The sequence below is a fragment of the Corvus moneduloides genome, chromosome Z (genome assembly GCF_009650955.1).
Source record: "Corvus moneduloides isolate bCorMon1 chromosome Z, bCorMon1.pri, whole genome shotgun sequence".
In the NCBI taxonomy this organism is placed as follows: domain Eukaryota; kingdom Metazoa; phylum Chordata; class Aves; order Passeriformes; family Corvidae; genus Corvus; species Corvus moneduloides.
This window is the reverse complement of record NC_045511.1, coordinates 11926847-12071025: the sequence shown is the minus strand read 5'-3', so window position 1 is coordinate 12071025 and position 144179 is coordinate 11926847. Positions and strand designations below refer to the sequence as shown.

The 144179-nt window shown below is 38.3% G+C and overlaps 2 protein-coding genes and 1 long non-coding RNA gene across 10 annotated transcripts; 1 reads left to right on the top strand and 2 right to left on the bottom strand.

Annotated features, from left to right (window-relative positions):
• Positions 1-26913: 26913 nt before the first annotated feature.
• LOC116438081 lies at positions 26914-32906 on the bottom strand. 2 transcript variants are annotated; one of them, XR_004237588.1, is made up of 4 exons: positions 32332-32906; positions 29538-29616; positions 27746-27832; positions 26914-26990 (listed from the first exon to the last, which is right to left on the bottom strand). It is a non-coding gene; the product is annotated as an uncharacterized LOC116438081 (long non-coding RNA). The 2 variants fall into 2 exon arrangements; XR_004237587.1 differs by lacking the exon at positions 32332-32906 and having other exon boundaries at positions 29538-31161.
• Positions 32898-66719, top strand: OSMR (oncostatin M receptor). Of its 6 annotated transcripts, none has more exons than XM_032096650.1 (19): positions 32898-33066; positions 33461-33548; positions 38816-38912; positions 43272-43435; positions 44954-45113; positions 48915-49187; positions 49773-49899; positions 51136-51293; positions 53248-53384; positions 54642-54801; positions 55333-55469; positions 55836-56058; positions 56596-56778; positions 57947-58048; positions 58411-58590; positions 60251-60415; positions 61942-62020; positions 62295-62367; positions 63354-66719. In XM_032096650.1, exons 3-19 carry the CDS (start codon positions 38840-38842, stop codon positions 63801-63803), a joined length of 2844 nt encoding a protein of 947 aa, XP_031952541.1. In that variant the 5' UTR covers positions 32898-33066; positions 33461-33548; positions 38816-38839; the 3' UTR covers positions 63804-66719. The 6 variants fall into 6 exon arrangements, with proteins under 6 accessions (XP_031952541.1, XP_031952540.1, XP_031952542.1 ...); XM_032096649.1 differs by having other exon boundaries at positions 33320-33548; XM_032096651.1 differs by lacking the exon at positions 33461-33548 and having other exon boundaries at positions 55333-55409.
• A 110-nt stretch (positions 66720-66829) lies between these two features.
• RICTOR (RPTOR independent companion of MTOR complex 2) lies at positions 66830-143419 on the bottom strand. 2 transcript variants are annotated; one of them, XM_032096645.1, is made up of 38 exons: positions 143320-143419; positions 143105-143152; positions 125383-125480; positions 116772-116836; positions 114439-114570; positions 113407-113470; positions 109492-109618; positions 108464-108633; positions 108146-108213; positions 106981-107048; positions 105616-105698; positions 104895-104982; positions 103959-104049; positions 103753-103819; positions 103564-103644; positions 102111-102211; positions 100425-100587; positions 99917-100018; positions 97456-97502; positions 93884-94019; positions 93127-93326; positions 92028-92154; positions 90673-90837; positions 90180-90256; positions 89985-90063; positions 89025-89134; positions 85927-86014; positions 85085-85177; positions 84112-84218; positions 83242-83471; positions 81378-82407; positions 77721-77898; positions 76300-76384; positions 74800-75033; positions 73566-73718; positions 72753-72876; positions 71763-71901; positions 66830-71576 (listed from the first exon to the last, which is right to left on the bottom strand). In XM_032096645.1, the coding sequence occupies exons 1-38, from the start codon at positions 143366-143368 to the stop codon at positions 71502-71504; spliced, it is 5142 nt and encodes a 1713-aa protein (XP_031952536.1). In that variant the 5' UTR covers positions 143369-143419; the 3' UTR covers positions 66830-71501. The 2 variants fall into 2 exon arrangements, with proteins under 2 accessions (XP_031952536.1, XP_031952537.1); XM_032096646.1 differs by lacking the exons at positions 66830-71576; positions 71763-71901; positions 72753-72876; positions 73566-73718 and having other exon boundaries at positions 74917-75538.
• Positions 143420-144179: the final 760 nt, after the last annotated feature.

Here is a 144179-nt window from a genome sequence, read left to right as displayed (position 1 = left end):
TCATCTTGTCTATCATGTTCGGTTTGAGTAGAAGAAGTGCTCTGTCTTGGGAGACCTTGGCCCGTAATTTCACCTAATCAATATCAAATTTGAGTGTAGTCATATTATTAGGCATGTTATAAGGATTTTCATGTGTTTGTAAACACTGGCCTCTTAGGAAGAAAACAGCTTCTAAATACATGAATGCTGTAATCTTAAGCCTCTGTTACAATATTATTTCTAGCTGTTTTGCATACAGATGACTCAGTTTTAGAAAATCATACCACTCTCAAAGACAATCCCTACCCAAAAGCAAAACACATGAAAGAGATCACCTGTCATAATTTTTCATTTGTGTGCACTCATGCAATGATTCTATGATATTTACTTGGTACTGGGGCGCAGCAAATTGTGCATAAAAGGTCTTTCAGCATTTAATAATACATGCATTTATTTTTAGGCAGAGATAAGTCACCTTTTTTCCACCTGATATGTTTTAAAAAATTGTCACTCAAAAAAAAAAAGACATGAAATCCACCCAAAGTGACAGATTATTATCAATTTATTATAATTTTGCCAGTACAGGCATGAGACAATCTATACCAGAACAAGCTGAGGTTTTTTTATTCTTCCTAGGTAGTTGTAGCTTTTTAGCTGCATTACATTAGACTGTAGGTATCACAAGTAAAACCTGTGGCTGACACGGCCCATGAAGCTCATACTTAATATGGGAATTTAGCCCAATGTACCATTTACTTTTGAAAAAGTCAGAGACTGGTCTTATTGAGAACTCTCTGAAAGAAGAAAGGAAGGACTCAATGTTTAGGAAAATCAGCTGTTCACCACAAGGCATTTGTAGACCTTGCAGGTGACTTTCTCTTTGCTATTCACAGATGGAGGCATGCTAGGACTCATGATGGGGAGTATTTCCTTGAAAGATAGGGGTCCACACATGGCACAGGGGAGTCTGGCTGCAGCTCTTCAGTGTGTCTCTGGCAAGGCTCTTTTATTTCAAAAGACATGCTATGAGGTACAGAAAAATTGTCCCTTTTTGCCTTGGCTACAGCACTTTAGAATGATTACTACCCTGCTCAGGGCCACAGGTGCTGAGTGCTTAGACTAGAGGAGCAAAAAAATCAGACCAACCAGCTGCATCTTGTACATGTCGGAGGAGAGAGACCATTGTGCTAAGCTCATTTCTGTGAGAATCTGCTTTATAAAACACATGTGTATTTCTGTGATTGGGGGACAGACAACAGAATGTGTCTGTGATGAGACTGGATAGCTGAGCGCATCAGAATACATTCTGCAGAATACACCAAAAATGGAAGAAATTGTGGCTAGCTTTTAAAAATTATTTTGGAAGCTCACTCTCAAGGTCTTCTGTATTTTAGAAGGTGGTCATGCACCAAAGGCATCTTAAAATATTCTTGTTCTTTTTAAGACTCTAGTAGCAAATGTCACTGTCCTTTTGATTTACATTTTCTCTTTCTCTCCTCTCTCTGAGTTACACTGTCATAGAGGTTCTTCATGTTTTAGAACTACCAGCTGCAAAAAAGGTGAAAGGAGTTTCTCTTAACCTTTAACTTTTCACTAAAATTCTTAACAGGGCTTGTGATTAGGGAGGAATAAAAAGAAAAGGCTATAACCACAAATAGTTTAGGCAGGTATTTGCCAGATATCATGCCTATCTATCTCCAACACCTCCAGTTTCCTTGCTCATGTCCCCAGATTATATTAACCAGAGGTTTCCAAGTGTGCCAGCTCTTTACTTCCCTAAGAAGGTATGCAGGAGAGAGCCAACTGATAACACAGTACATGCTACTTCTCAGCCCAGAACAAGAACAAGATTTATAAATACTTTGTTATTAATAACATCGGGTTACCTGGCTGTTATAAGAAATGCAAAGGTACCACATTCAAACTTTACTTTTCATCAGAGCAGATATAAACTTCAAGTTAAAGTTATCAGCATTTCTAAGAACCAGAAATCAATTGATTTATTGTTGTCCTTTCTCTATGAAATAAAGATCTTAAATGATACTGACCATAAGCAAGAGAGCTGGCAATATAAAGTAGTTGCATTTATGTTATTACATACCTTCTTTTTCTTTTGCCAAAAGTTTATCATTAAGGAGCATTGCTACAACATTCTTGTTTGTTCCTAGTTTTGGCAAAATACCACCTCCATTCCTGAGAGTAAATTAAGGAGAAAACAGATTGTATCACATCTAAAAATTCATTTCAAAACCCTCCAGATTTAGACTAAGTATTGCAATAGGATAAGGGACAATCTGAGAATATTAGACCTTGTGTTGCTTGTATGAAAATCTGTCCAGGTTTGACCAAATCACAAACTAATAGAAATACCATTTATAGGAAAGTATAGGAACACTTGCGCTAAGTCTGAACACAATGCAGTGCCATGCAAACATGGTTATTTGGGTCCCAGTTCAGTGCCTCTGAGAGTCACTGCATTGTATTTGCACCTTATTGCTGCCTAAATTTCTGTGCAATCAGTAAAGCAAGCAAGCACCATCTGGTTGTATGCATTCGAGCACTTCCCCTAATTGGAGCTGGCAAACAGCCTTAGTCTTAAGCAGAAAGTCACACCATTAATTTAAAAAGTTTCATAAACATGAATCATCAGATCAGAAGGGAAGTAGACTGTGCAGGAAAAGACTGCAGTGAGCAGCTAGGAGACCAATTTCTTTGTAATAAAACACTAACAAGTAGTGATAAGCAAGCTGTCCGTTCTGTACTCTTGTTATGTTACTTTGCTATAGAATTAGACAGCTCCTTGCTTCCCTGATTGCTCTGCTCCCTGTGAATCTCTACACATTTGGGCCAGCTGGGCTTAGACCAGCCCTGATTACTGTAGTTGTATGTTTGTTTATCATATACAGTCTTGAGAATCAGGAAAAACCTTACAGACTGCAGTTAGTGATATTGTATGATGAGCAGTTGTCAATGCTTTACAAGGTTTCTTCTTCTTCTCTGCTTTGAGTCTGTTGGCAATGAATGCTAGCAAAACAAACTCAAGAGGTGCAAACACAAGGAAGGAAACAAAACAATGAGCTGCTTTTATCACGAGTGATAAAATTGCAAAACTCTACCATATTCTCCTCAAATATGGGATGCTGAAAAAAGGTTGAAAGAGAAAAAAGCCTCATTGTTCTGTGCAAAATGTTCAGTGCAGTTCTCTAAAATCAAGCAGCCCTAGAGATTAGGAGAGGCCCTTCATAAATAACTACTACAATACACAGACTTTGTGTATTTTCAGTATGCAGAGATACTGCAAAATTTACTCAAATTACTGCCAGAATAAAGCACGAGTTCGTCTAGGTCATCTCCCTGCCCATCTACAGTATCCATGTCACTTGGTGATATTTGTCTAATTCATTTTTAGTTTAATTGATGAGGATTCAACACTATCTTAGGAAACTTAAGACAGAGACAGATTACCTAATGCTTCTACCACATTATCTCTGTTGTTGTAACTCATACCCACTACTTCCTGTCTTTTCTGTAACATTGTATTGCTTTCCTTTTTTCCTGCAAATTTGAAGCTGTGCCATGCCTTCCCACAGTCTTTTTTCCTCCAGACTAAACAACTGCTGTTTCTTCCATCTTTCCAAACAGGTCATGTTTCAAACCTTTTGACCTGTAACTTTACTGCAGTACTAATCACTCAGGGACATTATTCCCTGAAATGATGCAACTCGGATATACCAAGGTTAGACAGGCTGCCCAGTGCAGGCAACAAATCATTAGGTTAAAACCATGCTCCTGTGTTGCTGATTCCTCATCCTCAGCCTGCCAGTTTGTTTGTTTTAATCATCTGTTGGATGTCATCATAAACTTCTTAATCCTCTTCCCAATATATCGGAGCAGCACATAGCACCGCCAAGCCACACACACCTCCTACTGGGAATTCCCATGGTCCTTTATATAGACATCTAATAGCATCCAGAGTTATAGCTGAAGCCCTTTTGCAGGCTTGACAGGTGCCTGACCTCGTATACTGTTTGTGCAAAATTGCTCAGCAGCACTCAGGTGGAAAGCCTGATCAAAGGACCTGGGTTTTTTAATAATTTCTCCCTGGCATCTTTCCAGCTCTCCTGGAGAAGAGTTGAATCTCCCTATTGTGGTCTGACACGTTCAATGGCTTTTCCTGAAATCCTTGTTGTTTTCCATACTAGCACACTGAAATTTTCATTATGGGTAGAGATCAGAGCTGACCACTGCTAGTAGTGCTAGGTAGTTCTAGCTATGCATGCAATGAGTTCCAAAGGGTTGAAGAGGGGTAAGAGAAACACACAGATTTATGAGGATGAAACACAGGTAGTGCTGCATTATAATCAAAGTAATGGGTTTGGTGAGGATGCCGAGTTTAGCATTTTGGCTGCTCTAAAGGAACAAATTGGTAGAAACTACGTGCACAAAGTAGAACCAGAATGCAGACACGTAGGGGCTTTAATTTCAAACACCACCTTCTGATTATTTTAGGCTGTCTGTATATACAGAAAATGGGAAAGCTACTTCCTACTGCAGTGGTGGATGACTTTGAAATCGCTGTAAGAGTAGGTGGATAGAAAGTATTTTCATCTCTGTTGCACAAGTGAGATCTTACTTGTGTACTTCCATGGTCCAGTACATATTTGCTGTACAAAGCCTAATAAAACTGCTCCAAGACAGTCAGTTTCTTTTCCTTACCACTCAGTTGCACTGGAACTTTTTCTAGAGGGAAGCCAGACCAAAGGAAATAAAACATGTTTTTAAACATTAAAACAGTATTTGCTTTCAGTGCCTGGAACAATTCTTTCCCAGGAGACCTTCCCACAAGATCTGTTCTCTCTTAGAACACTCACTTACTCATTACTTTCACTTGCGTTGTCTTGGAATTTCTAAGCAAATTATTACTTTAAGGTTTTCAGAAAATTATTTTTCTTTTTCTAAAGGTGATGTTACTTGAACCCTGTGACTCAGTCTGCTGTTAGTCCAGATGCAGAACAAACTTGTATAAAATCCTAGTTGTCCTAAAAGCAAATGAAGATGTTCCGATAGGGTGGCTACACCACATTAAAAATACTAACTGTATTTTGTGAGGTTTTTGCACAGCAGAAAATACCCATGGTTTTATGGGTGGTCCTGAATTTCTCCTAAAAGAGCAATAACCTACATGTCTGAATTTTCCCAGAACAAAGAAGATGTATTGCAAAGCTCTAGATGTCTTGCAGGCAAAGCTTGTCCTAGCTTTCCTATGTTACAGCTTTGACAATCTTGCTTGAGAACAATTCTGTATGTTTGGGACACCTGAAGCTTCATCCTTCCCTTTGGAGGGAGGAATGTTCTAATCAAACTGAAGCAATTTTGAAGAACTGTTTCATTCTCTGAAACTTTTGAAGCTGTCTGAAGATGTTTAAGGGCAAGACAGGATTTGCTGGGAGTTGCTGGTGTTCTAAGCATGCTCTGATTCTCTTGGTTATGGCCAAAAGTGCTAAATTTAATGTTCAAGTGGGGACAAGGCAGTGATACTGAAGGACATTCCATTTGGGAGAAAAAGCAGGAGTCAGAAATAGATCAGGAATCAAGTAGAGTTGAAAACTAGTGCTGGAAACTGCTGTAATGCACATATTTACTTCTAAAATAATAGATAATGAACTAATACCAATAATAATAACACATGGAAATATTTCAGGGTTAACTTTTATTTTCACCATGTAGCTTGATGCTGTCTTACTTCTCAAAGTCTATAAGAAAAGGATCTTTGAGTGTCTGAGAATCAACCCTTTTATCTTTACCTCCTGTGTAGAAAAAAGCAAGAAATATGGTTTATGGAGAACATGAGGACAAGGAAGTGAAACCTGTGTTAGTAGCTGACAGGCGTTGGAGGAGCCATGAAATGCGTTCTCTCTGCAGGAGTTGTCAGAAGCCTTCGGCTGCCCCTAGGCATTTCCTGGCATACAGAGAAGTCTGTAGGGATAAAAGCTACGTAGTTGCCTACATACCATGTAGGAGGATGTGGTTCTAATTATACCTCTTCCAAAATCTGTATTCAGGCTAGCATTCCTAGTATTAGCTGGTCTGTGTTTTCCCTCCTATCCTCTGCCAGGATGTAAAGCAAAATTCAAGAGAAGACAAAACAGTCTCTGTCCTGTGTGTCTGCCTGGAGTGAGGCATTATGAGCTCCAACCTTTTCTAAAAAGAAGAAACTCCTTTAAATAAGACCATCTTGCATCCAACAAGGAGGAGCTTTGATTCCTCAGAGTGACCAATTTCCTGGCAAATGTTAGTTAATGTTAATGTTAATGCCAGAGTAGTAAGAAAAAGGAGGAGGAACCTGTGCTTATCATCTGTAGTTCAGTATGCTGCAACAATACTTGGAGAACTTCTGTTTATCTACAGCCAAAAAGTGCTCCAAGAGATAAGTATCATTATTTGATGTTTCTTCCAACCTCTTCCACTTTTCAAAGGCAGTATGTAGAGGCTTGCATTAGTTGTGCTCTAACATGGGATCAGGGCTGTCATCCGAGAATGGAGTGCTCAGAAGTACTTAAGATTTGTCTAATTATACTTCAGATGTTTGAAAGATGGAAGTGGTATTTATCTCTAAACTTTGCATTATGAAACTACCATTTGGCAAATTAAAAGCCCTCCTTCTCTCATCAAACATTTAGAGAGAAATTCAGGCGGTGTAAGGAGTAGCATTAATGTTAGTCATGGAAGTGAAAAATGGATTCTCGAAAGTCTGGAAAATAGAGACACAGAACTGGTGTTTAGCCCAGCAAGTAAAATCACAAGCTGAAATCTTAGGATTTTTTGAAGGTAAACTGCATGGCAAGCTATTGGTGTTCAATTTAGATCATAGAATCAGAAACAGAGAATCATAGAATGGCCTGAGTTGGAAGGAACCTTAAAGATGAACTTTTTTCAACATTTCTGGCATGGAGAGGGAACCTTCCACTAGGCTAGATTATTCAGAGACCCATCCAGCCTGGTCTTGAGCACCTCAAGGGTTGTGAAGTCCACAGCTTCTCTTGGCAATCTGTTGCAGTTCCTCACCATACTCACATTACAGAATTTCTTCCTAATACCTAATGTAAACCTCCCCTCCTTCAGTTTAAAACCATTGCTCCTTGTCCTGTCACTACACTCTCTTGCAAAAAGACCCTCTCCAGCTCTCTTGTGACCCCTTTGGTAGGCGTGGTTTGGTACTGGAAGGTGCTGTAAGGTCTCATGTGAGCCTTTGCTTCCCCAGGATGAACAACCCCAATGGTCTCAGCCTTTCCTCACAGGAGAGGTGCTCCAGCCCCCTGATCATCTTTGTGGCCTCCTCTGGACTTGCCAGAGCAAGTCCATGGCCTTCTTTATGCTGTAGACCCCAGAACTGGATGCAGTGCTCCAGGTGGGTCCCACCAGAGCGGAGTAGAGGGAGAGAATCACCTGCCTCAACCTGCAGGCTACACTGCTCTGGATACAACTCAGGATACAATTGGCTTTCTGGTCTGCAAGTTGCACATGGCTGAGTCGTATTGAGGTTTTTGTCCACAAACACCTCCTGATCTTTCTCCCCAGGACTAATGTCAATCCATTCTCCACCCAGACTGTACTTCTGTTTGGGATTGTGACAACTCAGGTGCAGGACCTGGCACTTGGCTGTGCTGAACTTTGTACAGACCCACCTCTTGAGACTGTCCAGGTCCCTTTGGATGGAATCCCTTCCCTCCAGTGTAGTGACCACACCACAGAGCTCAGTGTCATCAGTGAACTTGCTGAGGGTGCATCCCATTGTCCATGTCACTGGCAAAGAGGTTAAATAGTGTCCCAACATTGATCCTGAGGGACATCAGCGGTCTCCACTTAGATATTGAGCTGTTGACTGCAAGTCTTTGAGTGTTACTATCTAGCCAATTTTTTAACCACCAAGTGGTTAAAAATCCATCAAATCCATGTCTTTAGAGTTTAGAGACAGAGATGTTGTGCCAGACAATGTCAAATGCTTTGCACAAATCCAGGTAGAGGAATGTCTGTTACCCTGCCCTTGTCCACCACTGCTGCAAACCCATCATAGAAGGTAACCAAATTTGTCGGGCACAGTTTGCCCTTACTGAAGCCATGCAGGTTGTCAACAATCATCTCTTTCTTTTCCATGTACCTTAGCACAGTTTTCAGGAGAATCTCCTCCATGATCTTACCAAGCACTGAGATGAGACTGACTGGCCTGTAGTTCCCTGGGTGTTCCTTGTTTCCCTTTTTGAAAATAGCTCATTATCCTATCAGTGGGTGTTTGACTAGACTGCCATGACTTCTCAAATGTGATGGTTGATGGCTTAGAAACTTCCTCAGGACTCAAGGAAGTAATCATGGATTGTGTACCTTTATGTTCCTTAGATGTTCATGAACCCAGTCATGTCCTACAGCAGGCAGTTCTTCATTCTCCCAATACTTGCTTGGGGATGGCAGTCATGATTTTGAATATGTGGTTTTCTTCCAGGCAGAATATCACAAGTATGGACTCCATTTCTAGAAACATTATGTGAGAAGACAGAAAGCATTTCTGAGACATCATCCCAAAAGCAAAGGCACAGTTCAACACAGAACAACTTTTTTTTATCTTCAGTGATTGATACAGCCAGGCTGGTACAGCACTCTGCAGTTCTGTTCAGGAAAAGTCAGATCTCAGAAATAATTCACATGGCTATTCCTTCAATGTGGAACAGAACTGTGGAACTATTGAAAGCTTACAAAAAAACCATGTGTGTGTTAAGTAGTAACTCAATCCATAAAATATCCTGCTGAAGCAAAGGGGACAAAATTATGTGATACTGTAACATCCTCACTGATGGCATAAGCACCTCCCATTTATATGGGAAGGCTTCTGTATTTTAGATGGGCATCAATGGATAAGGACTGTATAAAATTGGAGGCAATAGAAAGACAAGGATCTTCAAAAGTCCTTAAATCTCAAAACATCACCCAGGGATTTCAAGGAAACTTTTGAACCTATGTTATAAACCTGAACTCCACCTTCCCTAAACAGATAGGGAAAAGTATTATATTCCTGCACTGAACTAATCCCTTCAAAGTCAGTCATGATTAGCCAAAAAACAGCTGAAGGATTTCAGTGGGTCCCATAGCTATAGCCATTCCTTCCCTTCTCTCTCTGATCTTCTTGGGAAAATCTAGTGAAGCTCCCCCGCATTTATCAGATTGCGGTTTGGGTTTGTTTCTTTTTTTGAAGGCTACTATATAATACTTACCTCAAATGCTCAATCAATCCTGACACAGAACAATACTGTAATTTTAAATTGAAAGCTTAAATTGAAATATTATCCCCTTGTGAAAGCCCAGTCTAAAGCATAAACCACTAGCTGGCTGTGCCCAAAAGACTGTGTCACATTTTCTCTCATTCACAGCTTTTAGACTGTTGACACTACCTCAATCCTCAAGTAGGGCAACTACAGCTTTGAACAAAAGACCAAGAAAAGGATCATTTTCTTCAACACTAAATAAATTTGACACAATTAAGAGCATTCTTGTGTTTGTGGACCAGAAATCTTTTGCTTCCAGATGCCAAAGCTAAATGACGAGGCATCATACTAACTGCAAAAGTAAAAAGCTACTCACTATTACTTGCAGCCTAGCTTTGTACCAGAACTAAGCTGTTGTATCTTCTAGGTCATATTCCCTTGTTCTGCTTTGTATATTACATCCTATTCAATATTCTTCAATTCAAAATATACCATCTTCAGAGAATATCAGTAGACTGGCTATTTGAAGTAGTATTGCTTCACTGCACATGGGCTGAGCTTCTGAATATCTGAAGCGTGGCTGGCATACTGACATTCAAGTAAGGCCCTCTGAAAGTGATGGATGTCCTATCTATAGACTAGCTAATAACTCAGAGCCAATGTCAGGGAACCCACCAACCTTACGCAAAAACGCATGTGGAGATCCCCCTTGTTCTACCCCAGTTCTTGGCTGTGTATGTATGGTACCAGCACACTGCTCCCAGGTCCTGAAGAAGCTACACACCCCTAATACAGTCTTTTCTCGAAGGATACTTTTGCATCTTTCCCAGGGAAACCACTGGAAGTTTTACTATCTTACTCCATTATCACTTTCTAACTACCTGTAAAGAGATCTGTTCCTGGTATGAAGCAGTGTTTTAACTCTGTTAAGATCCCACTAGGATTCTGACCATCTCAGCCCATTCCATTCCATCCCACACCATCCCATCCTGTCTCACCCTGTCCTGTCCCATGCATTCTGTCTCATGCATTTCTTCTACCAGCTCTCTTCTTTTCACTGTGCATTTTGCAGTTCATCAGTATGGGAAAGCTTTTCAAGGGAGAAGAAATCACCCATAGCTATGTTCGTTTATTTTACTGCTGAAAATGACATTTAATTGCCAGCAATGCATAACTAATGCAGCTATAAAAAACAACACTGAATTCTGTTTTCCCTCATATATCATTGATAAAGCTGTCAGCTAAAGCTTTTCTTTTTCACTTTTGTCCCTAGGGATCATGACTGACCTAAAAGGAACTTAGTTGGCTTTTAGAAATACTGGTTGTTTGAAGTCATGATGAAGGACAGATGGAATTAAAATCCCACAGAGCTCTTTTTAGAAAGAGTTTTCTAATGACAGCTGGATTTTAGCCAAGCCATTGTCTCTGTTTCTGAATGTTGACAGCAGCAACACTTAGCAAGTACCTATATCTGGTCAGATGACAATCTCAAGAACAAATGCAAATAAATTGTTTCAGCATTCAAAAAAGAAAAAGGAAAAACATGGGTAGTTTAGGTAGTTATTACTCCTTTTTAAAAGTAGTGTTTGTGCTTCACTTCAGCAGCAAAAGAAAAAAAAACATTACTAAAAATAAGGCTGTATTAGAAGAAATGTATTCAGGGGAAAAGGGATGTGCTCAGGAGGTAAACACAAATCTATTCTGTAAAGAAAATGATCTTGTAAAGAAATGTTATGAGGGAAGATGAGATTATGTTTTAAGTCTCCTTTTTTCAACACTTATTGACAGGCATTTGAATACTGCCTTTCCAGCTGCCTTCAGATGCAAGCAACAAGATCTGGCTTTTGGGTCAGAAAACATCTAGATTTCTATTTTTAATTTTGGAATCACAAGCATTCTTAATCTCTTCAAATTTGAATGGCTCTTTCTTTGGAGCTATTTTCTCTACTCTTACCTACCACTGAGTGCCCTCCTGCTTCCAGTCCTTGTACATTTTTCAGGCCTCCTCGCCTCTCAATGCTTTCTTACTAGAATGCAAAGCATAAATCTCACTTGCTGACAACTCCAATTTCAATTAAGCCACAACGTGGCTTTTTTGCTTTGGAAAATTTTCTCATATTTATTTTCCTTCAATTCAGACTTTTCCAATAGACCGTCTTACAAAAAAAAGCAGAAGATAGGATTAGGAAGTATTAGGATCTATACTGCTGCCCCTGAGTTTCTTTGACTCTGTCCTCTGCTTGAGCCTTGTGTCTTACTCTTGAAGAGTGTTCTAGTTCCTTGAAATCAGTGGAAAGTGAGAGATACAAGAGCACTATCGGAGTGACTGTGAAAACCTATTTTGTCAGAGTATGTGTGCAAACTTTATTTTCACAAAATTATTTAGATGCCCCGAGTGTTGCAATTGGTTTTTAAAAAACCTTTGAAACTAAATAAACTAATTCATTTGGATTGGGCTTCTCCCTGTTCTCTCTTCGGAAGATCAGAATGATTTTGCAGTTCCACAGAAAGTTTGAAGCCATTTAAAGGTGTGCCACAATCTTTTTTCCAATTATACTGATAAGTAAGGAAGGCCACCTCCTTCACCTAACATCTTGAGAAAAACCAGAACTATGACACAGTCTGGGCAGCTCCAGTTAATGAATGGTGCTCATTATATCAAGAATGAATTGGCAAGGCTACAGCAAAGTAGCTCCATCAACGAGTTTATCCCTGTGATACGGTTAAGCTGCTGGAATGTGCATTTCTGCTATGTCGCCAAAACAAATTAACCTCTGGTATAAAAGCCATTATTCTTTATTCTAGTACTGCAAAAGACTTAAACATTCAGAGCTTAATGACGACATTCCTTTTCAAATAAACCTGTCTTACTACATGCGAGAGAGAACTTGACTGCTGGTCAGAGAAGAGGCCCAGGAAAAGGTAAATTGTGAGGACTTCAGATCAATCAATAACTTTCTTTGTAACCTGTACTAAGTAATTTGATCTCTTTTTCAGTGGCTTCAATGGCAAAAAACCAAATGGATAAAGTCTGACATTTAGAACATTTCTTAATCCTGGTTGATCAAAAGTAGCACAGGTTCTCAGGTACAAATAGAAAATTAACTTTTAAATTTCTAATAATAATAAGCTGGAGGCTATTTATCAGGACAAAATAAGCATTTCTCATGCTGAGAAGAACTTGAGTCTTCATGTTCCTAATACAGATGGCCAGTAAAGGAATGCTGACAAAACAGAGCTTCCAGAGACATTTATCAGCTGGAAACGAAATGTCAGGTGTTGCCATAAAACCTACCATCAATGCTTTCCAGATGTGACATCAATGTTATTTTCCAAGAAACAGGCCCCACTGACCTAAATATAGAGATTTTGTGGGTAAGGACTACGTTACAAAAAATGTCTTATCCACAAAGGTTAAACTGAAAGGGGAAAGCAACTTGCTTGGGATCATGTAAGAGAGACAAGCCATATTTCCTAATCAGAGCTGAAGCAAATCCAAAACCAGTCAGTCCTTATATATAACCCCAATTACTCCCTCTGTCCATAAGAAAACAAAGGCAGTGAGAAGGAAATCAAAATACCAGCAAAAGGATGATGTAAATTAGACCATATTTGCTTATTTAAATATCAGGAAGGAATTGTGCATAGTAGTGAGCATTCAAAATAGGTTATAAGATACATTAAAGAATAGAATTATTTGATTAATGAAGACCATAATTACATCACAGATAGATTTACACTGCATACTAAGTTGCATTATTTTATTATTTTTTATGTATTTTATATACGTATTTATTAAGACCTAGGGAAATGGAAAGTTTTAGTAATGCTGACGACCAAAGAAAGCTGTACGACCGAACCCCCAAAAAAGTGTGAATGTAGTGCTTTTAGAATGAAGATACAAAAGAAACTCATGTTTCTAGAAAAAACTGGAAAATACACAGGAGAGCCTTACGTGTATTTTTACACCAGGATGTGGAAATTGAATGGCTCTCCATAACATGTAGGTCTTATATGTTAAATAGCAATAATGTCTACCTAATACTCTAAAATTAGAAATAAACTTCAAATCAATTTTTTACAGAAAGCATTTTAAAAAAAAATGCTGTCAATATAATTTAGAAATTAGCCTACATTTTGCTTTTTTTAATAAATGAAAAATTTCCTATATGCTCTTTCTATTTCTTTCAGAAAAAAAAAAAAGAAGGAAAAGGAAAGAAAAAAAAAATTCTTGGTGGCAGTATGTTTCCATTTCACTCATTAAAGTCCTATTTACTAGTTCTGAGTCTCCTACCTGAGTGACCACATGCTGCCCTTCAGGAGTGCCCACTTATGGCTGGCTTATGAGTACTAGTGTAAAAACAGGAAATACACTCCTGCTAGTGTAGTGTCTAAGGCCCAAAAGACTTTCCTTTTTCTATAAAAATCTCAGGCCCACTTTTTAAAACAGATTTTAAGTGGTTCGGAACATCATAAATCTCTGCTACCAATGGCAAGTGGGGTGAGAGGCTAGCAGAAGGATTTTGTGACTAATTAAACAAAAGCACATCACAGGAATGTCAGTTAAGGTTTATGGTCTTGAGATTTGCTGTTTTAAAGACAGCCTGTGTTTGCAATAAGGGGGACTTCAAAAGGCAGGCTGTATTTCTCAAACAAAGGCATTGACTCATGCTGAAAAATCCTCCATTCTTAGCTCAGTCTCAGAAGAAATGGCAATGGTGTAATCTCACGACTGTTTATAGCAAGAAATCCTGCATCTTTGTGACTGCACAGCATACTTAGAAAGAAAAGTAAGATCAGTAATTATAAAGCTGCCATCAGAAAGGGGCTGTGAGAAGACTTTGCCTTACTGCAACCTCAGATCTGACACACAAGTTCTAACAATTACAGGCACTTCTCCTCTAAGTGCTCCAAAAAGAGAGATCCAGGTACCACAATGAAGAGAAACAATCTTTACAAAAATCAACGTTTTCAAAGCCATTTTCCAAGCATCAAGATGGGACCAATTAAACACAGGACAAAACTAAGTCTATGCCACATGCAACTTTGAGAACTTGAGCAGCCTGTTCCACCCCAACTATCCACTGACCCAGCAATGATCTGAGTATGTAGAGAGAAGCTGAAATAATTTCTTGTGCTCAAGATAGATGACAGCAGATGTGCCTTTCACTTCTGCACATGGTCTTTCTACTTCTGGCTTTCCCATCTGCCTGTGACTGGAGCCTGTAATGAAAAATTGTGGAAGCTTCTGCCTACTGCTGCCCTATATATGAAACTGCAATTTCATGTGTACAAATTTATGTGGACGCTGAACTAGGTAGTCAAAGATCCTCTGTGAAAGTGCAAAGTTGCGCACCAGCCTCCACACAAAGTATGAGAGTTACTGAGGAAATGTTATTGCAGAGGGCAAGGGATCCATTCCTGCTTGTTCTTTATTCTTGTGTGATTTCACTGCATTGCATTTTTCTTATCTAAAAAGCATAGAAAGCCTGCACTGTCCCTGTTGCAGACCTGGATACAACTGCCAAACATCTTGGTCAAATGGAAAGGAATCCTGCTGAGACTGGACATCTTGTGATGAGTCTGCAGTGTACACAAATGTCATGCAAAATCCCTGACTTAATGTTTTCAATTGAGAAACAGTCATATCCTGTAGCATCCTCTACTCACACATGCACACACTGATAAAGATGAGACATAACATTTGTGCTTGGGAGTTTAACTGCAGATAAAAATTCAATCATTTCTGGCAGGCCATAACATCCTAATTTCTCAGAAGACTTGCAGGTGACCCATTAAACTTCCTTCAACTCTACTCTAGGAAATAAACCAATCCAATGCTTCCCACTTCAGCCTGTGATTCTTAAATGCTTGCAGTTGTGATTTGTGGAGACAGAGCTGTGGTTATTAAAGTTCAAATTAATGTCTTATTTGAGACGCACAATCGGGATGCTCTCTATATAGGTTTGTATTTCTCTTGAAGAAAGCTGATCTTCTCTATAAGAAGTTAGCAAGTTGACTATGTGTCAAAGCACAATATGATCACTGGAAAACTCTGCTTGCCTTCTCATTGCATCTGTGTGTATGTGTACTACAAAGAAAAAAAGAAAGTGTTTCTTTCAGTGTAGCATCACTAATCTCATACAGTACAATTAGGCTATTGTTGATAAGGTTTGACTACAGGCATTTTTTGTTTATGCTTGAGATTATAATTCCAGGCAGAACCTGACTTCCCTGTGCTTTATAATGTTCCAAAAGTCTTCCATAAAATGCAAACACAGCTGCATTGTTTCAGTGTGCTTCTTGAAAGTCCTTCTGGTCCAAACTGCTGGTAGCACCTGATACCTTTGGTAAGCACTGGAAAAGGCAGAGATATGAAGAACGGGCAAAAGGAATCAAGTACTATGCAAGCTAAAAAACTGTATTTAAGAGAGAAACTGAATCTATGTGGCAAATGATACAAAGAAAATGCTTAATTGCTCACATGCTAAAGCAGCAACTCCAGGAAACTGAAATGTAAAACCACCCTGTAACTGGTAGGAACAGTGAGAAAGACCTGTACGAAAGAGATCAATGACTCTGGAATTACTGAAACCTCAAATAACAAAGAATATACCTATGAATCAGTTCACTAATATAACCCCCTAGAAGGTAATGAAGTAAGGGGCGCTCATCTAGAAAATGATACAGAAACACTTTGTAAACATTCCACTTATTAAGAAGCTGTTACAATGGTTAGGCATATATGCTATGTTAGAAGATGTCTGCTGAATGTTTTCTGCAGATGCAGAGAAAACATTTTTATAATTTCAAAAAAGATTGCACCAAACTGCTTTCACTGGTTTTCCATTACTACATGCTATCTCACATTTTCAGAAAGAATTTAAACTTGAAAATAAATATATTTTTTTTGGATGACATAAAATTAGGGGTGTGGCAAGTGAAAACAAAAGTAAGCAGAGAACAGCCTCAAATCACTTGGGTGAGCTGAATTCCTTCGTACTCTAAACTTAAGCAGGTTTAGATGAACAAAAGGAGGCAAAAGTGTCCTATAACAAGTTTGAAAAGGGCATGGGGCCAAATGGACAAGGAACTCACTAGAAATTCAGTGATACAGTGACAGAACAGTAAAGAAACAGGAAGAATCCAAACAGAGAGAAGTAGTAGCACATGCTTCCATATGTAAAATGATGAGATCAGTGTAAAAATAATGGAATTCTACAGTCCACATTTTCAGGAGATTTTGACAGAAAGGTATCTCAAAAAAGTCTTTGACTGGTGATGGAAACACCACATACTAATGGAACTATTACACCATCACAGGGCTGTTCAAAGGATCCACTCACCTTTTACTCCCAATGGATTTGGAAGGCCCGAGTACCCATGGTAGTAATAACAACCTAATGGTCCACTCACACTTTGCTAACCGGAAGGAGATTCAAATGACACAGGAAAAACAACACAGACAAGATCTTTTTATATCCTTACATTGCGAGTGGTGATTGTGACAGGTGAAGAAAATGATAGCCGAAATACAAATCATATATCTGTGCAGCTCAGATCACACAAAGCAGTGAAATTTAAGAGGTTTTAACCCATTAGATTTTGATGTCTGAATATAATCCAGAAGATCGAAAAATTTCTGAATATAATGTATCTCCTTTCAATTGTTAGTTCGAATACCCTAGATGTTGCTGTCACTGTTTGCTGGTCTTGTAACATCTTTGTTTTCTCCTGTCTCTCATCCACGGTTTCCTCCTTACCCAACATTCACACAACTGCACTTCATTTTCACTGCTACAAGGTGAGACATCCATCACGAGGTAAGCCACTGGGCAAATCTCAAGGCATTTCATTACTGCACATTACCACAAAGAAAACGTGCAGCTCTGGGCAACCACAACAGAGTTATCATAATCCTTTGATGTCTTCCCATGAGTCGAAATTAACCAAACCCAGTCCAACCACAGAGTCTTCAAAGTATATCTAAACATCCACTAGATGCCCAAAGGATTAATAATGCCTGCTAACCACACAAGAAAGAAATAACTTGTCTCTCACCATTCCCTTTCTCTGCCCACATAGGATGTTTGGTATTGCTACAAGATGACATTCAGTGAGGTCAAAACAGAAAAACTGGTACCATCAACTGGTATTCATGTATTACCATGTAGGATTTATGCTTCCTTCAGAAAACTTTCAGAGTGAACAGAATTGGTGAGAAAGCAGATGAGGTGGCATTATGGTCAGAAACAGTAGATAACACAAATTTGCTGAAGGAATACTTTCCTTTTATGTAGACTGATGAAATGAAGTTTTCATTTTTTATCCTTGGATAATGACTCACAAGAATGAGTAAGGAAAAAAATTATTTTTTATACAAAACCTATCACTTGCAATAGTGTAAAAAGGAATTGACATGAATTTGAGAGGAATTCTTCATTTCTTTTCTGTCACTGCTAAGAATAAGAGCAAGTTATTATACATGTAAAGCTGTAAGCCGGTAATTAGTAGAATATTCAGTGTCTGGGACAGAAGACAGAAGTTGATAGTGAAGCAGTGGATGAGTAATGATACACAAAGAATTGTCCTCATTGATCAGAAGATGACACAGTGTAGCAAAGAAGAAGAGAAGGATGGTGAGGGCAAGTGAAAGAAGGGCATGACATATGATTGTGTCATCAGTGAGTAAGCCTTGGTGTTTCAATGATGTCCATGGGTTTAACACGTAAGTTTTGAGTTATAAACCATGGTAGGAAACTCTCAGAAACCATGTGTTCCCTGGTATAGTCTTGATACTACCATGTACCACAGAATATGAGGGATAATTCCTAGCAGAGATACAGAGTGAGCTAAGGCATATATACTCAATCTGTAAAAACAAGCTTGCTGTGTGGCCCATTCAGCAGAAGACACTCAGACATACTAAAAATTTATCCAGTTCTTTTAATTGGTATTTACTTCTCCATATTACTCACAATTTTTTCCCAATCTTAAAGCATTTCCTGGTAAATTGACGGCACTTTTAACCTTCTCATAAATCCACTACATGGCCCTCACTCTCCTTTTCTGAGTGAATGCGAATGCCACTTAGTCTTTCAAGTCAATAACCTAGGAATTATCATTGACTACACCCTCCCATGTCTTTACTGGCAGGTTAGAGCTAAATTCTGAGCATTGTTATCACAAAACATTTCTACAGCTTAGACTCTTCTATCTACATAGCTTGCTAAAACTCTTCTAAAAAGACTGCTGTGTCTCATGTCAGTCCCTAAGAAACTTTCCTCCCTGGCCTTTTCCAGATTGACCTGCTCAGTATGTTATTGCCAGTGTTTTATCGTTATCTTTCATTTTGACTGGTTATCTTTCTTTCAGTACCGCATCTCTGACTTCCCTTCCTTGTCTTTCAAGGCCTTTCATGGACTAACCCAAGCATGGACACCCTAGCTGACCCCTAAACCAGAGGGCTAGGAACCACAAGACACCATATCCCTCTGAGATCTGAGTAGAGCAAGAACATCATTCTACAAAGATGACAGTAGCTCCCCAGAAGACCCACAATTCTATCTGTGGTTTGGGGCGAAGCTGGGTCCTAGCATTGTCTCACAGTGCCAGCTTCAGAAACTCTTGCTGGCTTACTTTCTCCCAAGAGAGGAGCTGACAATACTCAGCAGCCTGTTCCACCCCAGCCCTGGTGACATGACGTAGACTTAGAACAGCCGCTATACTTCAATAGCTTGAGAAATGCATGTAGTCTGTTTGCTTCCCCAGAGCAACTTCACACTCAATATCATAAAGTGGTTGAAATTTCAACTATAGCTGAGTATTATATAATCCTGCTATCACTACTTATCACATAAAAAATATTGTTTCTTTGTGCTCCCCTTTCTGCATATAATCATCAGCTGTATTTTACTTCAAATTTCCACATCTGTTTGGAATTTACATTTATTTTGTCCAATATGGGTGTAGGACTTGGCATAGAAGAGATTGAGGCTCCAGGAGAGAGCTTCCACAATAATTTAAACACTCACCTATTGTTGGCTCTTTCAACAGGGTGTCATTCAAACTCCAGAGTATTTCCTCCTGCACATTTCTGCATGTGTCTCTTATGATTGCACTGTATGAAATGTGTGGACACTGCCTCAATAAACATACTTAAATAGAAGGTATTTGCTGTTCTAAAGCAGCATCACCTTGCTTCACACTTCTTTAAATCTGTTCAGGTTCTTTCATTTGATGTTGCTTTCCTGTGGAATACAGCTGTCACTTTCCTTCTGGTCCAAACCTTCCAAAAACAGTCTTGTAGCAATCGAAAATATCACAAGCAGCTGGCACAGCGCTTGCTATTTTAGGAGTAGGAGCCCTCACAAAGTGGGTCTAAACCAGCACCTTCCTCCATCCCATGACAGGACAAGCAGATTATCCTGGAACAAGTCAGGAATATGAGCTGTAAATGCTGGTCAGCTGTGTGCTGTGATTCCTGAAATTTGTGCAGCTACGTTGTTCAGCAATTGCATTTCTATCTCGGGGCAGAGACTGGCAGCAGAGAACTCCCACCAATGTGTCCACATGCAAAGGAGTGGCCACATTGCACAGAGATGTCTGGAGCTGCACTGTGCTAGAAACAGATTGCAGTGCAGGGCTTAAATCTACCACACAAAGGTTTTCGTGGCCTCTTGCTCTCTTCAGTTTCCCTCTGTTATCTTCAGCTTTTGTGCTTACCCTATGTCTCAGAGCAGACAGAAGATACTTTTCTTGCAGGCACTCAGCTTTCACATTGGTGTTTACAGAGCATTGGTAACTTCCACAAGCCATTTACGGAGCAGAAAGCTAAATACACACACAAAAAAAAAAATTGAAAGAAGGAAATGGCTTTTTCCTTCTATCCATTACTGCTTGCATGATAATAGCTTTATTCTGCCAATGGCTGAGAATCTCCTGTAAGGAAGTGAGTTCTGTCATTATTTTAATGTAATTTGAGTGCACTCAGAGCCTTGCAAAGGCACTTGACACCTCACAGGAGCAGATGCTAAATGCTCAGTACATTAACCATTCAACTGTTACCCTCAACCTTTTTGATAATAGGGTTATTTAAAATGCCACATACTACTGCTCAAATATTAATAACTCTTCTCCTGATCTCTGCTAAATAAAATAAATAACTCACTAATCATGACTTAGTTATCTTCTGCAAATAACAATGCATGAAATGGACACTTATCTTGGACTTCTTACATAAACAATATTCTCTATCTGAGAAACTGGCAGTTTGCTACAACCTAATTTGGCAACCAAAAAATATTCCACTTAATGCTTACTAAGTAGCTTCACAAAACTGTCTGGGTAGTTCTCCTGAGGTTTTCTAAGCAAAACAGAAAGTTTTCACTACTAGACTCTGCTTTCTTTTTCATAGACAGAAGTAGAGGGCACACTAATAATGTATTTTCAAAAATCTTTCTTCTTCCATAGAGGAAACAGCTGACACTGAAGATTTCTTTAATGTTTGGTAGGTATTTGGAGACAGTGGTTTATTGGTATACAAAACATCTATAAACACACTCCTGCAGTATTCAAGAGGGCAGTAAGATTGAAATAAACTCTAATTTTCCCAAATTAGAAGCAGCCAGACTCTGCCCTCAACTACACTTCTGCCTGGAAGGCAAGGTACAAAAAATTAGGAAAGTATTTATGTTGTTTAGTCCAGAAAGTACCTTGGAAGCTTCTTCTATGTGGACTTTTACTTGGATGATTATGAAAAATAATGACTCAGAAAAGCCACAAAAGGTAATGAGATTCTTCCACATTGATCAATGCATCAATATGTCAATAAACATATGAGGCTGTGGAAATTTACAGGAATTTGTGGACCTTGAAACAGCTGAAAAAGTTCAATTCATTGACCTACTGCGCCACCTAGCCTCGTCTGGAGGACATTTTCTCCTGGAATCTGTTGTCACGGAACAATGTGTATCAATCAAGAAGTATATTTAAATATTGAATACACAGTGGAGTATTTCCATAGGTAAAACATCCTAGTATGATGGTGGTATTTTGGAGCGTGTGTTTCTCATCTCTAAAGACTTTATAGCTAAATCAGAAAAGCTACCCTTTTAGAAAAAGACATGATCTGCAAACCTCTATAAATACGTCATCAGAGAAAAAACCATCATACTGCTAAGTGGCACAAGTGCAACCTTGTGTGGGACCTACACCCTATGTAAACACTCCCTACGTCACCAGCTGGCCACAATTGTTTTTTTTCAGGGAAGCAATGTGAAGAAAACAGAACTTTTTTGTTCTGGTTTTGTCTGGGATACAGTTAGTTTCTTCTCTGTAGGTGATACCATGCTGTGTTTTGGATTCTGTATGAGAATCATCTTGATAACACACTAATGTTTTGATTTCTGCCAACTAATGTTTGTCCTAGTTCAATGACTTTTTTTTTTTTTGTCATGCTCTGCCAGTGAAAAGGTACCCAAAAAAAGCTGGGAGGGAGCACAGCCAGAACAGGTGACCTGAACTGGACAGACGGATATTCCCTACCATAGAACACCATACTCAGTACATAAACTGGGGAATTACCTGGAAGCAGTGCTGATCAGGGTGCAAGGAGTGGGTCTGGCACTGCTCAATGCGGGGTGAGTAACTATTGTGCATCAATTGTTTTTCCTTGAGTTTTGTTTCTTCCCTTTTTAAATTTGCTATCATTCATATATTTTACATTTTACTTTTCAATTTACGTTTCAATTACTAAACTTTCCTTACCTCAACCTCCAAGTTCTACTCTTGAGTCTTCTTCCCATTCCACCGGGAGCGGGTTGGGTGAGTGCTTAACTGCTCAGGCTATACCATGACAGAGTTCTGCCTCCAGGAGAGGCTTGCTGTTACAACTTTAGGGTTGGAACAGCGGCTGCCGGAATGCCCACAATCCCCTGAGGCACGGACAATACTTGAGAGTATGCCCAGGAGCAGCTCTAATGACATATATTCTTTGGGCAGTTCCTTGCAGAGTCTGCCTCCTCCCTACTTAATGGTCATTAACTGGCACTGTCAGCCACAGCGTTCCCAGCTCCTGGCACCCCACACTTAGGAATGATTGCTTGGTGCTCTCAGTTCACTAATCCAGGATGTGCTTCTAATGCCTCCAAGTCAGACTGCCTCAGCATCGCCTAAGTGCACTGTGCAACACAACACAACACAACACTGGCCTTGCCACAGATTCTTTTATTCAGTGTGGCAGACAGGAAATACTGCACTAAATTTCATCAAACCACTGAGCCTAAGCATCCAAAGAATCAAAGCTGCAATTTTCTTTAAATAATATGGCCAGCCTTTTATACATTACATCATACATTCACACTATATCATCTTCTATTGTGAATTTATGATTAATTTCTAATTGATTAATTACCTTATTCATTCACCAAATACACACTCAAGTTTCAACCAGTAATAAAACTATTCGTGGTGTATAACTTAAATCTAGGCATTTCAGCCTATTGAAGATAAAGTACATGACACTAACGTACTTAAAATTTCAAGACCTCCTGCCCTCCCATTCCTTTAAATTTCACACATCCTAAGCCAGACTCTACATTCTGGGGAAAGAGGAAAAAGATAACTCATTAATTCTCATTGGCAGGAATTTGAATTTCTACTTCTGGCACATTCACAAAACACCCGACTCTCTTCATTTTTCCAGTAAATGCAGTAGGTTTTCATCCAGGATGTTTCAACAATATATAAAGATAAGATCCTGATTGTTGCTGAGGTATTCGGAGTTATGTCTGAGAAAACTTACCTCATCTTTTAAGGCTTGTTTCTGCTTTTCACAGACTTTCTACTGAACAAGATTTTCAGGAACAAGAATGTTGAATACAGCAATTCAAAGACAAGACATGGAACAAAACAAACTGTCTTTTTTTCCATTTGCATCACCAATGGGCTTAAAAAGTCCTTTTCCAATTCATTTTATTGACTACTGTGAACTGAAAAACAGGCATATAAAGGTAGCACTACCTTTTCAAGATGCTACTGTCAGTCATTTATTCAGTTGAAAAACTCAGTAGGGTTAAAATTTTCTATACCAGTTGTCTCTTGCAGGCCTCTGTTTGTTTTCTTAAACTTCAGTCCAAGTGACTTTGCAGTTTCTAGTAATCATATTTAATGGAAACCCAGACTTGTTTAGAGCTGTCTTGTTGCAGTGGGGATACTGCAACACGCATATATCAAACCAGGAGTCCCGTGGAAAGGAAATATATACGGACAGACAGATTCTTGCTAGATGTTTCAGAGAGATGTTTATTTCTCCAGCCGCATGGCCGGGGCTCTGCCGAGGAACTGTTCCAGTCACGGGACCAAGGGTCCTTCTGCCCGCGCAGGGAACACAAACCAACCAATGGGAACGAGGCTGAGCAGGGGCAGGGAAGCCCCGTGTCTGTGCCCTCAGGGCCCCTCTCCCAGGGCTACACGGCGGGGGAGAGACTCCAGCACTGTCCCACTATCTCCAATGCTTGATTGGAAATCCCCATGCTCATTTTAAATAACTGGCTGAGAAGCCTGAAACCATCTAGCTGCAGCAGCCCATTCAAGCTACTAATTCAGATTTTTCCATGTGGTTTACAGTAGACATATGCTGAAACTGTGTGTAAAGCAAATAATTGTACTATGAGCTAGAATAGCATAGTATTAATTCAGAAAAGTGGAGCATCTATGGAAACAACTATTTTTTGTAGCAAACCTCACTTCCTACCCTCACCCTGTGGAAAACAGTCCTTTGCCTCAGTCTCAGTTGTTGCCTGTACTCTATCACATCTTGTCAGTGGATTGCTGTGCCCCAGAACTCAGGAATGGTTTTAGGCTAGTCCTGTGCCACCAGGGGGACTTTCACAGACAAGTGTCTTCGTGTCGTCTCCTGCTGGCTGTTATATCTCCAACTAGAATGCCGGATTTGCATCTGAAAGCACTACTGTTCAAACACTGGTATGATTTCTCCATCAGATATCAGGCAGATCTGTTCTTACATCCGCAGCACAGCAAAAATCCACAGGGAACCTTCTTCTCCTCCTTTTGAATATGCCCAAATCCATCATCCACTCAAAAAAGGCAGTTTTATCTGGATACAGATATGTACTGTATATATGTCCAGAATAAGTGCTGTCCAATGTAACCATAAAGGTCATCAAGTAGCCCTGCTACTACTATTATTTATAATGTTCTCATCACACAGAGAGAAATACTGGGCTCCTTTTTCACCCTTGCAAATTACCTCACAGAAAAAAACCCCCACAAACCCAGTAACAAAGCAAGTATGTATCCAGCATATTTGAGCACACAATCTCAATATACAAAAGTGGACAACTACTTTGTTCCACCACACCGTGCTGTTTACTCTTCTCTCCTGAAATGTTACATCACACTCTCCACGTTTTGTAAGTCCAAATACGGAATGAATTTTAACCCTTGACTCCCATGTAAACCAAAAATGTTTGCTTTTGATGTCTCTTCCTCTAGATTATCACAAGAGGGTAGCAGAGAGTTTCTCCCGAGAAAAACTGATCTGAAAATAAGACTGAAATGTCTCAAGTTTGGGACCCAGAGAGTGCGTGTTTTTGAGCTTACTTTGTTTCCGATGAGCCAGGAAACGACATAATTACATGTCGAGGCTCTCAGGCAGAAGCTAATTTCCCTTCTGGAATCCCGTCTAGCTATCCATTAACCCGAAAGTCTGAATACACTTGGCATCTCTACACTCAAATTCCTTGAAGAATTAGACTTCATATGTACAGAGTCGTTACAGTGTGAGGAGCATGCAGGCTGCACAAATGCTTCTGGAGTCAAAAACTAGGTGTGGGGATTCCCATGAAGCTCATTCCCAGAGTATGACTAGTGCATGTTGCATGCACTTGGCCCTTACAGGAAGATGCTGGGGACCACTGTTTTAAAATGCTAAGGCACACAGCCCTTTTATAATAGCCTACTGACCAGAGTGCTCAACCTGAAAGTAAAGAGAAGGATTCAATTCCCTCTTCAGTTGGAAGAATTTCAAATACATGCTTGGAATGGCCCCAAAGAATGACTAAAGGCACAGATTTAACAGTAGTGTAAATGGATACAGCCACTGCCCTCAAGTTAAAGCTGTCACTCTTTGGAAAGACAGAGAAGCATGGGGCCTGGAGAGTCAGACTACTTGTGCCTCATCCAATCCAACAGGAAAGAATAGTTCTGGGACATGGCTGGAATTTATCTACTCAGAGGAGAACTTAGGACTTTTAAAGATTCTTGGAAGGTGCTGTTCTCTAAACTACAAACAACCTAATTGGTAAATAAGTGCCTAAATGATGTAAGTAGTTATTAGGTAGTAATGAATCTATTATCTTGCACTGATGGACCCGAATGCATTTCTAATAACACCAGAAAATTTTGGTAGCTTTAGTTTCCAAGTAAGTTAGGTGGGGAAAAGATTAGAGATTGCTGCTAAATTGATGTACATAAATTTTGCTCATATGACATTGTGGATAAAGGACCACAGACAAAAAGATTATCTCGATTTTTTTTTTTTTTTTTTTAGTTTTTGAGCTGGATTTAAATATTTCAGCATAACTAAGCTGCAGATCTTCCACTCAACATCTGGGAGAAAATAAAATACAAAGGATCTACAGAATAAGTGAACTTCATATATCTCATTGTTCACTGGGAAAACAGACTTTGTGAAAAAAAGCAGATGTGAAACTATTACAGCTGGTGATGGGGTCAGTGGCTCTGACCCAGGAAGAGTTGACTGGTCTGGAGAGATGGTCCCGAAAGGAATCGCCTTCCCGAGGCCCGGTGTCTTCCCTCAGCTGCTGGCAGGAGGGCCCTTGCAGAAGCTGTCAGCTCTGTAGTGATTGTCAGCTCGTGATTCCAGCTCAGCTCTGCAGGGCAGCCTCCAGGCCAGACCAGGGAGAGATGAGAGGCTCATGTAGCTGTTCCGCATGAAGGTAGCTTTATGGTTGGTCCCCTCCGGTGAAGGAGAAAGCCAGGGATGAGAGCTCTCTCTCACAGGGGCAGAGGACTAGCTTTTATAGGGTTACAGGGGATGGGTGAAGGCCAATGGGTTACAAAGGATCTGCATAGGGTCTCCTAAAGGATTGTGGGTCTGTCTTTTCACCGTGACCATAGAAGTGGTTGCCTTTCCAGGGGGTCCTGCTGGGTGATTGCAAAATCTCTTATCTCAGCAGAGATCCCTCCAGGGCAGGGGCTGGGCATACCCCACATGAAACAATTTACCAAAATATAACCATGTATATACATAAAAAGACTCTTGAAGTTATATATTGATTCTAATGTTGGCATTTCCTATACTTCACTGCTTTTTCATCTAAATAGCAACTGTTTCTAATAGGGATTGTTGAGCAATTATTAGTTAAAGGCAAATAACTGATCATTTCTTTTTCACTGACTCTATAACTTATTTATCCTACTATGATTTAAATTTTTTAGAACAAACTTGCACTTGTTACTTATTAGTTAAGATCATATCAGATAATACATATATAACACCTGCACCATCTCTTGTCAGGAACCACAATTATTACTTGATCAAAGAGATATGCCTGGAGGAGAGACTGTTGCTGCAACCACACAAGTTTGTGTACAACAAACGGCAATTTTATACAAGATCAGACTTTTCCCTTTACAGTGACCTACCACAACCACAATGGAAATGCCTACAGAAAGCTCAAACCTTGCTTGTGTAGGGCATTCAGGACGCACCTGCAAAACAAGTGCAGACAGTCAGACCATTCCTGCCTCCTACTTTTTGTGAGATGATTCAGATTGGCACTGAGGAATCCTAACTGGACTCCAAGCTGAGAGGCCTATTGAGAAATAGAGAGTATTATCTCAATACAACATGGTAGTACAGTTTCAACGACTCCTCTTCAGCTGTGGGATGACAAAAATTACTCTCACAGAAACTCCACAAATATTTACGAGAACCTCTTAGCATTCTAGATGCACTAAATAGTACATCTGAAATTGTTCAGTTCAGTGCAGTTCAGCTCAAGAACTTACCTCTGAACTCTTTCACTCTGTAAAGTACTTCTACAACTTCTGACTAAATAGAAATTGTTCCTGAGTAGGAATTAAATCATGTAAGAGAGGAACATTGTTTATGGAAAGCAGCAGCTTGCTTTACTTTGGGTTTGGAAGTTGCCACTGTGCAGTCAGAAAGCAATTAGCACTGGCTTGCAGCTAAACTGAAACAATAGTGGAGTTAAAAACATCTATCTGGGCTGTACACAGCCAACAAACTGTCTGATAAAACAGAAGATGCCCAGGATTTCCAAATGGCATGAAGCTATAGGGCATCACAATCATATCAGAAAACAAGATTAAGATTCAAAAGCACCTTAACAAGTTAGAGAAATGGTGTGTCGAAAGGGAAAGAGCAGTGTTGTAGTGTTAAGCAGAAATAATTAAACAAGGAAAGAGAAGAACTGACAAGATAAAAATGATCTGTGACTTACAGAACATCTCAGGTAGATCTTAAATAAACAATGTTCTGCTTCTGAGGAAACAGCAAACATAGAGACAGGTAGGAACAGTAGTGTCACCTCTGGGTAAATACAGTGTTAATAAGGCTCCTGTTAAAAGGAGTGCTGTGTCCTTCAATTCTTCTTTGAAACTGGACTCAAGAGACATGTGAATAGCCATGAACACAATCAATATTCTGTAAATCATGGAAAGAGTTGCATTTGTTTAACCTAGAGAAGACTGAGGGGGTCCTGTTATTAATCTGCTGCAGAACAGGAAAGAATAACTTGGTCTCTATTAGTTTGCAAGCACAGAACAGTGGGTATAAAGACCTACCAAACCTTTTTTAGAAGGGACAACTTTCTACCACTAAGGATAGTTAGGTCCTAGCCAGACACTGCCTTTAAAGGCAGTGGAACTTCTGGGAATGGGTGGTTTTAAGAAAAAAACTTGAGAATCAGGAAGTGGGCGTGATTCATCCTGCTTTGGGGCTAAAGACGGCATCTTTCACACTGTATTAAATATTAATTTGCAACTGAAAGAACTTCAGATTTTTAAAAGAATTTTACTAAGAGAATCAACACCTCTGCTAAACTGTGCAGAAACTCACGCATATGATCACTAACTGGAATCAGAAATTCTTGAAACACGAACTAATATTTCTGCTTTACTTTAAATAACACAGTAAAGTCTTTCATTGCATTAGTTAATGAGGAACATTAAACTACCCCATTTTTCTTGTTTTGAGTCCTTTATTCAGTGCCTGACAAAGGGAATTTTGTTTTGTACATTACATTTGCAGATTTTTTTGTTTTCCTTTGAAATGGTCCTGTTAACATAGATAGCATTGTTCCAACATCTTACTTTCTTCCTGAAGGGTGGAGGAATAAGAAAATTACCTTTTTATTACTCATAAGGGGCAGATCTACTGTATCATATAAGTCAGTATGGGTAAAAATTATTAATATATCAACATCAGTGGTAGATTTTGTAAATTATGCAAGTAGGTTATGTAGCACTACAAGAACATTGAGGGACACAGATCTCAACAGAGAAGAAATAGGTTTTGATGCAAGAAGCTACAAACACTATAAAAGAGGAAATATTTTATTTTAGGAAGAGCTGACACTAAAATTTGAAAAATAAAGAACTACCACCAAAAGTAAGAACATGAGTGTGTTTATTGAAATACACTGTGAAAGTGCAACTTTTACAACAAAATTCAATGGCAAGGTTCGCCGTATTACTGCACAAAGGATGTCACAATGATTCAAAGCTGCCAATACCAAAATCAAAGCTACCCATACAAAAATCTTAGGGCACTGTAATACCAGATTATGCATGGTATCCAATTACCAAGGATCTGCTTTTGGTGGGAATTCTCTCTGCTTTGAAGAGCAACCTTGAGAGGTGTCCCTGCTCAAGAGGAGATCCCATGTAACCAGCTACTTAGCAGGGAGAGCTTGAAGAATGCTCATTTAGGCTGTCATATTTCTGGAATAAAGTGGTTGGCTTGTAGTCAAACTACATACAATCGGAAGGCTACGCGTGAGATTCCTTGCACCCACAACTTTCTTTGTTCCTTGCTAAATGAGTCCTAGAAAAGCTACTTGCTATTCATATGTTATTTACATGATTAGTGACCCAAGCTCATATGCATCAATGCTCACCTCTACCACTCTGTTTGCTCCTTTGTGTATTTTTACAGAATGGACTGGAACTAGAGAACTTCTTGTCCCAGTTATGTCCCAGGGCTTTACCTTCTTTGGAGCTTGTAATACCTACCCTTAGTTTGGTTAAGGAGTTGAGTACATTGGTCACACTCGGTCAGTTTGTTCATGTCTTTTAGCCAGGTGCAGAGACTCTGCAAGAAGAATACACACAATTGAAAATAAAGCAGTTAGTTATTGGCTGACAGACAGAAAAGCTAGCTAGAGTTTAATGAGCTGCTAAACAAAGCATTACTATAAAGCTTGCTCACAAGTAAAGTTAAGCTACTCAAGAAGTCTTTGCTGAGTATGCAGGCATGAGTCAAAAGGGTAAGTGTTGCGATGGCTAAGCCCACCTTACACCCCTCAAGCTGCCTTAAAAGTGGTCTCTCCTTACAATACTGTGCCAAAAAGTTCTCCCTCTGCCTAGATTCTGCTGGCCTAGGTCACTGGCGTTCTCCCCCCTCCCATCCCTTTTCCCATTGGCCCCTGTTCCGTCATTCAACCTTGCCTCTGCCCCCTAGCCCTCAGGCTATTGGTTTTGGATGCTCTGCCCGCCTTTGAGAGTTTTCGGGATTAAACGGGCGCGAGCTCTCGAGTTGTTCGTCCTTGCCTCTGTTCCCTTCGGGGTGTTGCCGTTAAACACCTCGGAATTGCATGCAGAGAACTCCTCTCACCTTTTTGTCTCCGGCTCGTGCACAGACTGTGTGTGTGAGCGGCTGTTCGCGACCACCTGCGAGGGTGAGATTGTGTGCATCCATAGGTGCCAGGAGAGTGCCACCTAAGCGTGTCCACAAGGGATCCAGCAGGGACAAACGCGGCATCTATCCGCCGAAGCCCTCGCTTCTTTAGGCAAGGGTCACTCCTCATGGCTCTCTGGAGAGGAATCCCAGCATTTCTAACTTGCAATCCTCCATCAACACTTACCGTGACACAAGGGTTCACAGCTAGTCCCCAACTAGACTGTCTAGCTTGACCATGCTTTCCCAGGCTATGTTTATGACTTTATACCTTTTCATGCTGGTACTTTCCCTCTGAAATCCCTCAACAATCTCATGTCCTTGTCCCTACTTTAAAAATTCCCTACAGATGGCAAACTTTCATAGCAGTCTGGCTCAAGGTCCTGCAGGTGTGTCATATCAGAGACGGGCTTTGGATACCTGTACACAGGCAACTAAACACCCAGAAAGATCGGGTGAAACTCAGAGCTGTTGGTACAGGCATGAAGGGTGCCAGATTGGATTGCATGTCTTCTAGGCCTTTTCAAACTACATTGCTATAACCTGGTATATAGAGAAGTTTGGTACCTGACTTGAGATTTTAAATTCTCTAGATTCTATGACGCTTGATACATTGAGCTTTCCAGGCTGTTTTGTGGATTTACCTTTGTTCTTCTCTTGTATTTCAGTTTTTCCTGCTCAGATATCAGGAACTTGATAACTTGTTTTTTGAAACACTTTCTGACCAGGCATGAAATTCCTTATAGACATTATTCAATAACTTTTTAGGGTTTTTTTGGTTCTAATTAGTACCTTGAACATAATTTCTAAATAGCAGTGAATTCATATGTTCATAAGGAAGCATTCAAAGAATAAGCTAATACATTGTTCATTCTGTGACTTATGGATCATGTGGATCAGTAAAAGCAAAATCAGAGAGTGTTGCTGCTACCCAAACAAAGAGGAAATAGAGAGCCACAACAGTATTGAAATGATTCAGAAAATGTTAAATACATTGATGGATTTTAAAAGGTATCTCCACTAGAGTCCTAAAAGAATATATATTTTCAAACAGAGATGAGAGTGCTCAAAGCACAAAAATGGGTTAATATATTATCTTTAAAATAGTAAGTGCAAAGATTTTCTACCCCACATTTTGTTTATCGTATACAATTCAAAACCTACTTTCAAATATTCAGTTGAAAGGTTTCCAGAAAGCTTTACTAATTATACTGTCTAGAAACATTAGAGGAAAGAACTTACTAGTATATTGCAGAGACTTGTTAACAAATGTAAGAAAAAAAAAGCCAAAATTTTGGCATCTAACCATAGACATCTGTGATTTGCATTTTCAGTAGAACTTAGCAGTTAGGTGACCTTTCATGTGCATACTGCTCTGAATTCTGAAGTAACAGTAAATGTCCAGCTGGGGTGCCTCCAGACCACATGCAGGCAATGAAAAATGAGTGACCCTCTGAAAAGTTCAGTTTACATGACTCACAAAATATACACAAGAACTCTGTGGAAGAAATAGGTGCAATTATTTGGAACACAGTTCTGAAAAATTAAACTATCCTTTGACTAGGAATAATTTTCTTGACTAGAAAGCAAGAGCATTGAAAGAAAATGGAACGTCTGACTAAGGAACAGGATGTTACTTGGCAGAGGGAAGTATGAGACATCCCTGAAATACAACAAGGCAGGGAACAAACGGCTAGACAGCAGTTCAGAAGAGAAGCATCAAGGTACTGAAGCGGATCACAAGAAAAGTACATGTCGGCAACACTGTGCTATTACAAAAAAATGGCAAACTATGTATCATGAGGTGTAAAAATAACATAGCCTATAAGGCTGAAAACTTCGCAGATTGCATACTCCTGATGCAAAGCAACCAAGCTTCAAGAATTTGAGACAATCCAGAGGACAGCAAGGAAAAGAGTGTCTTAATGGATACATTATGTTTAACCAAAACAAAAAACAAACAAACAAAAATTTAAAAGAAGAGACAGAAGACCTCTTTTATGTAGAAATAATACAAACTGGAAAAACCTTCATTACAAATGCCCTGGAAGGGATAAGCAACAACTATAAACAAAACTTTCTCGTGACAACATGAGAAGACGTAGCCAGGCAGCTTTTGGCATACTGTACCTATCTGAATGGCGCCATGGGGACTCGCAACAGAAACATGGTCAGCTCCTGGTCTCCCTTCCTGCTTTATGTGATTTTGGGGAGTGAAGAGTTTGTTTTGCGAGCCGTAGCCTTACTTGACGTGGTTTCTGAGAAGGACTTCCTCAGACAGTGCCTGCGGGAACGTGGCACTGCACCAGGCTGGTTACGGCCTGGCCCCCGAGCCCCGCTGCAGGCAGCGGGCACCTCCTCACCCCGTTTGCCTTGGCGGCCAGAGCGACCGTCCCTGCTCCCAGCCAGGCCAGGAGACACAGGAACCCGGGGCCATGGCACCAGAGCTGAAGGCGCCTTGGGGACATCACTCCTGCCTGCGGTTCCTGGCCGCTGGAGACCGGGCAGAGCGGAACGTATCCATTCTCTCCCCGTCGCGGTCCTCTAGGGCTACCCCTGCCTGTCCCCCTTGTACCTGCTCGGCCCACCCAGGACCCTGAAGCCCTGAGGCGCCTCGAGGACGGGGCGGCCCGCGGCCCGCGTTCTGCCTTTGGGAAGGCAGCCAAGGGAACGGCCCGCGCTTCCCGGAGCGGGGGGAAATTCCCGACAAGCGGCTCACCCGGCCTCCCGAGGTGGGAGGAGGTACCGCCTTGCCCGGGGAGGGACGGCCGAGCCGCTTCCCGGCACTGACTGGGGGGGCCGCCGCGTCTCGGCGTGCGGGGATCCGGCTGACTCCGGCCGTGAGAGAGATCTCGGCTGCTGCAGGTGAGTGATGCCGGTGTCTCCCTGTCACGGCAGCCCCCGGTTCCTCAGTGACCCCCCTCCCCGCCCTTCTCCTCTCCGTCCGCGGGCGTTCCGTCCGCCCTCGCTGAGGGGAGTTCTGCGTGCCCCGCTGAGAAACACCTATCTCTTCACCCCGGCGCTTGTTTTGAAGTGCTTTGTGGAGTTTTTCCTTTGAAATTTAGCACTTCTGATGCCCTCTCCACCCTGTGCCCGCCCGTTATCCCGTGTTTTCCAGGCACCCCTCGGCGGTGCGGGAGGGCTGTAGTGGCGCCTCAGCACCGCCGCCCTCGTACCGCGCCTCCAGAAACCCGCCAGCATCATAACATACCGATGAATTTAAGGCGCATCATGACCGCCTAGTCTCCTCTGCTTTCAGGATGCCTCTGCTTAGCTACAGCATAAAAGCTGCTGATCTGACCTGAGCAAAAGTTACCTACGTGGGGTGAGGATGCTGCACCTGCCAGGTGATTAGGGTTTGGTTTTAACATCTCCTGTGCCCGCTGCTTCGAGAAGGTGTTGATTTGTTGAAGGTGTCAGAAATGCGAGACCAGACCTTTATCATCGGAGAAAAAGTGTTGCTTCCACTTTAAGCAGCTGAAATCCATTGCTTGATCTCAAGGCCATTTGAGTAAATAAGAAAACATAAATTCCAGTGTGGTTCCTGATTTTTTTTTTGGAGTTTGAGTGGTTTTTTGGCATAACCTTTTTGCCTCTCCTTTTATCTAAGTTTTGCATGCCTGAATCAGTCCCAGCTCCAGTAGGGCAAACCAGATAGATCCTAATAGCATTACGAGTTGATAATGCCTGAAAAATTGCTTCTCTGCAATTGCTGACATTTGTTTTCTGATGGGGCAGGAGTACTTTTACAAAGTTCATTAATTGCTTTATGATTTTAGATCCCATTTTTCCCCTATTTCAACTGCCATTTTGTTTGGATTCTTGTCTTTGTGGGACCATGAAGTACATGTTTTTCTATTTTGGCAGAGCTTTTTAGAAAAGCAACAGCATGCATCAAAGAGCTTTCTGTTTACCAAAACACAGGAGATAAAGCTACCCCTCAGTGGTCAAATTATTACATGTGTATTAGGCCTTAATTATAGAAATCTCTTTCTTTCTTTCTTATGCAGCTTTTTAAACTTGTTGCTCAGCCATTAAATTACAAAAGCTTACTAGGAGCTTGCAGTGTCTTATACACAGATACATTTTATGTACTAAGAGTAATTGAAAACATCTTTAAAAATGCTTGGGAGAAAAAAGCAAGTACAAGGACTAAATGAAAGATTCATCCACTTTAGAATGTGGCTTTCTTTTTAGCATTCAGGATGGTTGACAATCAAATTCTCGATTTTCTATAAAAAGCGTGATGTTTATTTTTAGGTGGGATCTATTTATCTGGGATGTTTTAGCAGATACTACTCAACCAACGCTCCATAGGTCCTGATGGCTTGACATTCCTCCGTGTTTCAAGAAAAGCTGCCTCAGTTGGATGTCAGCTCTGCACTGTTGGTTCGCAAGGGATATACTGGGAATTGCAGGAATGAGGAGAGTGAAGGCACACTGTGTTGTAGAGTCTTTACACAAATCACTGATTTAGGGCCTGCCAGCTCCTTTTGACAATAACCTAGTTATCTCTTTACTTAGGAGACAAAAAACCATATCAGGAGGAAGAGTTAGTCTTCCTGTACTCTGTTTACTTTCTAGGGATGCCTCTTTGGAGGCTGTGGAAAGAGTTTATTAGATTTTGGCACTAAACTTTCACTTACGTTATCACTCTTGTGTTGATTGGTAGAAACTTGGACTGTTATTCCTATCCTCAGTTTGTTTATGAAGTAGAGGGAATAACAACATTGAATGAATGGTATTATTACTTGATTTGCCTCATTGACAGTCCTCTTCCACATCTGGTTTAGAAAAACTTGTTCAATCCATGACTGTTATGAGTTGGTATCCCTACCTAATACTCGCCATTAAATAGATTAAGTATCCTGCAACTGGAAAGATTTCTTTTCTCAGCCTGTGTACAGGCTCAGGTTCATTTAAGGATTTGGCTTGTGACTGGCAGCTGTTTTAAATAAACAAAGCAAAAGGCACTGAGAAAAGAAAGTTGTATGAAGTATGATTTGAAATATGTGCCTTTTAGGAAGATTGCTGCACAACAGATTAACTCTGCAGTCAGCTTTGACTAGATGTTCATAGCAGGGGCTCCCTATACTTACGCACACACGGGTGTTCCAGGTGCTGCAGCAATATGTGCACTGCATAGCTCCAACTGCCAGTCAATTGGGCTTTGGTGCTTCGGTGACTTTGAAGTGGGGTTTGATGAAACGTTAATCTTTGGTGTGTTTACCATAATAAATAGTGAGAATTTCTTTTTAGTTTCATCCAAGGCATCACAAAAATGTTGGCTTGGACAGAACTTTGGGAATCATGCAAGCCAGCCTTTAGCTCTGAAGGAGAAATAGTTTACCTTGAGATATTTGTTTAAAATATTCACAGACCGCCTCCTTAAGGAAATTTCATTTTCTCAAAGGTAGTTTGCTCCTATGCTGTCTCCACTTCTTGAGTGATTCCTCTTTAATTGTATTTAATCTGAATAATTCCTGTTGCTGCTGAATATTATTTCAATTGCTGTCAGCTCTCCAAAATAGTTCTCTTCTATTGAAGTATCTATCAGTCCTGATTAGTTTCAAGTTAGCAGGGGAGTCCTGAATCCATCTGTATCTGTTTTGTCACATCCCAGGTTACATTTTTCCAACAGGAAGATTACAAGTAGACTACATAGTTATGATTTAAAAAAACCCTAGTTTTTTAGCCTGCAGGCTGATAAAACCAAGCAAGTCTGCTGTATTTCCCCCAGAGAATTTGAGTTTTTATAAGGGAAAAAGAATGTATGCTAAAATGAAAGATTTATTGCTCAGCTAACTTCTGTAGTTCTGACAGATCATTTTGTGCCCAATTGACTTCAACTTGCAACTCAGTATTATCTCCCCCTTTCTGGCTACCTGTCTTCATTCCCTGTGTTGTTCAATTTTCACTTTTGGCAAGGATGTTGTTAATCTGTTATCATCATTTTGCTGTTTTTTCCTTTTTTTTTTTTTTTAATTAAACTGATAATGTATTTTGTAAAACTGTAGCCAAGACAGAGACTTTTAAATTATGATGTTATAATAGTACTTAATTATTGATTGTACGGAATAAGTGCTTGACATTTGTTGGTGGTAGTTATTATGTGTGATTAATTTGTTAGTTGCAGGAAGATGTTTCTGCATAAAGAGAATTTAATTGGAAATATTACTCATATATTAAGAACCCTATTTCTTTTTTCTCGACTAGTGTTTTATTTAAAATTACTTCATAGTCTCTTTTGTTAGAGAATTGTAGGACTTTTCTCATGAAAACTGGCTTGTTACCTACAATTGCACATATTACCATAATCTAATTATTATGCACTATTAAACTAGATTAATAGCATACCAAATAGTGAAAACTATTGTTGCTTTCCAATTATGATTCTATTTTGGTAATAATTTATTATATTACACTATCCTTTAGTGGCATAAGGCTTTTGCATCAGTAAAAGTGATCTAGGCTGTGCCATTAGTGAACTGATGGTGTAAATGACTGGATCTAGATCATTAAATTAGACATTGGTTTCATGACAGTAGTTGAGAATGGTTCTTAAGAGCATAAAAGAAGTTTAGATTTTTCTTCCTAATAGGAAGTAACTTAAACTTAAGTAGTCTAATATGTCATTTTTCCACAGTACTTTCCCACTGTATTTAATGTTGGATTTAAGTGATTTATAACCAATAGGGCAAATTTTGTCCAACCCCAAAGATATTTACAAAATAAAAAGTCTTGCTGGGCCAGGTTTTCATCATGCTAATATAATTAAGTCAGGAGAGATGCTGCTGAACCTAACTGACCACCCATGTGTTAAACTGTCTTAAAGCAGAGGGTTAAGTCCTTTGCCTTTAAAAGCAGTTTTAGTTTAATATTTTTCATGGGGGGAAAAAAAGAGGAATATACTGTTTGGCTTTGTATCAATATAATTTCGTACAGCTCAAAAAATCACTATCTGCTGAAGGAGTTACCAGAAGTTTTAACATGATCTGCCTTGGAAAAGTTTCTTTTTGTGTCATTTACTTACCACTTTCTACTCCATAAGAAAGAGCTAATCTGTCTTGTTTATTCCAGAGAATACGTAACAAATTATTTTCCCTTTTAGGTGCTAAAAACCCTTGGAAAATCTAGGGAAAAAAAAAAGATTTCCCTAAATCAGTTCTTGGAATAGTCTAAGAGTTGCATGTGAACTAGGCCTAGCTTATCAAAAATATTTAGATTCTTTATACATGGTGTTTTTAGTGTTATCTACGTACTTTTGAGGATATTTGTTTAGTGGCAGGAAAAACTGCAGAAGCCTATGCATTAGGCAAGACAGCACTTACCTGGTAAATATGGGGGCCTCCATGTGAAGTGTTTAAGCTCATAAGGAAAAGTTGTGGCACACTGCAGCAAGGGTGCTTGTTGTGAGCTTTGAGCCCTGGGTTGCAGTGCTGCATGCAGGACCGTTCTACAGTGTTCGTGTGACCTTTAGAAACACATTTAAAAAAAAAAGTTTGAAGTCTTTTGATCCTTTGGAGGAATTCAGAGCTTCTCAAAACTATTGAATCTAATTAAACTTATTAGAGTTAAGAGTCTGCAGCTCTGAGGTATTAAATTAGAAGTTTTCTGCTAGAAACAAATTCTGTAGTGAATTCCTGGCCCTTCTGAAATCCGTAAATGCTCTGTTCTTAGCTTTAGTGGCAACGGGTCATTCTGGATATCTTCTGCTCAGCAGTTCCAACTTCTTTTATGGAAGCACTGATAGAAGATTATCAGTGTGCTGCACAGCTCCAGAAATGTAAAATACACAAGTTCTACATTAAAGATAGCTGTATCCATCGTCCTGTTCCTGTTGTTTGTACTCCTGTACCTTCTGTGCCTAAGAGCTTTGACCGTACTGCAGCCTGATGTTTACCTCTCCCTTCTGCATGGGGGAATTTGCAGGTAATTCATGTCTTCTGAGACCTAGCATACAATCAGTCCTTCAGAACTGGGCTGTTCAAGTCAAAGAGTTTCATCCTGGCACAGCTGAGTGTCAAAGCTGTAAATGGAATGCAAGATAGAGCTCTGTGATTCTTGAGATGACAGTCCATTTGGGAATGGAACTTGCAAAGACTTGATAGGAGTGTTTCATCTAACTTAAACCCTCCATATAGTGTCCTGTGTGCTGCCAGAGGGGTCTGCTGGATTCATCAGTCAGGCTGTAGGTGGAGCAGAAATCACAAGGTGTTTTGCACCTTTAATACTCTTTTCCCCTTGTTAGGGTAGGTTTCTTCTTACTTGTGCAGAAAAAAAGCCCAAAGATATTAGGACAAACTTCTACTTCAATATTTATTTGAAATAAGTGGATAAAAAACTTTAAAGATATTGTATGATTTATTTGTTTAGACTCAATTGAACTTTTGACTGTAGTAACTAGGTCTAAAAACAAGAGGTTTACATTTTTTCATTCTTTATCTTTCTTTGTGCGTTCTTCCTGAATTTCTGTTAAGCTTCCTGGAGCCTGTGTGGTTGGGTTTTTATTTATTCATTCTTAAATATAGTAATATTATCTGGACTATTGTTTGGCATGCTGTGTTTCTCCTGAAAGAAACAAATAAATAAAAATGTTTTCTTTGCTGGTAAGTCTTATGCAGGAAAAGGTGGACAAATGATGAATCACTTCATGATTCTGGCAGTACTGCTCCACCTGAGGACGTGCTACACTACATACTCACAGCAAGGTAAATGTCTGAATGTTTGATTTTTTTTCTTTGGAAGCAATCTACAGCAACTGAAGCATCCAACTTGCTGATTTGTAAGTCTGTGATTAAGTAACATGTTACACATTTAATCAAATTATTCTCTTTGGTAAGGTGATGGAGCAACTTGCATTATTACCTTTTGTGACCCCATTATGCAAAATTGCCTGTTGAATCAACAACTTGAAATGATGTGAAGCCAAAGTGTATTTATTTATTTGCTCCTCCTCTTTCTCCTATGTTTTTGATCTGTGCCGTCATCTTCAAATAATTTATTTCCTTTTTGACAACTTTTGTGGTTTTTTTATCTCTTTCCTTTCTTTTTTTGTCTCATCTCTGAAAAGTTTAGCAGTTCTTTTGTCTCTTTTCTGATTGTGCCACAAGATTCCAGGACCAGATTTTTATTTTTCACACTTTACATATTTATCCAATACAAATACAAAAAGCAGACATGCATATTAGAAGGGGAAAAAGTTGAATATAATGATAATTTCTCAGAAGTCTGTGTATTTTAAGGTAAAAATACTTCTTGTGTACTTGCTGCTAGCAATAGCATTTGGGTATGAATCCGTTAAAAGAAAAAAGAAAATTTTTAATTGACCTTTCTGTGACCACCACTGAAAAGGCGTAAGGTCTGCCAGGCTCTAGTCTGCGTTATGGAAATTTTACTGCCTTTTTTTAAGTTGGTGAAGAAGGAAGAGAGATGTTTGGGTTTTTAAAAATATATTTTTTATCATACTGAAGGGGTAATATATCTGTTTCAGACATTTTGTCTCTCTTCAACCTTGAAATTCATGTGTTCACACACCACTCACCCAAGTCTCAGTTTTGAGACTTATTATCAGTGCTCTCCTAGAATGGCAGAACTTTGTAATGCAGGCAAGTCCAAACAGTTGCTTCATTACAGTAACTTGGTTGCTTGTTTTCACATGCAATTGTTTAGGAATAAAATTAGTCTCTGTTGTTAGTCATAAAGCTATTCACATAGTCTTGAGTTAGCTTTCAAGTTAAAACAAGTCTTAAGATGCGTTGATCACTTAATTTTGCTAGGAGGGAATATTGTAACTGTGACTGCCGCAAATATTTCCACGTTAAAATTATGCTACAAAATCCTTTAATACCGACATCGTAACTTGGTGGTCGTCAAGATCTTGGATATATCCTTAACCATACTGTTTCTTGTTTTTTTTTAGTGCTGTGTATAAGCTCCAACTGATGATCTAGACTGTCTTATGCCAGACTCTTTGGAAAACAAAATTGTGTGGGGTGTGAAGTGATATGTCGTCTAGCTGAAGGGAGATAGTGGACACTTGTACAGATGGAGAAAAAACAGAAACTAATGAGACCTTTGTGGGTTTTTTTATCATGTCAATTAAATGTGGCAGGTGGAAGTATTCTTTTTTGTGAGAAAAGGGATGATATTTTAATCTGGACGAAAAGAGACAGGGTCAGAGAGGAAATGCAGGCTCATCATCAATACAATAGGCATAATAGTGACACTTGCAATTAGAATTTGCTAGAAAAAGAGCAGAAAGAGGATATGGAAATTCAGATGATATGCAGAAGTTTCTTTTAATGGTGCACCCTGAAAAAGAAAGGGGTTTCTGCCAACTGGCTGGCTTTTCTTTCAGGTGTATTTATTTCCTTTCTCTGGACTCTTACTTTGTGCTGGTGAATTTCATTGAGAGACAAGGAGAGCCCTTTTCTTCTCCCAGTTCCTCTCTTCTTCCTTTGCTTCAGCAGTGCAGACAGAAAAAATGATAATGGCAAGGGCCAGAGTTCTAGATCAGGCACCTGCTTGTGTATGTGAAATGAGATCCCCCAAGAGATTTGGTACACGGTACTTCAGGTAAATGGAAGATGAACGTACAAGTAAAGTTGGCCAGAAAATGAGCAGCTAAGATTACGTACTGGAGATGAACAACATTACAGTCAAGTCCTTAGCATTAGTGGGATTTTAACCGTGTTTATCTTGTTTTCATGGTGAAAGTCTGTAAAATGTGGGAAAATGAAGTGTGTTCCCAAAATAAAGTGATACTCCACTTCCACAGTTAATTTTGAATCGCTGTGTTGTTTTGGTTGTTCTGTCTTCTTGCCTAGTCAGTTGTTGACAGAGAAGCTAATAATATTTCCTTTTTCCAGTAAAACCTAAAACTGATGCTCTGTCATCATCCAGTGAAATTTATCCCCAAGCCATCCACCTTGTTTACTCAGTTTCAGACACCTACTAATTGTCATAGGCACTGGGTTTCCTTATGGCAGTATAATGCTGATGCCCATCATTTTTCAAAAGCAGCTGTGAAGCAGCAGATACGCTTTTTAAGGACCATTACCATAGCCAAAAAGGAAATTTTACTTCTTCGTGTGAAACATTTTGTGTTTACCTCACATGGGCACGAATGTTACCAATTCTGCTTTCACGTAATTTACACATGTTAATCGTTTCCCAGTAATTAAATACTCAAACTGCACTGAGAATTGATAGACGGTGTGTTGCGTATATGTGTCTATATTTCTTTCTCCAAAGCACTTGAGGGTACCACAATCCTGATTCTGAGACCATGTGTTTGAACAGTGAAAATTGATTTCTTCCTCCAAGCTTATCTGAAGAAGCCTATACCAATAGTTTCCTCAAGATTGAAAGCATATGGTTTTCATTTTGCTCTGACTTCTAGTACCCTTGAAAATGGAATAGGTTAAAAATACCGCACAGAGTTTTTGGATGATTTGCTAAAAGAGAATCCTTTCTTCCAGCAGTTTTTAACAACTTTGTACTAATGGTAAAATATATTCTTTCCTCCATTTATTTTTTAATTATAGTCCAGACTTATAAAAACAACAAAGTTGTGTCAGTGTCTGTATTCTCATAGTTAACAAATATGCTTAAAAAGTTTTATTTGCTTCCTTTGATTGACTAGAGATTGTTATAACTGCTGCTTCTCTTGAGCCTTTCATTCCCTTCTCCTAATGTTAAAATCCGTATGTAGGAAAAAACTGCTGCACAGAGGTTAGTGCAATGCAGATACTGCAGGATAAATTGCAGAATGTTTTGGATACACGATGGCTACCAGAAGCATCTATCAAAATGTAGATTCTCAGTCTAAATCTCCTGATTACTTGTGTTTCTTCTAATGATACATGGCAAAAGTCTCAAGTGATTCAGTGGGAGAAGTGTGTCTGGGAGACAGGAGTGGTAGTGACAGTTTTGTGAGAAGGGGCTGCTGAGGTCACTTGTGTCCCTCGTGACTCTGGCTGTAATGTGGCAGGAATGCACAGAATGAGTTCTATTTTATTAAAAGATGCAGCTATTTTTGTGGCTTTTTTTTCTGTGTCTTGGTTAGTATAAAAATTCTGACTGTCCTTTTGTAACAAGCAGAAGCACTTTGAAAAGCACCTGTGGCAAAAGAAAAAGCCTGGTTACTCGGGTGTTTCAGCTCCCTGGCTTCATTAACAACTGGATTAAGTTTAGGGGGTTTATGTTTGTTTAGTTTTCAGGAAGTACAGAAATGAAAAATCAGTGAGTGCTATGTTTCATCTTTTCCAACAGTTAGGATTTTTAGGGAGGGGTCACAAAGGAATTGTCTAAAAAGAGGAACCACTTACAGGGTCATTTGTAGTTTTCAGCAGAATAATATTGAAGGGCCTTTTATTTCCCAACACAAAAAGGGACTTCAGTCTGACTTTTAAACTTTACTTTATCAAGGGAATTAAATCCAGACCAAGAGAAGACTGCAGGTCCCATTAGAGCTAGGTGTCTAATTCCAGTGGAAGAATCCACAGCCATGACCTAAGCTCTGTGTAGAGCAACTAGGAGTGTGCTTAATACTAGACTGTCATCTGAGCTAGCTACTGGAGGGAAACCCTTAACCTATTCTGTTCAAATAATGGTTTTGCTTTAATTTATTTAATCTGAATTTAGTCAGAGATCAAAGCTGAGCCCAGAGTTTCTGCCCTAATAATATGAAGGCTTTCTGGGGATTGGGATATTATGGGATTTAGTCCTTCTTATGTTGTTCCTCTTCATAAGATTATGAAGGGATGGATCTTCTGTATTTCCATAAAACAGCTAGTAAACTGAGAGCATAAAGAAATTAAATAGCATACGAAATGTCATGGTGGGGGGTATTGGATAGATTTAGGAACCTTATTTTAGACTGTTGGTTCCTTAAGAAGAAGGATTATCTTCCCTTTTGTCATCAGCAGCAGAGGTCCTCATCACTTTTGTTTTTTCCTTCAGAACCATGTGCTGTGGAACCTGTCTTACCTCTAACCAATGTTGTTTCATATTTGCTTTGTAACTTAACTAGACAGTAATATTTTTGTGCCCTTTTGCACTCCTAGAATCCAGTGTGTTTCCAGTAAGATACCTTAACATTTCCAAGGATTCGGATCTTCAGCGGCTGCTGGTGGAATGGGATGTTGTCAAGTCAGCACACGATGCTGAGCTGGCAATGTCTTTTGAGATACAAGTCCGTCGAACCGATGAAGCTACTACTGTGTGGACAGTAAGTGTACTTTGAAAAGAAGTGACAATGATGGAAGATGTTGTGATGTTCTCTTTGCAAAGTCCCTATCCTGATAGTTTTCCTTAGCACCTAAACCAGCAACATTTTCTGAAGAGGAGGAGATCACCCAAATAATAGGCTTAGGCCTGTTCTGGATGTCTTTCTCTCTTTGTGACTTCTGTATGAGAAAGGTCTCCAAAGAAAATTTAAAACCTAGTAAAACTGAAAAACTGCACTAGCTCATTTAGAGTTGCTATTTGTCAGAAAGCACAGAAAACAGACAAGGGCTTATTTTTCTGAAACCAGTGATCAATTAAGTAAGATAGGTGTTGTTAAAAATCACAACTTACTTTGATCACTCTAGTTGGTGGTGTTTTGTCTCTGAGTTTGAAGAACCACATCTTCACTGCAAATGAGCTCTATGCAGTTCTGCAGATTTTTACCACTTTGATACACTGGATAGGATTTTTAGACCCATGAGTAGATCTAACTCTGAAGTCAGTAACTGAGGCCATATAGCTACAAACAATTAAGTTTTGGGCTTTTTTGAAGTATCCTTTAACAAACTCTTATTAACTTTCTGGAAGGAAGTAAAAGTGTTTCAAATCCAGGAATGTAGTCTGTTCTGTTATTCGTAATAAACATGACAAGTTACTTTGGATGTCACTACCATACAGGAATATATTTGCTTTTGTGTTTTTCTGAAGAGTATGTACCAGTAAAGAAACTCTGTGAGTCTGCTCATACCAAAGCTTGGGCAGCCTATATAACTTCCAGAGCAGTGGCTACATTTTTCAGGGCTATAACTGAGAAATTAAATTTTGAACTGATGGCAGAGTTTTTCTCAGAGCAGTGGGAATACAAAAGTGCAGGCATTGCCAGTGGAAAGCAGCACTGGAGAGAAGTTCCCTAGTGGTCAGTGTGAATCAGGGCTCTGGTGCAAATCATATGAGCAGCACAGATCTGTATGCTGAGAATCTGGAATGGTTGCTAGAAGAAGTACTAAAATATATAGAATGATAGAATCTTATAGGTTGGAAAAACTCTTTAAGATCATTGCATCCAGCCATTAACCCAGCACTACCAAGTCTACCACTAAACCACATCTCTAAGTGCTGAATCTGCACATCTTTTAAATTCCTCCAGGGATGGTGACTCCACCGCAGGGATGTGTAACCCAGAGCATTAGGATGCATTTGTAGGCAGCAGCTTATGTAACAGCAGGCAACAATAACCTACTGAAAGTCTCTGAGAGTAAATCCATGTCATGAGAAGCAGGGTCTCACTCACAAATATGTCAGCACATCAGTCACTCCACCACTGCTAGCACAGATCTGTAAGAAATTGATTAGCTGACTAGTTACGTAGTAGGAGATCACATGTAGCTAGTGGAGTTTCAGACATTCATTTTTAAAAGCATTTTCCTCCTCTGAGCTTTCTCGCTGCTTTTGATTGTATTTCCAAATCTTCACATTGTTGTGTTTTCAATACTTCTGCCTTACTGCTCTGTGTTTGTAGGAGTTTCATAATGTCACACTTGATAAATTGGAAAAGCCTCTTCATTGGACATGGGATTCAGATATACCTTTGGAGTGTATGTCACATGCTGTGAGAATCAGGAGCAAGGCAGAAGCATCAAAAATTTGGAGTCAGTGGAGTTTGTGGGAGACTGTCCCAGGTAAGCAAAACAAAACTTTGCAATATTGGTATAAAGCTAGTTGGTAATTCACCAGTGAATGTAGCTGTGAAGGACAGTTCAGGAGAGATGACATCTGTCTTGGGGTGACTTTATGATGTGACTTTATGATGTGACTTTGTGACTTTACCAAGGCCCTAAGTTTTGCTAAACCCACCACAGCATGAAATCAAGAATCCATTTGCTCTAAGCGCTAACCATCTCCTTGTATTTTGCTGGCAATAATAGCAGTGCTTCTGCCATTGCTATAATTTGCAGACTATCTCCCTAAGCTAGTAGACGAAAAGTTCTAGAGCTTTTTTTCTGCTCACACATTAAGACAATCTAGTAGATGGAGTGGCATGGGATCTTGGATAGGCACATCCCCAGCCCAGACTCAGGCAAAAGAGAGGAAGCACATAGCTAGGGGCTACATGATGTGATGAATCTGTTGCTTTTGTCTGGGGTTCACAGTTTGAATTAGTATATTGAATTAAAGGAGGAGGAGGAGGAGGAGGCAGGGGGTCTATTCTCAAGGTGGGAACTATTAAATCCATCTCCACGTCCTTCCCCTTTGTCAGGTCCAACATAGACTTCTTAACCTTTTTCTCTTTTTTCCTTAAAAACAATATATGCTCTCTTTTAGATATTTGTAACTTAGATGCAGCCAAGAAGAGCTTTGCATACTCTTGTTCTAAGAAACAGTGATCTCTTTGGTGATACGGTATTAAACTCAATATTAATTCTTCATCTAAGCTTCCAAATTGCGGCCACTTTTGCCAGTTATCTGACCTATAAGCTGGCCAAATCAGTGTGGAAAGCCTAATTAATTCTGGTTTTGTAAGGGTTTTATCTTTGCCAGTCACTTTTCCCCAGTTATGCAAGACTAAGATTAAAGGTGAGTTTTGTGGTATTTCACTCCCCATACAAGAAATATTACCACCCATGGTTTTATGCTTATAAACAGAAAATTCACACAAACAAAGCAACGAGATATAAAATACTCTATAAAGCAAAGAGAGAAAACTAGAGAAGGTAGGATTTGAACCCACCACCCTCAGATTTAAACTGTGGCTGGAAATAGTTCCAAGGCTCTGAGCTGCTGCACCACCTGGCTGGGTGCCATAGAGTGGTGGCTGGACACAAGCTAGCAACAAACCAACAGAGGGAAAATTAAATTCCCTGGGACTCTCACAGGGGTTCCCTGACAAGCTCTCAGGAGTTGACAACCTAACAAGAGGGGAAACACTAAGTGAAACCCCCCACTCCCAGACTCTTCTGAGTCCCTAAACAAACTGTACGAAACCTCTTAACACCCAGTCCAGGTGCCAACAGAATACTACCTTTATTCAGTTACTCACGTGCCTCTGTGCTGGATCTGGAGAGTTTTCTGGCCTCTTGGAGCTCCTCTGCCTCCTGGACTCCTGGCAACTACCCCCCCTCGGGTGCCAGCAGAGGGGGAGGAAGCTGAGCTGCATCTTTCTGAGTCCCAGAGGATTTTCGGAAGCCTAGTTGTTCCATCTGGGTCACCAAAGAACTGATGCCTTAAGAGGCCTCCTAGACACAGAGACTAGACAGGAATAAGGGAACAAAAGTACGTATTTATTTGAAGGGCCTTCAAAGGTACCCCTGGGAAGCCCAGAGGCTGTTGCCAAGATGGACCGCAAGATGGATGACCGGTCACGAGTTCTTCACTCTTTTATAGGTTTGGTTCATTTGCATAGCAGGTTTAATTCTCCAATTAAAGCTTCAGTTTTGCCCTCAGCTTATCCCCCCTTAGCGCTCTTTGGTTTATACTTTTGGCCTAGGACGGTCTAAGTGTCCTTGAAGAGCAGGACCAGAGAGGCTTTGTTATGTCTACCTAGCACAAGAATAGAAATTAACAGGCTACAAGAAACTTTCAGAGTTACACACTAAGCAGTACAGAATTTGAAAAATATAAAAGTTAAAAACTTAGGCATCAACAGAAGGCAGAGAGAAAGGAGGAAGTCAGCTCCTTATGTCACTTGGAATGAATGTCTTATGAATTATGTGAGAATTATATGAGAATTTATAGCAGAAAGTTTCACGAAGGATGTCTGGACTTCAGGCGGCTCTCTTGAAAGCTGTTTATTGCATAGGCAAAGTTACAGCATTTCAGGGAGTGGGTGTCCAGAGCCAGCCCTACAGCTGTCAGCTCCAGCTGTAGGCATACCTGAAGCCACTTTCTGTTCAAGTTACAAAGCATTATGTACTTTTCTTTGCTGTGTATCTTAACACATAACAACCAATAAGCACCATACACAATACCTTTACATTTGCCTATAGCCTATCATAGCTACTACCATTACCATATTATAGCCATTATTATCCAATCACAAGAGTAAGTATGTTACAATTTAAGCTTACAATGGAAAATTCTCAGACATCTCTTCTTCTTGCTACATCGACATTTCTTGTTTGCCTGCAATATCTCTTTTTTTGGTAAAAACATATTTTCTATTTACTTATGCTCTTCTTGAGACTCATTTACTTGGTGAAAAACATGTCTTTGTTTGTAGTCACATACCTTTGTCCTGTTCATAAAAATCTCCTTCCAACTCATCTCCAACCTTTGCCTTCTCAGTTGTTCAGTGCTCAGTGTTTCAGCAAAACATCTTTTACTCTATATCAAAACTTGCTTTCATTTCTATCTCATCCTCAGTTTCTACATTCAGAGATCTTTCTGCCAAGCCTACATATCTGTGAAACTTTCTTACCAAGCTTTCATCCTTTCCAACAAGAATTAACACGGAGTGAACCAATAATGTAATTAATGGCATCACAAAATGTTATCTTTTTTTTTAGATGACTACGTTTTACTAGAGCAGTTTGATTTCCACAGAATCTTGTTTAAACAAAATATGTAACTACTTTAGAAAATATGACTACAGTGATTTTATAATGAAACACTCATTTGGAGCAGCAAGGGCTTTTAAGATATTGGAGGCATCATGTGTATATAGCAGAGATATCACAGGTCTTCATACGTGGATTGTGGCACTCATCTCCCTCTTGTTATATAATGGAAAATAGGATGCAAGACTCTCTTTCTGTTCCACAATCTCCTCAATCTTGGAGATTTTATTTTTTTTCAGTTGCAAGTGAATGGGGTTCAAAAATACTATTTCTTGGTCACAAACTGATCCCACATTACAGACCTGATTTAGAGCTCTCTGAAAGATAATAACTCTAGATGTCATCAGGTTTTTGGATCAGATTCTTGAGAGTTGATTTTATCTGTGTAATATGTGTAAAAGACTGTGAGTCACTTAAATACCACTAATTTTTGCACCCAGCAAGCAGTCCAACATAGAAGGCTATAGGAGTCTCATTCCAAGTTGATTATCCCCTCACTGATCTGATTCAGTCAGCGCTGACTTCTCTTAGCTGAGCTCTGCATGAACATCAGATGTTTTTCTAGCCCTCTGCTCAAAGTCTTCAGGAGCAGGCATCTTGGGTATAAGCAACAACTTGTGCATAGGAGCAGGAGGTGGTGTTCCTTTGTAAAGGCAATTCTTGGCAGAACATTTTTGTTTTCTCTAAGTGAAAGGCAGTAAAACAGATCTAGTCTTTTAAGTAGTTTGTTGGACTACATTATATGTTTATGAGTTTAAGAGAAAGGTATTATTACATGTGAAATTCATCTCTGTATTGGGAAGAATACTAAATAAAAGTCTGTGAATGGATAATGTTAGAAATTTCTTGTGTAAATGCTTAGTTTTGTGTTCTGGCTGAGGGCTGTTGACTTGAGCAGATTTTGAAATGTTTTTTTTTAATTTGCAGGCCTGGACACTTCAAATAGAAGCGGGCCACTAATCTTTCCAAAAGAAAAATTTTTAGCAGAAGGCTCTGATATCACTCTTTGCTGCATAGGAAGGAAAGGTCAAACCATTAAGGAATTCTCTGTCTACCCAACTGTTGATGTTTTCAAGCACACAAACAGTCCAGTCAGACTTCTTACTGTGGAAAATCTGTCACATGACAAGGGGTCTAACATCCAGGTTTACTGTTATGATGAAGATGGGGAGTCACATGAGGCAGCTTTCTTTGTGGGTAGTAAGTGAACACATTGTTAACAGTTTTATTTTCCTCTTGTTATTAACTCAAGAATGTGGAAAAAATGGACGGGGAAAAAAAGCTTTCTGTAAGTTGTCATGGTCTTGTCATGCCTGGCTGAACTCTGCCTGACTTCAGGCCTGTAAACTTATATATAGAAAGCAGGAAAAATAGCATTAAATTAATTGACCATGTGGCAGGTGATTGATTCTTAAATATACCCACCCATTTAGGAGTTCAGCTTCATAGTCTGTGTGCATGTAGTAAAAACTCAGCACAGTCCCCTTTTTGAAGGCTAATAGCAATATTTAAAGATAGAAAAAAACCCAGATTGAATAAATGAAAGGATGAGTATTAAAAAAAAGAGAGTATAAAAGTGTTTGATTGTTATTAACTCATGGTATTATCCTGACTATCTCTGCAGAGTGGTCATTGAAATAAGTGTAATTTCAGTAATAACATCTCTAGTAAACCAGACTTTGTACTTACCCATTTTTTCTAACTTGTTAATATATTAAAAAGGTTGATGAGTTTTGCCTTGACTGCTGTGATGTTGTTGTTTTTTTCATTATTTCATCTGACAAGGACCACCTGACACACCTAAAGATTTTTCCTGCCAAACTCAAGATATGAAAAGAGTAACATGTACTTGGACAGAAGGAGAGACCTATCTCTATGGACGGAACTCACCACAATACAACTTGTCTGAAACGTAAGTCTCATTGTTATATTAACTCTGATCTGTGCTGTACCAAACAGTCACCATCTTTCCCTTACAAGCTGTGGAAATGCTTTTTGTTCTTGTAATTAGCTGCTTGCCTCTTTCGGCCTCACTGACCACTTACTTAACAAAGCTTGAGCAGTGCAGAACTGCTCTGAATTAGGCTAGCTATAATAAGTTTACAAGATCAAGTTCTGCCTGATAAAGCTTATTCTAACCATTCTTTTGAGTTAATATGTTTGGATATCATTCAGTAGGTGTGAAGACACCCTGAAATCAGGATGTAGGTAAATTAAAAGTATAACATAATTACTGGGTAGCATGCACAACAGGTGACTAGCATCTGATCAGCTGGTAGGCTGAGTAGTGGTGTGCTCATGATCCATTGACACTAATGCTGACTCAGCACTTAGCTTGATTAGCCTCCCTAGTTCTTTTCCTTTAGGAGTTTAGAGCTTTACATGCTGATGTTTTCCTTCTTGAGTCCTTGAGCTACTGACAATCCTATCTCAAAAGTCCTTCTTGTGTCTATAATTTCTGTAGTTTCACCTGGCTTCTTTACTTTAAAAACAAAAAAAAATCTGCAGACTTTCTCAAAGGTTTTTTAGCAGGCTGAGTAAAGGGTACACAGCTCTGTCATATCAGACATGGCCCTTACATGAGGAGAGGGTCTTTACAGCAAGGTGTGCAGAGAAAGGGAAACAGGACAGATACCTCATCATCACAACAAACTTTCATCAAAAGATCTCAGCAGAAAACAGGCCAGCATTGCACATACATTCTGGGTCTCTGCATCATTCACTTCTATTAAGATACTGTGATGGCGTTTTAAAAATGGAAGGTTAGAAGACGCACTTCAAGATGCAGTTGAAATTACAGCTTCATTTAAAAGCTTAGCGGTAGACATGTAAATTATTTAAGTCTTGGCAAATAAGTCTCTGGTTTAGAATATCCGTAAGAAAATTTCTAAAAGCAATGTAATTGTATCTTAAAAAGACAAACCTGATCTTCAAAGAAAACTTTCTTTTAAGAATATTTGTGTTCATCCTACTTCAGGCTAAGGGAAAGAACTGGGTGGCTTCTTATATTCCCCCCTCAGCCTTTTTTTTTATGATGCTGTATTCTAGTTGGACATCAGAAACTTCAAGATCTGTGTTGATTGTACATTATGGAAAGACATCTTTCTCTCTCTTTGCCCTGCCTCCTACCTCTCCCTTTCTTTTATAGGTCATCCCAGAATATGTCTCTGTGTGAAGCAAGTTGTTCTAAGCAGTGCTCATGTTCTTGGGATATAGGCCAGCAGAGGATCTGGAATGTCACACTGACTGTGGAAAACCCACTGGGAAAGAAAACTGCCACAGATGTTTTTGATATAAAACACAGAAGTAAGGGTTTTTTTTCTGTGTCTTTGTTTAGGGCTTTTTGTTGCTCCTTCTGAGCTTGATACTTCTGCGTCCTTGTTTAAAGTATGAAAGTCCTTGATTTTTATCTTCACCGTTTAATCACTTATCTGTCCCTGTGCTATAGTTACCTGCTCTCTCTTCAGTTTCAGCTTTGGAAAGTTGCATTAACAGTAGAAAACAGCTTTACTCCAAAGGTCAGATTTGGTTATTGGAATGACCCCTTAATGTTTTAAAATCTACTGCTTCGCTGAAGCTAGTTTATGGAAGAGAAAGCAATATGATGCAAGGATATAAAATAGGGAGTTTAAGCAAAATTGGTATTTATGGAAATTGGTATGATATGTGATGTGATACGCGTGATGGAGTTATTGCTGGGAAAGAAGTGATGGTGCTCTTGGTCCTAATATGGAACAGTAACATCCACTGTGCTACTGTAAGGGAGGAAGACTGGTTCATCAGTGGCAAAAGCCAGGTTTTTCTCTGAGGAGTATCTGATGGCTGTGTTTCCTCGTTCCCTAGTAGTTGTATCCTTTATCTCTGTGTGCCCCGGGTCCCATAAGTTCCTTCCTACCCCTGCCTCAAAACAACTGGGTATTTCTTCAGTCTCCAGAGTATTTCCAGTTTTCCTTGTGTCCCCATGTCTGACTTCAGTGTTCCCCAGGTCCTGTGGCTGCCTTACCTGTTTGAAGAAGCTGAAAGGACAATAGCTTAGGAGGATGTTGGTGTAACTGCTGCATCCTGGCACTGCTTCCTTCCTCAGAGGCATTGTTGACAGTTATGCTAGCCATGCTTTTTTATACAAAGGAACTTATTTTAAATGTCTCTCTGTGTTAGATTTGTCTCAGAGAGGCATGAAAATTCTAAAATTTGATAATCCGATTGTTTGGAAGTAGAAGAAATAGGTCAAGAAAGTGGAGGAGTAAATTGACAGGTTGTAGGGAGACAACACAATGTCATAAACTGTTGTCATGGGAAGTCAGGCAGAATAGTTTACATTCAGTGTGATAAGTACATTAAAATTTTATTACAATATTCTTTTTCCAGTCTTACTGATTGTTGCAAGTTAAAGAAATGGTGTATAATATCTGTGATGAGTTAAGCTTTTAAATAGTGATTCCTGTAAAATCCTTCAGGTTTTCTCTGATCCTGCAAATATTTACATTAGAATTTTCCTAACTTAAAGGATGACAGTAAGTAAAGAAAAACGTAAATCCATAGTTTCCAATTCTGCATGTGGTAGTTTGGACCTTCTATATCAAATACAAACTCTTTCATGTATGAACGTCCTCAAACTGTGTTTCATGGAGTAGTGTAATTCAATAATGTAATTCATGAAGTTTTAGGATAAATGGCCAAGGGTGTAAGCATACCCCTCACTTGCATTGCCATTTCCCCACATTGCATTGCTTTCCTCACTATTACACTGATAATATGGGAGAGTTTGAGATTTAGTTCACTTGCTGAATACTCTTACACAGCAATAAAGGATCTCAGAAATCTTTTGGAAGAGGTAGCATTGGCACTGTTTACTGGAGAATAACTACTGACAGGAGCCAGAGTTGTGAACAAAATTTCTGTCAAAGAGGCCCAATTCCAGGGTGTAGAAATGTGTCAAATGTTACCATGTTACATCAGGAGTTTCTGCCAGGCCCTGAATAAGAGAAGTTTACTGGTTTGCAATAAATGTCCCTCTTCCTTTTGTCCATGATGCTTTAAAATATTTCTAAGTCAGCACAAGGGGTTTTTTTAAACCTTGTGTAACATTTACTTATATTTATATTCTGAAATGAAGTTTTATAATTCATATGTGTTTCTTCTGGATTAGGAGAAAAATGTGTATTTTTTATTTGCTTTTACTACTCAGCTAAAATATCTTAACATACTTTTGCATATATTTTTTGTTTTACAAGAGCTAACTCAGATTTTCTGTTGGCAGTATATCCTACTGCACCTTTACAGGTCTGGGAAGATAGCACAGATACAGAAATTACATTACATTGGAATTATGAAAAAATTGGAATTGAACTCTTTTGGCAGACTGAAGTGCTCCAACCTGATGGCAAAGTAGAACTGGTACGGAACCTGAATTTCCTAAACAAAAACATAGTGAAGATCTTTCTGATGTGAGATTAAAAAATAATTCCCCAGCAATACAGATACACTCTAAATCTTGTGAGCATGTTGACGTGTCTGTTTTCCGGATTTATTTGCTCGCAAGCACTACACTGATTTTGTGGTCCATGTGGGCACTGCTGGCTCTAATTCACACTCCAAACACTGCCTGTACTCTGGCAGAAGTACGTGGTGTGGCTGGTCTTACTGTGGCTCAGTGCTCTGCTGGATGGGTTCTGAGATTTGTTGACGTTAATGAAAACACTGAGGGGCCTAATAATTGTAGAGTTGTATAATATGTGTTGTGTATATATTAGCTACAGGTAATCTTGATTTGTTTTTATTGGTCGTGTCATTTCACACACAACAGAGCAGAGTTGAAGATTTCTTTTGTATTAGTCCGAGATCTTCTGTGTGCTGTTGACTGTAATTCATGGTAGTGAGTCTGATTTCTTGTGATGGAATCCCAGAACAGTTTTTCTTTCCTTCCTCTTCTATCTCCTAGAAGATTATTTGAGTAGATTCCTTATCTTATTCCACCTCTTCCACAACAGGTGAGGTTGACAGACTCTTTGGCCATGTACTGTCACTTCTCTGTAGCTCTTTTCTCAGAAGGCAGCTTGCCTCTAGAGGCACATTAAAAAGGCACACTGAAGATCACAGTCAAGCTGTGTTCTGTCTTGAGTGTAGCTTAAGAGCTGTCAGATCAAGTGACCACTGCAGCTGGCTATTGCAAGAGACAGTTTTGAGGAGAGGCTTAAAGGCATGCTGGCTTTTTGACTCTTACCAGAACTCACTCTGTCTCTTAGGAGGGAGTGGGGTAAAGGCTGGGAAAAAAAATGGAAAGAAAAGGTAGCTGTAGATTGCTCTGCATAGATCTGGAACAGCATCCTACTTCTACATGAGGTAATAGCGCCAGACTCTATGAAAGCAAGATCTCAGTAAATTCCTTCCTGGATGTGAAAAGTACTCATGTGGAGGGTTCTGAGTGACTCAGACAGTTACACAGAGTGACTTCCAGATGTCTTTTTGGATCTCCCACTGTTTTGATCTTGTGCATTATTGGCTTTTTCGTTTTTTGATTGTTGTGCCGTGATTGTCTTTCCCAAGTGAAGCTTAACTGGCTTTTGCAGGGTCTAGAGGAAGAGCTATTTTCTCATAACATCTTGCTGAAGATGCTGTTCTGAGCTGTGGCTGTTGTGTCTTTGTGTTTTGCAGCACAACAGCTCCGACATGGAGTCACGGCACAAGCGTGTCACAGTGCGTGGGCTGCAGCCGTACACGGAGTACACGGCCAGGGTGCGCTGCGGGGCGGCCAAGCACTTCTGGAGGTGGAGTGAGTGGAGCCCACCCCTGCCCATCAGAACGAAGGAAGGAAGTATGTCCAACCTGTGGAGAAGCAAAGTTTGAGGGATGTTCCTTGCTTGGCACCTGTCTTTGCTGTTTGTTGCTACTCTTCTGCTGTGTAGCTAAAGCAGAGGCCTGTTGCATGCATAAAAGAAACACACTGAGCAAACTTCAAGAAGATGTCTTCTTAAATAGTTCTCAGCCTACCTGCTAGTCTTGGACATTTCATCCAGTGCAGGCAGTGGGAAATCCAGTTGACTGGGAAGATGGACAGACCGAGTTACAGTGCCCTGTGAGGCCTGGAGGAATGGTGCAGAGGTGGGAACAAGAGTCTGGTGACTGCAAGCAAAGATTTTCTGGGGAAATTAACCAGATTTTAATTCAGAAAAAGGAATGAAGGGAAAAAGATGTTAAAGGATAATGTTTGGGCAAGACCTGGGAGCGGTGGGAAAAAGGAGACATTGGGAGTGGAATTTCTTCAGATGGGAGGAAGCAGTTAAACTGCCTATCCTTTCTGCGCCCAGAGCATTCTCATTTTCTTGTTTTTCTATATTTATTGCAGCTCCATCAGGGAAACTGGACATGTGGAGAGAAATTACTCCAGTTCTGGGGGGACAAAATGTGACCTTGTTCTGGAAGGTGAGACACCCTACAGAAATAGAAACAAAGCCCTTCATAAAGGTGTTGGAAATGGCACACGTGAGTTGTATGCAATTGATAGCAATTCAGTATGAAAATGTCTTTTAAAAATCTAAAACAGATTGTATACAAAATATCTCAGAACACATGTAACTATGATGGTGTGCTGTCCTGGAATTTCAGAGATACAATTCTGTTTCTCTAAGTATTAGAACAAGACAGATCTGATTACCAAGAATTCTGCATTTCCATTTCAACTAGTATGTGCATAAATGTATAGAAACAAAGGTTTATATTCTTACAGAAGTAATACATCCTGTTAGTTTTTTAAAGTTCTAAATTATCCTCTCATATTTCTTCAGCAAAATTTACAATGATTTTTCAGCAAAAGTTATTGTTCTCTTCATCCATAACTTTTTTTCTCAGAAAACACGAAGTTTTCAAGCAAACGGAAAAATTATTTCATATGAAGTAACTTGGGAAAAACTAGAAGATGGCTCTAAGCCTGAAAGCTTCTCCTTTTCCTCAGTCTACAATAGCACAAGGATTTTCATTGATAACCATTCCTACAGAATCAGTATCATGGCAAAGAACAATGTTAATTTTTCACTTCCTTCAGTATTGATCATCTCTGGAGCTCCAGATAACAGTAAGAGTATTTTCAGTTATAATTACATTATTAGAGTTTTGTTTCTACCTATTTTTAGTGAAGTCATAATTTATCATCCTGGGCAACAAATTAACCTTACCTCTTAACTTATGTCACTGCTATCTGAAAATTACAACTGTATTTTCTCCTGCAGGATCGTTGCTCTGTGTTTATTAAGCTTAAGTGCACAGAGCATCTCTACAGACCAAAATACATTTAGCCTACAACTAGGGCCTGACACCTGCAGTAGGTGCCTTGATGGTGCAGCTAGTGCCACTGTGATTAGTCTCTTATGACTCTCTGACTCTAGGTTTCTACAGCTGATTTTTTTTGTGAATGTGTAGTAACGGTTGCTGGATGGTTTCTGAGCTGTCAGCTTTTAGCATGTGAAAGACCCCATATGTCATTTATTGAAGGAATGCCACTCTTCTATTATTGTTTTCAGCTTGTTAGTATAGGAACTGTATTGATCTTCATTTATGAGTCTGAAGTCTCATGCAGGACAATAATAAGAGATTCTGTTTTGTTCATTCCTAGGCACTGAAGAGCTTAAGGAAGGACTGGTTAATGGTACAGATGATGGCATTTTAATCTCCTGGGAGCCCAGAAGTATATATGACAGTTACATTATTGATTGGTGTAACTTTCCCAGGCTGCAGCCTTGTGATTTGCAGTGGAAGAGATTTGGACCCAACACTTCCAGTGCTGTGATCAGCTCAGGTGAAAGCCAAACAACTATTATTTCTGACTGTGCAGCAATCCTTCAAGCCATGGGCATTAATTGAATTTAGGAAACAAATCATGTGGAATATTGACTTCTGTGCTATGCAGGTGTAATTCTTCAAAGGCATGTGGCATCATGTTTTTCCTACCAAATTAATTAGACACCACAAATGTACCAGCACTATTAAGCCTTGGAAGGCAGCATACTATATGAGAAAAGTCAACTCAGTATTTTAGACAAAACCTCTTCTGAGGGGCTTATAGCAGCATCTTGGAGGATGGTGAGGTTAATGAAGGAGTTAAAATATTTTAGCAAGAGAGACACAAAAGGGAACTCTATCCTATCTGTAACATGGATCAGAAGTTTAGACTCGGGCAATTTAAACCCACAGTGTAGTGAGAGGTTTGGTGCTGTCAGTGTGCCACAAATGATGCATCTCAGCACCAGTCCTTGCTTAGGATCAGTTGCATGTTTTTTATTCCAGTGGTGGCCAGTAGGCCTAAATCCTTTCTGGCTGTGTGAGAGTTGCTCTGATTTGCTTCCACAGCTGCAAGAATTTAGCCTTCCTAGAGTCTCTCAAGCTGAGAGCTCACTTCGGAATTAAACTTGTTTGAACAAAATTTGGCTGAGCACGTATAAATTTGCAATAAGGGAACTGCAGCTCAGTTCATCCAAATGTATGGAAACCTGCACGTAATGAAGGGGAATGTGGTAACACATGGGAAGAGTATTGTCACATTCTTCAGTGGTTTGCACTTGCTTAATGTGAATGGGAGTGGATGTCAGTGAGGATAACATGGAATCCTGGTGTGTTTGATGTGCATCAAACAGTCCAAAACGCAGCCTTTGCCTGTGCCAGAAACGTAAATGAAATTGTCTTTTTGGTGCATTTGGAGTCTATTGTGCAGTCACCTTGAACACTGTGTGGCAGCAAAAAATATATAGACCCCTCCCCCAATTCTGTCTTTCACTCAGAATAAATGTGTTTCATTCACGTAATGCACATCAAGAATTGGCTTGCCCTCTGTCTCCTTCAGTTGCTTTAATAGTACTATAGCACTCAGAGAAGGTGTCTAATAGGTTATTGACCTCTGTAGGAAGCAATTATATAAAAGTAACACCAAAAGACAAACCATAACCTATTTTTGTTCAACTATTTTCTAGCTGCTTTTGTTCCAGGGGTGAGATACAAATTCCGTATCTATGGATCTGTTGCTAATAAGGCCTCCATATTGGAAAAGAAGATTGGTTATCTCAGGGAGCTGCGTAAGTTGGCAACATGTTTAGGATTTGTGCATTTGCTGAATTGATTTGTCACAAATAGAATAATTGCCTCCTCCTCCAGCTAGATAAAACTGTATTTTCTGTGTTCCTTCTGTATCTTCAGTGAAGCATTTAAAAGTTCTATATCAGCACACAAAGCTGTGATTATCAGTCATTGCTTTGTGTATTACGTAGATGCATGAAGGCTCTGTGAAGCTGACAGTTTTTGTAGAGAACTTTGGCTTTGTTCAGCTTTTAAATACAAGAAAGATATAAGCACCACATGGGAGTGTGGATTTTTCAAATGATGAGAGAAAACACTTGAAGAATAATTGCAAGTTTAACTTGAATTTCCTTTCTTCCAGCTCCTCGGCTTGACCCTGTTGTGAGAAAAGTTGACCTCACTTACCATTCAGTAACGCTGTCTTGGGATTCTTATCTCACAGATGAGTCAGAGCCTGGTTTTTTAAGAGGCTACCATGTTTATGTGTCACCTATACAAGGGAACTGCAATTTGAAAGGATCAAAAAAGCACCTTCTTCCAGGTAACTGAGCTCTCTACTACAAAAAGTTGTGTCATTGATACAGATGAAAGGCATGTTGGTATTGCAGCATCTTAGAAGATTTCACATTAAGCAATTAGGCTGGCTCATTTGGCCATCTGTAGATTTCAATACCTATTGGTTTTGGTTCCTCTCTATGCTTGAGGTGTTGGTAGGCAGAAGTGATTCCCAGCTTTATGGAGATATACAGCTCCCATTCTGTTGTCCATGACTCTTTTTTAGCTTCAGGAAAGACTCCTTTGGTACTATAGGAGGAGTTCTTCCTCCTGTGATGTGAGTTCTGGATGAATGTTGAAAAACATCTGTTTGTGGTCTACTTGGATAAAAGTCCTAAGAATCATGTTAGTCTTAGTAGCGTTTGGGGTATTTTAGGAACAGATGGGATAAAATTTATTTCCTTCAAAATTGGAGCACTGTATAAATTCCCCATGTAGATTCTTTTCTAGTGAAAGTATTTGTGTGTATACTCTACAGTGGAGTTCTTTCAGCAGAACTGAGCTGTGAAGTGGCACAAAGCCACTAATTTATATCAGACCTTTCTGTTTCACATGCAAAACTGCTCCAGATGACTTTGCTCCATTATAATTTTCAGATGTTTCCAACATGTTAAAAGAATATATTTTATTTTTTTTTCCTTGCCTCTTCTTCTGCTTGGGTTATGTCCTGTGTTCTGATTAGACTAGTGCCAGGATGAAAAGCATAGTTTGAACTGAGGGAGCCTTATGTAAAAGTTCTTGTCGGAAATAAACTCACCATGTAAGTACCATAATTCTGTAAATAATGCCAGTTAAACTTTAAAAAGTTTAAATCAAAGATTTTCTGCTTCAGTGCTTCTGCTAGCAGACCAGGGGTGTGACTGAGAACCGCAGAAATAAGCTAACCCATTTCTCCCTGGGGTTTGGGAGTTGCACAACAGAGAGGCAAAAGAGCTTTTTTTTTCAGGCAGAGATTTCTTGCTTTTGATTATCTTCAAAGAAATTGACATAAGCTTAAGGCCTACAGGATTCTGGTAAAAAAAAAAAAAAAGAAATAGCAAAACTCAAATCCTTCTGGTAAAATGCTTGAGGAAAAAGAAACTAAAATAAACAAGCTTCAGCCTTTAACAGCAAGTTGTTAGGTGTCTGCCAGAGGAGGGCAATGCTGTGGACAGTCCAGTTAGAAGGGATGGGAGTTCAGCCCAGTGGCAGTGAGTCAGGATGCATCATCCTTCCTGGAAGGAAGTGTGCAAATTACAAAGAAGGCGGATTGCAGATGTTTTTTTATTTCAGTTAAGTGGTTTTGTAATATTTTGGGGACAACTTATTACAACTGTTCAGTACTTAACAGGGGGCTTATAAAAAAGATGGATTTTTTACCTGTACTGATAGGACAAGTGGTAATGGTTTTAAACTGAAAGAGTGTAGGTTTAGATTAGATATTAGGAGAAGATTTACTGTGAGGGTAGTGAGGCACTGCAACAGGTTGCCCAGAGAAGTTGTGGATGCCCATATGCGGAAGTGTTCAAGGCCAGGCTGGATGAGGCTGAGTGGAAGGTGTCCCTGTCTGTGGCTGGGGAGATGGAACTCGGTGATCTTTATGGTCCCTTGTATTGATTCTAGTGATTCTGTGATCCTGTGATTCTATCTCATCTGTTTTGTTTTAGATGATTCAGAGCTATGTAAATACACAATTGAAAACCCAGAAGAAAAGAGATACACCGTGGAACACCTGATGCCAAACACAAAATACAAAATAGTGGTTAAAGCATTTACAGGTGGAGGAGAGACTCCCATTGTTAACTTTAGATACATAGATACACCATATAACTGTGAGTACTGGCTGTGAATAATGTCCTCTAGCAGAAGGATGGGATGATTTAAAACACTATAATAATCTTCCTTTCTTAAGGGAAAACATTGAATTCAATGCAACATGCACTTAAGAAAGAATCCAACTGAGAAATGATACAAGCATACCAACATGGTGCTTTGATACTTCTAAGCAGAAAGCTTTTTCATAATTTTAGAATGAGCCTAATTTACATCCTTATTTAAGTCTTGTATCTTTCTGGGAGATAGCTCAATATATGCACATTTGCATGCCTAATGAGTCCTGTTTGTTAGAACTCATTGAAAAATTGTATTTGGATTTATCTGGTTTTCTAATATAGGAAAACCTACAGACTTGTGTACAAACAGGTAATTCCTGTATGGACTCTTGAACTTCTAATGTTGATTTTTACTCTCATCAGTCTTTAAAACCATTGCCAAGTTCACTCCTTCATAAGCCAATTCAGAAGGGTTGCTGGCATGGGCACAGTAGTTTGCTAACTGGGCAGATTTGATCACTGAAGCAGAAGAGGAAATCAGTTGCCCATAACTTTGTTCCCTTGAAAATACCAGTCAGCATGGTTGTGAAACTTAGGATCCAAACTGGAGATGCCTGGTTTTGAAAAAGTCATTAGGGTCAGAGGTGAAGGGGGAGGGATAGGAAAGGGGGAAGCATTGACTTATGTAAGGAGACGCCATATCTTAGGCTAACTACTAGAGCAGTGTCTGACCATCATGGCACCCTCAAGGGCACAGTTCTGCCTCTTAACACACAAGTTATAGCTCCCATCAACCAGCCAGATGTTTGTACAACCAAGCAGAGAATAAAAACAAGGGGTCAATGAATGCAAAAGAGATACAAGGAGAATGTAACCTGTGTCCATTCCCTGCTGTGGTGTGTGGTAGGGACTCACAAACTCTCTGGCACAGGGCAGGAGGGCACTGGACAGGACAGAGGGAGAGCAGGGATGGACTAATGCTCCCCTCAACCCACTAACAGTGTCAGCTGTTTGTGAACAGCATAGCCCAAGGCTGTCTTCTATCTAGAAGGAAATACTGAGGTCCTTGTATCAGCTTAAATCCTAGGAGACTTGAGTATTTGTGTAGTGTTTCTCTGGCTATAGTCATCCAAAATGGAAGTACAGCTGTTGTTCATGTCTCACAGTAAAAATCTGTCTTCTCCGCGGGTCTGAGAGGAAACGTAAAACAATACTTAAGTAAGGTTATCATTGCCTTAACTTTTGTTAATTACTCTTACAGTTAAGGTGCCAATATGAGTGCAAAAAGAAAAGCAATCCATAATTCAGTTCTGGTAAAGGAAATCAAGGTCCAAAGGCTTACAGATGTATCCCAGAACTTCCAGCCAAACTAACTTGCTACCATGGACCACACAGTTTTACTGCTGAGTTAAATGGCTGGCATCCCACGCAGACTTGATGTTATTTTTGCCCCAGAAACTCAAGCTACATTGACTTTAACATGTAAGAAGTTAAAAACAAAATTTTAAAGTGTTTTTCTTTCACAGCAAACATGCTGTACTTTGTATTCCTGCTAGTGATAGTTCCAACCCTAGTAGCAGCTGTATGCCACTGGAAGATGAAGTGGTAAGTTGTAATGCATTTCTGCTGTAGACAGAGAATATAAGCTAATTCACAAACCACTGCTGCAGCTTGTTGCTTCCAGCCTGTTGTAAGGCCTCATTCATCTCTTCTTTTGGCTATCTGACTGCATGGATGTTTTAAGTACCTGGCTTGTGGCATTTCTGAGACACCGGTCATCTGCTGCTGTGCCTGTACACATCTCTGGAGGGCTTCTGCTGGTGGAGTGTGCTTTGGTAAGAGAACAAAAATGTCATTTGTTTTGCTCTCTTATTTCCAGGGTGAAAGAGTGCTGTTGTCCTGTAATACCTAGTCCTAACAAGAGCAAAGTGCTGTCATTCAAAGAGTGTAAGGTAAGATCACTGAAAATCTGGAGTTTTTAATTTGTCCATTCTTTGCTTAGTAGAGTTTAAAAAAAAATACTATTCTTGTGTTGACTGCATTTAAAAATTAACCTCTTGTCAGTTTTTGTGTTGACTACATTTAATCATTATTCAAAAATTGACAGTTTAATGTTACCATTTAGTGGAAAACTCTCCTTTTGACATTTGTGTGACTCTGCAGTGACCAGCTTATATTGCAGTCTGTTATTCCAAAAAGCAAATTCACAACCGAAGAGTAAATGAAATCTTTTGATCAGGTGATTCTGCCACTGTTACTCTTCAAACCCCTGCACTGTCTGAACTCAGCAGCCCAGAGGATACTGGACTGCATTGAAGCCTGTGAGCTGTGTCTGCCCGCTGCTCCTGCCCCAGTTCCCTCAGGGGGACACTGCAGGGCCGTGCACTTGCTGGCCCTGGGAGGATGTAGGGGGGTTCTGCCAGGCCTAGCTGGGAGAACAGGATTGGCCAAAAGGCTTTCAGCTTCTTCTGTAGCCCCTTTGAACTGGGAGCCGCTGCTTCTGTGCTGCATGTAGGGGGATCACAAGCCTTTGCCTGGCACGTGGAGCTGCTGGTGTTCACTGAAATTAGCATGAGAGCGAGGAGTGAAGTACACCTAACAGCCCCTGCTGCTGTCTTCCAGTTGGTTCTGCCTCACATAAAAACCAGCACACATCAAAAACTTGGTAAAGTCTTTAGAGTAGAGGGGCTCAAATATAGTCATAGTGAGTTTACTTAAAAGAGAAATCTCTAAATAAATAGTCTGATAAATTTCACATAAAATGCAGCTTCTGTTGAACATCTTCTACATAGGTTTTACTTCAAATTAATTTATTTGAAAAGTGCAAACTAAAAAAATGTGTAGAATATTCCTAGAATGCCTCAAAGTAATTACTCCCTTTTCTCTACTGTGGCCTTCTTTCATTGAGTAATTTTCTTGTTTACTGATTCTCTTGCAGATTGATTCTGAGAAAGTGCTGAAGATAAATGACTGCATTCCTGACGTGCTGGCCATGGACAATAATGATGAAGCTCAGAAATTGCATCCTGTTACCTGGAGCCCATTATCTTCAACACCAACTGAAGAGCAGATTGATGGTCACAATTTTTCCTGGATTTACCCTAGCGAAAATGTAGCGAGAGACTTTCCACCCCCATCTATGCCTGAAACTCATACTTGTTTCGAGAATTTTGCTTATTCTTCTCCACTTGAGGCTGAATCTGATCCCTGCCAAATACCGGAGACACTGGAAGCAGGCAAGACAGCAGTGATGCTATACCAGCCACAATGCTATTTAGATATTTTTCATGAGGATACAGCCTCAACCACCAGAGAAACAGCTGACAGAAAGAAGAGTCTGAGATACATCTCACAAACAGATCTGCGCTGCCTGGGTGGGAGGCTTTGATGTTCTGTCCTCCAGTGAGTCCATCCAGTGTTTGGCTACACATGATAAATGAGAATTTCTAAAACGACAACTTTACATTAGGGCTCTCACAAGCCCAGCTGCCTGACTTCCGTTAACATGGCAAAGCTGTTGTTTCTGGACTAGTTTTGAGTACTGACTTAGACAGGAATTATGTGTGCTATGGCTCCATTACAAGTTACGGGCATTAGAAGAGATTTATAGGCTGGTTTGTGGCCCGTATTATGCAGAAAGTTACATCACAGCAATCTGTCACAGGCTGATGCAGAGAACGGCTTTATTTTGCAGAGATTAAAACTTTATTCATAGAGGAGCAAATTAAACAAGGGAGAAGGTTGTTCTGCTCAAGGGCTGTATTTCTCTTGTAGTGTTCTGTGTACTTTGGCCACCCAGCCAGTGGCTACTGTGCTGCTGGGTATGGAGCATTACCCAGCCCAGTCATGCTGGGGGCTGGGTTGTATTTTCTCTCTCTCAAACCATGTAAGGAATCATCATGGAAGTGTTACCTGCACACAGTGTGGCACATTCCTAGAAGATTCAAAGTAACTTTGACTTCTCCAGGAGTGCTGCCCTGAGCACCCAAATCCAGTGATCATCCTGCTTTTACTTCACCTGTGTCCTAACTGCACTTGATGGATGAAAGAGCACAGAAGACAGATTTTTATAGGGAAGAACCTGCTTCCATTTCTCATAACTGGGGCTCCTCACAACTTCTGCCTTCTCTGCCTAAAGATGACTGTTTAAAATTTTCTTAACTATACACTGAAGAGATGTAGGAAGTTAGGTGAGAGTAGTTACTTTTCCTGAAGGACAGAGGTGGTACCATGGCCTCTCTGCTTGTGCACATGAACTGAACTTTTGGCATTGACCCTTGTACTTCCATAGCAAGCCCCAACCAGCCAAGCAGACAGGCTGGTCAGAAGCACAGGTGTATGAGTGCCATTTGTGAAGAACATCATAATCAGGCTGCATACTGGCTAGATCTCTCAATACTACTTTTGCATGTGTTATAAAAACAAAACCAAAAAAAAATTTATTGTAACACTCAAAATCCCTACAGTAGGCAGCAATGAATTTGGCTTTTCATTTTGATTTCAGAAAATCGTACATTTGTAATGAAGCAGTACAATTGGAACCGTAGCTGAAAGTTTCATCAGATTTACCTCGGTGCACAAAGAACCCTTTGGTTTTGCCTCCTTATGCTGTTTGGAATCTGTCACAAATAGATGGTTTCAACTTAACAGCACAGCATAAGCAATTCTCAAAGGTGAAAAAAATGAAGTGTGTCTGACAATTCGATGTGCAGCTAGTTTGCTAAAATGGAGTTACTTGCCTTCCCACTGTTTAACTAACTCATCACACTCCTAGAAACCAAGCAGCTGGAGACAGAAGTGAGTTCTGATACTGAACCACATCTAGTTTTGGTACTGTTGCTTACAGATATTGTTGTAATGTCCACAAACTGTGTTGGAGCAGGAAAACCAATAGGACCTCGCACAGTCAGGGCTAAGACAAGCACTGACTACAAACAGAGGGAGAAGTCTTCAGCCAGGAAAAGGGGGGTACAGCGATACAGACAGAGATGGGCAGATGTGATTGGAGGTGTCCAGTCCACACTGTACCATGTCCTGTATGCTGCACACAGGTGCAGGTGGCTCACAGGCTTGAGGAGGAGAAGACTTGCAGCACAGTCCTTCCTTTCAGCCTCCAGCCAGCAGGATAAGGACACAGGGCTGGACACATTTTGCTGAAGGGCAAGAGGACAAGGAGGGTAAGGCAGAAGGGTGATCCTATTTGACAGATGCATCCCAGAGAAAGTTCCTTCCTTTATCTTAACCTCTTTGAGTTACAATGCATGTGAAAGCTTGATACCACAGTATCTTTCTTTACAGCTTGGAACATTTGCTTCTCCAAAGTGCTTCATCACATGTGTAGCTTTAATGCTGCAAAAAAGGCCAATAAACATAAGGGAGCTGTTTTGTCACCACTGCTGCAAAACTTCCTGAGCTGTGTATTTCAGAAAAATGTGTATTTATTCTAAAATGTTGAAAAGGTATCCTAAATCAAGAGTTAGGTAGCTAAGGAATTCACATACAGATGTCAGAAAAGAAAGATGTCTGTCAAAGAAATCAGAGTATTGCACAAAATATTTTAACTTTTGACATTGCTGCAGTTCCCTGGGCCAGAGGGGACAGCTGCAACCAGGCACAACTCCTGCTTTGAAAAAGCTGCTGTCACTGAGGCCTGGCTGCAGCAATTCCACCCAGGAAGTGAATGAAGGGACGTGTGTGGGTTCAGCCAGTTGTGCCTTCCTGATGGTGGGGTGAGACACATGGGCCTGCTGAGTTCCCACCTCTCAGTCCCTTGGTTGCTCCCGGGGAGATCCTGCTCTGATGAAATTCCATTATCTGGATGCAGTGACACACTTGACCACATTCCAGATTGCTGGGTGAGGGAAGGAGAAGTGGGCTCCTCTTTCCCTATAAACCTTTTGCTTCCTGGTGCCAATGGGTGGTGCTTTGTGAAACCTCCTGTGCATCAAAGGATGCAGATGGAGGATTCCAAGAAGGATAATGCCTCTGTGCCATTCCAAGGGCACAGTCTGGGCACCAGAACTGAAGATTAGAGAAGTATTTTGGCATTTGTGGGGAAGAGTGTATAATTTTTGGATATTAAAACATCTGTCTTGCATTAATGGTTGAATGAGTTCAAAATCGTAACCCTTTTTTTTGTTCATAATTCAACTTTCACAGCTGTTGTTGAAATGCTTATACTTCATCACATATAGAAAATCATTCTCAGTATGTTAAACTTCTAAAATAAAAATCGTGTGTGAACTATTAAAGAGTCTCTGTATCTTATAAAGCATTAAAGTAAAATATATTTTTGACAAAACCATTTATTTGGGAAGCTTCTGATTGTTTTAGTTACCTAGTAACTTACAAATATAAATCAATTCCAACCCCTTTCTAATGCTGAGAGGTACATATGAGACCAGAACAACTATGAGAAGTTTAAGTACATTTTATTAACAATGCATCCCTTTGATAAGACTACGCTTCAGGAGGCCTTTAATGCTCATTGACATGAACTGTACACAGTATACAAAAAAAAGGAAAAAGAAAAAACACGAAAAAATCAAGGTGGGCAATACCATTTTGGGACAAGCCTCTGTTTAAATTATACACAGCTCAATGCAATATTCTTACGTAAAATATATAAATACTTTTTCTTTCTATGTTACAGGTATACAATATAAATCAGATTTCAATGTCTGTTCAGTGACCTACAAACACTAGAACATCCAAATTTGTAGCAGCGTATTACTAAACAAAAAAAAAAAAGACCACACAGGACAGGGAGAGTAAGTACTGAGATTTTTCTTGATCCTTTCCCTCAGATCAGAATGATTAATTTAGATAATCTCTTGCAATGCAGTTTTAGGGATGCTGACAGCCCAGTACTAGAACAATTTTTCAATTAGATTAACAAGGTGTAAAGCCTTTTTTCCCCTTTAGACAGAGCACCTTGTGCTGAAACACCCTATTCAGTGGCAAAATGACATTACATTTTTTGGCATAAATTACATTTTGCAAATAAAATAGTGTATTTTAAAAAGCAACTCAAGCAAAATGTGCAATTTCTGCATGCTGTGGCATTGCTGTCCATCTACACTACAAAGAAAATCCAAAGAAAATCCACATTCTTTAATGACTATAAATCTGTTGAAAACAAAACTATCCAGGGAACCAGCATCGGGAGTTAAACAAAACCCAAGGAGATTGGAGACCTCCAGAAAAACACAAACATGGTTTCTAGCATGTCCTCAAAAGTCTTTTATAGTTCTAAGATTTTACTCTCACATCATTTACCTTTCATAAGCACACAATAATAGAAGTGTGACTTAAAAAAAAAGTTGCTAGACCTGCTTTCAAGTGGCTCCAGTGAAGCTCAGAGCAGCAGAACTGTGGGGAGGTGAGCAGGACCTCAGAGCCTGGTGAGAATTCTTGAGCTGCGATTGCTCCACCTGAGCTCACGTTCACTTACAAGCTTTGCCAGCTTCCCACAGCCCAAACTGCCGAATACCAAGTCCAGGGCACAGACTACAAAGCAGCAACTCTTCCCTTCCACACTTGGTTTTGGTTACTATTTCTTGAACAACTACCTAACTCTTCAGGCACCTAGGAAAGGTGCTTTGGTTTTGTTTTTAGTCTCACTGCAAACCGCAACTCTCTTTCGAGACCACCTATGTATGTTTCAAAGTAAAATGAGAAAAAGACAAGCAGGATTCTCACCGGTGCCTTATAAATTGAGCTTACCTTGGTGTGCGAGCCACTGCACCCAAAACTATGGAATTGTTTAATAGTCCACTGGGGGAAAAACCACCACCACCCTGCAAAGAGAGCGCATTTAGGGTAGGTTTGCCAGGCGTCAGTCAAGTAAGAGCTGTCAGATAAAGAAAAGCAACTGTTTTCAAGCATAGCATGCCAGGGGCTCCACACAGAAGTTGGGAACTTCAAAGCCTGACCATCTCCAGCTCCAAGTGATGTCCATAACAGCTGGGAGTGTTCTGCATTTCTTGATTTCAGACTGGTGAAAAGTTCGCTTTCTCCAAAGGGGACACTCAGCACCCAGCCTGGTCCTCCTTCCCTCTGTGGAGAGGACCAGGCCCCTGTGGAGGTGCCTGTGAGTCACACTCTGCCCTTTGGAAAGGGCTTCCCTTTGCCCTGCCTGCATGAGCAGACCAAGACCATCAGACAGCTGATGCTAATTGTGACTGGTTCCACAAGAGTATCTCCTTCCCAGAGCGGCTTCTGCCTCTGAGCTGTGTGTGTGAGCAAGTTGAGTACTTGAGGAGTTTTCTCTGCCACAGCAACTAAACTGCATTTATATACAGTGTAAGTAAACACTACACACATTACCATTTATTGAGCAGTATCACTCATCACTCAGACTGGAAATATAAAAAGTGGGTGGTCTGTCAGCTTCCCTAGGAGAGGTGGAAGAGATTTTTTATTAGGGCTAATATAAGCACAATCATTGTTTACTACAGCTTTCTTTCAAAGTTTTATCATGATACAAAGAAAACCCTAAAATAAGGACTTTGAAAGGGACATTTAAAAAAAAAAAAAAAGAGAGAACTATAAAATTAGAAATTCACAGTTTATAATTATGCCAATATAAATTTCCTTCAATAACAGTATCCCCTTCATTTGCCAATTAAAGTGAAACATCAATGTGAGCTTAATGTCAGTGTGTAAATTAATTTTCTAGAAATGTATGTTATGTACAATACAGACTTTACATCCTTGATGCATACTTGTTGAAATCTACTGACACTCATACACTTTCAGAAGAAAAATCACGCTTTATAACTGAATTTGCAGCCATAATTTTTTATGTCAAGTTTCTGTTGCCATGGATCCCCAAACAAGTGAGTAATTCAGAACACATGAGCATTTCAGAATGGAGATTCTTTCAAAAGTACATTTGCTTACCTTTTTATAATCAGAGGCCTTCCTATGATGCTTTCTACATTAAGTGCTATGGGTTAAACTTAACAAATGAACAGAGGTGGGTTTTTTAAATACAGGTGATAAAACTTGTTTATTTTGCCTTAACTGCAGAAAAATAACATGGAATTGTTTGATGTAACCCCATTTAGTTATTAAAACAAATCTCTTCTACTCTAGCCTAACTGAGGTAGTGTTTGAAACTACTGTATAACATACGCTATCCCCATTTGTGGGAAAACTACATTATTTTCCTTTGGAGTTTATACCACTATTTGGTCTACTGTGATTGACATTTTGGTTTTACAAAAGCATTTATTTGTTATGACTGTAAGTCCAATAGTTACTGGTGTGGTGTGTTTTCTAAACATTTCAAACATGTCTTGCCACACATATATTATTTGTGTCAATGACCACAGAAGAGTTCAATCAGTTTCTTTTTGCTACTTTCAGTGGGAAATCATTAAAAGATAATCTTAGGAACTAAATTTGACTATGAGCAGCAACTTACAGTCTGCTTTACCAGAACCTGATGGTATGCAGTGCACATAAAAATTCAGTGAAGTGACAGCTGCAAAGCAGTGCTTATGTGGCATGATGAAATTTCCAATAAGAACAAATAAATTCTACGTTTCACTAGGAATTGTGTGTTACTGCTCACAGGACTACTTATTGAAATCTCCAGTAGCATAGCTAGGAAGAACAGAGTTATGAGCATCAGGATAAATTTCACTTAAGTATTAATCTGACAATTTTAAAAAATGGTAGAAGTGAATGGATAAAAATACGTTCTACTTAGTACAGTCCAGCTGAATTATTCACCTATATCAAAATCAAAGGGTAATTCCTTCTATTACAGGCATTCTAACAAAGGTGGCCATGCTACTGTATATACACATTTGCATATATTTATACTACCTTTATATAAAGGCTTCTGAATCTTTAGATCCATGATAAAAGTGACAGGGATTCCTACTTTTTTTTGTTTAGCTTGCACTTACTAGTTTAGAAATGGCACTAGTAACATGATAGAGGCAACTACTTCAATCATTACCAGTCACTGTATCATTTAACTTTTACAACAAGTCTTAAATACCAGTACAAAATTTTAAGTACGGCTGCTCCAAAATTTGTTACTTAAGGCTTTTCACTACAATTATTAGTACTATCTGATGCTTCATCACTAATCCATTGAAAATTCAAATAAACCTTTGTTTTTATAAAAAGCTGTTACTGTGGAACTTGGAAAACACTCATACTTAAGTCTCCTCACAAAACCTGCAATGACTAAATGTCTTTAAGTTCAGTTTATACAATATTTGCTTATCTGATATAAATCATGCTTTTTAAAGGATTGTAGTTGAGTAAGACCCACATTTGTACTATATGAGCATGAGTGTAGAAACTGCAAACACATGCATAGTATTCAGGGAAAACAATCTGGTTTCAGCATTTTAAGTTTTAAATGACTTGGTTTTTTGAAAATCAAATTGTAGTGAAAATCCTTAACTGGTTCAGATAAGATACATGTATGTAAATGCAACGAAATTGAAGAGACTACTAATAAAATGTCTTACAACTATAGCAATATTAAAATAACTTAATGAAACCTCAGATTCAGAGGCATCTCTTTCTGTCTGAAGTTACAAATCCCCAAAGTAGTGTTATAAACAGTACAAAAATCAACAGAGAAGGGCTAACATTAATCCCCTGGTGCCCACAACTACAGCATGGCTCCCCATTGCTGGCAGTGGAATGCACCCCCATCTCTCTGATTCCTGGTATCCAGGGTTTAAAAAGCAAGGCATCGTTCTGCTTCTCTGGAACAGAATCGGAAGTCAATTAAAAATGTCTCTGCAAGTTGTCCTATTTCACTGTAATTTATGGTAGAAAATGAAATGAAAACTTGTGGAGGTGTTCAGTGCTTGGCTCTTGCATATACTGGTAATTACTATTATTAAAACTATGTTACTGTCTAATAAATCCCCAAAGGGCTCAAATGACTGTGCCAGTAATTGGTTGAGGAAGAAAATGTTTTCAGTTCAGTCTTCAGGTACCAGTAGTTTCTGGAAGGTTTCGAAGATGATGTTCCAAGTCTTTTATCCAGTCAGTGGGAGGTTGTCTGAGCATTTCAAAGTCTGTACGCAGAGCACTGCCTCAGCAGAGGTCAGGACTCAGCTGATGCATCGATTACGGGCTGTTTTATCGGAGTTGCTAAAATAGCCTCTGCTTCCTCATGCATCTAAAAGGAAAGGATGGAGTATTAAGATTGCTAGAGATTTTACTCAAGAGACATCACAAAATGGTTTCCTTTAGGATATACCTATCTGTGAGCATCTTTTACTCATGAAAGTAAAAGATGAGGACATGGAAGCTACACCCAGTCAGCCATTTTGGTACATTCAGTGCACGTCCACCCTCCACTTACCTGCAAGAACTGAACATCTTGAAATAGCTCCTGAATGAACCTTCGGGATGGAAGTCGAAACGTACAATGTGCTAGCAAGTAGGACACCTCAGAGTAAAGGCATATGTCATCAAATGCTTGGGGATACTTCTCCTTAATTCTGAACAAAGAAACAGACAAAATTGTGTAAGTCTTGAAAATATTTCTATTGTATTAAAAAACCCTCCAGCTTTTGAATTAGATTGTCATCATTAATTCTTCAGTTATAGGCATTATAAATCCTAGAAATGACAAAGCTAGAAAATCAAAACAGACAGCATTACAAAACTGGAAGAAATCTACACTAATGAGATGAACAGAATATACAACTTGCAAGTTGCCCAGAATTACTATCACTGCCTAGTCTTAAAATAACAGACTTAGAAAGAGAACAGTGTGTAACATAATTGACATCCACATGTACAGCAGTCATAAAAATATGAATAATGACTAAACTAATCTTTTAAACCTGCAATCTTTTTGAAACTAAACCATGCATTTCTACATTTTCTTTTAGCTGTTGTCAGTTTCCAATGGCATTAGCCCAGAAATCTACAGGTTACCACACTTAGTCCCTGGATTTATATTTCTATATTTTAACATTTTTTAAAATAAATTAATTTCAGTAGTTGTACTCTTGCTTAAAGTAGAGCTGTATTTCTCAAGAAGTTACTTTCAGCTTGTTATTGTACTTATCTATTATTCAGAATAAGTAAAAAAATATTAGTTTCTTTTTTAAAGATACACGTTATACTAGGTATGTAATCACTACTGCTGAATTACTGATTTTAAAGTCTGGTTAAGAGTAAAATACTAAACAGAGCAAAAATGTTAATATTATTTCTTGAGCTTCTACATTATGTTCAATCATATCTACCTGACAAGTTTTGAGAAGTCAGATTATTCACTGTCCCTGAGGCCTTAAGAGAATACTTATGACTAAATGTTGCTAAAGCATCTGTATGAACTTACGTCAGAAGTCCAGTTTCATGGCCCTTAGTTCCTACTGAACTGCTCAAATTGATAACTAAACGTAAGACCTCTTTCCGCAGAAGTATCCTGCACACTGGTGTGTCATCTGGGATTGACTTTACTCCTGGAAAAACAAATCAGTGTGGATTTACACAGAATTGTCTTTGACTGTGCTGATCTCATGCTGCGTAAATCTGTTTATGCATTCCATACACACAGGAACACACATATTAACCCGTATTCTGAGCTATCAAAAATATTTCTATTGAAATCAAAACTTAAAACACAACTATTTTCAGGAATTTGAACAGTTTACCTTTTCAAAAGTATTTCTACCATTTCAAAGAAAAACCCGCAAGATAAAGTTACAGTGGTATTGCTACCGCTAAACCATGTTGCAAACTGGATGAGATTCTATGAGATAGTGGAGAATTTAAAAACCAGTTACTTCTTAAGAAACCATCATAATTCAAAATGTAATACACAAGTATAAAAAAAGTCTCTTTAAAGTAATTCAGTAAATCTTGGAAATCTTTTTTAAACTAACATCAGAGTAGAAAAAAAAAGGCAATCAATTTACTTGTAATGTCAGGTATTGAATAACCTGCAGAGGGGAGCAAAGGGAGAAGAGCTTAGAACTTTGTTCTCCCACCTGGAGATGGATAATGTTTTTATTAAGACTTGTTTGTTTTTTGTCTAACAAAGAACATTAATTCGTTGCAGTGTACATAAGTGAAATCTAATTTTTTCACAATGCCTAAAATATACTTTATTAGTGATAGTCTCTAATAATCATAAGGCTTTCAAACTTACCTAATACAAGCTCTGTACTCTTAGTGCTGCTGGCTGAACCATGGGATACTGCATCACTACAGCCTGAAATTCCAGAAAATTTGGAGGAATGCACATCTAAGTGATTGTGAATGGTTTGCCCACACCAGTCAGTATATGGAAGGTCTGAAAAATCTGACATGAACAAGATGTTGCACCTTTGTTATTCATACTTTTCCCCAATTCACATGCTTTTGTTATTTTCCAACAATGGAATACATGAAAGATACTGATGCACTAAATACTACAGATAAAACCAGTTTGGAACTAGGTGGTGGACTTTGGACAAATCATACCAAAACTCTTCCAAAATTGATTTTTCATTTTAATCTTAAAATACATGAGTGGAGTCTTCCAAACACTGATGGAAGCCTAAGAAGCCGTCACACAGAGTGCTGTTACTGAAATATCTGTGCTCCATTTTATGTAACACAATACAGATGCTCTTGCATGTGCAGACTTCTTCTTGTTCACACAGCTGTCACAGGTGTTTGCAGAAAGGGTTCTGGCAAGAGCTGCTGCACCTGTAACTACAGCTGGGATTTTATTTGCCATACTTTCTCGCTACTGAACTCCAGCTCAGCTCTCTGAGCCATTCTTCAAATTTGTGCATCACCCCCTTGCCAACACTGCTACTAACAAATGTCTAACACTGTTGTAAAACAGTGAAGACTCCTAATAAGCAGCCACTACTGGATTATCTTTTCATCACGGGCATTGACAAAAGGCATGTAACTGCAAGCTGTGCAGAGGAGGTTAGAAAAAATAACTCTGAATCTCATCTGAATCTCAAAATATGAGGGAAGATGACTAAATCCCAGAAATTACAGCTCAACTTCAACAGACGCCACAGACTTCCTTTGTTGTATTTATGGCATAGACTTGATTTGATGTCAGACTTTTCATTAGTTGAACAGCAAAACGTCAGTTTTCAGAACATGCATTTTAAGTACTAAATAAGGTTTCAAATTTTGTCTTTTGATATGCTCTTAGAAATATTTGAAAAAAACATGCAGGCACTTACTCCTACTAACACTAAAAAGTGGAAGACTGGAAATGACCAGAGCAATACCACTGGTTGCACAATTAGCTTATTAGAGAAATAATTTTAAGGTCAATAGTCAGTTAAACAAAAACCTTTCCAGATTATTTAAAGATGAACAAAAGCCAGTATGTTCACTCGGTTTTATCACACTTCTGCAGAAGGAACACTAACCTGCACGATTATATGAAGGGCTCGCTTTGGTGTTAGGCTGATAACCCAGAATCTGAATGCAGACACAGTAAAGACAGTTCTCATCTGTGTGCTCCTGGAGCCCTGTGTCCTCTGTACCTTCTAAGAACTGAGAGGCATCTGAACGGCTTGTATTCATTATTTCTGTGAGGCTGATCTGCTGGCGGAGCATCTGAAAAGGGCTTTTGACAACATCACTCGCACCTGATGGAAGACCTGTAGATAAGATTTAGTTATCAAAAAAACCCTACAAAACCAAGCTACCAACACTAACTCTTTCAATTAATTTCCACTTTCAAGCCTTTTAAGGCTGGGGATGGAGTGCATGTGAAGACCTATGAAGTTTTTTTTTGAATGGTTAAGCTCCCAAGATTGTTAGCATTTGAGAAAGAGACATAACGTTTTAGTCCCAAATTATTATACATAACAAAACATTGCAAAGGACAGAATTCAACCTCTAAGCACACACACTGTAAGAAGGTAAGTGGTAAATCCTGACGTGATATGAACATTACTAATACCCACATAACACCAATACATTACCAATTTTCATAGTGTCAAACGAGATTAATACAACAATATACCAGATGTTGGAATTACACATGCACCAATGCAAAAATAAACACAACTTAAAAAACTGTAACTTAGTGGCCGTGACAGGAAGAAACTAGACTCAGCAATGCAGAAACAAGCAGAAGACACTTTAGTGACATGCTCTTCCCTGGGTGGAAAAAACAAACAAATACAATTTTGAACAACAGTTACTTTACACTGAAACTTAGCAAACTACAGAAACATACCTCCAGCAAAATCAACTTTGTGTATAATATTAATATGACAGGGAAAAAAAAAGGTAGGACAACAGCTATCCTAATAAACTATTAAATAAACAGTGTCAAGGCTTCTTTTTTTCAGCTGAAAAGACACATACTAAGACCCTACAGATTTCTGACTTCTCTGGAGTAAAACGGAGGTGCATTCCAGAGCAAGCCAGGCATTACAGAACTTGAAATTCTCTTGTCCCATCACCTTCATTGATCAATTGTCATGAACAAATAACAGAAAGACAAAACTTACTTTCTGAAATACACATCTAACACCATTGAAAGTTCCTATAAATTACCGTGTAATCAAAGGAAAATAGTTCAGTATGTGGAATTTTTATTTTTCTAAGCTTAAATTTTGTTACATCCTTTAATACAGTATGACTACTAGTCTTTGAGCAGCTTTAGCTCACATTATCAGAGATATGCAGGCCTCCTTCATTTTTAAGAGCAGGACCAAACTTTGAAGCAACACATTAGCTCAAACTAAGTAAAACAGGGAATTAATGGCCTGCTATCCTGATTCCAGAGCACAATTCTCAAAACTTAACAGCTAAAAATTTTGTTTTCTGTCAAGAAAAATTAACAAATAAATCAACAACCCACCCAATATACCAATAAACAACAGAAAGCTACAGGAGAGGAATAAAACCACTACCTCCTCCATCAGATGTAAAGACCCTAGATCCATGCTCATCAAATGGAGGTGTAGTTTTCTTCTGAAAATATGGAGTTTCCTTTACCTGAAACACCCAAGTGACAATTAAAATTAACACAGGTGATAATCAAACACAAATAAAAATAGATTTTATGAGGAAATGAAATGTTGTCTTTCTTTTACTTCAGGAAAAATATGCCATTAGAGGAGGAAATTAAGAACGAATTCCTGAGCACTAAAGAAAAGCCCAATGAGACAAATATTAGTGAATGAACATGTATTAACAAAGGCTTATGAAGATTTAGCAAATGTTAAAATGGTGGTGACAGGCTGTAAGGAAACAAGTGACCCACAGTGGCCAGCCATAATCTGTCCATGATCCCTCTACACCACTGGAGATCTTGGGAATGAAGTACAAAAACAACCAAAACCAAAAAAAGCACAAAAACAATCTAAAATGCTGCCTGTAGGATGTTGAGTTGAGACATGTCTCAACCACAAAAAGACCTAAGAGAGAAGAAATGAGATAACAAATATGGCACAAAGACTGTGAAGGAAAAAGAAGTCACTTCACAAAGGAAAAACAGAAGCAGAAACACGGTATAACATGCTTTTGCTCTAGGTTTAGCAATTTTTTGAGATTAGTAAGAAAGTTATTTAGATTTGAAAGGCAAAGACTAAGTAAAATAAAGATAAGGAAGCCCACTTCTACCTTTGACATAGACCACGTCCTGGTTTTGATAATTAAGTAACAGAATATTAAGCCCTATGATGCATCAGTTTGTTAAATGGGAATGTGTTTCTACCAAGCAGAAAGAGGAAGGGAATTGCTGAGACACTGAAATTAAAATAATTTCTAACTTAAATACATGTACCTTCAAAGCTAAGTAAAGACAATATAATTTTATACTATAATGACCTATATAAAATAATCTATTATTTAATAGAGATCATGGTAGCAGGGAGTTAACTGTGTGATTATGCATATAATTTATAGGTGACTGATGAACATACCAATTGTTGGCTAAAGTGGAATTATTAATTAATTTAATTATTAACTAATAATTTAATAATTATTCATTCTTAAATGAATGTCCACAGACTATGCTAATTTTAGTATAAAAGCCAGATGTCAACTAAAATCTTATGACAGCAAATTTATGTCACCACTGTTTAACACTCTTCTAACACAGTCTTTGCCATTATTTGCCTTTAACACAACCCAGCCTAGTGAACCTGCGTAAACAGGTTAGAAGAACAGTTGAAAGAGAAACCCTTGCTCTTCAAAATGCGTTTCTTTAAAGTACCACATCCATTTTTCCTCATTTTTCTAGATTTAATCTATTCTGATGAAAAGGCAACAATTGACTGCCTTTCAGTATGAAAATGCAAATGAACCAAATCAGTTAATACATACGTACCTGAAATATTTCGTTGATATCCACTGGGAGAGCAAGACCAATGTAATCATCAGAGCTACCATAGGTAGCGTTAGAAACCATGGAGCGAACAGAGGAGGAACGCTGAAGTGTGTTTTGGTTAATAGGACTTAATAAATCTTCTTTATCTAATGAAGCATAACTTAAAGCTTTCATGAACCTGTAACATTGAAACAAATACATTAAAATTTCAGTAACTCTCGTTCTGGCGCATTAAAAGTAAGAAGGACTGCTAACACAAAGACCATCCTCATCTTCCCACTGAAGATATCAGAGTTTGTTAGGACGAATTACAGCTATAGGCTCATCGCTTTTTCTGCCTCATACTGTCTTGCATGGTTTGGCAGTTCCTGGACTAAAAATTTCTTTGTAATTCTTGGTACAGGAACTCCTGCCCATCCTGCAAACACATGAATGTTCTTCAACCTTCCAGCTTTGAATATTTACAGCTCAGACACAGCCGGTAAAGATTTGGGTTTCTAAACTCCTAACTACCTCATTCTGAAATGTACCTATGCACTGAATGTGTATTTCCCAGATAGTCACAAACTCTGAGCTGAGCAGGCACATCCCTGAAAAGGCACACCTTGAGCCTACCAGTGATACGCACAAGGAACATTTTTTCTCCCATATTCCAAAGGTGCTACCCATTAGGTCACCCAAGCATGGAGGAAGTATTTGTTCAACATGAATACACAAAGAACAAACTTAAACCTGCACAGTGAGCAGAGCTGACTGTGACAAATAGCTTGAAGAACAAATAAAGAAATAGGATGGGAAAATGAGACAAGAGAGAGCAGGCTGGAGAACATGTCCTCAGTGCTGACCAGAACCCTGACGATGGAAATTTCACATTCAGCTATCATTTTACTTCTCATCAAACATAAAAACCTAAAAATGTTTTCTGCTAATCAATCTATGTAGATGGTCTATATGCAGTGGATTAAAGTTTCCTAATAAAAAGACACACCTCAGGAACAGTGAATTTTTACTGCAAAGCATGATACACTGGAAAGTAAAGTGAACATTTGATTTTTTGAATTTTTGCCTTGAAAGTAGTTCTCTATCAATTTTTTATTTTAGATGGGCAATAAAGAGTCCTCTTATACCTACAGAAGGGATTTATGTTGAGATAAAATTAAAATATCGAAGTTTGACCATGTAAGGTTCAAGAAATTATTATGCAATGGAAATGCACAAAATACAACTTAGAGGATATCAACAGTTTTCTTGTTAATTCTGACCAATGGTAGTGACAGTAGCAGTGGACTCACAACAGAAGTCAAGCCATACTTCAAAAAAAGAGGGAAAAGACCTCAGGTTGTGCTAGAGGAGGTTTAGATTGCATATTAAGAAAAATTTCTTCACTGACAGGGTTGTCAAGCATTGGAACAGTCTGCCCAGGGAAGCAGTTGAGTCACGATCCCTAAAGACATTTAAAAGATGTGTAGATGGAGCACTTAAGGACATGGTTTAGTGGAGGACGTGGGAGTGTTGTGTTAATAGCTGGACTCAAAGGTCTTTTCCAACCTAAATAATTGTGTGAGAATCAAAAAGTTACCAACTGCATGAAATATTTAATAATAAAGCATTCTACAATTACTCTCAACATAAATTAAAGATAGAAGTATTAATCCTAAATGTTTTGTCCCTGCTTTTCCTAGAAAAGCTAACAGATAAAGCATTAGTAGTGATAAACACCATCAAGTTTTCATGAAAGAATGTCTGCAGGTGATGGGGTGAGAGCCAGGGCCCAAAACATGCACGTTAACATTTATGGCTGGTCTTTAGAGACGAAGGTGGGAAATACAGCTTCACAAAATTTATGCAAAGAAAAAGGCTTTTTAACCTCTGAATGAAAAGAACAACTAAAAACACTGCAGAAGTAAAAAAATGGCAGTTAGTTGCTACTAACACATGAATCTGTCAAAAAACCGTAAATGAAAGTTTTCTGAAGACTGACAGAAAAATTGATTTGGCAGATAAAAAGGACAGAATTTTTTCTAATTTATTATTTAAAAAAAAATCTAAGGACAGTTTTAGTTGGAACAGTAAACATACTCTGAATTTATGAGTAAACACAATCTGAAATTATAAGTACCATAATTTTTTCAGTGGAGACACAGCATAACCAGCAAGAAAAACACATGTACTAGTTTCACTGCAGTCTTTTCAAAAATTGTATTAGCAACTAACACAATCTGAGTATCTCTGAGTATACATGTCTGCAATTATTTAACCTTCTCAGAGATACAAGCACTCCAGACATTTCAGTGTTAAGCATGTCAGCACAAATCCTTTACTCTAACCACTGACACAAGAGAACACGAACAGCTAAGCACCAGGAATAGTCTGTATGACATTGCATGCAGGATCAAAGTCCACTGCAGCAAGGCTGCTCTGCACATCAAAGGCATGACTGCAAAGAATGGTAAAACATCACTTACAGCCATTACAGAACCTGTACTACCACTGAAATGACACCTACTTGTTCCTGCACTAGCACAGGACGCCAGTGACAGAGCAAGGAATGGCACTTCCAATTTCCAGGACAGTGCAAGATAACTACTAAATCACCCTTATCTAACCAACATACTCAGTCTAGTTCTAACTTACTTGAACAAAGGTATTTTTCATGGCATCTTTCCAGAATGATGTGAATATAGCAACAAATGGATGTTGCTTTTAATCAGGACATACACACTCAACTGGGTTTGAGGAGGGCAGCTCAAGGACTGAGCATTTGCTGTTCTCTGCAGTAAGCAGATGACTCATACACTGGTAGTGTCTCCTCCTTCTCTCGTTTGAGAGATGATAAGGTAAGAACAGAGATAAAAAGTGTCTTTTCCATTTCAACACTAATGTGAAAATCCAGTGCACTAGCTAAAAGATGATGTGAAGGAAAAATTTAATACAAGAGCTCTTAAGGGAATGCTATTCAGCAGTGACTGTTGCAGCTGGGAACAGTGTCAATGTCAAGAGCTAGACATCTTATGTAACTATCTAATTAGTCTTCAGAACATCTAATATTGCTCAAAAATAAAGAGGTGACATGGCCATCTAAAAATAAATGCTATGAGTAAAATCTTTGATCTGTTGTAGCTAAGAAGCCAAACTGACATTCCTATCAGTGGCACCAGTATCTCATCACTGGCCTCAATGCCAGTGAACACAAATATAGCATATTGGCAAGAGTCTCTGTCCTAAAACCTCCCCAAGTGACATTGAGAAAATTCTCTTCTGAAATATAACTCTGACTTCACAGGCAATTTGGTGTGTTTGCAACTTTAATAATGTTAGCAGCTTTAATAATGTCAGCAGTGCAACTGCATTTTTTGTATTACAGAAGTTAAAACAGGAAGCAAATGTGATAAAAGGAGGCATTTTCCTTTGTCACCAATACCATTATAAAGGATTGAGAACAGCTATGAAAGCTGGGCTTCCCTGACAACACTTACAGAGTTGAGAATTGTGCTTCTATTATTCACTTAATACCAGTACCGCCTTCAGTGAAGTTATGCATCACCTTGCAACAACTGTCCCTTTTAGGTGCAAATAGAAAAAAACAACAGGAAGATACTGTTCTTAAGTTGTTCTTAAAGCACTGAAGTAAGAAATGAGCATATAGTAATTTCTTACCGGCTTGGGGTTAGTCGAGAATCCAGGCTGCCAGACTTCATAGTGATAGTGTCAGTAAACAGCACATCCTTTGCTGGAGATGCCAGGGCTTCTGAGTGAGACAGTGAGGGATGCATCCTCTGCTGCTGTAGGCGCTTTAGTGTAGCATAGCCAAATGCATCTCGAGAACTTGTGTAGCTGAAGTTATAGTCAGCAAGACTTTTTATTGTAGCAAGAGAAGGAGCTTTAAGAGACTGGGCTCTTCTGGGAAGGGTATGAGAAGACCCTGGTGGAACCAGGGATACAGAGTTGGATTTTGAGAGAGGCAGGTGGTTAGACTGTGGTGTTGAACAGTGACTTGGTTTAACTGTTTTTGTGCTTACCACAGTACTCAAACTTCCGGAGTCAGTATCTACATTTGTAGTGTCCACACCTACAGTCTCCCTTGAAGGGCTAGAGCTCATTGAACTTATGCCACTTGTTGTGGTATCTGTATTAAAACTTAAGCTACGACTCTTGAAATGTGTTTGGGTAGTACCATCTCCTATTAGCCTTTCTTTGCTTGTGTTTTCTCGATGAATTTCATTTCCAAGACCTTTTGGCAGCTTCAGATCATTTTCTCCAATACTCTGGGTACAATCAGTATCTTCCACATGCTTACTTCCAACAAAAGAAGTTTCTAATCGTAAAGTCTGAATTTTTGGAACCCTGAAAACAGGGTTCAATTCTTCTCCAGCAGGAAAGTCTATGCTACCACTAGGTTCTGTTACTGTACGATTTCGCCTCAGGCCTGATTTACTGTCAGATGATGTCAGCTTTCCTCCTTTTGGATCACTGCTACTTCTGTGCTTTTTATTAGGTAGAGTAAGAGAGTTTAGAATGCGATTTTTCACAAGTCTACTAGAAGAAAAAAAAGGAAAGGGACTACGGTCTTTGTCCTTTGAAGGTCCAGGTCTGTCATAAAATATTTGTTCTGCATCTTCAGTAATATCTAGGAAGAAAGTACTGGTGGAAGTACTACCGAAACGGTCATCCTCCATGATGAACATACCTGAAATTATACAAGACTTTGTCACACAAAATAGGCATTTCTTCAAAGTCTACAAACTATGCTGCAAAATAGGAAGCCATTCTACAGAAGCCCAAGTGGGTGGTCTATGCAATTTACTGCAACTTTAATTCCTCTTTTTTTTCCTGCAGAACTTGTTGCACATTAACTATCTTGAGGAGTAACTGAGCTGAAAAAAAAAAGCCTTCAAAAAAAAAAAAAAAAAAAAAGCCACACGGCCTTATTTCAGCGCAAACATCCAGCTACTAGGATTACAACCAAAGCACTCCTTTAATGATATCTAAATGCAGTATATTTCTCGATTTAAATTCCAAGTAACCATAGCAAAAATAAAATGCATTAGGTACTTGCAATACACAATAATTTAAATACAGAGAAATTTTGGGTGTTTCTGTACACCCTGAGACCATAAATACTCATTTTCTAGAATATTCCTTTGAGGACAAGCAAGTGTATCTTTATACTCAAGTATGGAGGTTTCTGCAGCATGTTACAGCAAACTGCCATGATCCAACACAAAAATTAGTAACTTACCATCATGTGACAACTTTTCTTCTACACCAAATGTGAAGCTAAGACACTGTTTTACTCCCTCTCACTTTTCTGCATCTCTCTGAATGTACATAACTGTCCTATTGCTTGTACTCTTTTATTGCAAGAACACCTTTACACCACTGGTCTGAACCTCATCCTGCCAAAACGCTGGTAAGAACACCAAAAAATGCTGTTTGTGGTGGGTTGTGCTCTTCACAGGTTATTCTTGTTTGCTTGTTCATTTTTTCCTTGTTTGCTTGTTTTGGTGTTCTGGTTACTTACTTGATGGAGCAGATTCGCTTTCACTGTTGTGCCTAGAACTGGTAGACTCAGAGTTCAAGCTAAGAGTGCTGGGTATAGAAGAAAGTTCATTGCAGAGCTGCTCCATGTCATCAGGGACCACTGGCCAAGGCTGTCTACGACTGTGTCTCACTGCATCCCAGTTGTGATGCTTCAAAATGTCACATCCTTGTTTAGTTTTGGCTATTAGACCAAGCACGTAGACACAGGTTCTGTATTTAACATATATATAGAAAAAAAAGCAACAATAATAGCACCTAATTTAACTAAAGTCATTTCACTTTTGAAAGGAAACAGTTTCAAAGCAATTCAGCAGAAACTTCACAAAACCGACAAATAGTATATTGTTAATTTTTATTTGTAAATCAATGTAAGCTTAAGAAATACGCTAAAGTGTCTGAGAAAAATATACTATTCAAAAATAAAAACTAATTATCACAAGAGCCCGATTACATAAAACAGAAAAGTACCTTTTGAAAAAAAGGCCAAATATTAACGTAGTAGCAGTATTAGACAAAATACCATCTACTTATGCTTTTAAATATTTCAAAAATATATTTTAAAAATTGATGTAATAATAAATTTTCACAGAGATATAAGTAGCAAGTATACTGTTTTATAGAAAAGGAGAAAAGTAGTATATTTTTTCATCGATTTCATTTGTTTACTGCACATTCTTTCAGACTTCCTACACAATTTTACGGTTGCATACAACTGATACTCAATCATCAGTGACTTTAATAACTGGTTTCCAATAAAGTACAAATCTGTATTCATGTAAATCAGGTTTCTATTTGAAAACTGATGGCAACTACCATTTGAAAATTTTATGTATAAATCAGATACACATACCCTCTAACAGACAGAACCTCACAATGTTGAGCAAGTGCCATTATATCAGGAATTACATTCTCCTCTTGAAGCAAGTTAAGACCCCAATTCGACGACCCGATATTGCCCTGGAATGAAATTTGTCAAGTAAATTTTGATCTTAATGTGATCTGCAGCACTATCAATGTAAAGTTTTGATAATTTTGTTTGTTGGTAGCAGAGTTTGAAGCTACATCTTCTCAAAGCAATTAAAAGATCTGAGCACCCCTTCTGACATTACCTAGTTGTGCTAATACAAAAAAGCACTCAGCACACTGTGTATAATACCTAAAGCTGCTCAAATTAGTAGTACTATGTATTCCTCACCTTACCAGTTCTACTATTAGCCAGCAGCGTGATCTTCGTTTATTTATTTTACATTCCTCTTACACAGGCACCTTTTTACATACCTACAGTATCTTCCAATAATAATCACCTTGGACAAATGTTCAAAATTAACTTTGGGGAAGACAAGAAAGAAGCAGCTGAGTGACAAAGCACATTTAGGAGTGTAGCTTGGATACACACCAACACTAGGTTTTTGCCAGTACCAAGTACCAGGGTGCCATAACCACATGGATCAACACTGGCAGCCAACTTCCTTGCAGAAATACTAGAGGCTACTAAAGTAAATGCATTAAACTCAGACCATGGCAACTTTTAACTTCTAACTACCAGTTCCATACTAATATTCCTATGGCAATGGGTTATTGTTCTTTGTTAAAAAGAAAAAAAAAGACAAAATGATTATTAAAAACCTCAGAATAAAACAGGTACAGTGAACCATTTTCAACTGAAAGTATAGTTAGGGAACAGAATGCCAACTTGAAAAACTCACACATTTTTTGATAAACCCCCTAATTTCTTATTTTTACAGAATTTTGCTTAGTTATTTAAGAATGAACAGTTATAACACAACTAAACAACTGCAAAACTTTGTAAATCTATTACTAACCAAGGCCCAAAGGGCTGCTTTCAGCTGCTTAATTCCTTCCCACTTATCCAGCATTGGGGAACGAACAGTGTAACTTAGATCTGTAACAATACTCTGAAGGAGAAAAACAGAAGAAGAAAAGATTAAGTTGAAAATGGAGACTTCAGTCATACAGGTTCTCTTGCATTTACAGTAAAAGTTAAAGCACTAATTTACATCATGCACCCTAGGAAGAACAGTGGTAATTCTGGAATAATAACCACAAATTAACAGCGGTGATAATGCAAGAAGAAAATTTTAATGAAATCACTGATTCCATGAAGTTATTTCAGATTTTATAAAGATGATAGATTAATCAAACTAGCACACTGCAATATATATGTTTTCTCTTGAACTTTTCAAAGAGCATTGTCAATTCATTAAATCATTTACAAATCCACACTGGAAGTTAATTTAAGCAATTATGGCTTAGAATTTGTTTTCTTAGATTTTCAAAATATTAGGAAGATTTTATTCCCTCATTTCCACATTTTTGTATGCTTAAAAGGATAGGCATAGTTTTACCACATGTATAACTGTCAATATACAATCCACAGAGACTGACTTTTTTTTTCTATTTATGAATTGCTTTCCATGCTAAGATTTTGCTAGTCATTTTAAGAAAAATGTTGCAAGCTATTTTGCTGATATTTCAGGAAGGAATTTTACATGAGATTAGATGGGGAAGACTGTCTTCACAACTTAAGACTCATCATCAACCTCTGCAATGCCTGTTAAACACCATTTTTTTCTTAAAACCTTTTTTCAAAAGGTTTACAGTGATCTTTAAAATATTTCAAGTTATAAACAGTTATTATCCTCACCTGAGACTCCAGTAAATGGCAGCCTGTTTTATGGTGCACCAGTTGGCCATAAAGGTGAACTGGCAGGTAGACATGTGGTCGTTGTAATCTGGCAGAAATAGAAACATATGTAGGTTTCCCAACATTTCTAATATTTTATTCTAAAATAAATTGCACTGCAATGTAATACAATGACTTACTCTTGATTTTATTCAAACAAATAGAATTCTTTTGAGGAATTTAGAAAGGAATAGAACTGTTTCAATTGGAAGGGACCTACAACAATCATCTAATCCAACTGCCAGGCCGCTTCAGGGCTGACTAAAAGTTAAATCCTGTTATTAATGACACTGCCCAAATGCCACTTGAATACTGAGAGACTTGGGGCATGGACCACCTCTCCAGGATGCCTGTTCCTCTGTGTGACCACCCACAATGCTTATGGTAATTCTTCCTAGTACCCAGTCTGAACCTCCTCTGCTTCAGCTCTGAGCCATTCCCACACATCCTGTCCCTGGGTACCAGGAAGGAGAGCTCAGCACCTCCCTGTGCCCTTCCCCTCCTCATGAAGCTGCAGAGAGCAGTGAGGTCACCCCTCAGCCTCCTTTTTGCCAAACTGGACAAGCCCAAAGTCCTCAGCTGCTCCTCACAGGAGGTTCCAGCTTTGTTTCCCTCCTCAGGATGCGCTGAAGGACCTTCCCATCCTTCTCCACCTGCAGAGCCCAGCAGGGCCCACGCTGAGGCTGCCCCAGGGCTGAGCCCAGCGGGACCATCCCCTCTCTGTGCCGGCTGTGCCGTGCTCGGTGCTCTGGGAGGGGGTTTGCCCTCAGGGCTGCCCGGGCACTGCTGACCCACACCGAGCCCAGCACCAGCCAGCCCCACATCCCCCTCTGCAGCTGTCCAGCCACTCCACTCCCACTTTATCCCTGTGCCTGGCGTTACCCCATCCCAGGTACAGAATCCAGCACTTGGACTTGTCAAATTTCACCCAATTTATGATTGCTCAGTGCTCCAATCCGCCTCTGCAAGGCCTCTTGTCCCTCAAAAGAATCCACAGCACCTCCCAGTCTGGACCACCAGCAAATTGCTACTGATGCATTCACCTCCAGCATCCAGACTGTTGATACAGACCTGGCCCTGGAATGGAGCCCTGAGGAACACCACTGATGAGACCAAGCACCATGCAGATGTAGCGCCATTCACTGCAACCCTTTGGGCTCTGTCCCTCAGCCAGTTCTTCACCCACCACACTCATCCCACAGCTAGCCAACTTGTCCACATGGACACTGTGAAGGACAGTACCAAAATTTTGCCAGGAAAACTACATCCACTGCCTTTCCTTCACCCACTAGATGGGTGACCTTATCACAGAAGGATAATAACTTAGATAAATAAAACCTTCCCTTTGTGAACCCATGCTAACTGTGTCTGACAACTGCATTATTCTTTAAATGCCTTTCAACAATTGCCAGTATAGTCTTCTCCATAATATTTCCAGGAACTGTGGTTACTTTTCTGGGTCTTACATACTTCTTATGAACTGGAATAAACTGGCTAGCTTCCAGGCAGCAGGGACTTCCCTAGACTCGCAAGACTTTTGGTAGAGATGAGTCCTGACCCAACATCTGCTAGCTCCCTCAGTACTGATGGGCTAGCACTGGTGAGACTAGTCCCTCAGCCTAGTGGGAACCAGGCCCCACAACCTTGTGAACATTCAGCTGATACAGACAGTCCCTTACAATATTAGTGTCCACAAATGGAAAGTCACAGTTTCCACATTTGTGGACCTCTGGATCAGAGAACCAAGCAGCCCAAGGTCTATCAATATTGCTGAAGACTGAGGCAAAAAACCCACTGAATTTTAATTAATCTCTGTTTTTTCTTCATCCCTGTAAGTCAGGTGACCATCTTCATCAAGTATCAATCCAATGTTTTCTTCATACCTCCTCTTTCTTGTTGTATGACAGAACAATGCCCAGTTTCAGTCTTGAATGAGCTTTGCCTTTTGTGCCCTCCCCCTGCTTATGTGAATCACAGTTTTATAGTCTTCCTGTGAAGGGTGACCTTCAAGAGATCATATAATTTCCTTTTCCTCTTGAGCTCCATGAGGAGTTCCCTGTTCAGCCAAGGTAGTCTTCTGCCCCACTTGCCTGACTTACAACACCATGGGATTGCCTACTCCTGTGCTTCTAAAAGATGGACCAGCACTTCTGGACACCTAGGCCCTCAAAAATGTACTCTGCTAAAGCAGCTCCCCGAGTTACTTCTCCTGAAGCCCTCAGCAGCAACTTTGCTGTGCTTTTTCTCATTATATTGAAAATTTTAACCTTAACCATGTCATGATCATTGTGGCCTGGAGAACTCCCTTCCATCACATCTCCCACAAGCCCTATATTCACAAACAGCAAGTCGAGGAGGACATCTTTCCTAGTTGGCTCACTGAGTCCCTGTGAAAAGAAGGTATCGCCTACAGACTTTCTCCTATAGAGAACTTCCAAAATTGCTTGTCACTGCATGATGACATTTGCAGTTGATGCCTGGAAGTTGAAATCTTCTACAGGTAGCCCATAAGAACAAGGGCTACTAATCCAGAAATTTCTCCTAATTGTATATAGAATGACTCACCAGAACTAACATCCTGGCTGAGCAATCAGTAGCAGACACTCACTACATCACCTCCTTTGTTCTTCATTCCTTTAATCCTCACCCAGAGGTTCTCAACCACATCACTACTAACTGTAAGGGCTGTATAATCAAACCTCTTCCTTACACAGAGTGACACATTCATCTGCCCATCCCTCCTGAAAAGCCTGTTGCCCTCCATTCCAACACTCTGATCATGGGACTCAATCCATCAAGTCTTAATAAAATGAATTCTATTAAAGCTCTAAAACTAACTATATAAAAGCTCTGAAATAAATTATATTAAAGCTCTCAGAGCTAAGCAATGCATCCAGTTCATCCAGTTTGTTTCTCATACTGTGCTGATGTACTGTAATGCTCCAGGAGCAGAATAAACTGAAATCCTGTTGGTACCCCTTTCCCTCATACATCCTGTTCACAGCTCTCCTGATCAGTCCCACCAGCTTGTGCCTCAAAACTGATTTTCCCAAATTTACCTTTGGTTGCTCCGACGAACATAGTTATCCCCATCAACAGGTTTGCGGTACGTTGTAAGTGCTTCATTGAGTTGTTCTTCAATCAATTCAACATATTTTAAGTTATATTCCTGTAAGACGACAGACGAGGGTTGACACAGTAAATTTAGTGGTTTATGGTGTTGTAGCATGATACTTTATAAGGAAGAAAAAATTGAAGAAAGTTCCTTAAGAAAGACTGAATTTTTTTATGATCTGAAGGTGGGGTTTATGAAAATGAATGTGCTTCACACATATAATGAGTCTGCAAAGTCAGCAATTGACTTCATAATTTTTTCAGGGAATTTGTCCAAAAAAGGAAGAAAGAAATACTTCTTTCTGATGAACTCAAATAATTTCAATAGACCATCATGCATTTCAGTACTCCTTGAGAAGTGATACTTAAACTACTACTGAGAAATGAGACCAATCTCTTATAATCAATTACAAAACCAAAATAACGTAAGAAGAGTTTTATTCAAGTTATGACAATAATGAATTCTTCTTAATGGTCCTGTGTTCCTCTTTACTTCCTAACAGCATAAGCCAATTCTGTCCTCATGAGCTCTACATTTAATTACCAACAACCAGAGATAACAGATATCTTGAAAAGCAGCATTCTTTTGCTCACTTCTCTAGATAATGACCTTCCACAACAACCTATTTTAGAAAGTCACTACACTCCTGAAATATTTGCTGAAATATCAAAACTATATAAAAGTCTTGGTAAATCAAAAGCACACATGTACTGAGAAGCTATGGAACTGTAAGTCCCCGTCGACCTTTCCCAGCAACAACATTATGTCACTGATGCAATAAATGTATTTGCATTAGCTTTACACATACATTAATATGCAATTATTTTTAAGAATCTCTGTTCTAAACCCACATATTCACACCGTTCCTCCTAGTATCAAGCAAACATTTTCTTCTTATCATTACCTTTTGCCACTTTTCCATCTGTTTTGTTACATAACCTCTTTCATTTAGATATGAAAACCCCTTTGGGATGGACAGAAATCTGTAAAAAACCACCAGACAGTTAACATTGTAATTTAAACAATTCACAGAATTTGAATAAAAAGAACACTTATTTGTTTCCACAGTGTGAAGTCCAACAGCATATTCAACATTTACCTTAGGAGTAGAAGCAAACCCTTGTCTCCAAGATGAGAAAGAGCTGGTTTCATTTGGATAAGGGCATGAAGATTAGCCTAAAATAATTAAGAACACATAAACAGTATTTGAGCACTACATAATTCTGAAAACTGCAATAACTACAACACTCTACTTGCAATGAACCAGCACGTTTTTCACAATAAGAATTATCAAATGCCAACTTAATCCTAATATTATCAATTTTAGGTACCTTCTGTCATTAAATATAAACTACTTCACAAAAAGTATAATGAACAAAATAGCTGAATTAGTTGCAATTCATATTTAAATACAGGCATAATCCAGAAGTCTATGTTTCCTTGTCTGTAACACTCCAGTAGTTTCATGACGATCAAGAAAGGAAACCATGAGTAGCTTCTTGTGTATTTGTACTTTGCTGCTAGGGAAAGGAGTGGGGAAGAGCTTAAGAGCAGCATACCAGAAAGAGGTTAAAAAGAGAAGGGATGCTCACCTTGTCTTCACACGCCTCATCTAGAATATCAAGTGCCTCAGAAGAAATAGTTTTATTTTTATCATGTAACTGGGTCACCAGTAACTCAATCCCCCAGTTGCTGAAGAACTCTACATTAGCTCTCAGCAACACTCGTAAGTGTTTTGTTGCATACAACCTGCAGCTCTGCAAAGTAAGGAAAATGTTTTCTTGAATGGAAGAAAAATAACTAATACAGTTAATGATACATAACTTCTAAAAATACCTTTCAATTACTGTATTTTGCAGCAAGCAACTCTGATACACACCTTATCTATTAAGATTACAGTTTATTAGAGAGCTATTTCTATCTTAGCAAATGGGAAAATTGAATCTAAGATCACAACTAAATTGGTCACCATAAGTGTCCAATCCCATATCTCTTATTATTACATTATTGTATCTTTTGAAGAGAATTTAGAAGCCAACTAAAAAAATTATAGTCAGTAGGGAGCTTCATCTTCTTTCAATGAGTCATTCTTTCAACCTCAACTATCTTCATTACTTTCAGACTCCACTCTTTATCCATAAGAAAAATTGTATCTTCGACAGTCTCAGAGAAATATCCTCAATTTATGTCCTCTTTCAAAATACAGTCAGACATTTAAAGCTAGTGTCTACATTTTTCTCTCTTGTATCTACTCAAGAACACATTCTGTCTGTTCAGACAACAGAAACAACTTCATTTGAAGTAATGAACATTCTTTCCTAGTTATATTTCAACTTAATTGTCATCTGTCTCCCTGACATCAGTGCTTGCTTGTCTACTAACATTACCTTTAAAGTAAGGAGTTTCCTCTCCCAAGTCCACATAACTCTGTATTTTATCCTTACTCACCTTCTTTGATTCAGAAGAACAAATCCCAATGCCTATTTCTGAACCAACCCCCCATTCCAGCAGCTAGAGCATCTACTTAGTTCCAACACACTGAGTAACCTCAATTATTATCAAAACAGTTATCTACTACCAGGAGGTTAACATGCTTAGTGCTGCTAGAAATACAGATTTCTGTTTCTGATAACAATGCCTTCACAATTGATTTAAGTTGCCACTGACCTGCACATTACACTTAGTTTATACATATCAAGACTTTAGCTCCCATCATATGTCAGAGAAGCTCTATTTGAAGGACTTAATTTCTTGAGCACAAATACAATACAAGGTATGAAGTTCACAACAAATTCAAAAGCTACACTTGCAGGAATTTCATTTCTCTGAATAAAAAATAAGAACTCTTTTCATACATAACAACTTAAAAATAAAGTCATGCACCTTGAATAATAAAACAAACGTATAGAGGGCAATAACAAAGGAACATAAGTTGAACTGAACTTACATCAGTGGCTGCTGTCAGGATTTTAGAAAGGATGACTCTTGCCAATCCATCTCTGCTATAATCCAGACTAGAAACAGTCAATTTTAACAAGTGATCTTGGTTCTTCAAAGAACAAAGATTAAGAAGACTGGAGGCATGGAAGGGGAGGAAGAAGAAAATAAAATTAGTATTTGAACCCACTTGAACCATCACTAATTTAAACTTAATTACTTTGAATTATACTTTTATTACTATAAATGCAGAATACAAAGTATGTTCTCATATGAATTTGAGTAATTTTAAATTGTTATAACTGTACATAGGATAGGATAATAGGGATGAAATAATGCACTGAACTGCAAGGGGAAAACCCCAAACTAACACCTTTTATAACAGCTCTGTAAAAATTTTGTCAGCATATAGTGATTATAAGTATAAAAACTAATGCTCATGAAGCTTTGTGAACAATTCTTTTTTGTTAAACACTGCCATAAAGTTAATCCTATTAACTGCCTAGATTTTACTGTACATCAAGTTTTCTGAAGCTAGTAAAAAGCTTGCTTTCTAAAAATCAACAAAATCAACAAGCGAAAAATGAGTACATCAAAAGACTTGCATTTTTGCTTTAAGTTTACTGTATGTCAATAAACTAGTACTAGTCACCAGCGAATTTATTCCCATGAAGCTGAACAAAATTTTGAGCTTCAGAACTTTACTCAAATACACTGGACTGAAATTTTAAGTGCAATATACATCAACATTTCACAAACAGTATGGTATCTGCCATTTTTCCATAGTTTGTGTGTTTTGAGTTTTGTTTTTCTATTTCCCCATTCTGTATCTTTCAGTACACTATAATCCTTCCTGATACTCACCTCTGTCACACAGGTGTGGATAGGAAAAAGTAAGCTGTTAATGCTTATGGAATCACCTCTGTCTGCTTAGTAATGACAGACTAAAAGACCTTTTCTTAGAAAAAAATGGGAATCTTTACCTGTAACTACACCAAAACAACCTTAAAGTTTTCAGCTTTTCAAAAGATGATGGCCCTCACGCACAGTTTAAAATTTGCATAACTATTACACTGCAAGTACAATTCAAACTGAATAAAAGCACTCACCACTGAAACACATTACATTTTTCAAGCATTTTCACTCCATGAGGGTGACAAGATAAAGTACCAAAAAACAGGAAGTAGTGCTGGCTAAGGGTGTTTAGTAACCCATTATTTTGAAGGCTACGTTCAGGTTTCATGCCTGATGAAGAGTTGAGCCAAAGTACAATATCTTTAACCAATTCCTCCAGGTAACCTTGTCCATCCTAACAAAATAAAAAGGAATAGTGTCTGTTACCAATAGAAATGTGTCTCTTCTTTACTGGAACTCATTACTTTAAATTTCTTAAAATGTACGAATACAACATGGATACAAACCAGAAATGCAGACTTGAAAACAATTCAGATTAAGAAAAAGTTTCAAGAGAAATAAAAAAAGCTAAGCATGGAGACATCTTAGGACTAATTCTTTCTTTCCAGGAAAAGGGAGAAGTATTATTCAATGACATTTTCCTCTGACCTGAGGCATAGAAGTCTTTAGCACAAAAGAAGCAAGGAGTTAGAAAAGGAAGGTTATACACAGCATAATAAAAAAATCCCTTCTAACTCTAAGTTGCATTTAACAAAGCTGTATTTACTAAAACTTCTACATAAACATAGTCATCTTCCTCAATATTTCACATTGTATTTCTTAATTACACTGATCATTTTAGATTTAACATCCAAAATCTCAGACGTCTTTACCAAAAATTAAGGTTTTTCCAAGTGGCATTCAGCAAGAGCACTCATTCTACTTCCAGTCTTGTAGCTGGAAACTTCTTACCTCCTCTGATTCAAGAAGAAATTCAGTAAACTGACAACCCACAACAGTGAGCTGCTTCGCCTTGGCATAGTCCAGATCCAGGTTAGCATAGAGTTTACTGCTAGGCTTGTAAAAATACAGCAATCTCCTTACAAACCTAGAGAAAGTAAAATAGAATTGGCTGTTATTCAGTACAAGGACAATCTCACAATACAAAATTATGTTAGTAGAAAAAATGGGTTATACTTGAATTGGTTTCTTGGCAGTAAGTTTTAAAAATTTATCAAAAGAGTAGCAGGTAACAGTGAGGATATCCAGCCACAATTCCAGAGATGCTGCTGTATTATGTGCTATAAAGGGTTTTCTATACCATGACTTAATACAAGCAAAGGAACTTAAAATCTCTATGCCCTCAGAAGCCATAGCTTCCTTCTAATTCTCATAATTTATTCTGCTGTAATTTATCCTGTGGCAAGTTTCAAAGACTGTATTATGTAAACTAACAAAGAGCTTAAAAAAGAATCTTGTGACCTGAGTTTTCTTCAGCTATTATAGTTACTGCTACTGTGAAAAACACATTTTCGCATTCTGCCAGGAAAAAGTCTCATTAATTCAGCAACAGTACTTCCAATCACCTCACTTAACCATTTCTGAAGCATAACACAGTGATTGCAAACACACTCTCAAGACTTTTAAAAATCACAGTAAACAATGTAGCTTGAGTTTTTCATCACAGCAGTAAGTCTTCAGCAAAGATCCTCCTCTCACGAATTCCTCATCAAAAAATAAACACACATTTGTGCTTTAAAATAACACAGAATGTTCCAAGAGAAGGTAGATATGTCAGGCATTAAGAAAACTTAATTACAGAACTGCACTTGTATTTGAAAAAGTCAGAGTAATCCACTATCTCTAACTCCAAACACAGGACCAAATATAAAGGAAACCTGAGGGCTTAATTAAGTTTTGTCAAATGAAATGTATTTTATTCTGGGTTACTAGCAATAAATACATATTGACATATAAATTTATAAATTTATATATCTATGAATATATTTAAGCATGCATGTGTATATATCGATGCGCGCGTGTTCAGTTTTGGAACCCTTGGCCCCTCACTACAAGAAGGACATTGAGGAGCTGAAGTGAGTCCAGAGAAGATCAACAGAGCTGGGGAAGGTTCTGGGGCACAAGTCCAAGGAGCAGCTGAGGGAACTGGAGGTGTTTACCCTGGAAAAAGGGAGGCTTAGGGAAGACCTTAGGGCTCTTTACAACTCCCTGACAGGAGGCTGTAGCCAGGTGGGGGTGGTCTCTCCTCCCAGGTAACAAGTGACAGAATGAGAGGAGAAGGCCTCAAATTGCCCCCAAGGAAGTTTAGATTGGATATTAGGAAAAATTTCTGGACTAAAAGAACTGCCTGAAGGAGCTGTTGGGAGTCACCACTCCTGGAGGGATTTAAACGACATACAGACATGGCACTTGGAAACATTCTTTAGCAGTGAACAGTTGGACTCAATGATCTTTGAGGTCTTTTTCACGATTCTATGATCTCGTGTGTATACACACATTGCATTAACTGTATCTCTAGGAAATGAAGAAATCCTTATAAAAATATCTGGAATTTCATTGTAACAGCTGTAAGATCATCACAACACTAACACAAAAAAAAGGATCAACTTACAGAAGGAGAAATCAATGTAATTTACACTTGAAAAGCAAAGGGGATGAAAATTTTTTATCATTAGCAGTGAAACCAGAGAGATTTGGGGCTTAATGACTTCTAACTAAACAGGAGTAACAGCATTTTAAAGCTATTAAGTTCCCAATTCTGAAGAAAGGATCAATGAACTATAGAAGCATCACACCAATTCAATTCTAGATTTTCCCAATTTATTTGGAATTAAATTATTTAGGCACTTAATAATGCTTGAGTGCAGCACAAAACCATGGAACAGGAACACTGTCCCACACAGGTAGGTTGAGGAGTGCGTGTTGGTGTCACAGTCAGGACTGAAGACACTGCTTTAGAGAAGCAATGTTATAAACCACCAGATTTGGAAAATAATCCTTTACCCCAAAGTACAGATTGGCAGTAAGTATTTCAGGAAAACCGGGAAAAAATACAGACACAAAATTAAATTATGGCTATGATAACAATGGGACTACTGCTTATGCTGTAAATACTTCATAAAAGCACCCTGACTACTCCTTGGTAAAAATTTAGAATAGAGCCACACAAGCCTTTCAGCATATATTCTATCTTCTGGATTTTCCCCGAATTCAGGAAGTACCTTTTCATGCCCACAAATACAGACCTATTCTTCAAAATAATGTAATCTTTTTCTGAAACACACATTAAAAGGAACATCCAAGAACTAATTAGTAACACTATAACCACACAGGCACTAAAGGAGTAAAAATGCCTTATTGGCAACAGATATGAAAGGAACAAGAGCTGTACTGGGGGTTTTTTGTTTGGTTCACTGTTTTTTTTTTTCCAAATTGTAGGAACCCAGAGTGCCAAGAATATTTCTCTGCCTGTTTTTAAGGGTTCTTACCCCCCTGAACAACACTGTTTTAGCTTCAAACCTTGGAAAAAATTACCAACAGACAAGAACTAGAAAATACAGTGGTGTGAATTAGGTGATAGACTACTATGTAAGATTGCCACAGGGTGAAAAATTTAGAGGTTTTGGGCTTCTCTTTGTAGTAAATAGATAACAGCAAAAAATATCAAAATGGAGGATTGTTGTTGTTCTCTAAACCTTCTTCTCCTTCTTCTACTCCATATTCTGCAGTAAAAGTAGTTTGGATTGACTGGATGGAGAATTCCGCAGTTCCTAGTCGTGTTACTGAATAATTGGTAGGAAAGTGAAAATAATGTATGTTTTTAGTAACTATTGGTTAAAATATCTTTAAAAGGCTGTGTAAATCTTGATAATTAGTCTCACTCCTGCTTTTCTGTCTTCTATGCTGCACCTGGGTCATGCTAGTGGCTCTGTTCCTCTGATAAGACTTAATAAACAACTATCTGGAAGCATTGAAAGTCAAGGAGAAGTCTTGGCTTATCTTTGAAACTCCTTGCAAGGACTTTCAGCAAATTCTCTCCCATCAGGAGGGACTTGATTTACGGCACGGTTCAGTGTCACAAATTACACATGCTTCTCTTGCCATTAACACTAACTAGAAATAATTTCCTCTTGGTTTTTGATGAAAGCTGTAGTTATAAAACTGTACAACTGTAGACTTAACTCTGTAAAAACTTTCCAAGCTCTGACATAGAACACTACTGCTTATCAAGTAGTAACACTTCTAAGGTTTAAAATTAAATTGAGCATTTGCAAAGGTAGTATGATTTGTAAGGGACTAAATGCATAAAGCATCTGTGCATAGAAAAGAAGCTTAAACACCTTTAAAGCTCAAACAGTTCATTTAAAGTAAATATTGCAACTTAATTATCCAAATTTACACCTTAACTGCTTATCTACACATTTTAGAAATGTGATACATCTAAAGAATATTTTATTGCAATAGTAAAAACCAGTTTTTCCAAATTTCTTTCTTCGAAGAAAGTCTACATAATTTTTACATACCTGTGCAACTGTTCATCTTTGTAGTTCCTTAGATTTATATTTGGCCACTAGAAAAAACAGCAAATATAGCGTTATACAAAACTTGAACATCAGTCCTTGATTAGTCACTAAAATTCACTTATTTCTATCAGTTGTATTTACCTAATAATTAGAAAGTTTTCTTGCACCTAATGTTATATCTTAAGAAAGACTTTATCTTATTGAAAAGCCCACACTTCCTGCTTCAAGAATGGTTCAATTTTTTTCTAGAGGACAGGGAATGTTGGTCACATGCTACATGTACAAGGCCACAATTCTAATGAAAACAAAAAAACTATGCGAAGCTGATGAAAAATAAACAATTTTGCTCAGTTTCTTTTCTGCAAATAACAAAAAAAAAAGATATGCATAACAGGGAAATAATTGTTGGTTGCTGTTTTGAATATTTATCAGATTTGGTTTAAAAGGAATCATTATTCTGTTACAGATCACTTAAACAGTGCTTATTAAAACAGTATTTAAACTCCCCTGTTGACACTTCTTAAGATGTATTAAGAATGACCATATGAAAAACGTGAACCACATGAATGTCCCCTCTTCAGGACCTATTCTTTCCTCCCATTACATTTTACTCTGTTTTTACAGCCCTCTGTTTTCTCTACGGTTTCAGATTTCTTTCTGTTGCTACTAGTGAATATCTTCTTGTCAGGAACGGAAAAAAAGTGCATCAAACACTCTTCTTTCCTATCCATGTGACACAGTTCTACATTTCCAATTAGTATTCCAGTATTAAGACACACAGTGCACTCGTTAATGATTAGTAAAATTGACTACACCAGTAACAGCGCCAGATACAGATGAGGCTGACACTTTTGCTGCTCTTTTAGCAGCTTAGACATCAAGCTGAGCAAGTGAAAAAGGCAGTAAGGCACCACCTGAGATGCACACGATGAGGTGGTTAGAGAGCTGATGCTCCACAGATACAAGGCTGCAACAGACAAGGGGGAGGTGAGTAGCCACATGACATAAATTTCAGACACTGGAATCTGGATCCTGCTCATTAGAGGACTAAAGACAACCGCTCTGGTAACATCATCTCAATTTATGCTGGTGTTACACAGTTTAACAGAAACAGAAATGGTTAGAAGTAGGCCAGAAAACACACACACTTCTCATTCAGGAAGAAGTCCCCAATTTTCAGACATTAGGAACTCTTTGACAGGGCACTGGAAAATGTATTTTTGGGGAGGTCTGAGATGGCAGAGAAACTGGCTGTTTGACATAAATTCCAGTTTAATAAAACCCAAAACACATTAGTGGTCAACTACATAGGGCTTCCACTGTCAAAATACTACAGAGGTTAATTAACAGTGAGATTCTGAAAAACAGTATTCTGATAATATCTTTAATACTGAATTAAAAATCAAAGGTAAAAGCATCTGTGACTAATAATAGTTATCTAGTAACCCAGTAAATCTTATAATTGCAGTAAAAAATTCTGTAAACAGTGCTCTGGTGGAGCAAAGCTACTGTCATATACATATTCAGGTCTTTATACCAGACAGATTCTTGCTCTTTCAACTTTATCGGTCCCTGAAAAAAAGGCACAGAAATATTTAGTTTCTTTTTTTTTTTTAAAAAACAACATAGTCTTGATTATGATTGTCACCATTAATCCTTTTTTGTACTTTCACCATCTTTGTAACAACACAGCAAAGAAGACAGTAAGAGAATGCTACTCAACTGAAGGATGGCTTTGATGCACAGAATGACATTTTGGAGCAATTTTGATTTGAAGACTATACTAAGTACTCAGAAAGTTTTATTAGTCAAACAAAGTATATTTTCTGCTTACAAAAAGAGGTAGTATCTTAAAATCTGTGCATTAAATATATTTAATATCTTTAAATATATTTAAAATAATGCCCCTCACCCCATTAGGTATTCCCTTTATGTTGTAAAAATAAATTAATTCTGTAATGAAATCAATGCTACAGAAGTATTTGCATTAGTTCAAAACATTCAGTGATGTTTCCATATGTAGTTCAGTCTAAGCATCTGAAGTTTGATCTAGAACCCATCTCTTACTATAACCTTCAGCTCACTTTACTTAAAGAAAATCTGCTATGAATCTGAACATAGCAGTATCCCTCTGCAGTTTGAAGTATTAGCAGCTTTAAAGACAATATACCTAATTCTGTGAAACTGATTTCTATACAACTAAAGACATATAACATTTAATACATGCTTCTGAGGAAAACTGTGAATTTAACTGTAGTGTGTTTTTGAATATAGTTTAAGGGCTGTATACAAAGAGACTACATCAGCACTGACTAAACCCAGGAGATTCTAATTTCCTGAAATAAAACAAATTATTAGATGTACTGTGGAATTAATATTAGAAAGTCAAAGCTCACATCTGAAACAGACTTCTTCCCCAAACAATTTCTTCAACATATTATCACAGCCTTTGTAAGCTCACCTTCAGTATGGTCCCTATTAGATTCCAATTCCAGTCAAGGTTCTCTTTGTGATTGAGAACTTGGCTGTCTCGAAGATTCATGATGAGTGCTTCTTCTGTATCCTGGAATACAGACATGGAAAAATACAATAGGTTTCCCTGCATCATCTTTTTCAGTCTTGCCACATGATACACTTACCGCTCATGTAAAAATCATTGAAAGGGCTGTGTTTCACAGTAATGTACATTTGAAGGTAAATTGCATAGTTATAGTACAGCATTAAGAATCTAAAAGTAAGAGATCACAACTGGTCACATAAAGCATTAAAAATCATTGGCATTTAATTCCTCAATTTCTAGAAATGCAGTTTAGTATCCAAAAGTGCCTGCAAGACAAATGAGATAAAAAAGTACTAAAAAGAATCACACAAATTACTCTGAATTACATGAGTGAAGCTTGGGGGGGCAGGACCCAAGTCTCCAAAATACAATGCCAAATTCAGGTTTGAAAAAGGAATTATCGTAATACCTTTAAAATAAAGATGTCTTTCTGCACACGGTACTGATCCCTTTTTTGGTGTGTTGAGATTGCTTTCTGAATAATGTGATCTAAATGGAGGCTGTAAGGTTTAGGGCCTCTTTTCTTCATCTCATGAAAACGTTTTAAGCAGTTGAGTGCTGCACTTGCTCGCCTAATAGAAAAAAAAAAATTATAATTAGTATTTGGCAGTTGTTATCAGACTAAAGAGGACCACTAGCTCCTGAGTGAACAGCTCAAGAAAGCTCTGACCAACAATTCTGAAGCACATAGGAAGAAAATTATTTTCTTAAGACATGTTTTTATACATTCACAAGACTCAGACTCATATTGAAATTGTACAGAAAAGTATCTTTTAAAGAGTTCCTAGCACTGAAGTATTATCGTTACTGATAACTTTTCTTCTACTCAGCAATTAGTGGTGTCTGTCACAGTTCAGAGAGGATATTGTAAAGTTTAAAGTTGAATTCCATTGGGAGATGCAACAGTAGATCAACATCCTGTAGTGAAGTTGGAAGTTCAGGGAGCTAGCTTCAACTAATAGTAATCAAGTAATCAACTTATAGTAATCAATCTCATACATTCTCATACCCGCTGCTTCCCTGCAAGGGCAGGAGTATCAATAGTACACTTCCTGTTTTTATATCTAAACAGTTCAGCAACAGCATGTAAGGTTTCTAGGAAAAGATAGGGAGTTACATAAATGACAGCCAACAAGGGCAAAACCAGTTAATTACAAAACAGTGGTAGCAGCAAAAAACCCCACCTACAGAGCAAATAAAAATAAGGAAATCTAAAAATGGGGAGTTAAGTTTATCTTTCTTCCCTATAAGCAAAAATTCTAATAGTGTAGGACAGTTCTTTTATTTTATTTTCAAACAAATACCTTTTGATTTGGTCACTTAGCTAAATTATTTAAATTTAATCTGTAACACAGATCACAGTTTTTCAGACTATAAAACAGTGTAGAGTGTTGACCAATGCCAAGATCCCCAAATAAAAAATACTACTTCTAAAGAATCACTTTCTTTCAACAGAAATGGGAATTCTTACTACTCTAACAGGTATGTCCAGAAATGCCAAAAAGCAAAACAATTGCAGGTAATCCACAAGCATCTCCCTTCTGCTCTTTATCCCTCCTTTCATCCCACCACTTAGGCCATATATAAAATATGAAATATCCTCTCCTGAAATTTCAGATATGCCTTTTATGAAAACTAACAGTGTCATTGAGTATCAAAATCTTCTACTGACATACATGAAACCTTCGAAACTAAAAACCAGAAGAGTACTACACTTTTAGGAAGCACTCTACATGCAGCATTATTTATTTCACAGTTGCAGTTTGGAAAAATGCTGTTCTTTATCACTGACAACACAAGGAAAGACAGAACATTATGATACATTTTTCAGAATACTAATCTGACAAGACAGATCAGAAATGGCAAGAGTAATTAACAAATACATTTCTTATGAAAAAAACCTCAACACACTCAATTTGTCTTCTACAAAGAAAAGCAACTAAGAACACAGAATTGAAGAAATACATATTAAAGACATGTGAATTATGAAATTGTTTGATTTCTTCCATTAGGAGGTTTAAATTGTGTGAAGTACCCAGAAGATGGCATTTTGTAACAGAGCTTTATGCTTTTAAATGTAACACAGAATTCTTACAGTCTTTTCTCTTTCATGATGTCAAAGGATGCTGCCATATTCATCAGTGTTGGTAAGCAGTGCAAGTGATGGCTATGAGAATGAGGAAGAATTGTGTTTGCCTACAAAAAAACCCAACAGAAGACCAGTTAGAATAACTTAGTACAACAATTTCATCCATCTTTTTAGGATCAACATTTAAAGAATCTACCACTTTTCACAAGATTTTCACAAATTTATGACAATAAAACTACCTTTTGCTTAATGTCAGAGTGTAATTACACACACCATTTTGAATTTGTGATCTAACTAACCAACCGGAATTACACTAGAAAGTAACTTGAAAGAATTTCAGATTTCAGAATGCTATAATCGATATTGTTTGCACTGGAGTTTAAGTGGTAACAAGCAAAAACTTGCAAAGCATCAGATATGCTTATGCCATGCACATAAAACTGCTAAAAAACCCTAAAATCAGAAAACCTGTTAAAGCTGATGATTTCTACTAAAACTTTGCTGCATAAAAAAACTCTGATTAATTAATATAACTTTCTACGTTATTAGACATTTAGCTGCTTTTAATAAACATAGGTAGTTCTGCAAATATTTTTGGAAACTAAAAGCAAGATGGATGAAGAAATTACTTACATTTCCAAACACTGAATAAAAAATACAAGTATTTTTTTCAGGTTTTGATAAATAGTAGTTGTATCTGATTAACAGATCATCTCTTCAGAAAATAAAAAAATACCTATGCTTTACAGCATACTCCAATGTGAGTCAACAATCACTGTCACTCACAAGTGTTCAGGAAACCAGAAAAATAGCATATAATATTATAAAAAGCAAAGGCTGAAATGCACTGGAGTGTTTATGAAAACAGTATCATCATCTCAGTACAAGATTAGTTTAAGAGAGAGAAGGTACTGCAAAAGCTATCTTAGGTCAACAGAAGTGGAATGAAGCTGAAGTTTCCCTGTAGTAGGAGCACTACATCAAGATGAAGTTGCCTAAATGAGTATCGTCAAGTACCAAAACCACATCCAACTGAATCTGGAAAAAGTTCATCTGTCTGCCCAGTGAAGCAGAAAGCTAAACACACTGTTGGAGGCCTACTGACTATCATACTAAGAAAAGCAAAAATTAGCTATGGTCCTTTTCCCCAAACACAGTTACTGGCGGGTATGTTTGCAGGATTCCAGCTTAAAAATAAAACTCCTACAATGGCAAGAAAGTGTCCTGGTGAGAGTCAGAGCTGCAGATAACCTTGGAATAGAACCCCTAGCACCTTCAATGCTTTCCAAGCAGTCTTCCTATTGATTAATACTGGCTTTAATATATGAAGTGCCAGAAGATGTAATGTTAAATTAATCCACTATTCAGACAAAAACTACATGTTTCAAGCTTGGAATACAAATTAAATGCTATAATAGCAAATATCTATTTACAAGTAGTTACAAAAAGTGGTATTTACCATGTGCAAAAGTTCTCCCAGAAGGATAGTTGCTCTGACAGACACATGGTCATCGCTACTTGTGATCACTTCAACCAGACCCTTCAAAAGGAAAAATATTATTACAACATTTAATGTATAACATCTTACTTGAACTCTTGTAGGAAAAAAAGTAACAAGCATCTATTGAAACTGGAAGTCATTAGTTACCTCTAGAAGTCCATTGGTAATAAAAGCAGAAAGCACTAAAGCCAAGTAATTATCCATGAGATCAGGCCTAAGGAGAAAAGAAGTATGGAAACAATTTAGAAAGTACATTTCTTATTGTTCCTGCAAGAAAACAAGAACTGTTTCATCCACACTGCCACAAAACAAAACAAGAAAAAGGGTTTAGACGAAGGTCATTAAATCCCCACCTTGATCTGGCTCGATGGGGTAGAACAGTTTTAGCCTCAGCAGCTACAAAGCCATCAGAAAGTCTCCAGCAGTCTTGAAACCTGCCTGGATCTAGAACAAGAAAATATGGACAATGGTAATTATAACACTGGCTTTCACAGTATTATTTTGAAGGTGGTCAGTAGGTAAATAATAATCCTTGCCCGCAAATATTATTTCAGGTGGTTTCAAATTACAGAAAATTTTGTCAGAAGGGACCTCTTAACAAGTCATGCAAACCACACTCCTGAACAAAGCAAGGGTACCTTGAAAGCTAGGACAAAGATTGTATCTAAGTGTCAACAAAACCAGTGACATTTCCAATCCATAAACACATTTAATGTGTTTAACAGAAAACACCATAAGCACCTAATATGTTACAAGGTGTGTCCATATATAGAAGTAGCAAGTTTGCAACAAAGAATGATTTATTTACTTATAAATTAAAAAAGCATAGAATGCTCTTGGGTTTACAAAGGAGTAATTCTAAAGTTAAAATACTTACTTGGTTAAACTTAAAAACGTGAAAAAATACTCACTTGCCCTCAAAAAAGCAGAAGTCTAAGGCCAGCGCAGACAGCTAACAGACAATATACAGAAAAGATTGACTAATAACTTTTCTGTAGTATTCACTAACACATCTACAATTCTGAACACTCCAAACAGTTCAAAGAAGTCTAATTTGTAGTGCTGACCTTACAGTCTTTTGTGTTAATGCTTAACTATGCCGATCTTTCATCAAACTTAGAACACTTAAAAGGTGATAAAGAATTTTAAACGGGACTTCAGAGCACCCAATAAATTCAGTGATAAAACAATTAATACTAAGGCAATTTATAATACATAGGAGACAGAAAAGGTTTCAAATTTATACAGGAGCTTAACAGAACTCTTATGTGAACTTTTAAAGTACTTACCTACACTGAGAAGTGCCTCAATAAATTCTTCTGCAATAACAGGAAGAGGAAGGCGAAATATATCGTAGAGAACTTCAAGCAGGCCACGCTACCAAAGAAAACATAACACAACAAGAATTTTACAAATTTACAAAATTGTCCTTTTTTTCCACTATTAATACTGAACTTGAGACTTCTACAGTGCTAACACTGGTGCATTTGTTGCACTGTTTCTTTCACAAACTGAAATAACTGGAGAAGAAAGGATGGGGAATGTGGCTTTCTTACTTTTGAACTGTCCCTTATTGTCACTACGAATTCTCTAGCACTTCAGGCTACTTGGATTGCAGATTTTTAGAACGGTTACATCTGGCACCATCAACTTTTGTTTAGTAAGTTTAATTTGTGAAGAAAGGTTTTTATTTACCTGGAATTAAACTCTGACTATTATGATTTAAACTTGCAACTGCAGCTACTGTAAACATCCTTTGATTTGTGAACAGAGTAAAAATTAATTTACATACCTAATCTCCTCCATTCTGTCACACATACATGGTATGCTTCCCAATTTCACAGGAATTTTATAACAGAATTACAGACTTGAACTTGGGGGTTAAATAAACTCAAGGATAGTTGTCTCATAATTGGTGTCTGTGCTTAAACCACTAAATTGTTAAAAGGTTAAGAAAAAATAAAATATCAAATATTATTCCTACATCAGTACTAAATATTCACCACTTACCCGTATTTCCATATTTGGTATACAGAGTACCCCAATAAGAGACTGAATTCCAGAATTTCCAGGTTTGCACAGGCTGATAATACCTAGAAAACATTAAATGTATAATAATATTCCCTCATCAGTGAAAGAAAGGACAATAGACACATTGCTAAATTAGATTTTCAGTTTGAAAACAAGTACACATGAAAAAAATTACTAATCATAAACATTTTCATGCTTATAATATCATCTCCTTCCCAATCAACAGTATTTAATAAAACTTCCTAATCACAAAACTTCATATCCTCATTAAAAATATTGCTATTTTTGTCCTTCCTACTGCGAACAATACATAAGTGTGAGAACAACATATGCATGGAAGAAATGACAAAAAGACAGAATTGTCTATAACAAGTAACTCTTCAGCCTGAAAGGTTTTCATGATCTTAGAAGAACTGTGAGGAATTTCAAGCAAAAGCTGTACCTTAACCTAATAAATTATTCATTTCCTTTATGTCTCAGGTGAATTCTAACAGCTGTTAGATCTAAGTGCCTCAGTGTAGGAAGATGCAGTAACACACCTATCAGAAACTATTTTCTGGAAGTTTCAAAGCTGTCACGTGCTTCCTCTCCAAGCATGTGAGAGCACACAAGAAACTTGAAGGATACCCGGGCATTAAAATTAGGTTAGTGATCATTTTCAGAACTTAAAAAATAACACAAGTAGTGTCACAAAACAGCCTAAGTATAGCCTGGAAAAATTCCACTCAAAATTTTGGTAAATGTTTATATTAACTGATTTAAATTTGCCAGACAGTGTCTTGACTAAAAGAAAAAGCAGTCCCCAAGGCAGAACCTTCATCTTACATATTGTAATAATGCAGAGAAAGGATTTAGTAAAATGAAAAAAGCTACTTTTTTCATTTAGAAATGTCTTCCACATGAAAAATTGCAAACAATGTCCATTTGCAAGTTCTCTTCAGCTATGGCAGCTGGTAGAAGTGGGTGCTCATGAAACTATTTGCCAAATCTCTTAACACAGACAAAAAGATTTCATTTATGGCAGAACCACCACAAAGGCAAATTCTTATGATACAATGTTATTTTAAATATCCTTTCACCCATTAGACTCCAAGAACGACAATCAAGATGTAGTTTATAAGGCATTTTACACAGGGAGGGGATAAGCTGTGCCTTGTCAGGAGTCTAAGAAAACTAGGTATGCGTCCTCCAATTTTACAGTATCAAAACACGTATTAAGTAGCATTGTAGGAAGGTATTGATAGAAATCGGACATGTCAAATGAGACAGATCCTGTGCCATTTATACTAGGAAGTAAAATCACGCTTCCAATTATCCAGTTTCAAACAAATAAACAAATCTTACCTGCCCATGATCGAAATGCTGCCACTATTCCCATTTTACTAGCCAGGAATCGTGCTTCTCTGTCCTCTCTGCCATTAAAACAACAAATGTCACGATGCAGGTAATAATTATCAAACAAACACTATTACTACCACTGTAATTGTAAAAGGTAGTTAACTGAGATTTTAGATGGGGGACAAAATCCAGAGTAATAGAAATATTTTATGTATGCAGATGTATTTACACAATGTATATATACACAGAAAAAGTTCAGAATTTTTAAGTATGGTTACTTTTCCTCTTCCAGGGGAGTTTCCACAGGAGAAGGATAACATCAAGAAGTAAACACCTATAGGGGTCAGATGAATCACTCTGCACCTCCACTGACACTAAGTCTACAGCAAAAAAGTAAAGATTTTATTCAGTTACCAATACCTAAACATCTCATGCTATTTGATAATTAAAAAACCCTTAATAATTCAAGCTGGAAGCCGTATCAGGAGACCTCTCTCTAGTCCAAATTACTGCACGAAAAGTCACCAGTTATCAGACTAGGCCACATTATAGAATCATAGCATGGTTTGGGTTGGAAGGCACCTTTAAAGGTCGTCGAGCTCAACTTCTCTGCAAGAACACAGCAAAAATGCAGTGTGTAGTACACACGCCTTTTACAGTACCCAGAGCTGTGGGAGGTATACAAGCTTTTGTAATTCACCTTGGAATACCTGCAAAACACTCAAGGCTTTATCCAGTTGCGTGTTAGAAACTCTCAAGAATGAAGGCTGCAGGACCTCTCTGAACGACCTATTCTAACTCTTGACCAGCCTCACATAAAATAATCCCCCCCGGCCCCTTTTACCAAGCTGAAATCTTTCTTGCTTCAATTTGTCTCTGTTGCTTCTTGTCTTCCCACCTTACACCACCATGAAGGGCCCTGGCTACATCACCTTGAAAGCATTTTCATAGGTAGTAAAAAGGCTGCTATTCTGCAGAGGGTGTCCCCCAAACCTCTCCTCTCCAGGCTAAGCAAGCCCTTTTAAATCTTAAATGCTTAACAGTATTTTAGGAAGCTGTACTCTGGCCTACTATATTCAACTTCAAGAAACTTAGTATTTGGAAGGAAATACAGCTTAATTCCAATGCGATGAACATAACTGATAGCACAAGTAGCAGCACTAACACTTACTTGAGTTGTCCTTCTGCTGTGTCTGGATTATGCCTGTAGTGAAAATCTGTGTAAGGGGCTAAAATTCTCTAAACAAAAGAAAGACATGCGTTATTTTCACATGAAAATACAGTTAAATCACTATTGCCCTTTCCTCAGTCCCACTCCAAACTATCATTATTCCTGCTTTATAAATCTTGGGCTCTTAGCCTAAAACATTACCTTTTAGACACTGTGCACTAACACAGAGGAAATCTGAGACAAAAATCAAACACTTGAATGAGTTTATTATTATCTAAAGTTTAACTTCTGTCACTGAACAAGTAAAACTGCACTCACCTCTAATTCTACATCTGCTCGCACGTACTGTCGAGTCTTTGGGTGATTAATGAGGTGCAAGACTGTAGTTATCAGAGCCTCATTTATTCGGCTTAGCTGACAATCAATCACATTTTTCAAGATGGTACTTAAACCACCCCGAAGAGCCACCACCTCAGGATTCTGAAGTGCTAGATAAAGGAAAACAAGTCATTTTGGCCAATGTTGAAGATAAAACATTTCATGGCGATGACAAACTTGTCATCTCTTTAGTACGCGTATCTTATTCATCCTGAACACTGCTGAGGCACATGTAAAGCTTCTAATGGAACTGGCTGACACTAGCAATGAACTGAGATTTTGGATTCAGTTATCAAACACAAAAATCTGGTCACTCACTATCCAGCATATGACCATTTCCCAACTTAATTCCAACCAAGTTTCCATATAGTAGTTTATGGATTTCCCCATAAAGAGTTTTCATGCTTCATTGGACTGACATAGATAAATTATTTATACTGAAATATAAGAGTAACATTTTATTTATCTTCTTTAAAACAAGTTTTAATCTTGAAAACAAACTGCTGAAGTTATTTCCCACTGACTGATTTTTGAAAAAAACTTCAAAAATCAGCAGCCAAATTAAAGTTTAGGGAGTTAGTATAAACCACTGCCCCGATAACTACAGTATCCACTCCAATAATTTTTAAAAAGGAAGGTATTTTGTAGTTCTCTGAATTCTTCTAAATTTGTCAGCATCTTGTGTATGGAATTCTCCCTACGTCAAATCTGTTAAAGAAACACCAACTGCAGTACAGAAATGGTTTTAAGGCAAATCAGAAACTGTCAAGTCTTGAAGGAAAGACAAAAACCTGAAATCTTCATGTATGATACATAAATAGATTTTAAGTCATTTTGGTTTATATCATGCTAATTACTAAAATCCATGGAATTGACAATAAGAACACAACATCTAATTTATTATTAAACAAATACTGTTAATGACAACCACATCAAAACTGAACACTAATTAAGAAAAATTATCTTACCTAGTTCACAGATAATGGCTATACATGCTCGAACCATTCTGTCTCTTTCTTGAAGACCATCGTTTCCAACTGCTATCAAAGAATTAGTAATAGAACTGGGGAACAGTGAAGCATTCACAGTGATCATCTGCCAAAAAGGAAAGAAAAAGCCCTCTAGTTTCTTCATATTTCTCTAAATACACTTACATATTCACCAGCACTCTGTTCCATACAAACAGTTAGACAGACCAGTCCATCTGTTACTTGGTTGTATCTGGTTAATCTCCGTAAGTGTTTCTTTTGCTCTTGAAATTTTTTCAATTTCAATTCATTTGTCAATTTACTTTACCATTCTCTTCCTGCTTCAGTTTTTTATTTTTATATTTTATCATAATAAGAAAGAATTTAAAAGATGACTGGTGCAGTGAGAATTAAGACTACCTTTATCATAGTTTTTTCCCAAGAATATCTTTATTGACAAAGAACATTATCCAATGACACAGGTAGATTAAAAACTCATCTACTGTTAAGGTTGTTCTGCACCATGGAAAGCCTCAAATGGGAGGACACTCAGTTTGGGGGAATTTTGACTCTGGCACACTCAGAATTCCCCCAAGAATAATGAGCAAGGCCCTCTGTGCACTCATTAAAAGTAAAGAAAGACACTCCTGAACAACCAACCAATACCACAAACTCTTCACCATCCCCCAAGTGAGGCTTTGATTGCAAAGGTTGAGGAGCTGCTTGTTCACATTTTCTCAATTTGTGAAAATTAAATACACATATCCTTCCGGAACAAGAATATCGCTAAACAGATGTATTACTAAGGAGGAAGCAGATTTTTGTCTGATTGCCTAAAAAGGGAAGAGTGCAATGTCTTATAGCCCACTCAGCCGTGTCACTTTTTTTTCTCCACTAATAAATAAAAATGAGACATTAAAAAATACTCAATATCCATCAAAGACCTGGAATTTAAGGCTGGTTTCCCATGGTTTTATTTACCATCTTTTTTGCTTCCAACAAAACCAGGCTTATCTTCCTAATTCTTCCAAAACCATTTTGTCCTATATCCATTTTACATCTCCCCCTTTGACATGCTACAGATATTTGTGCAAAGATGATTAGTTTTTTACCTTTTTTTGCAGAGATGCTAAAATGAGAGGGAATCAACCATTACAACCAAAATTTTGGAAGAGTTTTAACAAATCTGTGTTTAAATACAAGTTTCTGAGAAGCTTTGTGTTATACATAATGTTAATGCCAACAAAACATGAAGCTTTTAAGGTAGGACTTTAAAGAAAAAAGAAATTCTCTCCCACCCACACAGTCTTTCACTCTTACACTGGCAAGAAGAAACAAGAATAAGCAACAGAATAGGTGCACCAATCCACTCTATAAAACTGCAACCTGTTTTCTATTGATATTGACATGCACTTCCTATGAGGACACAACCAGCCTGTGAGGACACAAGCTGTTCTGCTTCACTGCCTTTGTTTTTAAGACATGAGAAGGAAAGGTTTCTTGTAATAGTCAATTCTAAATACATCAGTAGAATTAATAAATTTTTGTATTTACTTTGTATCTGCTCTAGGTATTAAAATGCAGTTCTAAAGCCCAAGGAGAGGTAATGGGAAGCTACTTACAAGTGGCTAAGATGAAGTAAGTAATAAAGACTATGAATTTGGTCTTTCAAGACTCCTTTAGAAAAGAGGAAGAAAGAGGTTGGCTCATACTGCATCTAACCCTGACTTTTGCTTAAAAAAGAAAACATCTGGACTATTAAATCATAAAAAAATTGTCTTATTGACTTCTATTAGATAGAAAAATGCTTCCCAAAGCCAACTTCATGCCATCCTTTTCATGGTGGAAGATACTACTAAATTGCAAAGCTTTTACTAGGAAATGTAGAGGTGATTACAGTCAAAACGTACAGTGAGCACTCAGCCTTCAAAAACTATTGGACATCAAGTTTAAAAAATTAGATTTTTTTAAATCTTCCGACACCACTTTAACCTAATATTTTTAAAACAAAGTTTATGACTGCCTTTCTCTGCATTCATAAAGCAGTATCAGTATTTTGTATTTTGTTATTCTTCTCTATGAAAAGAAAGAAAAGAGTTTCAATTTTAGTCTATGCAATTCTCACACACATTTTTGTTACCAAAGATGAGGTTAAGGAGCCAAATCTTGAAACTGAAAATAATAGTTCTGCAATACTGGAAAAACCCAGTTCAGTTTCACAGTAAATTTGAGAACAAATTTGTTACCTTTTTTCAGTTTATTTGCCATTTATTCTCCCCTTCTAGACCTTTATATAACCTTTCAGGAATCCTGGCATCAAATCATTAAGTCTGAGACACTGAGGGAGATTGAAGAGAGAAGCAGAGAAAGGGCAAGAGCAGGGTAACAAAAAGTGTGAAAATACAGAATGTGCTATTCAGGAAGCACAGTATTCCTTGTGAGAGAATTTCTGAAGAACTGACTGCTCTATGCCAATGCATGCTTCACTGTTGGTCTGACATTGTCTTTTAAGAAAACAGAATGTTATAGGTACGTAGCAGAAGATGCTAGAAAAGGCTTTTCATCAACACAGTTCTCAGCATCAAGGAGCCACAAGCATGGCTGCACAGGCTGTGCATTCGATGCACACACCTGGTGCACGCCAGTACCCCTGCACCACAATGGAGAAAAAAACCACTAAGGGCCAGCTGTGTGATTTCTTTAATGTTTCTCTCTCACCATCATTTTTTCAAAATGATGATCAAACTAACGGATTTGTTTCTTTTGCTGTCTCTTCTTTCATGCACGACAGAAGTTTTTGCTCAAGCACAAAATGCTCAAAAAAGCCCAGAAATAATGAGGACAAACTTCGGACCCAAATAAAACCAATTATTAATGTGTTTCCATTCCATCTTCTGATTTATGTTATTCTGAGTCTACACTGAAGCTCCTATTCAAAGGAGATCAGCAAAGAACTTTTATAAGTGCAACTTATAAAAGGAAGTGCAACTTCCTCAAGGACCTGTTCCTTCATAGTGCGGCTTTTTGTTTGTTTTTTGCTTGAGTTTGGAGGACGTAGCCATGTTTAATATTTAAAACTCATTTTTTTGGCACAATTGTTTATCAAGTACATTGTATTTTCTATAAGACAGAAAACATATGTTTAAAATACAAAATGAGATTTAACAGACAGTGCTCCTGGGGAACCATTCTTCAACTACCTCAAACTTTACTCCAGTCTTTGGTAGTTTTTGTAAGAATATAAGAATAATAAAGTCCAGCAGAAAGGCAGAATATTATGTTTCCTGAATACATTTAGTATCTCTATATGCCAATTTCTCTAGGACAAACTTGAAAATACAGCTACCATATTTTCAAATCTCACACCCATGGGTACACAGTACAGAAACCATCACAGACTAACCATGTTTTATTGAGTACCTGAGATAAAATCCTATGGGTAGCATCAACTGCCACAAACAAAGCAGTAAGTCTATAAGCAATCCTTGAATGATCACTTCAGTGACAGCTTCTCATTTCTCACATGGCAGAAAATCTCCCAATCTCTGACTCACAGATGCTTAAACAAACTATACAGTGAAGTCATCATAATTTCAATACTGAAACTTAATATTGTTTTTATGCTCTTGCATTCACTCTTTGATAAGTGTTTCCAAACCTTGTCCAGTATCACCTCTATCAAGAGAAAATTAGCAAGATTCTTCTAGTCCACTTGAGATTCCAAATTGTAACACGGTAAGATCAAAACAAGTCTCTTCACTACTTTTTCTTCTGTCTTGTTAATTATCAGCTATATTACATGATAAAGGTAAAAAAAGGTATTAGAGACTGTGAAAAAGCACTGTTGGTGGAGACAACCAGGAGTCAGCACAACTGAGTGGCACAGCAGATACAACCATAAATAGGAGATTTTACCTTTCTGACTAATCGAAGTGCTTGTGTTCTTTCTACTTCATTACTTTGCTGTATGTCAATGCACCTAAAGTAAGTTAAAAAACACATTTTGTTTATAACAATAGTAACTTTCACCTTAACTGTTAACAACTCACGTTAATATTTATGCATATGAATACAGAAGAAAAAGAATTGACTTGTTTAAAAACTACACTTTTCAGCAAGCATACTCATTATGATAGGTCAATTAGCTTTGGTTTATATTTTCCCAGCTATTTTCATTATAACTAAGTCAGTAGAATGTTCTCAAGTACAAAATGGCAAAGCATAATGCTTCAACAATTATTTTCCAAGCTAGCTGCATCTGGCATTTGCAAATGAGACCAAACCAAGTATTTGTAATGTTTCACATCAACATATTCTGGGTGTTCTCAGATCAGAGAAGTCCTTTTGCTCCAAAAAAATTAAACAGCACACTAAAACTACATGTTTATACATTTATAAACAGAAATTCATGCACATCTGTATCAGTATATCAAATAAAAAATTTCATTACAGGAAGCACTAAAGATGCTATTATTTACATCTATTCATCATGCTGACTGTATTATCTCACTGTTGGTTTGCCCTCTGGGATTTTTCTGTTGTGTCATTGGTTATACTTAGACTACAAATTCTTGGACACAAACTACTTTTTAGCCCTGACTTTGTACTGAAGGCTCTGCAGCACTGTGATAATACAAAGAATCAAACAACTCCCATACAATTTAAGACATGAAAATTATTAACATTTCAAACTTATTAATTTATAGTTAATGGCATTTATGATTAAAAGAAGAAATTCTCTGGATTACTTGTAATATGTCATATATCAGGACAGCATTTTATTTGGATTAGCTGGTGTGATGAAGTATCATTCTGCTGAAGAAAAATGCCTTTTACAAAACTACTTATTAAGAACATAAGAGAATATGAAAACACTCCTCACCTGTCTCAACCATGAAAAAGCAAGTGATTTACAACTTCACAATTTACAAGAAGAAGCAAATTTACCTGGCTATCAAATAATCCACTTTCAACTTTAGCACCTTCTGGAGAATACTGGAGTCTCGAATAAGATAGCGGAGGGCTCGCAACCCTGCTGCTCGCACCTCTTTTGCTTCGTTTAGTAAAGCTAACCTCAGACTACAATGAAGAAAACAAGAGGGACAAACAACTATTAGGCAGCAGGTAGACTTCACCATCTGACATGCAGCTACTACTCACTCATTTACAAATAGCATGATTTTAAAAAATAAATGTTCTGATGTTATTTTACAACTTTCAGGTCTTCTCATTTGCAACCTAGAACGCAAGCCTTCATACTGGTCAGCAGATGTAGACAATATATTAATCTGAAAAAGCCACAAACCAATTTTTCCCCCAAGTAACAGCTTGTACATCCATGAAATTACACATAACCAAAAAAACCTGTACACAATTTTTTATTTGACAAAACAGCTGAGCACAATATTAGTCCAAGAAAATTAAAAGGTAGAATAAGGTAGGTAAGAAGAAACAAAATATGGAAGAACTCTAGAAATGGAGTTAAAAAGCATGAAGTAGCACACCTTCCTTTTGAAGTCCCTCAAGAGATTCGTCCCTCTTCCCCAACCACATGCAGGGTGGGGTGGGAATCCTCAATCTCCCAATTACATTTTCTAGTAGGATTTTTCACCGGACATCTAAGAATGTAAATACTTCAGCCAGTGAGACTGAATTTCTACTTCTACAAAGGGCTTATTTTTTTTCTTTTCTTATCCTAGGGTTGTCATGCACGGTAATCAGCTACTCCAGGCAAAAAATCTTCAGAATCTTTTGGTGATTAATTGGCATGGGTAAATCACTGCAACAGAAGCCTACTCTCAGGTGTTACCTAGACAAACTAGAAAGGCCGCCATGTCATTCGCAAATAAAGATGAACTGATTATTACTTTCAGCACTAAGCAGGGAATTGTTTCAAGACCATCTCTCCTGTAATATGAACATGCTGCCCATGATTCTTTGGATGCGGCCCAGGACATAACTGGATTTCTGGACTTCAAGCCTGGACATAGGACTGCTGACTCATGCAGGAGCCCCAAGTCCTTTTCAGCAGGGCTGCTCTTGATCAGTTCAAACTCCAGTCGGGGTGGGGGGGGGGGGGGGGGGGGGGGGGGGGGGGTGGGGGGCTTGATACCAGGGGTAATCTTGATACCAAGGATCTTTGAGTCCAACTCCTGGCCCTGCACAGGACAATCTCATGAGTCACACCATGTGCCTGAGAATGTTGTCCAAACACTTCCTGAGCTTTGTCAGGCTTGATGCTGTGATCACTTCCCTGGAGAGCCTGTTCCAGTGCCCAACCACCCTCTGGATTAAGAACTTTTTTCTGATATCCAACCTAAACCTCCCCTGACACAACTTCAGGCCGTTCCCTCAGGTCCTGTCACCGGCCAACAGAGAGAAGAGATCAATACCTGCCCTTCCTCCTCCCCTCATGAGGAAGCTGTAGACCAGTAAAAGAACTGGCACAGTGAAACCATTACAAAGAACAACACTATTGTGAGATTCAACATTCAAAAGCAACAGCTACCAAAAAGATATGTGTCACTATCTTTAAGTAGTGAAAATGCAGTGAAAACATAGAACTTGTCAAAAAGATAAAAACAATTCAAGTTAAGAAAATGACTCACAACATTTCCATAACCAATTACACAAGGTTTCCCAACATTTTGCTCAAAGAGTAATTAGCTTTCCTAAGCTTTTTTTCTTAAGTGAGATCTAAATTGAAAGAACAGAGAAACGCATTAAATATTAGATCTTGTTTGCTTTTGTCACGAGTGCTGGTCCTAAAGATGAATTTACCAATTTCTGTGCGGAAATAAGCATGTAGATACATTTGACAGTCAGAAATGGCCACAAAATAGATACGAATACCACTTAAATGTATATACATGGTGCTTTGCAGTAGCAGAGAAAGCAGTGCTACATGGACATATACATACCAATACAACATAAAATACTGTTCTTTAAATTCTGATTCTATATCAAGAATATGCTCTGTATTTTGTAGATGTACATTTTTATTAGACGTGCTTTCTACAAGTACTGAAATATTCAGATGTACTTTTACATCTGTGAGGAATATACTGTAGAAATCTACACTTCTAACTTGAAGTGGGTTTTCTCTGCCCAAAAGTGAATAATGTATTTCTGATTTTACTCATTAAAATATTTGCAGGCTATCTGCTTGCATTATGAAATTCCGAACTAGTGTTGAACACTAGTTCAAAAGTAAAAAAGAAGTTTAATTGCACCAAAACAACTGACATTCCCTAGGATTGCTCTAGTGCTCTACTACTTACCATATTATGATGCCGTCATAGGTAAAACCTAGCTTTTCTTCAGCATGGCCAGTATTACAAAGAAGCTGAAAATAAAAGAAAATATCCATTAGTTATAGCTCTCCAAAAATGACTGTGAAAAATGACCGTGTGGATTTTGGGAAATGATTTCAAAAGCATTTAATTTAGGAAGGAATTTAATTTGTAGCAAGGGAGAGAGTACCAGCTTCAGACTTCCCTGAGAATTTCTGCTGTCTATATTCTGTTCCTATACACACATCAGATACTGAGACTCATCTGTGGATTCTCATACCAAAAAAAGGTTGCACAGTTGTCAAAGTTGTGTACTGGTCAGTCCATTTTTCAGCACCAGATTGCTAGCTGGGCAACTAGTAGCTTGAGCAGAGAGCAAAAATGACTGAAATGAAAGCATATCTGCAGGGGCTCGGGTAAGAGTTTTGAAACAAAGACTGACACTGATGGTCCACTGTTACGTTTTGTCACAGTAGTGCAGAAGTTCAAAAAATCAGAAGGCATTGCCGAGTGTCTTGTAACCGATATTTGGTCTTGGCCTGCCATCCATTTTATAGAACTTATACCTCTGAAAAAATCAGAGCAAAGGTTGAATTTATGCATACAAAAAGCAGCTATAAACTGTCACGAACTGGACATTTCAACCATATGTAGTCGTTGTGAACAAAGAAGATTTACAAGCACAGTTTTTAAGTCCAAAACCATGTTCAAAAAAGAGCAACGTAGGTTGCCAGTGTTTTAGCCTCTTGAGGAAAAGAAAACAATCTCTTCTGTAAGAAGAGCTGATGCTGTTCTTGTTTGGCAGAGCAGCAAAGAAATTCCTACCAATCTCACTTACTATCCCTGGCTAAAATTATAAAATATTTATCATGTCCAAATCCCAAAGCACTTTTCCAAGCACTTCCAAAAACTCAAGTGACTAATACTGATTGCAATAGCTTTGCAATTTGTCCTCTGTTTTCAAAACAGGCATGTATTCAGTTCTAAGTCAGCGCAGTATTAAGTTTCTCCTCAGTGAGGAATTCAGGAAGTATTTGTGCTAACTAGTCATTACCTCTGCTCTGAAAATACTGTAATATATCAAACCCTGTGACACATTCTTTATGTGTATTTACTGCTAACAATAAGAAATTTATAATAAACAAAATGAACATCAAGGCTCCTGTAAGTTAAAATATTTAGTGTGTTCCATGCTTCAGTTCTACCGTTGACCTCCATCTGAAAAAACAGCATATTGCAGCAAAGCTCTGCTTTCAAGTAAACTCATTTTATTAGCAAGATCATTAAAATTCAAACAGTACTTAGGTTTATGCTCAACAAGTACAAATTCATTCGAGGATCACACTACATCTTACAAAACTGTTTTTCAAGAGAAATACCTAGTGATAATGCTGAAATTTAAGACTGTTAATAAGAGATTATTAAATTGGTCTGGATCAGCTCCATGTTTGGGCTCAAATAATTTAAGTTAATTGAAGTATTTTGGAATTTGCATTTTTCTTAACCAAAGACGATTATAAAACATAAGGGAAGTTTTTACATAACCTCTTTTTTAACCATCTTTCAAATTTAAGTGATAATAAAACTAGACAATTGATGCATTAACTGGTTATGACAGTATGTCACTTCCTAACATCAATCTATTTTTATGCCATGTTGTTTGACTGCCTAAGGCTACCACTGCCGCTTTGGCATTTCTATTGACATCTTATGAACTGTAAAAATTGGCTGGCAGAGTGTAAGCAAAACAGTGCGAGAAGATAGTGAGTAAAAACATTGTTCAGTTTCAGACAGTTACATCAGTAGTTGTTTAGGCTAATCATTTATATATCTAAGCCTCTCCCCAGCATTCTACCCTAGACACAAATGAGAAATCCTAACTTAACATAACAGAATGTCCTCAACAGTCTATTTTTCCTACTTCAAAAAAACCCCATAGAATTGTAATTCTGATGCAGGAAAAACCCATGTTTTAGAAAGCCACTATTGTGTGCACTAGTGCATTAGTGAAGCTCGTCTCCATCACACTTACCACTGGTTTGCATCTTGAGCAGTCCTGAAATTAAACTGAAGCACTTGACATGTTCCAGGAACCCATCTAACTTGCTGCACTGCTAAAAAGCATTCAGTTCACTGGACCAGTTCTAGGCTGGTTGTCCCTCTCACCAAATACATACAGTGATTATTAGCTCCTCAATACCAGCTGTCTGCATCTATATATGTGGTCCCACTGCACACACCTTCACCAAAGCTGAAAAGAACTTAACCTATCTTGAAATTCAGTCATGTCACCTGATGAGTTAAAACTTTCATCAAATTTAACTGCTGTTCGTATATAAACTTCTGAATTTGACAGTAATAGTTATAGAAGTCTTTGATGGTGTCTGTACACACATGTGAAATATTTCTCCCACAGAAAAGAAAATAGCTACTAGCTTATTCACCCTCTAATGGGCCACCAGTATTTATGCATTAGTTTTCTTTGTAATTTATATATGCTCCAGATAGAAAAGGGCCTAAAAGATGCACAGGAAGATCAGAATTCAAAAATGTTTCAGTGACTTGAAAGGAGTGCCGAAATTCAGTAAGAAGATTTAACTAGATAATAGGAACATCATATCCTTCAGGGTACCACACATTAATAGACACATACGAAATGAAAGTAGGCCAGCAGAGAAACAGAAACTGTCCAGAAATTAAGATTCAGAATGTTAATTTCAAATAAAAAAGAAAACAAATTTTATCTCTGGAATTAAAAGGTTCTATTAGTATTGATCAATACTAATAGGACTGCATTATGTTTGAGATTAAAAGACTTTTTCCATTTTACAGGCTGCTCTCAAAACTGCAAGAATAAAATTTTGTGTGACACATTTTAAGAGCAAAGTGGAAAAAGTGTAGCAGAAAAATGTACAAGGCAGGTAGAAAATCCACCCATGAAGGCTGAGCCATTTGGTTTATTTAATCTAGGGGGAAAAATAACATCGGGCTGGTAAGGATGGATTTCTGTAAATTTGAAAAGGGGAAAAATAGTCAAAGAAGCTGCTATAATGAACATACTGTTCACCTGGTCCCAATTCCTTGGGTATTTGCTAAGTTATAAATGTCTGGCCTTAAATGTATTATACAAAAACTTTACTGCATTCTTCTAATTTCACCTTCAAACAACATGACCCAGATCAATGATTCCAGCCCAAATGCAGTGATCTTTGTAAATGGCTGAATTCCTGACAAAGCCAAGTAACTGCCATATGTTTGACTATAAGATTTAACAATTAACATACATACCATTATAGCATAACTCTGTAGGCAAGTAGTACCAGAATGCTAAAATCTAGCTTTGGCTATACATTGGCATAGTTCATTAAAATGGTGATGGATTACCATACAATACCCGGAATTATGAAATTATTTATATTTTTATACTATTTGTATTTTCCATATATCCATCTTACCTATAGAAAGTATACATTTTTAAATAAACACAATAAATTTTACATACAGATACAAACAAAACCAAGCAGAGTATACTTTGTGAGTTAAAACTGCAGATGAGTCCACTTTAAAATTAAAATTTTGTGATAAAATACACAATGACTGGGCATAGCAAAGACTCACTGAGGATAAGATTACATATTAGGACAAAATGGTACGTACATTAAGCCAGACAGTGACTAACTTACAGTGAAGGTTTTTTTCATGTTTACTGTCAGCTATGAGTTTTTCATACTACTCAGATGAGTCACAGCAATATGAGTAACATACCAACATGTCTTGGAAACAGTAGCTCAGAACAACAAAACCATAGGAGGTCAACAGCATACACAAGTGGAGTGAAGATTTGAGACCATTCAAATTTATATTTAGTAGAATAGCCACAGCAATTACTAGGTAAAAATATTATATTATTCTATGCATCCAGAATGTAATTACTGCTTTATAACTTTGGAAGTACAGTTTGAGCCACCACTGGTAACATTTAAAAGAAGACTACTTTGTAGATCCTAGTCTTAAGAAAAGCCTACTGAAACTGGACTCTGGTTTTAGACACATTTGTTACACTGAATGTCTCTAAGCAACATGTTCTGCTCCTGTCTGCTACATCATCATGAGGTTTCAGGTTTTCCCACAGTGGTTTATCTACTTGGATAAATGTTACAGTCAGACAATATATTCAGTCTAATATACCTGGGTTTTGCAAAAGACAGCTGAGACTCTAAAATGACAGACTATGAATTGGGGACACTATCCGTGAAAGCCTCTATGGCCATATCCACATCCAACCCACTCAATCCATATCATCCTAGTGAAAGTCAGCAGCATGGTCAAAAGCTAACAAATATACAGAGCAGAACAGCAAAGCTTCACTAAATAACAACAATTAGTTTTGAACAGACTGAAAACATAATTTTTCATATCACTGTATTACTGATGCTGTTCCATTGCTAAGTTTATATCTAAAATAAATTGCTTGATTTTGTCCTTTAAGAAGTACCTTTCTTTTTGAAAACAAACAAACAAATTCCTACAACATCTGGGGATTTTTTTTGTCTTGTTATTAAAATACCCTTTTAGTTTTACAAAGGTGTGAAGGATCTCTCAGAAGCTCCCAGTGGGATAAACCTTCTATAACAGGGGATTATAAATAAATACTTCAAATCACAAAGGTATTTTCCACTAGGTAAATGCAATTGCACAGTTTTTTCTGGTTTTCAATGACTTATCACTTACTACTTCTCATGGAGGTGGGGAAAATCCCAAAGAAGTAACCATGATGTTTTGATACTAATCAGCAAAAGTGGGGAAACTTCAAGGTGCTTGCCTTATGTAGGTGGCCATATAAATTAAGATGGGTAATCCTACTCATTTTACTGGAGCTGAAGGCAAATACCAAACTTGTGAAATGCTGTGACAATTCAAAGTGTCACTAACCATTTAGTGGAGGTCAAATCCTCAAACAGTTTTCACGTCAGAATATAAATTAGCTTAAATAGGATGGCTTGAAAATAATATAGACTGAGGCAGTACTGTACAAAAGTTTTTGCCCACAAAAATCCAGCCTCACTTACTAGGTGACAAGAAGCAGAGGAGGAGTGTGCTCTGATTCAACATAGGTAAAATTTCCAAGTCTGCTGCTGCTGCAATTCAGAACAAAACATACCTTTCCATAGCCTGTGTATCACCAGACTGGGAATGCTAATTTCCTGAAACAGAAAACTTAGACCGCCTAAGTTGGGTGGTCTTGTTGGGCAAGAACAATCCACATTCTGCAGATAAAGAGCAAAAAACTTGCAACAGTAATGACTTAGCTAGTAAGCAGTACTAGCAAAAACTTGATAAATGAAATTCAAGTTTTTGTACAATATCATGTATAAAGCATACTTTGCACAGTAATAATGAGTGCTGTGCAGACCTGAACACAACTAGTTAACACTTCTCTTAAAGGGAAGTAGCAATGAAAAAGGAGTTACAGCACCTAGGCATACAAGTACCTGCTTTACTGTATCATTCCTGCAGATGAACTAGTAACTCCTGTTGACTTCTGATCACCATAATTATTAAAAAAAAAATAAATAAAAGTATTTAACTTCTACATAAAACCCTGGAGTCTAGTTCAGTACTAATTCAGTAATTTTTACAGGATGAGTATGTTCTTTTTAAAAAAAGGGAGGTGAGGGGAACAGATCTCACCTTAAAAATCTAGTCCAGTTTCATGTAAAGAAGCCTGGACATAACACAACTCAGATATCCTGAAAATAATACAAAACTTGGTGTCTATCATGATCGTTGTCAGGAAACTCCACATTTGGAGTTAATTACATTACTTGTTTCCATGTGATAAAAACATTTTGCTTACCCTGACCAAAGAACTAGAACAGTGGGATTTGCAGCCTTTGAAGGAAATACGTGGAGTAGTTGGGAGCAACTGCTTAGACTTGTTCAGATGTTTTCTTTTAAATATAATAATATTCTTAGCAGGAGAGTAATAGATTTTCCACATTATTTTATGTGAAATATGCTATTAGAAATTTTCAAAGGTCCTTTCCCTGTCCATAGTACAAATACCCCAGATAGCAAGTAACTCTTCAAAACTGGACGACAAAATGCAACAATTTATAAACAACTTAAGTTCATATTCATTATAATTCCAAGACAGGATACAAACATCCTCAACCCTTAGCATATTAATCTTACTCACACTCCTCTTTCACAAAGGCGGAACTGAGACTACACTACCTCATGGTAGAAGAACAGAGTGCAAAAAGGAAATAACACCATCTCGCCAAGCTCCAGGCTTTCACTTTTAACCACTGGAATGAAAAACACAGAATTGTTCCAACCACAAGGCAGACAATACAGCACAATTTGCAACTTCTATTCTGTTCTCATAACTGCATTTACAGTTCAAACAAGAATAGGAAGAGTTTTTAAAACCAAATGCACTAAGTTACCCACTTATAAAACATATATTCCAGAAAGATGAATATAAGAACAAATGTCCGATACTAAATTGAGTAGTATAATTCCCTTATGCACGGAGATTCTCATTTAGAATCAAAATCAGGTTATGAACCACAGTCTCCATCTTCAAATATCATATTTAATTTTATTAAGTTGCTTTTCACCAACTCATAATTTCCTCCCAGTCTTAAGTGCAATTTATGAAAACCGTTCTTCCATTTCTCTAAGTATTTTCCAATCTCAACATTGGGTTTAACAAAACCCCCAAATATTCCTCAAATATTCAACTACAGAATTACACAACTTCTCAAAACTATCTTTGAAAAAGGGTATTTAGTTCATATTTTAATTACAATATGTGTATTTCTTAATTTTCCACAGTTATGGGTGCTTAACATGTGATTTTTCATAGCAAAATTGACACTGTTTTAAGATCCATAGTTTCAAAGATGGACTTTTCACTACTAACCATGCATCTACAAGCCTAATCCAGCTCTTTAATTTTAAGACAATTAAGAGAATTTCGAAGCATTCACATTTTGAAGTTTCCAGATTTTCACAAAAAGGAAACCTAGCTATGCATTAGACTTTTCTAGCAGAATAAAGAGCTTTTTTGCAACACATTTTGGAATCCCAATGAAAAGAGCAGCATTCTGTCAATGGTTGATGTCTGATAGACACAAGGCAATGACCCAAAGAAGAGACTTCAGGATGAAGTTCAGTTCCTTAGTGAATGCTATGCATCTACACATGTTCTGAACCAATCCAGATAATGCAGCAGCACTTACAGATTTGTTATTAGTGCATTAGAAGATAAATGTATTTGTTACTGTGACTTTGTTCTCAGCACTCACGTGAATCTTACACATTACCACTGAAGTGGTCAATCTCACAAGGACTGCCTTTAACAGCCAACATGCCTACTTCAAAGGTTATCATGCATGTTTGTCCTTCTCCTATCAACTGGTTCCCCACATCTTCTCTTGAGTATTTGCTCTTTCACTCAAGAGTGGCTCAAAAATGTCAACCGGACTCCTGGTAATCTTACTCAATTCTTTGTAACTTATCTGCAACCATAATTTAAACCTTATTTTATCCCCCAAATTCTCCTCTACTATGTTATTTCTTGGCTGCTACTGGTTGCAGGATCCATCCTCAGTCATAGGAAATCAGTTTTAATTTTCAGGTGTGCTGCCCTATCTCTATCAGAAAGGTGTACAACACACCACATCCTTCTATCAGCCCATCAATTTGGGTAAGGCTCACACTGAAGCTCCAACGTCTCCTGCCTCACCGACTGCAACGCAAGTGTCCCTTGCATTGATAAATCGAACACTGGTCCAACCACAACCACTCACCATCTTACAATGAACACCTTTTCCCTCACTCCCTGACCACCTCCCATGAGTCCTCTCAGCTTCTTTTCACAGGTTTCTCTTTTACCCAAAAAAATGTTACTTGCTGTCTTTCTGAACATCTTTCATGGCTTCCTTCTTCAGCTTACACCCTGATCCTACAGTAAGTTTTTAATTCTTGCCTTGTCAGCTCACAACGACAGCTTCCAATATATCTGTTGTATTTTCAGCGCGTACCTGTCACATGTCCACAATTTGGAACAAGCACATCAAAAATCATCAACACGGATATATTCCAGAAATGGACCCTTTAAATCATCTTCACTATGAAAACTGCAGTCAAAGTTGACAATTCCTAATCTTTTAGTTTCCAAAACATTGCATATAATGTGTATTAATACAGTCCTCCATCCTCACCATACTCAGTAAGTTTACATCAAAGTCTGGCATTTTACATTTTTAATTTCAATTCTGCAGAGCAGGAATCAAATCTTCAGCTCTAGTTACTCAACTTAACCCATTGGGAGATACTTCCATCATCTAAGCAGTAAAATACTACACAAATTCAACCAGCAGGACAGGCATGCAAACTTCAGCATAACCCTGCATTCACATACTTACTTGTCATTATTTGATACCTTCCTTTCCCGTTGTATGTAGACTTCAACTACAGCTCTGTGATATTAAGCAATTTCATTAGCATCCCAGCCAATGTCTGACAGTAAATATGAAACATTTTACCTGTACAATCACTTGTTCTATGACATCATTTGAGGTCTTACCTTAGTAAAATTATTCAAGTGACCTAGTTTTCTCATATTTGACACGCCTTGTAATTTGGCCACATTTTGGAGAATCTCTCTCATATTATCACAAGGGTCTGCAAAAGAAAACAGCGTATTAGGAGATACAGTAAAAAAAAAAAAAAGAACAAAAATCTAAACATGCATTCAACATGCTGTTTTGTAAATATAATAGGTACTCTCCTCATCTCAGTTAGGGATGAAGAGCACTTTTGCTCCAAGAAGCATCAATCTGATTAATGCTAGGGACGAAAACCAGGCATACCTGAGTTCTGTCAAAAAAATGCTAAAGGCCACGGAAGAGAGACACTCTAACGCAGATTTTAATCAGTATCTTAGATTTGCAGTTGACAAAGAAATCCATTTAGCTTCTGAAACGCCAATCCCTACATCTTGTAACTGAACAACTTTACCCTTAATCCCCTTGTAATTTAAAGACAAAGTAAACTGAAAGACAGATGTAAAAATACAGCATGGTACCGGCACACAACATTATTCCTTTTTTCCTCCAGACAAAGGGTTGGTGGGATTTTGGAAAGATGGGACCTCTTTTGTTCTCTCCACATTAATTGCTTTCCATAATGATGCTAAACTTTAAATAGCCTTTCCAATGAAATGGGAAGTGAACTACAAGGTATGCAAAAGACTTAATCTCTTCTCCTTTTTTCCTAACAGTCAACCATCCCAACAAAAACAGACAAACAAAAAAAAACCCACCCACAACAACAAAACCCCACAAACCAGTATTCGCACACCAACTGATGACCCTGCATTCTGCTGGAAAACAGAAAACAAATACCATGAAGAGAAGAGACACTCCTGTCCCACTTCTGGGATTAAGGATGGAAGTCAAGGCAGAGTGGAACAAGCAGCACAGAGTGAGGCTGGGCCTAGGGAGGTACTGCAACAGACACTGTAGTAAAATCTGTACCTAGCGGTACTGTGGCAGTGCAGTTTTTAAAGGGACATATTTGACACAGGATTCTCATGGAGCATTAGATTAGACACTGAGCATAGGTATTACAACAATACTATCAGCAGTTTTAGACTAATGAAAAACCCAGGCTATCCTGAAGATGTAAACTATTGAAAGTAATATATATTACCAAAAAGAAGAAATAACTGCATTACATAAAATGAAGTCTTTAGAACATGCCTGAACACCAAACATCTAAAAAGCAGCAAAGAGGGCTCTTCTATGTGTGGTGTCCCACACTAACTTCAGTAAGAAAAACTTGCCTCCTACTGCAGAATGGATGAGCTACAGCTGAGTTTGTGGCATATACATAGTCTTTTACCTTCTTGTTCCTCCTCAAAGTGTGTTTGTGTATTTTTCATTATGCAAAGGAAATCAAGCACTGGAGATATAAAGAAAGCATCATCTTCACTACCTCTCTACAAACCATGCTTTTACATCACTTCCTGTAGTTTAAAAACTTAAACTAACAAATTTAGAAAAGCAAACATAAGTAGCAATCTTACCAGGATATATCCAGAATGTGTTTGGCAAGATGAGACCTCTACTTGCATCATGATCAGGAATCAAGACATTATTTAAAATTATGACACCTACAGGTAGGCACCCCAATTAATGTGTACAAACCTGTTAACCCACTGTAGTCAATGAAGATTTTGTCTATCGGCCAATGAAATCAAATGCCATTAGCTTGATTAGCTGCTAGATGCCTGCTCAAGGGTAAGGTAATCAGTTGTATTGACTGTGGTGTTTATAACGAAACTTTAGCACATGTAGAGACATGCTGCTGTTACACCATGTAATTGTGATAATTTTCAAACAAAGGATCAGTGAGAATTTGGGCAGACATGGTAAGTTCTTAAATATAAATATGGGCATCAATTTCTATTAGCACCAGCTTGATGTGAAAGGTCCTTTTCCACAAACCTAATCACAGCATACGCAAAAAAAAAAAAAACCCCATCAGATACACGAGTACAGACACAGCTATCTTGCACTGCTGAGCAGTATGCACAGCAAAACCAGACATCTAATAACTTTGAATTTAAATTGGAATATGTGCATGGACCTCTTTGAATACCTAGGAAAAAAGAAAAAAAATCTTTGATATGATCACAGAAATTAGAGACACTGAGAATCTTACTGGATCTATCCCAGGTTTAAGATTCCTCCGCACAATTTGCTTTTCCAGGGCTTAACTCAGTTTAAGAGGTTTGCAACAGCGCAAGCTATAAGATCATGGAATGGTTTGGATTGGAAAGGACCTTAAAGATCACCTAGTTCCAACCCCCTTGGCATGGGCAGGGAATCTTTCACAGACCAGGTTGCTCAGACTCCTATGTAACCTGACTTGAACACTTTAAAGGATGGGGCAAAAAAAAGTAACTGGGATTAGTTATGGCACTACAAATAGTTTATATCATATAGCCCCTTAATTTCAAGGGAATATAACAGGAGAGGATAGTATCTTCTTCATAATCTGGTTTCTTTGAAAATACAGTTTGGCTCATATCTATGCTTTGGCCTGCCTTGAGTAATGTGTGGGAATTTCCCTGGTTCGCATCACTTTTGGACCTATAGAATTCCCCGTTATGCCACAAGAAAGATCCCAGGTGAGCAGTCTTAGAGCAACGTAACTTTGCAAAATGACTGGAAGTATGTTTTAATTTTGAAAGTTAAAGATGCATATGGCTACATATGCGTGGTAAAACCCTACGAAAACTAAGCTCACTGTGTGGACAGGAAAAGACCACGGGACTAGCCCAGAAAACCTCTTGTGCAATGGCAACGGACATTCCTATTCAGCTATCTGATAAAGCTGGCATTAACTCAGAAGTGTGCGAGTTGCCCTGTGGTAAAAGCCAGTCAATTTGGATGTGAAGAAATAAGGGCACAATGATACTACCATTTCTCATATTAACAATTACGTAGCAATGACAGATCTGTATAATAAGGATGCCTAAATAAAATGTATACTAAAAATATTTCCCCCTATTTTTGCATGAGAAACTGCAGTTATAGCAACTTTTCCCTCATCCTGTCCTCCTTCTGTTGAGGAAAAAATTATTTTTAGAGACTGAGAAGTTTGAGGAAAGACATGATTGTGACGCTTAGCAGGGCAGTGAGGTATTTCCCAGAAGCTTCATTAGCAGATAAGTAATTTGAAGCAAACTGGCAACTCTGGAACAAAAGCTACAAAACTGTGAGGAAACTGAGAACATGACAGACATTTCCACAACTGAATTGATAATACAAATAGAGCAAGTTAGCTGTCTCACACTTCAATCCGATCAAAACCATTGCTGATGCAGAAAAACAAGACAGTAAAGTCTCTCATAACATATTACCTCAGAAGGAACTAAAATAACAGAAGTCTTTTTGGTCAAATATTCTGAGGTGAAGTCTTGTTTTAAAACTTCAGAAGAACCCTCTCACAAAAAGTATTCCATTAAATATTTAACAAAATAACTGTGACATACTAACTTCAAGGAAAGACTGGCTATCTTGTTTTTCCTTCTTCTGAAAATGCATACATTACAAAGAAGTAGAAAATTTATATTACTCACTCAAGAGTGACTCACTTTCAGTAAAAGTAAAGCCAGTAAGGAAGGTAAGCAGGCCTAAAAAACTTCAGATCACAAATGTAAAAGAATTTAAAACAACCAACATGACATGACATCACAAATGGCGATTCAGTCTTTTGCTAGGCTGTCCCTCACACTGAAATGAGCTTGGAAACAGACTACATTCTGATTCTAAAAACTAAGCCATCTGACTTTCCTGATATCACACATCAGATCCGGCACTATCTATCTTCCTGTCACAAAATCTTACAAAGGCACTATAAAATACCAAGTAATGCAGAAACAGAAAAAAGCATAGCACAAAATCAGAGACTGATCTTCCAAAGTAGTATCACAGCCTTAACATTTCATTGTCAAGCTTAACAGTTCATCTTGGTGTTGACATAGACCTTTTTGTTGTTGTTGTTTGGTTTTCTGTTTGTTTGGGGTAGGTTTTTTGTTGTTTTTTTTTTTTTTTGTTTTTATTTTGGGGGGGTTGTTGGGGGAGAAGAAGGGGCTGTTGTCAGTGTTTAACAGATTCACAGAATATCTGGATTGGAAGGGACCCATGAGAATCCCAGACTCTAACTCTTCAGTAAATGGCCCATACAGGGATTGAACTCACAACCTTGGTGTTATTAGCAGCATGCTCTAACCAACTGAGCTAACTGGTGTTGAACATGTTGTTTTAAGGACCCCAGTTCATATCACTGCTGCAGAGATTTCTTAGCTCTTACTCTCTAGCTCATCAGAAGTTTCTGTTATAGATCTGAAACAAAAAGCAAGAAGAGAAGCTACTTGTTACTATTTTAAGACCCCTCAAAAGTCTATGCTTTCCTGACTCACTTCATTTATTGCTGAGATGCTGACTCGTATTGGGAAAAATTTCTTCACCAAAAGGGTTGTCAAGCATTGGAACAAGCTGCCCAGAGAAGCAGTTGAGTCACCATCCCTGGAGGTAATTAAAAGATGCATCCACATGGCACTTAGGGACACAGTTTAGTGGTGAACTTGGCAATGTCAGGTTTACAGTTGGACTCAATGATCAAGGGTCTGTTCCAACCAAAATGACTCTATGATCTCCAGCTGGCCCACAGCAACAACCAAATATCTTCACATTCTTTCCCATGGTGCTTCTGAGAGTGGAGCTGTGCAAAATTACTAAACTATCTTCCAACTTTCTTCTGCCAAAAGATGAACAACCCCTTCCCTTACTTCCCTTCTCTCTCCTGTCCCACTATTATCCTTTACACTACTTCAGCACTCATCGTCAAATTCACAATAAAATCATCCTGCCAAGTACCTCAGTAGAATCCTTTTTTGTTCTTCTGACTATGTTAGTTCTCTACTGAGTTACAGACTCAAACGGAGTATTAAATTCTTACAAAATCCACTCTGAAGTAGCTGTGCCACTGAGCCACTCACAGGTAGAACAGTGGAAGCAAGACATACCTGTTCCACATGACACTCAGTAGAATAAAGTTGTCTTTTTATTTACCTGGACTTTACAACTGGTAAGCTGTCCCAAACATTGTACACAAACCCACGTCACTCAAATGTCATCTACAAACTTGATACATATAAAAATTGCAAGTCAGCCCACTAGTGCCTAGCAGCAACAGCTTAGCTTGCTAATCATTACTCTCATTTTCTGTCCGTCTGCTTTTTGTTGGACAGCAAAAACTGTGAGGTAGCAGTAGTTGCTCTGTTTACTTCTGTTACACTAAACACAATTTGTCACCCACAATTCTTTGCACTAACACACTGTACTTACAATTATAATCTTTAGCATAGAGCAAAGCTGGTGTTTTTAGAACTCCAGACTCAAGAACTACATGAATCTCTATGCCTAAATGTATGTCACAGATGCATGTATATTTAAAATCTCCAATGTTGTGTTGTTGTTTGTTTCTAAACTCTCATGACCTCTTAAGGCTTAGCTCATTTTTTCACCCCTTCAGGACTGTGACATTGTTTTTCCCCAGTGAGAACCATGATGCATTCTGACAGATCCCATTCTCCAGAGAGAAAGAATACCACAGAAGTCCAGCTACACAAAACAGCTAGCACTCCATCTAATGCAGGGATGAAATAGGACCAGCAATAGCTATATTAGCACAAGTGACGGCTCCTTTTGCCTGACAGATTTAGTAGCATTGTTTGACCACGTTCAGTATGCTAGCAGCATGCCAATTTGCTGTTCTGTTATGCACATGTGAATGAAAAAGAAAAAAAAAAAAAAAGAATGGTAGGCTTTAGCACACAAATAATTCAGTAACTCTGAAGTCAGGCATGAGTCAAACTGAGGAGTGTGTATTATATGCATCACTTGGTAGGTGCTGAAACAGTACACAGAACTGTACACAGTAGCCAATGTATATACAGTAACACTCAAGTGAGAGACTGCACTAGCAGCTGATGTCACACCTACTAGAACCACAAGGCCCAAAAAGTGAAATAAAAGATTAAATACTCCTAAATACTTCCTTTAAAGAAGGAAGTTGTACTTACCTACAGTCAAGCATCTCACCATTGACTAAGAACATGAGAAGTATCTTCCTCTTACTGAAAGAATCACAGTAATGACTGGATAATGGATAATCCTGGTGAACTTCCTATACACCCCTACATTTATCAGGTATTTTTAGAGTGTAAAAGCCATGCAACTGCATATAGTTAAGCTGTTCTTAGTAGCTTGTTAAAGTACAAGCTGCCAAAATGAAGCTGAGTGAAATATACCAACTAGAAACATTAAGGCACTGTTCTCCACTTCCACTGAAACAGCAATGAGTTATCAGTTATTAAAAGCAGTGAAACATTAGAAATTACTTAGAGGTGCCTATGTAAGACTATATGATAAGTCAGCCTCCCAAAACACATTTTAATCAAGACCTTTAATAATGAAATGAGACATCAATGGTAAGTCATATCCTACCATTACCAACTTGTTGCAAAAAAAAAAAAAAATCAGGACAACTATGTAACCTTCATGATATTAAAGTATTCTTAATTTACATCTAATTCAAAAGGTGGAAACTGCATAGAAAACCTGAGAATATGAAAGATGAGAAAGCTATATTAAAAAGGCGAACTCTGCGACACAGATCATTCCTGTATTATTTATATTAACACATCAACTCTATTTTGCCAGATTCCAAAAAATTAGTGCATGAACACTTTACATTCAACCTGTGATTTTCAAAAACACAGTAATACACGTTTAGACTGAAGGCATGTCTCAATTTATAGTGTAAAAACATAAAAACCTGTCTGTTCGTAGTATCAAGTTAATGCAGTTATGTTGAAAAATGTACTGAATACTAGCCAGATAGATATCCTCTATGACCACAGTTAAAATTCTGCTACCACACTTGAAGCCGTAAGGTGGGAAATACTTTTCACTGGTATAATGTGATGTAAAAGTTTTGCCAAACAAGACTTGAAAATTTTAGATTAAAAAAATCCACATGTATATCAAGCTTTAACAATTGAGAATAACCCCTTAGAAAGTACCTATGACTAAAGAGTGATTTCTGCAGAATGCACCTAGAGATTTATTTAGTTTGATTCCCATAGTTTTCACGGGGGAACCATACTTTATTTTGAAGATAGGTAAATTCCAGTAATTCATGTTTGTGAAAACAGAAAGCAAAGAAAAACTAAGAACTCAGACTATTTTCACCCTTGTTGCTCAAGAAAGCTATGAATATATGAAACTGGCTCACTAATATGGAAAAAAGCACACATCCTCTCTTTCATGGCAGTCAGAAAAGAAACTAACAAAACTACTCATCTTCCTACATCACTGAAGTAGAAATTAACCATCACATATACAAAAATGCCTGTGAACAAGAAAGCAGTGGAAAAGACAGCATATTCAAGGTAGGATTCAGGTATTACTAGAACCTCAGATAAACAGGAAATCATGCATCAGGATAACTTAGGCATCTAATCCTTCATATTTAATTCTCTACATCTAGACTTGCAGACAAGTGCTTCTGAAAACAAGTAAGTAAAATTTAAACGTCTACTGTGATTGTACAGATTTCTCTTCTGCAGATGTGCATAAAATGTTGTAAATTAAAGGATTTTTTTTTTTAATGTCAATATTCCTAAGATAAAGGTGGCAGGAAATAAACAGTCTGGTGTTGCAGTCAGCTTGAAGAGCAGTTCCAAAATGGACCACTTTCCAAAATGCTGTCTTGTATTATTTCTAACCAAGACACTGAGATTATATGTGTAGAAAAGCCATTCTTACACCCACACCTTGGAATTACATTAATTATTCCCAACGTGTGATCTTGTATATCAGCTTTGTAAACAGCATTGCATTACTGCTAAAACTTCTAAAAAATGGGTTTCATAGTTGAAATGTTAACAGCTTTCCCACAATAGAAAGAGAAAACTGAAGGACCATTCCAAAGGATAACTACAATGGTGATTTGAAAATTAATTACATACAGTTTTTGATAAACAAACTGTTCTTTAAATGCTTTATAGCAATACAAAATCTAGAGTCCTGCACAGCTTCCTCAAAGACCAATTATGAAAACAGTATTAAATAATATTAGTTAGGACTATGTAAGGTATCAAAGCATATTTAAAAAACTGTTATTTAAAATAAACTTGTCTATTCCTAGAGAGAAAATGCTTAATTTAGTCCTCCATTTAAATTTACAGTTATTCTTCAACTCCTAGGTAGACATAATGTTGATGCCAAGAATCATAGCAGTAAGTCTTGATATACAGAGTCTTTGGGAATTACAAACTTATTCCCAGTTCTTCCACCTCTCCCCCCACAAAAAATCCCATCAGAATGTCATCCCTCTGCTATACAAGATACACAACTGTAACTATTGCGTATTATCATGACTAAAACCAAACCGGAATCCTAGTCTCTTAGAATTTCTATCATGACCACTTAACAATACACATAATAATACACAAATATAAATAATTCTGGAATACAGTTAAATTCAGGAAGAACTTCCTCTCAACTTTCAAAAGCTCAGATGTTTAAAAGAAAAAAGAGAAAGAAAAAAAAAAGAAGACAAAAAACACAAAGGGTCAACATGCTGGAGGCTGGGGAACATTCCGTAACTGTGTGACTATGCATTTGTTTGCCCTGTTGTTCTGCTCTCTTCTCTGCAACAATTATCAACTACTGCCAAGGTTGGAGTGACCCAGTACAACTGTTCTTATGCTCAAGAGCCAGTAAAAGCGTTTCCCAGATTTACAAAATTGCTTATGTCAGTACACAAATCAAATTAATACTTCCCAGAACATCAGTGATGAATCTGAATGGTGAATGTAAGTTTATTGTAATGCTTTACAAAATTATCTTCAGCTCTTCCTACTCATTTCCCTCTTTTCTGCCACCATTTTCAGAAGTAGAAATATCAGGATGGCCATAATTTTCAGTTGTTTTAACAAAACACTATGCCTTTCTGACATCTTGCAACTAATGTTTGGAGAGTAGACCAGGCAAATCTGCTTTCAAAACCACTTGAGAATTTTGATCACGTATTTCTCTGAATATTATCAAACTGAAATATAATCATAGGACTATTTTCTCAATTAGCATTCTGATTCTTTTCTGCATCAGTTTAATTTGTTCAAGAACCTGAAAACATAAATGCTACATGGTTCTTACTAATAAACTCTAAGGTGTCAGGAAGTAGTCACTGTCCCCAGAAATACCATGTTACATGTTAAGTCCATCAACATTAGGAGATGTAGGATCACCCAGTTTGCCAATCAAGACACGAAGGGCAATTTGGCACAACATGGAAACACCACTGCAATAACAAATTCAAACATTAAAACAGGGACACAACTAGAAACTACAAGTAATTCACAAACTGCTGCAGGACTGCAACATCAAACATTTAAACTGTGACAAATGTGATGTGCTGTTTTCCCCATCCTAAAATGCTATAACCAGAAGATTTCAAAATAGTGCTGATTGATGGTAGTTGTGGACTTCATTCCCTCATACTAAGGAACAGGACAGGTCCTTGTGTCACACAGGTAATACAGTCACATTGCTGTGGCCATTCAAGACTTCCACTCTTTCTCCTGAAAAAGGACAGGAAACGTCGTATTTACAGATTTCACATGATCTAAATACAATTCTCTGAAGACAGAGGACACCTAATCCATTGGTCAATCTCAATTTAGAAAAACCTATCCACTGCAGTAACAGGCTAAGCTAAAAACTGAGCTGCTAACACCACGTTTATGGAAACAGCAAGATTTTTTCTATTTCACTTTTTGTACTTCATGAAAAAAACCCCAGAAGTCTACCCACGACACACACATATGGTTTGCATAAAGAAGGAGATGAACACATTCTAAATTCTCTAGATATGAGGTTGCTCAAACGAAATTCTGACTTCACTGATGCTCAGGAGGTAACAAAGGAGTAAGATTACTTACAGATTTAATAATTTGTTTTTAAAGAAGTAATTTCTAGGCAACAGCTGTTCTTGAAAGTCATCTATTTTTATAAAGTAATTATTTTTAAATATATGTATTTATTTATAGTCTACGTACACTTCACGTAGGAAACCAATCTTCTATGCAGCTAAAAAAAACCCAAACAAAAATCCCTGTGTTGCACCATACATCTTTACATGAAGAGATTAATGAAATTACTCTTTGTTACTCTTAAAATTATTGTGTATTTTTCCATAAATCACGGCCATATTGTTTTGCTTTAAATACCTAAACTCTATGAATAAGCATCTCTATCAATCATTCTGTAGTCTTAAATCAACAGAGGTAGTTAATTTCACAATGAACACTTATGCAAGTAGGGCACAGAGATGTACTTACTTCATTTCAGCCAAATGACTGCTAATTCACAGGAGTCATTTCAAAGATGGGCAAGTAACAGTCATCTTTACCATTTTGCCATCCTTTCCGTCTTGGACTTAAATGGTTACTGAAAGTATCATTTATAAACAGCACGAAATTATGTTCTCTAACCATTTTCCAACTGAAACAGAATTAAAAATTTTCGTTTTGCATCTCTGACAATTAAGCACATTTCTAGTAAACAAGCAAATAAATAAATACATTAACTTAAAACTGTATTTCTGAAATTACGCAGGAGCAACCACCTGAGTGAATGTTCACATGTACCCAAAACCATAGCAGTAAATAGCAGTTTAACTAAAATGAGCTTAGGGAAGTCTAGTGAAGAACAAAACCAGTACATTTAGAAAAAAAAGTCTCCCTTTTAGGAAAATGTTCATAAAGGCTATCACTCAGATTGATTTATTAATGAACAACATTGATTCAAAGGCTATTGCTGGACAGGTAGAATTTAGGTGAAGAGACTTCCTCATTATATTTATTTACCCAAACCCATGCCGTCCACCACTGACACCTAGAAAGCTTTCAAATACATGCTAACAGCAAAATTCAGTCAAATATCTAAATAATACAACTGTAAGTAATTTTTTTTTGTTCTTTGGGATTGGGTTTTGTGTTTGGGGTTTTTTTACTACATTTTCTCATTTATGCATCTTTACCAGCGCACCTCCTTTACATCAGACGCAAAGCTTTGATGAATACACTTTTCACTAACCATATCCTGAAGTTTTGCTTCTGAAATTTTCCATCACCACACCAGATGACAGGCAAATGAAAAAAGATCATTTCTGCAGCATATACAAATATACCAACATTATAGACTCTTAAACTAGAATAGATACATTTTGTTACAACAGTTACAAGTGCTCCAGTTAAAAATTTGACAAATATCAGCCAGCACTTACGTAGCAGTGTTGTCTCCTACCCTTCCGTATCGAAAGTACTCACTGCTCAGTGTGTGAATTCACCTGCACTATTGTACAAGCATCTGCCTACCTGCAGGCAGGTAAAACACTTCCAAAGAAAAGCAAACTTCTTACTTTATCTGATCTTTTGTGTAGTTATCCAAGCCTCAAGACACATGCTCTTGTCTTAGCTGCAAGAAGGTAGTTGGTGTTAAAAGTAGATGACTTGCGCCATTTACTATTTTAAAAAAGAAATCTTGGGAGGAGTTTCTATTATTATAAAAGTTAAGAAAAACTTGTCTGATTTTTCAGTACATTCCCCAAGTCAGTCATCATTCCAAAATCAGTTCTCAAGCTGTCCTGTAAAGCTCTTGAGCATTGCTCTCGAGCATTTGCTGCAGTGTCTGAGTTTGTATAGATATAAAAGTAAGAAAACTGCAATTTTAACTACGACTATTTCACTTCTTCCCACTTTAAAGAAAAATAACAATACCTGATGTTAAGCATCTCTTCTATGTTATTAGGGTATAACTCCTGAGATTGCTAGGTAACTGCTTAAGTATACATGAAGGTCATCAGCTTGGGCAAGCAATGCGCTTCTTTCTGGACAGGAGATGGTTGACATAGCTCCACTGTTTACTGTGTTTATGATGAGGAGTGTGTTACTTTACACAGCCTCTACAATACATAGGCTCTAACAGAAAAAAATGCTGAAAGTAAGCATTGCTCTAATATCTAAGTGGGATACTGGGAAGCAACAGAAAAAACCTGAATAACATTTATGACAAACACTTGAACATATCAAGAAGGCAGCAGGAGATTTTGATACTTCAGCACTCGGGGAGGAAGGAAGCATGTTGAAGAATGTCATGAAATCAGAGCATTGCTTAAACGCCTAAGAAGGTGTTTGGATCAGTGTATCGACACCGATCCAAATCACAGAAAAATCTTTTGTAATAGAAAGTACAAGATCTTAGAACAGTCATTTTACTCTCTGACCACAGCAGCAAGAACAAAGAACCCACACACAAAAACAAATTTAGAGATGCTGTACACAAAAACTTTAAAGACAGCTATGAGTGCAGATCTTCCAAGACATGGTAGGACCCAATTCCTAGAGAAATATTAACAATAGATAAGCAAGTCATAAGGTTTTGAAGTGCTCTTCTGCTAAAACTTTTCCTTCATTAAAAATGTTGTTCCTGTTTTCAAGAAATGGAAAGTGAAAATATTTTAAGCACACACCATCTTAGCAGTTCTGAGAAGTCTTAAGATTATAAAAGCAGGGCTTAGGAAGCAAAGCCAAAGGTACAAAAGTGTTATTAATCTAACCAGGACAATGCACTATACAATTCCAAAACAACGGTCAATGTGCAAGCACAAGTGCAGACAGGAAAGTTAAGTGTATGACTTAATTCTGAAGTGCACGTATTCAGCACCTTACTCTCTTACTTTTAAAACCTATCAAAAGCTCACACATTGCCAAAAATTTAGCAGGCCACCATCATTGATCACTTTCCCTTTGTTCTCCCTATGTAACAAAAAACTTCAACATACAAAAATAATGCAGTAGAACATTTCTCATTAAGCAAAGTTAAGAGGTCTCTTCAACAGTTTTTGCCCCTTTGTCACATACTTTGTCTCTCAGGACACTGAATAAAAAATATTACTAATTACCTGCTTACTCCTGTTACAGTTTCTGTTACAGATTCACAAACAAGGGAGCAAAAAACAACTGCTCTGCATGACCTGCTGAAGCTCAACATCCTGCTACAGCTACCCATAAAAATTATGCCATACTGCAAAGTAAGGGTGAAAGGTGCCCACACATTTTGATTATTTGGCTGTTTTAAAAATACTGCTTCTACAGCATGGTGGAGCTCTACTTCTCGATGTTTTCAAGCCAGGCCACATTTCCCATGAGTATGCAAAGAACCACCTAAACGCTTTCTGTAGCAGACTTAAGAGTGGAAGAACTGCCTCTGAGGCATCAAAAAGTATGCACCAGCTGCCATCTCTGCAGTGGTTCCCTACTGCCATGCTGCAAGCACTCCAAAAAGGTTTTTTTTTTCCTTCCCCCACTACTTGAGCCTTCAGTATCGGACATGTGCTCTGTTCCTCCCTGCTTCTTCCACACTGATGAAGGAAGCTGGAAACAGTATGGTCATCAAATCTCAAGCTGATTTTGGAAACAAAATTCATCCAGCCTTCTTTAACTATCCCACAAATAACCCTTAAAAATGCCCAACATTTCTGTGGGCTGCAAACTGCAAATAGCATCCCAAGATGTTTGCCCTGCATGCAATGCATTACAATTTGCCGTGTAGGAACATGGAATCAAATACTACATGGTTTAAAATTATTCAAGCACAGTAAGAAAAGTAACATGGTTTAGACCTCATGAAGTTAAACGGAACTCCTCTATATTTTATTATTATCCACATGACATGGGGAAATGAAGGCTAAAAAGGAAAAGGGTATTTTCTCAGACAACACTAGTCAATTTTGTGATATCGGTCTCAGGAAGAAAAAAAAACAACCAGTTTTCTCAGCTGCTTTATTCATGTATGTCCTGTGTTACAGTCAGAAGACTCAACACTTACCAAGTAGAGAAAATTGGCTGTACAAGTTGATAAACCAAAGTAGTATCTTGTAATGCATGTTTTTGAATAATAAATGAAAGTACTAATGCTTGAGATAGGGACATTTCACTTGATTAAAGAGTACAGTATCAGAAAGTGAAGACTGTTACCCTCAAAAAGGAGGAAATGAACACATACGGACATGAACAGCACTCTACTCAACTTCAGTATTCAGTTGGCACTCCTGCACCGGTAAGCAAACAAGCCCTGAAAAGTTCCTAATAGCCAGTGCAACCTCTGAGCTACAGATTCCAAGAAAACAGGGATCCCTTGAAGGAAGATGAGCCTGACTACAGATAATGCACCGTGAGACTGCTCTCAACTAGCCGAGTTCCAAACTACTTAGGTCTTCAAGACCCAAGGACAACAGCCAAAATTCCAACAAAGGAAGAGGTGCTGGTCACCCAGCAGGACAAGGTGATCCAGTTACAAAGGTGAGCAAAGAATCACAGAATGTTTTGGGCTGAGAGGGACCTTTCAAGGTCACCTAGTCCAAGCTCCCTGCAAAAACTTACGAGCAAATGAAGTGTGGATTACACAGGCCTTTAAGAGTGCCCAGAGCTCTGGGAGGTATATATGCTTCTGTGACTCAGCTCTGAATGCCTGTAAAGCAGTCAGAAACAAAGAAAAGGCATATAATATTTGTATTATGGTTATATATGCAACCATGGCCAGAGTCAGTGGAAAAATTCCTAGCAAATGCACTAATCTGGTCGATACCTCCAATTGTCCTTTTTGGCCTTCAGAAGTTATGAGCTTGATTTCAGTAGTCTAATTAAACCAGTCTCTCTCATCCCATTGCTAATTCCTTCCAGATGACTCCAATGGGAGTTATACTGGTGGCGAGTCTGTCCTCCGTTTCCTTTTCTGTTCTGTTCTGAGCAGGTAATATAACACAAGGCCAAAACATGAGTGCTCTAAATCCCAGTTATTAACTGCAATTTTGTAATCAACAGAATACATGACATATGATCTTAAGTAGTCAAAAGCAACGAGTCTACCCTGTATCTGCACCATTTTTTCTTACTATACCAGCCTTATACACAAAAATGCTTATCCTGGGGACAAGTCTTCCAGAGTTGATCAGCATTTCAGCAAAGTGGTTTTCTTAAAAATGATTTATCTGAATCCTCTTAGAAGATGGGGAGGGCTGAGTAGGACAGCAGCCATGGTGAAAACTTGTAAAAAAGCTTGGAGTCCTCTGTGAAAACATGAGCAACCCTATAACTACAGGACAGGAGAAAAGAGCAAACCAAACACATACAGAGAAATGTAGACCACTCTGCAAGCAGCAAGGCACTCCTCGAGCCTTACCGCTCAAAAAGCCAGGAAGAAGCTGAACTCAAAGCAGCACAGCCAGGAGTGCTCTCCCCACATTTATTATTTGTTTTGAAATTCTTAATAACAGCACTGGCCTCTTGCATGGAAAGTGTAAACAGTATACAGTCCACAGGTATAGACGAGTAAAGGTCTAATCTGTGTGCTAAGTCATGCTATTACTAACAGGAACCTATTCAAAATAAGGCAGTGCCAATATAATTTTTCGTGTTTGTAACAAAGAGGCCCCTGTAACGAGAAGCATATGGCTACGCTCTGTTTATGGTGATTCTCTACTTTGCTCAAATCAGATATTTCACATTAATCAACACAAAGTTCAGTTGTACCGGGAAACAAAAAACATTAGAACATTCTTTCAAGCTAATGCAAACGTGAGCCCTGTGGAAAACTATGTGATCTGCACAACACAGTGAATCAAAACACTGCACTATTAGTACCAAATTAGGGTAACAAAATATAATTGCTTCCATAACTATTGTAACAGCTGGAAAACAAATATTCGTTGTGTTCATTGTGGAAATCAAGTTATCATCTAGCTTAGGTAATGTCTTGCTGAGACAAAATTTTAAGCTTCTTACTTTGGTTTCCTCTTTAAAATGCAGTTAATACCTACTGTGGATACACAGTGTTATATGGTTTCTGATCAGTCAGGTGTAGTTCTTCAAAAAAAACCCCAAAACCCTTGGTTTTTTGACATCTAAATTTAAAGCAAGTTCTTATTTGATTTCCCCAAAGATTTTTTTTTAATAGGAGCTATACAGCCACAGTGCAAAACACCTTTTTTCATTGTATTAAAAACGTGTTTTGCATCTTACTCCAGAGCCTCTTTTACAACACTATATGCATGTCGTAGTTGTACTGCTATTACTACAGGTCTCTTGGAATCAGCAGGCAGCTGAAAACACCTCATGGCAAAAGTCAATATCACAATCATAGTCACCTACCGAATTCTGATTAGAAGATTTCAAATAGTCCACATCTCAAATTACCACTCCAGCATTTAAATTTTGTGTATTGTTCTTTCACCTCAGAACACTTCAGTATGTTACAGAACATAAAAAAGTTATTAAACCCATTCATTAAAATCCTAATTTTGCAGATTTCATAAACAGGTAGCACTGCTTACAGCAATAACTTTGCCATGTGCTTAAACTGTTAAGGCCTTTGTTCTACATTTTGCTGATAAAAGTTTCACCAGTTTTGATTTTTAAAGACAGTATTTCTCTAAAGCAATCATGTCCTTTGGGAGATAGAGTGAGAAGAGACAGAAGAGCCTGTTTCCTTAAATTGAGGAAACCCCAGCAGTTTTCCCAACTATTAAAACATACTTGTAAATATGATATGTATACACAGAAATAACTTGCAGCCCATGATAAAACTTCTTAATAAAATAATTCTAAACACAGCTTACTTTAGGGGAAAAGAGACTTAGAGAAAGTATGATGCAGTATCAACAATTCCAAGTTGAAAACACTACTTCTACTGCTGATATTTTTACTTCTTTTCCATTTCACAGGCCACTTTTATCAATCTCATTGATTCGGTCATTCCCCTGCCTACTTCCTCAGAAAATGGATCTATTCAGTGTAATAGCCATCCTGGATCTCCTGAAGAGAACAGTTATATACCAGCATCAACTTTATTCCCTCCGCCAGACTAGGATCCTCTGTCCCACGAAATATCACTGCCTCTAGAGCAATGACATTCCAGTTTGCTTTTTGAATTTTATCCATCTATTTGGGAGAGTCTAACCCTCATCTCACGACTCAGCAAGGCAAGATCACATTTGGCCTATACATGTGGGTAAGGAACGAGCACCTGTTTGCCTGAGACAAAATTTCTTAGCGTGTAGCAGATATCAGCGTTGCTTCCTTCCTCTTAGCCCCCGCCACCACACACACACACACAGACACATCTGAGAGCAGTGGAGGATGTTTGGAGCAAGTCAACAAGCAAAGGGGAGATGAGTGGCTGCTGGTCTTGGAGCAAGAGGCTCAGGGCAAGCGCCGTGGCCCGCCGGCCTAGGGCGGGCAGGGATACACGAAAAAGGGATGGAGACAGAATACTCGCCGCTGCCGAGGTGCTGCTCAGATGCGCACGGCAAGATCACCCGGAGGGTCAGGCACTGTAAACAACGCCGTCTGCGAGTAGCAGGGGCTTCAAGGACAGCCCCAGCGCCGGCCGAGGAGCCTGAGCCGCACGCCGGGGAGGAGGGAGCCCCGGCACGGCCCCGGCGCGGCCCCGGCGCGGCCTCGGCGCGGCCCCACAAGTGCCCGAGGAGCGGCTCCCACCCGCGGGAGGCTCCACTCAGCCCCCGCCGGCGGCCTCGGCCCCCGCGCCCGCCCCGCGGCACCACCAGGCCGCTCAGCGCCGCCGCCCCCCCCGCCCCACCCGTACCTCGGCTGAGATCGAGGGACACGTTCTCCTCGCCGCTGTCGTTCCGACCTGCGGGAACGGGGGGAGAGAAAGGCATTAGACGGGCGGGGAGGAAGGAGCCGGGGACAGGGAGGAGAAAGAGGGGAGAGGAGCGGGGGACGCCGGCGGGCACCGTGGGGGGGCGGGCACCGTGGCGCTGCGGGCGCCGGCGGGGCGGCCCGTGGGACGCTCCTCACCTCGGATGCGGAGGTGCCTCAGCGAGCGGGCGCGGAGCGTCGCCGCCATGTTTGCGGCCCCGCAGCCACAACACCGGAAACCTCGCCCGCTCTCGCGAGGGGAGGCGCTCGGAGCCGCGACGCGGAGGGCGCGCCCCCCCCCCCCCCCCGGCACCTCCCCCCTCACCGCGGGCGCGGGGGCGGCTGAGGCGGCGCGGGGCGGGGATGGGCCGCGGGAGCGGCCTGACAACAGAAATTACTTTTTTTTTCTTTTATGTTTGTTGTGGTTTTGTTTGTTTGTTTGTTTGTTCGTTCGTTCGTTCGTTCGTTCGTTTTTTCGGGGTTTGCCCGCCCTGTTTCCCGGCCTTGTGATGAGGTGGTAATTCACATGGGTGCGGCGTGACCGTGGGCTTTGTACGCCGGATGTTTTCTGCTTTTTAATGCGTGAAGTAATTAAAAACAGGAAAAAGAAATAGCTTTTCATAGCTTGTTTGGTTGGTGCGCAATGAGTCTCTCTGTAGGTTCAAGTGCTGCTCTATTTCTTACTGCTTTTACATTTGTTAAAATTGCTTAATAAATGTATATATTAAAAAAAAAAAAAAAAACCAAACCAAGAAACAATGTCGTAAAGAAGTCCCACTGCAAGAAACCATGCACTGACATACTGGCTCCTTTTTAGGGAGAAGTTTAAATTTGCTGATAGCACCCTACATCATGCCCTGATGCTACAGACAGCCACAAACAAGGCAAATCCTGGCACTCAGACGTCCCAAATTCTCTAGACCAAATCCAGCAAATACTATCAAGTTGAAGTGTAGAAGTAGCCAGCCATAGAAAACATACTTTCACAAGCTTAGATAACTCTTTTCCTGTTTTCTAGT

Excerpts from the sequence above, each read along its gene's own strand:
- RICTOR (XM_032096645.1), bottom strand. The coding sequence starts at position 143,368 with ATGGCGGCGACGCTCCGCGCCCGCTCGCTGAGGCACCTCCGCATCCGA. Across the intron at positions 94,020-97,455 it reads AAAGATGAACAGTTGCACAG|GTTTGTAAGGAGATTGCTGT; the intron begins GTATGTAAAAAT and ends TACTTTCTCTAG. Across the intron at positions 71,577-71,762 it reads AAGATGTTCAGTTCTTGCAG|ATGCATGAGGAAGCAGAGGC; the intron begins GTAAGTGGAGGG and ends CTTTCCTTTTAG.
- OSMR (XM_032096648.1), top strand. The coding sequence starts at position 38,840 with ATGATGAATCACTTCATGATTCTGGCAGTACTGCTCCACCTGAGGACG. Across the intron at positions 43,436-44,953 it reads AAGCTACTACTGTGTGGACA|GAGTTTCATAATGTCACACT; the intron begins GTAAGTGTACTT and ends CTGTGTTTGTAG. Across the intron at positions 62,021-62,294 it reads TGCCACTGGAAGATGAAGTG|GGTGAAAGAGTGCTGTTGTC; the intron begins GTAAGTTGTAAT and ends TCTTATTTCCAG.